Below are 144,179 nucleotides of genomic sequence, written 5' to 3' on the forward strand. Positions count from 1 at the left end.
GATTCAACAATGTAATGATATTACTAAATTTTTCCTTCAGCTTAAATAACTATTCAATTTAAAAAATATATGTATGGCAACAAGAATTAACCAAAGAGTAATGAGTTTTAGCACTTGAGAATAAAGTATCCAAATGCATCTGGGAGAAATTGGAAACAATTCTTACCTAGCAAACTAGCAGCAAAAGCTTTCTTTGCAACTTCAAAATCGATTGATCGATTAGTCGAAAGTCGACTTTGGGATCCCTAATGGACACTTGAAACTCAGTAGAATATGTTTTTAAATAAAATATTTTGTATAGTAAACCTCTATTCACAAAAGTATTGTATTATTATTATTTTTTTTATATTTTCGGTTAACAGAGGAACCCAAAATATACACTTACACTTAATCGTCGAATTGCATATATGCAAGCAATTGTGAGTGCATGTATGTGTGTGTGTGTGGCAGTTCAAAATTAATATTTTTCAATGTTTACCAATACAATGAAAATGTCATTTTCAACAATTCAAGCATCTGAAAGTGTTTAAGTGAACACAATGCTCGTATACCCTGCAAACATTGATAAACAATCTTCAATGAATCTTCTAGATGAAAATCTTGTGAGTAGTGTGCCATACCAATTCACATCTGCATCCTGTATAATCTTCTCCAGCAGTATATTGAAGAGATCACACTATAGGCGGTCTCCTTAACTGAAAACTCGTTTGGTATTGAATAGTTTGGAGAGATTATTTCCTATTCTTGTTGAGAAATGTGTATGGGCAAGTGCCATCCTGCAGAATTTTATTAATTTTGCAGGGATAACAAACTCAGATTTGGTTCGAAAGCGGTTTTGTAGTCAATGGAAAGATGGTGAGAGTTGACCTGTCCCTCTCGGGTCTTTGCCAGGCTTTGGCGCAGTGTATGTATATGTAGCCTACCGTGGATTATCAGGTTTAAAACCGCATTGATAGGACCCAATTATCTCTTTGACTTTAGGTTTTAATCTTTCACGCAGTATGTTGTATGAGATAGGGAGGAGGATTATTACTCTGTAGTTAGCACATTCCGTTTTGTATTCATTCTTGTGTACGAGACAAAGTATGCCGATGTTCCAATAATTGGGTATACGTTCTTCTAGCCAGATCGCGCAGATCAGCCAAAGCAAACATCTAAGCTGCTTCTCACCTCCGGTCTTAAAGGTCTAGCGGGCAACCCATCTGCTCCTGATGCTTTGTTGCTTTTCAGTCGTGTTTCTGATACTTGGACCTCATTCGACTAAAAAGTAACCTCGAAGAAGAAAACTTTATAGTATTTAGAGCGCACAACAAATCGATTACTGGCTTAGGTGTTTGTCCACAGAGGTCGTCAACGTTAGGGGAGCTTCTTTTTAATATCCTCTTGTTTCTCAGAGTGGTCCTTATAGTTTTCCGGGAGCGGGTTACTGGCCCAGCGCCCCGACCGCATGGGTTATGTGAGTTCGCACATGTATCTCTCGATGTGGCGAGATCCGATGTTCGCCTCCAGCCGCCCTCAATATGGGAAGCGATGCTGATAAAAGTTACTCACGTGTAACTCAGAAGAGTCTCGGAAGATCTTGGAAACGTGTAGACAAGTGACAAATGATTATTTGGAAGATTTATAAAATAATCGAGAAACAAATAATTGTTATTGTATATTATATTTATTAAATATTTTTCTATAAACGTTGTGCGCTATTCAGTTGGAAGATCTAGAAATGCTTATCGAGCTTACTTTGTTTATCGAATACGTAAAAACTACGAAAAAAACAAGTAAAAGCGTGCTAAGTTCGGCCGGGCCGAATCTTATATACCCTCCACCATGGATCGCATTTGTCGAGTTCTTTTCCCGGCATCTCTTCTTAGGCAAAAAAAAGGATATAAGAAAAGATTTGCTCTGCTATTAGAGCGATATCAAGATATGGTCCGGTTTGGACCACAATTAAATTATATGTTGGAGACCTGTGTAAAATGTCAGCCAATTGGAATAAGATTTGCGCCCTTTGGGGGCACAAGAAGTAAAATAGAGAGATCGATTTATATGGGAGCTGTATCGGCCTATAGACCGATTTAGACTATAATAAACACGTATCTTAATGGTCATGAGAGAATCCGTCGTACAAAATTTCAGGCAAATCGGATAATAATTGCGACCTCTAGAGTCTCAAGAAGTCAAGATCCCAGAACGGTTTATATGGGAGCTAAATCAGGTTATGAACCGACTTGTACTTTATTTGACATAGTTGTTGAAAGTAACAATAAAAAACGTCTTGCGAAATTTCAGCCAAATCGGATAGAAATTGTGCCCTCTAGAAGCTCAAGAAGTCAAGTCCCCAGATCTGTTTATATGACAGCTATATCAGGTTATGATCCGATTTGAACCATATTTGGCACAGTTGTTGGATATTATAACAAAATACTACGTGCATTCATTTCATTCCAATCGGATAAGAATTGCGCACTCTACAGGCTCAAGAAGTCAAGACCCAAAATCGGTTTATATGGCAGCTATATCAAAACATGGACCGATATGGCCCATTTACAATACCAACCGACCTACACTAAAAAGAAGTATTTGTGCAAAATTTCAAGCGACTAGCTTTACTCCTTCGGAAGTTAGCGTGCTTTCGACAGACAGACGGACGGACGGACGGACAGACGGACGGACATGGCTAGATCGACATAAAATTTCACGACGATCAAGAATATATATACTTTATGGGGTCTCAGACGAATATTTCGAGTAGTTACAATCAGAATGACGAAATTAGTATACCCCCCATCTTTTGGTGGAGGGTATAATAACAAAGTGTTCGTATACTCGTCATACTTAGTTCCAATCGTCATATAAACCAAGTTAGAATTGTTTTTGGTAATTTTTACACAACATCCAATAACATAATTCAAAAAGTTAACTCAGGCGATTGATAAACAAATCTTTTGCACTATTATAATGCAATAAGTTGCGTTATAATCGTCGCGAAGAGCTGCTAAAACTTTCGCGCACGCAATGTTCTGTCCAATGATATCCTAGAAGAGGGTTTCGCGACTTGTACTGAAAAAACATTCCGTAAAAATCTTCCAGAAGATTGTTTTTCCATCACCAAAATTATGAAAAATGCTTGCAGTGTATTGACTGTTTCACATTAACAACACACACACACCACTATATGCACATATGGACTTTCCACAAGAAGTCAATTTGAAAGACTTACATGCGTGCTATATGGGAATGGAAAGAAAGCAAAAATATAAGAATCTTAACTCTGCGCGATATGTAAGCAACATTGTTGGTTTGTCTCCGATGTCGACTTCCTGTACGCACACAATGGCAGCGAACGAAATAATCTGCATAGAGTTCTCCACGTTTCGTGTATGGATGTAAGTTTGCTTGGGAATGTGTGAGTGTGCACTTCCGCTTGCTGACCCTCAATGTAAAATACTTCGTTAACAGTCGTTTATTTAACTTGTGTGTGTATGGGTATGTGAGTGTTACGAATTGATTCGTGTTTGACTAACGACAACCCCCATCGTCGCAAACGAAGGCACGCCACCAAAGCTACACTTGTTCCAGCGAATGTGCGTTCGTTTGGCGAACTTAATGGCGTATACGTTCTGTTAAGTCCTAATGCGTGTGTAAGTGTTTCACTCAGCGTGAGTGTGACTCTCATCGACGGCAATTGCGGTATAAATAAATGATGCCGCAACCGTTGGAAATCATTTACAGTCAATCAACAGGTTAATTCACATCGTCCGACTAAAGTAGCTGACAACAGAGCGCGTAAGTCTCCAATAACCATAGTGCCAGTGTGTTTGTGTGTGTTGAAGTGCATTGGTAACTGAGAACACAGTACGTATCAGTGTGGTGTGTGACTATTGCAAACGAATAAAATAAATGCAACAAGTGCATGGGGGCGAGTGGCGCATCGCCGGTCTAGCATAGCAATTTAAACCTGCGCGTTAATTAGATTTTATTTACAAATTTTATTATCGTCCCGGACAGGTAAATAGCCCATCGTTGTGGTCAGCATGCAGAGGCCAGTCCTATGCACAAATTCAGACAAACTGTGATAACATTTATTTATCTTCGATGTCCTTGATGTTTATTCCGCTTAAAGTTGTACTGGTAAAAAGAAATATTTTTAAATATTGCAAAAAAAACTGACAAATTCTATGATCTCGTTTTTTGGATTTTGTGATTTACTTTAATGTGGCACAATTTTTTGGGTTTTTGTTATTCTCTTTGAACGAACACTACCACCTGCGATTTGCGTGAAATAATTTCCTTGTTTCGCGAATCCATTAATCAAGTGTAATGTGGCAAGAAATAGTTAAATTGAGCTGCCAAGTCGTAGCAAAAGTGCTAGCAATAACAGAAACTTCACTTTCTTATTTGTGGGTAAGACTAAACATATCTCAATCGCTGTATGACTTTTCTTTGAAGGCTCAATTCAAAAATTGTTTTTAATGTTTTGTCTTGAAAGATTTAAAGCTGCAGTAGATTTATAAGTTATATAAAATGTATTACGGGTTTAAGAACCCGTAATACATTTCATTAATAGTCATTGGAGCATCGATTACACTGGTCCTATGATTTTGTTTTCTCTGTTTTTTTTTATTTCTATCTTAAATGGTGGAGTTTTTACTAAATTTGGCAATAAATTTTCTCCAAAAGCGTTTGGCTTTGCGATATAAGTAAGGAATAATTCACGATTTTACCTAAACTTTTGTACTAAATGATGTTTTGAATTTCGGTATGAATTTTCAAAGAAGATATTGTGTGCTTGATCCATATAGTTTTGCTAGACCCAGAGAAATTTGTTAGTAAAAATAGCAAAAATGGTTTTTTCTTAAAGTTTTTTTTCAATTTGAATCTTTATCTCAGAAAATTGTAATTTTTCCTCTATTTTCGGAGGGAATGTGTAAAATGAATGAATGAATGTGTAAAAGCAAAAATAAGAGAAAAACTGCAATTTTTTGAAAACCAAAAATTCAATTTAAAAAAATTGTAAGAAAAAAAACTAGTAGAGATATCTTAACAATTTTTTTTCTAATTTTGTGGATAAAATTATTCTCAAAAAGACAATAATGAACAGAATATAAAATTTTTCACAGAAATACCCAAAATATTCATTTTGGCAAAAATTGTTTCCAAATTGGCATTTTTAGTAATTTTGCTGTGGAGGCTATAAATATTGTTCGGTGCAAAATATTTTTTTGCATGTGTTTAAAAAAAAACAAGTATAAGTCCAGTGGGGGATCTGGACTTTGCGTTTTGGGAAATCGAGAGATTTTTTTCAATTATTTTGATGACATTTTTTTGTTTGCGCTCATTTTTGCTCTCAAAATAGTTTTATGATTTCAACAGGTTATTGTTTGTGTCGGTCTATTGATTTTAAATTACAATACTTGTTTTCAATATAATTTTATGCAAACAAACTGAAAACATTAGGCAAAAATAATTGTTAAGTATTTAAAAAAAATGAATGTCGACCAATTTTTATTTTTCTTCGAACTTAATTAAAATCGATAAAATCCGTTTTTCTTGGAAAAGATGTCCGGTAAAAATTGCATCCAACTATTGTCGTATATGCTTCTAATTTTCGTCATGTCTTTATAAGTCCTAAAGCTTTCCTAATTTATTGAAGATAAAATAAGAAAAGGTGATAGTTGTAAACTTTTTTTCTTTCTTTGCCAACTAATTGATGTCAAATGACCTAGCGGCTAGTGTGAGTGCAATATAAAACTGGCTCTCATTGATAAAAGTCTGCTCTAATATTCATTTCACAATTTTGCTGACTAAAGGTGGATATTAAGTTCGTGTTTCACAGTGGAAATTAATATTTTTTACGATTACTTCTATACATGATTTCATTCATAAGAGCATTCCTATTATTTATGATAAAATTTTAATAAAAATGTTATGTTATCAGTGATATTTTTATAGTTTTTCATACAAGAAATCGTGAAAAACATGGGTATTTCACTATGAAACACCTACTTAATACCCACCTTATTGTTAACATCCACTTTGACTCGTCGAATTTTATTAAAGATTTCCGTACATAACACAAAGAGAAGCCATTATCAATCTTTTCAAAAAAAGTTTTCTTGGCAGAAAATCAAAAATTTAAAATGTAAATTTTAAAATGTTTCAAATAATATTCAAATCTACGGTCTATGACAACAGAACTAACAAATTTCTATTAGATTTTTCGTCCCTTAATCACTATGAGTTTCGTATCAATTGCCATGAATTCTGTATTGTAAATTGCGGTTTTATTTGAAATAATTATTTTAAAATGTAAATTAATCTATGTAACTATTCGGGGTTCGATTCTTGGCGAGAATATCAGAACAAATTTTCAGCGTTGGTTTTCCCCTCCTAATGCTGGCAATATTTGTGAGGTACTTTGCCATGTAAAAACTTCTCTCCAACGAGGTGTCGCATGTTCGGACTCGACCCCTTTTCATTGAGCTTAAACTTGTATCGGACCGCACACATTGATATGTGAGAAGTTTGTCCCTGTACTTAGCGGAATGTCCCTGGGCAAAATTTTCAAATTATTCTTCGGAAAAGTTTTTCAGACTTCTTGAGCCTTTAGACTGCAAAATGCTTATCCGATTTGGCTGAAATTTTGCAGGTTGCGCTTTGTTATGACTTCCAACAAATGTGCCAAGTATGATTAAAATCGGTTCATAACTTAATATAGCTGCCATATAAACCGTTATCCATTTTTCACATGTCGTTTTAGTATGATTTTTAACAGACGTACAAAGTATAGTCTAAGTCGCTTATTATTAAATAAAATAATAAAACGAAAATAAAGATATAGTTCAGAATTATATCTTAGATAATATTTTGTTAAACGTATGTCTTTCGGAACAATTTTTATAAAAAAAATTGGCCAGAAAATTCCATGAAGATTTTGGCTTAGTGAAACTTTTAATAACTTTTCGTTTGAAACAATCACAAAAATTTAATCTTTAGAAAAAATAACATTGCGATTTGGTCTTTAAAAAATTTTTATTAACCTATTAACTTCAAAAAATACCAAAGAATAGAGCTGGCTTAGAAAAATTCTAGCTCGAGTTAGGAAAGAGGTATCGTAATGAAATTTGGTTTAACGTAAAGTGGACGACTGAAATGAGTAATAAAAATTTTACGCGTCATGTTTTGGGGGAAAATTGGCTTGTCTACTGTCGTACAGGGTATTATTACTTAGTGGATTTGTTTGTAACACCCAAAAGGAAGAGAGATAGACCCATTGATAAGTATACCGATTGACCCTGAATCACTTTCTGATTCGATTTAGCTATGTAAATTTGGAAGAAATAATTTTTCATGACTCTCAATATTACTGGTGAATTTCATAGAAATCGGCCCAGATTTAGAAATAGCTGCCATATATGTATATCGACAGATTTTCACGCAAAGAGCTACTGCAAGCGCATTGTTTGACCAATCTTGCCAAAATTTTGCACAACGCTTTCCTCGACGACTACCACATTGTCTGAGAAGTTTGCTCGAAATCGGTTCAGAATTAGATATATTGTAGCTCCTATATATATGTCCATCAGATTTTGGCGATTAGCAATAATGTTGTCATTTGTCAAACGTAGTTATTACAGTTTGAACCTATTTGCTCGCTCTCGGATATATCTCCCACATTGTACTTATAGGGTAGGTGTAGGGTATTATAGAGTCAGCAGCGCCCGACTTTTGTCCTTTCTTATTGGTTTATATTTCAAAAATGGAAAAAAAAAATTCTCATTTATATTCCAAAAATGAAAAACAAAATTCTCAAAACTCATAGGAGTGAGATTTCTGGAATCCATTTTAATGTGTTGTTGCATTTGATGGTTTCTATATTAAACAAATAAATTTATGACAATAATCCTACTTCTTTTGACAGCAGGTGTGACTTAACGCCAAATTATTAAATCTAGCTTTCTTCGCTAAATTATTATTATTTATTTAATTACGGAGACCTAGCACAACAAGATATGAAATCTTATAAGTTACAGTACTAGGTAGCTTCAGGAGATAATACAGTACAGAGGTTTGAGAGAAGATTATTAAAAAAATTTTATATGCTACAATATGACAATATAACAATATAAATTAAAATATTTTTACATTGAGATAAATTACTTATTTAAAATCAGTTGTTTTTAAATATATGATCATTTAAAAAATAACATCAGCTCCTTTTTGAACAGAAATGCGTTGCTTATTAGCTGTATGCTGGTAGGTATATTGTTCCAAAGACGGATGGAGTATATAAAAAATTGTTGTTCTGATCTAGAATATTTATGGCGTATCGGAATAATATTTTTTCGCCGGGTTGATCTCGCAAATTGAAGAATTTCAAATAGATAGTTGGGTTCCCTTGTATATATGATTTTATGAAGAAAAAGTAGACATTTAAATTTAAGGAGGTTGTCAAAGCTCATGTTGAATATTTGATATGAGTAGGATGATATTCTTTCGTGGCGTCTCTTTTTAAATACATATCTTGCAATACTGTTATACGCTATATGTAGCCTTTGTTTGTCGTTGTAATTGCAGTTTGCAAATATTTCAACTCCGTAAAGTAGTACTGGAACCAAGTACGATTTCGCTAATGTCATTCGAATATGTAGCGGAGTTGTGCTTTGAACTGCCCATAAGTTGCGAAGCATCCCATATGTCTTGACGATATTACTTTGAATGTGGTTTGTCCACGTTAGCCTTTCGTTGAAAGTTACACCAAGGTTAGAAGATGTTGAAACAATTCTTATTGGAGTATAATTAATTGTTAATGGGTATTGTGCAAGCAAATCCGATCCATTTTTCGAGATTACCACACACTTTGACTTTGCTGGATTAATTTTTAACTCATTTTTAGTAGCCCAGTCGTTTACACGTTCTAAGTCCTGGTTTAGTCTGTCGACGCATTCAGTTAATTTTGTTAGATGTGTACTTGTATAAAGTTGAACATCATCTGCATAAAGATGAATATTAGTGTTTCGCAAAACACTAGGCAAATCATTTACATATATGCAAAATAACAAGGGGCCAAGTATAGAGCCTTGTGGGACACCACTTTTTGTATTAAGGATATTTGATACCATTCTGTTATGACAGACAGATTGCGATCTGTTGTTTAGATATGATGAAATAAGCCGGCATGCTGGTTTAGAAAAGTAAAACAGTTTCTCTAGTTTCCAAATAAGGATTGAGTGGTTGACTGTATCAAAAGCTTTGCTGTGGTCAAGCAGTACCAGAATTGATAACATGTTGTTGTCCATATTCAATCTCAGATTCTCAATAACATCGGTAAGTGCAGTTATGCAACTCCTTTGGGATCTAAAACCAGACTGTCGCTCCGTTAGTAATTTATTTGTGCATATGTAATTATTAATCTGCTTATGCATTACGCGTTCCAAAACTTTAGATAAATACGGTAAAATTGCAATTGGTCGAAAGTCATTGTTGGACTTTGGAACAGGAATAATTTTCGTGTATTTCCATGAATTAGGAAAGACAGACTTAGTTAGGATTGTATTGAATAAATATGTGAAATAAGGGAGACATTTAGGAAGCAAAATTTTCAAAAATTTAGGAGATAGCTCGTCCATTCCTTCAGCGTTGGAACTTATTGAGAGAAAACATTCCAAGACTTCACTTTGATTAACACATTGAAAGCAGAAGGTAGAGTCTGAAAGGTTATTGACCGAAGATGGTGATATATTTACGAAATTATTGATTGAAGAGTTTGGTGTCAGATTTTGGTGGTTAGCAAACATTTGATTTAAATCCTCAACATTCATGTCCGGAGTGGAAATATTTTTCTTTCCGATGCCAATACTACGAATAACCTTCCATTTTGATCCACTATCTACTGCCGTGGTAAATTTCTGACGATAGTATTCCGTTTTCAATACTTTGATTTTCTCATTGACCTGGCGTCTTGCTTCTTTGAAATTGTTATATAGAATTGTGGTTTTATAATATTTCCAACGTTTATATAGGGTATCTCTTCTTTGAATCAAATTTTTGACTTCGGGGGTAAACCAAGGCTGTTGTTTATGTATACCTTTTATTATTCGCAGGGGTACACAATAGTCATATAGCAAAGAGATGTGATGTTGCATAAAACTAACTTGGTCCTCAACAGATTCATAACCATATATTGCATCCCATGCAATATTGTTAGATAAATCGTTCAACAAGTTGTAGTTAAGTTTTCGAAAATCGCGAATCTGGTATTCTGTTTGATTTTTCTTTAGATTTACATCGTACTTTATAAATAATAAGTCGTGTTTGGAAAATGAGGGTGCAGAAAGTTGATCATACAGAAGAATTTTTTCCCGACAATTAACGAAAATGGCATCAATCAGAGTATTTCCAGTGTGAGAGTAGTGTGTAGGAATTGTGGTATTTACGGAATATAGTCCAAAAGTATTCATGGCATCAGCAAATTTACTTTCAGAAAGTAGATTGCTATTATAATCTCCAGAAATAATTACATCACTATAGAATACTGTGAGTTCTTCAATTGCATCGGTAAAATAGCCAAATGGAACGTTGCGATTTGGTCTGTATACTGTTCCAACAAGAATTTTTTTATTATCAGCACAAAACAACTCCAGGAATAAATATTCCATTGGATTATCATTATTAGATTTAAGTTTTAAATTACATTTAAGTTCATTTCGAAGATACATGCACACACCACCGGCATTGGTTACTCTGTCGGATCGAAAAAGTTTGTAGCCTTGTAGCTCATAGATGGAGTCTGCAATGTCTGAGTGGAACCATGTCTCGGATACACATATAATATCGATATTTGATGAGATGAACGTCTGCCTGAATTCGTCCATTTTGTTGTTTAGACTCTGGGCGTTAATATGAACTATCGACAATCCAGTTTTTTGTTTTGAAAGTACTCTGACCATATTGTAAAGACCGTCATTGGAACAATGGTTAACGTTAAGTGTCAATTAAAAATTTTATTCTGCAACGCATATTAATTTGATAAACAAAGTTAGTAGTAATGGTAAATGAGACTAGACGGTTTATGCAAACTTGATATAGGATCATATGAAGTCTTATGTTTGATATTTTTCTTTGAATTAGGTTTATATACATTTTGTTATTATCTTTATATGATTTGTTGAGGATTAAACAGAGTAACTGCAGTTTAGGATTAGCGAAAGAAATTGTTGAGATGTTCCAGAGAATCAATTCGTACACCTCTATCTTGTTCAGTTTGCTTCACATAAACTAGCCCCCGCAAAGTGAAAGCAGCTGATAATAGTTTTTGTTTTTTATATTTTATTGCGGTTTTATATATTTTATAGTTTTCTTTTGTTAAGTCTTCGTTAACAAACAAGTGGTTATTGCTATCAAAACCACACATGGCAATCGAAAGTTGAGTTTTGTTTTCGCGTCTATACTTCGATATGGTTTTTAATATAAAATTTTTATCATTTGGCGAACACAATTTTACCAAAATAGTACCATCAATTATGTTGCTATTAGAGTTACGAATTCGATGTACGCTTATGACACTAGGAGTTACAATTTTTAGAGAATCACACAGGCATTTAAATATCTCAAAAGTATTTTCATTCTCATATGATGGAATGCCAGTTAATCGTAAGTTACATGATACATTCAAGTTTTCTTGGCGGCATATTTTAAATTTTAGCTCATTTATCTCAGTTTTAAGATCATTTAGACAACTTTGAGATTTTTCCATTTCGTTCACTCTTAGTGTTAGATTATTTAAGTTATTTGATAGCTCAAGAAGTTTATTTTCGAGCGCACCAATGGCATTTGCAACTGCTTCATCGATTTTGGCTGTTATTATTTCAGTCTGTCGAGCAAATTTTTGTTCTATTAATTGAATTAATTTTGGTGATTTATTCTTTGAGGAAGTTGGTGTATTTTCTATTGGATGTTTGTTAATTTTAGGGGTATTAAACACAGATTTTACTGATTTTGTGACTTTTGTACTCATTTTGATGATTAGTTTTATTCGATACTGTTAATGCGTTAAGATTCTGTTCCTACAGGGTTATAGATATGATTGTACTGTGTAAAAACGGCCCGCGGTGCATATGTTAGTTATCAGCTGATGTTTGTTGTGGTGAATATTTATTTATCTTTATTGTTAATCGGTTAACATAAAAGTATAAATGTCCAATGGAAATTTGGCAAATGTTAATAAATGTGATCACTTTTATTAAAAATATCAGCTTAAAATGGACGCTGCCGACGTATCTGCCACAATATTTGCATTCACTAGCAACTTTTGAAACTTTAAATGCTGTTTTTATAGTCGTAAAACTTGGTAAGCAAACACACAGGACAACTCAATCGGAGCTCAAACAAAACACGTTCGCACTTGTTAACAGTTTATTAGTATTGGTAATGGTCATAAGATATAAAGAAAATAATTTTTTTTGTATGGGCTACGGAATAAATTTTTTTTTTCCAAAAATTTTAAAACTCAATATATTTAAAACAAGTAAAAAGGCGTTAAGTTCGGCCGGGCCGAACTTTGGATACCCACCACCTCGGATATATATGTAAACCACATTTCATCAAAATCCGGTGAAAATTGCATACCTTATGTCCCATAGAAGTTTTATCGAAATATGATCTGATTTGAACCAAATACTAATAAGTACAAGTCATTGTTCAATTATGTATAACAAAATATTGGTCTTTTAGTAGCTATATCTAAAAATTAACCGATCTGAACCATATACAACATGGATGTCGAAAAGCCCAACATAAGTCAATGTGTCAAAATTTCAGTTAAATCGGATTATTATGAATGCATCTTTTTTGAGGCCAAAACTTTAAATAAAGATATTGGTCTATATGGCAGCTATATGCAAATCTTGATCAATCTAGACCAAATTGCAGAAATATGTGAAGGGGCTTAACCTAACTCTCCCTCCCAAATTTCTGCAACATCGGACAATAAATGCGCCTTTTATGGGCCCAAAACATTAAATCGAGAGATCGGTCTATATGGCAGCTATATCCAAATTTGAACCAATTAGGGCCAAATTGACGGAGGATGTCGAAGGGCCTAAAACAACTCACTGTCTATAATTTCAGCAAAATCGGATAACAAATGTGGCTTTAATGGGCCTAAGACCATAAATCGTAGGATCGGTCTATATGGCAGCTATATCCAAATCTGGACCACATTGATGGAGGATGTCGAAGGGCCTAAGACAACTTACTCTCCCAAGTTTCAGCAAAATCGGCTAATAAGTGTGGCTTTTATGGGCCTAAGACCCTAAATGGGAGGATCGGTCTATATGGCAGCTATATCCAAATCTGGACCGATCTGGACCAAATTGACGGAGGATGTCGAAGGGCCTAAGACAACTCACTGTCCCAAATTTCAGTAAAATCGGATAATAAAAGTGGCTTTTATGGGCCTAAGACCCCATATCGGAGGATCGGTCTATATGGGGCTATATCAAGATATAGTCCGATATAGCCCATCTTCGAACTTAACCTGCTTATGGACAAAAAAAAGAATCTGTGTAAAGTTTCAGCTCAATATCTCTATTTTTGAAGACTGTAGCGTGATTTCAACAGACAGACGGACAGACGGACGGACATGTCTAGATCGTTTTAGATTTTTAAGCTGATCAAGAATATATATACTTTATTGGGTCGGAAATGGATATTTCGATGTGTTGCAAACGGAATGACGAAATGAAATGAATATACCCCTATCCTTCGGTGGTGGGTATAAAAATTGCTATATCAATTTAAAATGCCTAAATTATGAATATATAAAATTTTATCAAAATCGGACAACGGAATCGAGGGTCAGCGTTATAAGTTAAAATTATGTCTTTAAAAATATGTCATGAAATTTGTCTATAGAAAAAATTTTGAGAAAATGTTATTTGGGACAGATAAGCATAATAAAGAGACCTTAAAAATGTTTATATAAAATGTAGTGTCGCAAAATGCAAAATTTCATTGAAATTTTGGCTTTAAACAAGTAAAAGACGTTAAGTTCGGCCGGGCCGAACTTTGGATACTCACCACCTCGGGTATATATGTAACTCACTTTTCGTCATGGTCCGGTAAAAAGTGCATAATTTATTCCCCCATAGCAGCTTCATCGAAATATGGTTCGATTTGGACCAAATTCGACACGGATATTGAGTGGTCTAATAGGTACAAGTCATTGTTCAATTTTGCTGAACAAAATATTGATCTCTTTGGTAACTATATCAAAATAGAGACAGATCTGAACCATAAACGACACGGATGTCGAAAAGCCTTACATAAGTGTCTGTGCCAAATTTCAGCGAAATCAGATTATAAATGTGCCTTTTATAGGGCCAAGACCTTAAATCGTGAGATCGGTCTATATGAGAGTTATATCCAAATCTGGACCGATCTGAGCAAAATGAAAAAAGGACGTTGAGCAGCCTTACACAACTCACTGTCCCACTTTGTCAGCAAAATCGGATAATAAATGTGGCTTTTATGGGCCTAAGACTTAAAATCGGCCGATCGGTCTAAATGAGGACAATGTCAAGATATAGTCCGATATAGCCCATCTTTGAACTTAGCCTGCATATGGACAAAACAAGAATCTGTGCAAATTTTCAGCTCAATATCTCTATTTTTATATAGTAAGTCCTTTGTTACACGTTCTGTGTGGCATGTGGCACCGTCTTGTTGAAACCACATGTCATGCAAGTCAAGCTCTTGCATTTTGGGCAAAAAAAAGTTGGATATCATCTCACGATAGCTCCCACCATTCACAGTTACGTTACGTTTCGCATCATCTTTGAAAAAGTACTGCCCAATAATGCCACCAGCCCATAAACCGCTCCAAACTGGTACTTTTTCTGTATGCTTTGGTAGCTCTTGCAATGCTTCTGGCTGATCTTTACTCCAAAATAGACAATTCAGCTGATTTACGAACCCATTGAGCCAAAAATGAGCTTCATCGCTGAACACAATGAAGCACGCGTTGAATATCTTAACATCGCACTCATTTTGATAATAAAATTCAATAATTTGCAAGCGTTGTTCGTTTGTAAGACGATTCATGATTAAATTATAGACCAAACTGAAGATGTTTGACAATGAAACAAAACACTGAACGTGCATAGGCTGTTTAAACCAGTATTGCCAAAAAGATAGTAGCTAAAAAGATCACCATTTATATACACTAGACTACCCGTCGTTTGAAGGAGATTTTTGTTTGCAAATAGAGAAACGCATTCCCTCCAATATCTTTCCTTTCGATTTCTTTAAGCAAGATACGAAATATTTTGGCAATCAGTTAACAATAACCCGTGCCGCCATATCGTCAAAATTTGGATATAGTGCAAATAGTGAAAATAGGGTACTACATTTTTTGATATCTGTAGGGGGGCGGACCCTCCCCCTTACCCTAACATTCAGAAACGCCAGATCTTGGAGATGGATGGTGCGATTTAAGCAAAATTTTGTGTGCTTTCATATAGTACCCTAAAAATAAAAATTTGGTATCCAAATTTCGGATGGGGTACCTAGGGGGGCCGCCCCACCCTAAAACCTACCAAACATACATTTAGGCCAATCACGACAATATGGGAGTCAAATGAAAGGTATTTAGGATAAAATAAAACGTATCTGATATCCAATTGTCGGTCCAAGTGTTAGGGGGACCACCCCAACCCCCAAAACACTCCTAAATCTGACACATTTACCGACCATGGCAATATGGGACTCTAATGAACGGTATTTGCGAGTAGAATACGAATCGTATATCGAAATGTGGACCACGTTTCTGGGGGTCCACCCCTTCCCCAAGACACCCCCCAAACAGAACTTATTTACTGATCATGGGAATATGGGGTTTAAATAAAAGGTATTTAAGTGTAGAATTTGAATCTGATATCCAAATATGGGACCAACCCTCTCCCCAAAAACATCTCTCCAAGGGGACAAATTTACGACCATAGGAATATGGGGCTCAAATGAAAGGTGTTTGGGAGTAGACCACGTATCTGATATCAACATTAGGGGCCAACTGTCCAGGGGACGTCCCACCACCATAACAACCCCCAAATAGGACGTATTTGCTCACCAAGACAATTTGGGTCTTAAAGAGAGTGGAACTAAATATTTATAGTTTTAAGAGCCAATACCCCAAACCGGACATATTTGGTGACTTTTGCAATAGGTGGTTTAAATGAGACAAGAAACCGAATTTGATATCCAATTTTGAGGCCAATGGCAATATGGGGTTCAAATAAATGATATATAGTTATATGAGAATAGAGCACGTTGCTGATATATTTTCCGGGCTGAGTGCTTGGGTATCCCACAGAAATCAATTTTTTACTGACCATCGCAATATGGGGCTTAAATAAAGGTATTTGGGAGAAGAATACGAATTTGATATCCAAATGTGGGACCATGTATTAAGGGCATCATTCCTTCCCCAAAACACCCCCCAAAGGGTACAAATTTTTCGAACATGCCAATATGTGGCTCAAATGGCTATTTTGGGGCCATGTGTTTGGGGGACGCCTCATCCTGTAAACTCCCCTAGACCAATGGCAATATGGGGTTTAAATAAATGGTATTTCAAAGAAGAGCACGATGCTTATATTTTTTCAGGGCAAAGTGTCTGGGGGAGCACCTCACCGCCGAAAACACCCCAAACTCAGATATCATGAGAATATCGGGCTGCAATAAAGTATTTTAAGAATGGAGAACACCTTACATCCAAACATAAATTCGTAGACAAATAGAGATTATGTGGGATTCAGATAAATGCACTTATATTGTTAAACTGTTAGTCAAGCGATATACATATACTACTTTCGTAGCATGGTATTTCAGTAAAATCTCTTTAATTGCCGAAAATAAATATTCCAAGAAGACTTTTGTTCAATATAAAGCAAAAGACGGCGCAGCGGAGCGGGCCCGGGCCAGCTAGTTTATTACAAAAATACAAACTGAACCTTGCACCCTACTGTGACTGTGATGAAATGTATAGTTTGACTCAGAAATTCCTCCTGATTCGGCTTAGCCGTGTCCGTCTGCCCTTATATCCCTTCTGTGCTGATAGTCCGTCTGTCGTTTTTTTTTAAATTAAATTGGAGATCGCATTTGTTATCCAATCATCACGAAATTTTGCACAAACGCTGTGAATTTTGATAACAATCGGTTCAGATTAAAGTCGGTTTACATATAGATCTACCGATTTGCATTTATAAGGGTTTAATTTCTATAATCTTAAACCCATCTTAAAGCCTATGGTAAATTTCATCAAAAACAGTTCCGATGTTTCTGCCTGGAAGACATACTTTTTAGATAGATCCTATCGATGAGCTTGGTGTGGTGCCAAACGAAATCGCGAAATCGAGCAAAGCAAAGCACATTTTCTGGCTAACTTTAAAAATAGGGTTTATTGTTTTTATACCCACCACCATAGGATGGTGGAATGCAATATAGTCATTCCGTTTGTAACACCTCGAAATATTGATCTGCGACCCCATATATATATATATATATATATATATATATATATATATATATATATATATATATATACATATATATATATATATATATATATATATATATATATATATATATATATATATATATATATATATATATATATATATATATATATATACATATATATATATATATATATATATACATATATATATATATATATACATATATATATATATATATATTCATATCATGTCCGTCCTTCCTTCTGTCCGCCCGTCTGTCGAAATCACGAAAGCGGTCGAACACGGTCGAGCACAGATACTTCTGGGGATTGCAACTGGGTCATATCGGTTCTGATTTGGATATAGGCCCCATATAAGCCGATTTGACTTTTTGAGCCCCTAAAATTTTCATTCGATTTGACTGAACTTTTATATTTCGGGATTAGAGAACACAAAAACAAATATTAACTATCGAAAATCGCTTTATTGTTTTTCAAAATAATCCCCATTAAGATCTACACACTTTTGCATGCGTTTGAACCAATTGTCGTAACACTTTTGCCACTCTGATTGAGGTATCTCCAAAACATTCATTCTGAAACCATCAACCGCTCATTCAGGGGTCGAAAAACGTTGACCTCTTATTTTATTTTTTACGTACGGGAGTAAAAAGAAGTCATTCAGGGCCAAGTCAGGAATATACGGCGGATGAGTCATCAAATCGATGTTTTGAGTGCTCAAAATGCAATTGTTTCGTAATTGTGGATAATTTTTTTCGATCAATCGACACGAGCTTTTTCTTGAGCGATTGACAAATTGTGTGGGATCCAACGCGAACAAACTTTTTTGACAGTCAAATGTTTATGCAATATGGAATGTATGCTGGTCCCACTAATACCTAAGGTTGTCTCAATCTCACGATAGGTCACATTACGATCTTGCAATATCAGTTGGCGCACAGCATCAATAGATTTTGGAACAGCAACTGATTTTGGACGACCTTCACGCAATTCGCCTTGGAGTGAACTACGACCTCGGTTGAATTCACCATACCATCGATAAACACTTGGAGCTTCATCGCCAAAAATTTAATTTAATTCATCGATGCACTGTTGTTGAGTTAATCCACGTCGAAAGTTGTAAAAAATAGTCGCATGAAAACCTTTACGATTTAATTGCATTTTTTGGGCGAGATGAATCTTTTAAGTTACTGTAAACAATACAAATAGCGCTCGTATGTCAAAACGTTATAACCTCAAAAATGTCAAGCTTTGCGATAGAACAGTCAGTTGGCAGATTCAAGGGTTGTCCAACCCCGAAATATAAAAAGCAACCCTCGTATTGCCGCTATTTAAACCGATCCCCGGTTTTGACTTCTTAAGCCCCTAGAAGCCTTAATTTTCATCCGATTTGGCTGAAATTCGGAACAAAGACTTCTGTTTAGACTTTCAAGATCCATTTCAAGTACGATCCTGGTCAAACAAACTACAAATTGATATAGCCCCCATATAAACGGCTCCCGGCTTTATCTTCTTGAGCCCCTAGAAGCCTAAATTTTCACCTGATTTGGTTGAAATTTTACCCAAAAACGTATCTTATGACTTACAACATCGGTGCCAAGAATTATCGGAATCGGTCAATATGGTGATATAGGCCCCCTAAGTATCCATATCGCGATATGAGTTCTTGAGACAATGGTGGTGGGTACCCAAGATCCGGTCCGGACGAACGTAGCACATTTTTACTTGTTAATGGCTCTCAACAGTAAATGCTAGCAGTAAATTTTCAAGAAATGGGAAAATTGGTTTAGAATTTTTCAGTTCAACTAATATTCATTCAGAACTATGAAATATTGGTGAAGTGATTTCAAATCGGAAATTTTGGAAGAATATCTCCATTCATACACACAAAAATATTATTCGCTGCCTATACCACATTTTGTCCAACTTAATGCTGACAGTTTCACGTATTATTGAACATTTAAACACATTTCTGTTGTGAAAACCAACGTTGCACACTGGGATGAGAAAAATTAGTGGAAATAAGTCCGCCATTTGTAAACCGATAATTGCGAAAATTTTTATTCTAAATAGAGGCAAAATCGAAGCCAAATGAAACAACCAAAATGAAAAGTAGCCCAAAACAAAAAAATTGTTAATCGAATATCTTGGACACAATAAAAAATATCCCACACACTAAATCATGTTGTTTGTAGGGGTTTTCGAGCACTATCTTGCAAATAACGGAATTTTGAAAATCGAACCAAAAATACGCTTTTGACAGCGCGAACAGAAGTTTGTAGGACCGAGATGGCCAACTTTGAAGGCATAGGGGCTGAATAACACTTCATAAAATTTCGTGAAGATATCTTTATCGGTTCACAAAGGCAGCCTTATTATACCCTCCACCATAGGATGGGCGTATACTTATTTCGTCATTCCGTTTGTAACAACTCGAAATATTCGTGTAAGACCCCATAAAGTATATATATATATATTTGATCGTCATGACATTTCAAGTCGATCTAGCCATGTCCGTCCGTCTGTCTGTAGAAAGCACGCTTACTTACGTAGAAGTAAAGCTAGCTCTTAAGCGCGCAATTATTATTCAATTTGCCTGACATTTTCGAGGTGATATTTTTCTATGACTTGTACGGCATGACAAGAACGGTCCATATCGGTCAATAACTTCATATAGCTCATTTGTATTTCAAAAAGTAATTTAAAGAATTTTACAAATGTGATCCAGGTGGAAGGCATATGAGATTCGACCCGGTCGAACTTAGCACGCTTTTACTTGTTTTCAATATTTTTTTCTCCATCCCACTGCTCGTTAGTAATGTAGTTGTTGCCAAGTTTGTGTAATTCCTAGCTTCTTTGGTATTGGAAAGATCTTCGTGAGACATGCTACAGTGGTCGAGTATCCTTCTTGATATACTCTTCCCACTTCATCAGAGTACATCCCAATGAACACAGGTCGTTCAATCTTCTATTAGGTAGATCTTCATACCTTCTACTACCAGGGATATGGAAGTTCCCATCGGCTCTATAAGGTAGAGTGATACAGCGCTTTTTATCAAACAGTGTCTCAGATAATGTGTCGTCCACACTCACTGGAATTTTGGGCATTGTGTCGAACAGTGCTAGTAGCCACTGTAAATTTGCCCATGCACATTCCATTAAGGAACAGGGGCAAACTTCCCACATATCAATGAGTGCTGCCCGATTTAAGTTTAAGCTCAATGATAGGAGGCCTCGTTTTTATAATCGAGTCCAAACGACGTGCAGCAGTGCGACACCTCATTGAGGAGAAGTTTTTACACGGCATAGTACCTCTCAAATGTATCACACATAAGGAGGGGATAGCCAGCGCTGAACAAGTTTTTTTGATGTTCTCGTCTGGATTCGAGCACAAGAGTTCAACGTCATAGGCGGACAAATTAACCTCTGCACTACGGTGGCCTCCAGAGGCATTAGATGCAGCATTAAATTCAGTGCATCCAATGGTGTCGTCTTTATTGCAGCTGTGATGCACAAACAAGCCATCCGGCTCGGTATTGAACAGTAGGTGGATTTTTGAAGTGCCGTATAGTATCATAGACCTGACAACTGCAGTTTATACCCAGTGCAGGACTCTCTCTCTCTCATGTAGGTATATAGGACAAGAGTTGCTTTTCTCGCCCTTTCCAAATTTTTAGATGAAAGTTGGATTTCTTGTCCAGAAAAAAACTCGGGTATTTTGGGCTTTCAGTTAATGGAACATTCTATTCTCCCAAAGAAACAGGGAAATACAGTGAAAATATATTTTGCATTCTATCCCTCATACATTTAACATTACATTACCAATGATAATGTAGGACAACAATTAAACAGTTCAGCATTCGAAACACAAATTAACCTTGCGATGCACAAACAAAGTTTAGTTAGACCATAGTGACTAGTTTCTTCCTATAGGTCCTACGAAGTACATTAATACAAAATTTACCCGTGAACGTTATATTAAGTAACAGCGGGAAAACCTTTCACTTAGCAATGAGTGTTACTCGATTCACGTTTAAGCACAATTATAAGCGACCTGCTTTTAACTGCCGAGACAAAAAGATACCACTTAGTAGAAATTTTAATGCGGATTATCTAGTAGAAAAGCTTGGCACCTTACAAATGTTACCAGCATTAGTAAGGGGATAACCACCCCACGAACATTTTTCACAGGTCTCCACCACATCTTATCTCTGCATAAGCCACTTTTCGATATTATCCACTTTAAAACAAATTTCTGGACTACACTTTTTATAAAATCCAGCATAGAATGGGCGATATGCTATCTTCGTCATTCCGTCTGCAACCCATTGAAATAATGATCTGAAACCTTACAAAAGTAGGCGGTTCTTATTGGGCAGAAGTAGGCGGTCCCAAATGTAGACGACCTATCAAAGAAAATACAACAAATTTGGTTTTAATATTTCTCAGCACAGTCTCCTTTTAGATCGTTTTACTTTTTCCGGCGATTTTGAATAGCTTCGATGCCCTGCTTGTAGTTCGAACTGTCTAGCTCCTTCCACCACTTCGTTAGAGGCAAAACTTTTTCCGCTTAGCCATTTGTTTATATTTGAAAACAAAATATAATTCGGTGGAACTAAATCTGCCCAATAAGGTGTGTGGTGAAGCAATTCGAACTTTAACTCATGGATCGTTGCCATCGCAATGATGGATTTGTGAATGGGGCTGTTTCTGTTATATTGAACGCAAACATGGCACCCATGTTGGGCACAGTTTTCTCATATCAAATGAAATGCCCGCACGCAAAAAATAAAACGTTTGGGACATGTTTTTCTTTACTTTTACAAAAGATTATTAGTTTACTGGGCTATAAGGAAAGAATATGTATTTGAACGCAAAGATCAGTGATGGGCAAAAATATTCACACTAATGCACGTAATTGTGTGCGTACACAAGAAAATAACACCAAGCAGACCCAAGATCTTGCAAATAATTACAATTGTGGGCTCGTCGCTGATATAGACGCACTCTCATACACAACAATTGTTCCTTTGTTTTTTGTCTGACCAAAGTTTTTTGTCAGCATGCTGAGTAGCTCGGTTAAGTGCTAATGGTAAAATCGGAAAGTGACAATTTTTAAAGTTTCGATTTAGGTACTAAAATGCTAGTATGTCCCATGAGAAAAATCATTAGAGCAACAGACAAATGGCTGCCGGGTATAAGAAAACATAGCAGGAGTTTCTAAGGCATTGTTTGGTATTATTTACGCAATAAAGAAATACCCATTCCAAAGTAGGTATTTAAATTTGTAAAAAAAACCCCAAAAGTATTTTTTTACCCACCACCAGGGTGGGTATAAAAATATGGGGTTTACCCATTTTTAATACCCACCACCCAAAGATGGGGGTATATTCATTTTGTCCTTCCGATTGCAGCACGTCGAAATATCCATTTCCGGCCCTATAAAGTATATATATTCTTGATCAGAGTAAAAATCTAAGACGATCTAGCCATGTCCGTCCGTCTGTCTGTTGAAATCACGCTTCAGTCTTTAAAAATAGAGAAACTGAGCTGAAACTTTAAAAAGACTCTTTTTTTGTCCATAGGCAGGTTAAGTTCGAAGATGGGCTATATCTGACTATATCTCGATCTTAAAGTCTTAGGACCATTAAAGCCACTTTTATTATCAGATTTTGCTGACATTTTAAACAGTGTGCTGTGTACGGCTCCTCGACATCCCTGTTCATTACGGCTCAGATCGGTCCAGATTTGGATATAGCTGCCATATAGATTTCCCGATTTAAAAGTGCATTTATTAACCGATTCTACTGAAATTATCCACAATGAAATGCGTTAGCTGTTCTATATACCGATCTCCCGATTTAAAGTTTTAGGGCCATAAAAGGTTAAATTTAGCAAAATGCGATCTGTTAGGCCCTTCGACCTTCGTACTGAGTATAGTCAAGATCGGGCTATATATGGATATAGTTGTCATATTTAGCTATCTCCCGATTTTCTCGAGTTTTGGACCCATAAAAGCACGTGTATTACTCGATTTCGCTGAAACTTTACACAATGGTCTATGTTAGGTTCTTCGATATTCGAGTTCAATATGGTTCAGATCGGTCTATATTTGCATAAAGCTATCATCTACATTCCGATTTAAGTTCTTAGGCTCATAAAAGGTAAATTTTTTAACCGATGAATTTGGTAAAATGGGGTTGTGTTAGACCCTTACATGGCCTTCCTGAATATGGTGGAGATCGGTGGTGTATGTATTTGTCAATAGGGAAGCTTTTGACAGCGGTTTTATTGTCATCAGCATTTTTATTGTGTTCAGCATATAAAATGAGGACAGCAATCAAATTAGTTAAGCGAAATTGTCAGATGTTGAGAAAAAGTGCTAAAGAATACACCAATAATAACCGGTATTCAATACAAATGCAGTGTTGCATTTGAATTTCGTAGGAGATTTGCTGCACATCTCAAATAAGTAGCTTTGCTCACACTGAAAATGTATGGGAAAACTCATTGCAAAACACTAGATTTATGAAATCTCGGGGCCCATATTTTGCACAAATACTTATTATTTGGTCGGGTGGGATTGTAAATGGATAAAATCGATTTATTTTTAACTTCTTGAGCACCTATAGGGCGAAATTTTTAACCAACTTTAATTTAACATTCGTTTCCTAATATGACCTCCAACATCGCTGTCGAGTTTAGTCTGAATCGGTTTATAACCTAATATGTGTAGCTGCCATATAAACCAATCTCCAGATTTAACTTCTTAAACATCTGAAGGTGGCAAAACTTAACCTATTTGGCTGAAATGGTACATGTGATGTAATGTTATGACTTCTTGAGTTTCGCCTAATCGATTCAAAACCTCCCAAAGAAACAGGCCCCCGATTTGACTTCTTCAGCATTTAGATGCTTTACTGTAATCGATTTAGCTGAAATGTTGTCGTGTTCTCTTCTGTCTTCGAACATCAGTGTCGAGCTTGGATTGAATCATATCGAAAAATGTTCCGATTTGAACCAAATACTATAAGTACAAGTCATTGTTCAATTGTGTATAACAAAATATTGGTCTTTTTAGTAGCTATATCTAAAAATAAACCGATCTGAACCATATACGACACGGATGTCGAAAAGCCTAACAAAATCGGATTATAAATATATGGCAGCAATATCCAAATCTGGACCGATATGGGCCAAGTTGCAGATATACGTCGAATAGCCTAACGCAACTTACTGCCCAAGTTTCGGCGTAATCTAACAATTAATGCGCCTTTTATGGGCAAAAAACCTTAAATCGAGAGATCGGTCTATACGGCAGCTATATCCAAATCTGGACCGATCTGGGCCAAATTGAAGAAGTATGTCGAAGGGCCTAACACAACTCTCTGTCTCAAATTTTGGCAGAATCTGACAGTAAATGCGCCTTTAATGGAACTAAGACCCTAAATCGGCGGATCGGTCTATATGGGGGTATATCGTCCGATATATCTCATCTTCGAACTTAACCTGCTTATGGACAAAAAAAGAATCTGTGCAAAGTTTCAGCTCAATATCTCTATTTTTAAAGACTGTAGCGTGATTTCAACAGACAGACGGACGGACATGGCTAGATCGTCTTAGATTTTTACTCTGATCAAGAATATATATACTTTATAGGGTCGGAAATGCATACTTCGATGTGTTGCAAACGGAATGACAAAATTAATATACCCCCATCCTTCAGCGGTGGGTATAAAAACTCAATAATGCCATTCACCGTGTAGCATATACACGCATAAGATTTGGCTCGACCAAAAATATTCATCTACGACGATCTGAGTCGATTTAGCTATGTCCGTCCGTCCATCTGTCGAAATCACGTAGCGGCCGAACGCGTAAACCGAGCCGGTTGACATTTTGGACAGATACTTAATATTGATGTAGGTCATTGGGAATTGAAAATGGGCCATATCGGTTCAGATTTAGATATAGTTCCCGATTTGACTTATCGTACCCCTGGAAGCTGCAGTTTCCGATTTGGCTGAAATTTTGCATGTAGTGTTCTATTATGACTTCCGATAACTGTGCTAAGTACGGTCTAAATCGGTCTATAACCTGAGCCTTGAGCCTCTGGAAGCCGTAATTTTTGTTCGATTTGGCCAAAAATTTTGCTTGTTGTGTTTTGTTGTGGCTTCCAACTACTGTGCCAGGTACGGTCCAAATTGGTCTATAACCTGATATAGGTCCCATGTAAACCGATCGCCTGATTTGACTTCTTGAGCCTGTACAAGCCGCAATTTTTATCCAATTTGACCGAAATTTTGCATGTAGAGTTCTGTTATAACTTTGAACAACTGTGTTAAGGACGGTTTAAATCGGTCTATAACCTGATATAGCTCGCATATAAACCGATCGCCCGATTTGACTTATTGAGCCCTTACAAGCCGCAATTTCCGTCCGATTTGGCTGGAATTTTGTGTGTATTGTTCTGTTATGGCTTCCAACAACTGTGTTAAGTACGGTCTAAATCGGTCTATAACCTGATATAGCTTCCATATAAACCGATCTCCCGATTTGACTTCTTGAGCCCTTACAAGGCCCAATTTTGTCCGATTTGACTGAAATTTAGCATGCTGTGTTCTGTTGAAACTTTGTTCAACTGTGTTAAGTATGGTTTAAATCGGTCTATAACCTGATATATCTCCCATATAAACCGATCTCCCGATTTGACTTCTTGAGTTGTTACAAGCCGCAAATTTTGTCCGATTTGACTGAAATTTTGCATGCGGTGTTCTGCTACGACTTCCGATAACTGTGTCAAATACAGTTCAAATCGGTTCGGTTCCTAGAAGCTTTAATTTTTGCAGGTTTGACAGAAGTTTGGTAGGCAGAATAAAATTATGCTCTTCAACTAAATTTATTTTGTATAAATTTTTAGCAGAATCCATGGTGGTGGGTTTCCAAGATTCGACCCGGCCGAACTTAGCACCCTTTTACTTGTTCTGTTTTAATTTAGAGCTGTATGGTACATATTTTTCCCTCAAAAGATAAGCAGAACATGTACACATGTGTACAACTTTTAATACAGCCGTTATGCAAACCAAATTGCTTAGGAGTTAGCTTCGGTCTCACTAAATGCCATTTCTACTGGTTTTGAATGCAATTTCATTGTTCAATTATTCTCCTAGTCTATTTACAATTTTGGGAGAAATTTGGTGCCTAAGATTAGTGATTGATTCGGAGATGTCTGTATTAATATTTATATAACCAATCGATGTGTTCTTTTTTGTATTGGGAATCCAACTTGCCCCAGCTTTAATTTATTGCTATCTATTTTAAATGAAGGCCATACATTATGTCTGCTAGCGTTCTTTTATTTTGATCTTTAAAATCTTGTCCATAAATTATTATAAAATTGCAGCACTCATTAAGGTGGAGAAGACATTATCCAATTTTAGTCGTAATTGCAACGATGTCATGTTCACTTTTGTGGAATTTGTGGTCAAGATATTATTTTTGCTCGTGTTTTGAAAAGACCGCAGATAAACCACAAACAGGACAAGGGATATTCTGAATAAAAGCAGGCAATTAATGATTGAAAATGTTTTTAGTTAATAAGAAAAATATAAACATGTGTGTCTATTTATATTCATGGCAAATTTGACGTTCATTAATTATAACCTACACCACTACTGTGGTACAGTGTATTATAACGTAGTGCATTTGTTTGTAACACCCACAAGGAAGAGAGCTGGACGCATTGATTAGTATACCGATCGACTCGGAATCATTTTCATATTCGATTTAGCTATGTCCGTCTGTCTGTCCATGTTAATTCGGTACAAACTACAGGTCGCAATTTTTATCCGATCCCCTTCAAATTTGGCACCGACTTTTTTTTTGGCCTGGAGATGAAGCCTATTGAAATTGGAAAAATCGATTCGGATTTGGATATAGCTCCCATATATATTTTCATCCGATTTGGACTAATATTGCAATTTTGTGGTCATTTGTTAAGCGATTCACTCGAAATTTGGCACGAAGAATTTTTTATGACCTTCGACATTACTGGCGAATTTCATTGAAAAAGCATTTTTTTTTTTTGGGACTAAGACCTTAAATCGGGAGATCGATATATGAATGTGGCAGCTATATCCAATTACAGACCGAACTGAACCATATAGGACACGGATGTCGAAGAGCTTAACAGGGCTCAATGTGCCAAGTTTCAAACAAATCCTAATCTATCAAAGCCTTCACAGTGTGATTGTCTTTGCGAATATCTTCATTTTATAGTGAAAGTTTCGGCTTATCAGCTTCAGTATTTAAATGAAATTTTTTCATTTCCGCTTATTTTTGGTCTTAAACTAGTTTTATGATTTCAACAGGTTATTGTTTGTGTCGGTCTATTGGTTTAAAATAACTTTAAATTCCATAAAATTTAACGCAAACAAACTGAAGACATTAGCCAACTAAAATTGTTAAATATTTAAAAAAATGTTGACCAATTTTAGCGAAGAACCATCTACACCCTGCTAAAATAATCTCGCTAATTTCTTCTTCGAACTTTATTAGCTTAGGTTACGTTTAAGTGGCAGTCTGTCATCAGACTCACTTAAATGTTTTCGTCCATTGTGATACCACAGGAACAGAAGAAGGAAGATGCCTCTAGTTCCGACCGTTGAACCATCCAGATCGCTTTAAAAAGTCCAATAACTTGCGAATGTTCACATCCGCTTTATAACCGACAGCTTCTCAAAGAAATGAAAACCTAAAGTGGAACTCCTTCTGACTGCTAGGTCGGGACACACACACACACACAGGTGTTTTATAGTCTCTTCTTCTTCGATGTCCACACAATGACTAAGACGTCTCTCTTTGCCAGTGACAGTAAAACGGTATACCTGTTCAAGTCTAGATTAGGCCACATGTTCACAGCCCCCTCTTTGTGACCATCTATCATTCATTGTCCATTGCGCCTGGTGTTGAAAACTTAGCTTACATGTCGCTAGAGGCATACCCACAGATTCCAGTTTCCTTGGAATGTGTAAGGTACTTCCATGTCTCGCAAGCTTGTCCGCTTTACAATTCCCTGGGATATCTCTGTGGACTTTTGAAGCGCCGTCCACCAGACCTCAACACCATATAGCATCATAGGTCTGACAACTGCAGTATATACCCAATGCATGAGGCGCGGTCTAAACCCCCAACTTTTCCCTGTGGCTCTCTTGCAGGTGTATAGGGGAAGAGTGGCTACTCTTCCCCTATACACCTTCGTACACCTTCTTCCCCTATACACCTTCGTCCCCTTTCCAAAATGTTGGATTTGAAGTTCAATTTCCTGTCCACCAGGTACCCAGATATCTTACGCTGTCAGAAAATGGAACATTTTCTCTTCCCATGGCGACAGGAGCCACTGTAGGTAACTTGTATCTCCTGCCGAAAAGAACTACGGTTTCACGGATTTACGCCTAACCGCAATTGCCACGTCATCAGCATTTTCTCTTCCAGAGAAAATGATATATTGTTAATGCCTATGTTCCAAGGTAAAGGAGACATTACACCTCCTAGAGGTATTCCTCTGCTAACCCATCTTTTTAGATTCACAGATCCCAAGCCTGCCCTTAATGCAACTTTTATGCAAGTTATTAATAAACCTTCTTACGGTAGAGTTGAAGCCTAGAAACTTCAACTCCTTCATGATTGACGTCGGTTTCACATTATTGAAAGTACCTTCAACGCCATTGTATATCCCTTGACAGAGTGAAAACCCTCTATGTAGCCGACTAGGTCATAAAGGGTTGTTTCAGTGGATTTGCTTTACTATATCCATGCTGCTGTCGATCTCCAGAGTTCCTTCCCCTAATATATGTTTCTATCAACCTCTCAAGAGTCTTCAGCATAAAGGATGACAGACTAATAGGACGAATATCTTTCGCCTTCGTGTGGTAAGGTTTTCCTGCTTTCGGAATGAAAATGACTTTCGTGTCCCTCCATCCCACAGGTTTATATGACATCCTGATGCAAGCAGAGTATATCTCCCTAAGCCAAGGAACCAGTCTATCAGACACAGCTTGCAATTCTACCGGTGATACATCATCAGGGCCTGACGACTTAAAGCAGTCGAAACATCTTATCTCCCATAGGATTTTCAACATAGACACAATTTCCCTAATAACCTCCGATGAATGCATACCAGTCACAGCCAGTGTTGTCATTCAAGAAAAATACTTCCTACCAAAATTTTAGAATAATTATACCAAATACAACCAAAAATGACCAAATGTTTTACAAGCCAAAAATGCTTAATCTGAGTATGGACCAGATATTGCCATTTTCGTATGCATCTGCACATAGTCCCGTTTTCCGATTGAATGCATCGAACGCACAAAAGCCGCATTTCCTACCTACAATTTACGAAATTTGGAGTAGATCCCTTAACTCTCGTACAGTTTAAGTCAATATCAGACTTTATGACCTTTTCCCTAAAACTTGAAGCAGTGAGTACCCTTGTAACAGCATTTGGCCCGACGACATCTATAGTTTTATTTCGCACCCTTAACGAATGCACTGAAACGACAGGAAGTGAATTAATTTTAAGTTGTCCCCGTCGGGGTTTTCACTTATTTATATGTTGGAAATATCTACCAAAAATTGAGATCAGGCTATCAACCTAACAAAAGAATGAAAAGTTACCAATTTTGGTCACAATCTCTTCTGGCGCCATGTTCCAGGGAAATGTTTATCGACGATAAGTTCTAGTGTTTCCTCACTAGACATTGTCCATAAATTCTTTGACTTCTGAATATACACCACCATAATAGGTCTCGAGGACAAAATCTTCCTTAGCCTAGAGGCCTTAGATTATTTCAAGGCTGGCTTCTACTGAATCTTCAGTCCTTATAGACGGAAGAAGAAAATCATTTAGACTACTCTTTGCAAGAATACAGGCTCTGTGTCTCCCATTCCCCGTACCCTTGAGTAGTTTAAATCCCTGAATTCTAACTTCACGAAACATTTCACAGCACACCCATGGTTTCTCGCTATCCCAATTTTCAGTGAAATCGGACAATAAATGCGTCTATTATGGGTCCAATATCATAAAACAAGTAAACGGTCTATATGAAAGCTATATCCAAACCCGGACCGGTCTGGGCCAAATTAAACAAGGACGTCGAATATTACATGCTGTCCCAAATTTCAGCGAAATTGGACAATACATGTGCCTTTTATGGGCACAAGACTTTAAACCGACAGATTGCTCTATATGACAGCTATATCCAAATCTCGTCCGATCCGGGTATCGGTTTAAATGGAGGTTATGCCAGTTTATAGACCGATTTGGATCATACTCGGCGCCACTGATATTTGCCACTGTCAAATTTCAGCCAAAAATTTAGGTCTCTAGAGGCTAAAGAAGTCAAAACTTGGGATCGGTTTATATGGGGGCTATATCAAAATCTGAACCGATACGGCCCATTTGCAACGACCTACATCGATAAGAAGTATCTGAGAAAAATTTCAAGCAGACATCTTTATTCGTTCGAATGCTATCGTCATTTCGATAGACGGACAGACGAATGGACGCATGGACTTAGCTAGATCGACTCAGAATATCGAGACAATCAAGAATATATATACTTTATAGGTTCTCATGTCATCAATATACAAACAGAACAACTATAATAGTATTGCGTTGCCCAAAAAGTAATTGCGGATTTTTCATATAGTCGGCGTTGACAAATTTTTTCACAGCTTGTGACTCTGTAATTGCATTCTTTCTTCTGTCAGTTATCAGCTGTTACTTTTAGCTTGTTTTAGAAAAAAAGTGTAAAAAAGTATATTTGATTAAAGTTCATTCTAAGTTTTATTAAAAATGCATTTGCTTTCTTTTAAAAAATCCGCAATTACTTTTTGGGCAACCCAATATATCCCAATCGTATGGTGGTGGGTATAAAAATGACACCCAACAAATAAATATTTTTTTTTATAAAATGTCTAAGTGTTTTATAAGACAAAAATATTTCCATAAACCGATTTTTTGAAATTTTCAAAAATATTTTGAAATTTTTTATCTGGCTTACTAAAAAATTTAAAAATATTTTCAAAAAATGGCGCGGTTTTTTAAAATGTGACCTTCTTGCTTTTTTCAAAGGAATTTTGTCTTATGCTTTGACACTCCAAATTGTTTTCTAAATGTACACCCCAAATATATGCTGTAAACAACAACAAAATATTTGGCGTGATTATGCACACTTTGGGGTCTATTTGTATGTTGGTGTTTGGGCTGAAATGGCATTATGGAAATACATTTAAAATTCTTTATCGCAATATGACCCCAAACTGCAATTATTTTTGGTTTTCTTTGGGGGTAATTTTTCATCATGAAAAAGCATCGCCAATTTAGGGCCTTTTTATACACTACCCCACTACTGTGGGTGATAAGTATCGCAAAAATATACCAAAAATGTAAACTGCATAAAATTCCAAGAAAATTCTCCGAAGAAACCATGTATCTAAAATAAAATCCAAGTCCGTGCCTCTCGACTTGAAAAAATCTATTTTTTCTAGCATTTACGTTTTGCAACCAAGGTACAGGTGGCATTTGTCAAATTATCGCGAAATTTTGCACATATCACTTTTTTAGATTAAGCTATATCTCCCATATCTATATCGCCTGATTTTCACTTAAATGGTTGTGGCTGCCCCAATTTTTAACTGATTTGCACGAAATCTGGTATAAAACGGTATTTTACCCATCTGAAAACCTCATCCATATCGCTCAAGATTTATATAAAGCTTCCATACGCATTTATCGCTTGATTTACACTTATAAGGCCGTAGTAGATACAAAGTTTCTTTGGAAAAATTTCTTAGAATTTAATCGAAATTACGTTTTTGTCATACGATTTTTTTCATTCATACAAATCAACCCGTCCCAATACCGATCGACTTAGAATCAATTTCTGATTCGATTTAGCTATATTCGTCTATCTGTCTGTCCATGTTCATTTGGGTACATAGTACAGGTCGGAATATTTCATCCGATCGTCTTCAAATTTGGCACAAGGATCTTTTTTGACCAAGAGACGAAGCTTGTTGAAAATAGAATTAATCAGGTTCAGATTGGGATGCAGATTTGGATGTAGCGTATACAAATTAATAGGGCCAGATTTTATTATATCTGCCATCAGATATATTTGGATCACATTATATCTAATTAGATACAATTTGATCTCAAATTTGTCCCGAATTTTCGACTTTTTTTACCAGGGTTATGGCTCTTGACATTATTGTCTTTGCATGCGCATTTATCAACCGATAATCTCAAAAATTTGCACAACAATTTCCTTTCCAACTTCTATAATACCTCTGGATTCTGGTCGAAATCGGTTCGGATACATATTTTCTTCCGATTTGGATTAAAATTGCAATAATGTGGTCATTTGTCCACCGATTCTCACGAAATTTGGCGGAAGGACTCCCTTATGGATATGCGCATTTGTTCGACCGATATCGTGATTTCCATAGACGGGCGGACATGTCTATATCTACTTAGATATTAAGACGATTTTCAGGGACGTAGGTAAATATTTGGAGATGTTACAAACGGAATGGCTAGATAAGTTCGAGTATACCTCCCATCCAATGGCGGTGGGTATAAAAGGCTTTGGATTTTCATAAAAATTGGTTCAAATTTTAATTTGATTTTGACTAATACTGCAACAATTTGAACGTTTGTTAACCGTTCCTCAGGAAATTTGACACCAAGTTTTTACTTTTAACTCTTTTTATCACTGGTTGATTTCTAAGAAATCGGTTCAGATTTCGATACACATAGCTACTTTAAGAGCCTTTGTCAGCACATTTATCAACCGATCTTCTTAAAATGTTCTCGATGACTCCTTCTATGCAGATTAAGTCTCTTCAACGACCTAATCTGCATAGCCAATGTAGTGTAGGGTATCAAAAGGTTAGCTTTGCCCGACTTTAGCCTGTTCCTACTTATTTCATTTTCAATTTGGGGCGCAATTGTTTGAGGCCCACTGTCATGGCGTCGAACTTAGTTCAAATATAATTTACGTACCAAATTTCTGCCAATTAGGCAAAAATTTATGCTTCTAAGGGCCGTAGAAGGCTAATCGAAAGAGCGGCTTATATAGGTGATTGTATAGTTATAGGCCGACTTGGACAATTCTTATAGATGTAGGAGGACATAACAAAACACTGTGTGCAAATTTGTTAATTAATTTAATTATTCAGAATTATAATAAATTATTAAAGCAATTAATAATATTTGCATACAAAATTTAAGTCAGTTCGGACAACAATTGCGACTTCCAGGGGCTTAAGATATTAAATGGGGAGTTCAGTTTGTATGGGAGCTATATCAGTTTATAGACCTGAGGAAGTAAAATCGATGAACCACTTTTTTTTGGGAGATATAACTAAATTTGAACCAATATAGTCCATTTGCAATCCCCAACGACCCAAATCATTAAGAAGTCTCTGTGTAAAATTTCAAGGGGTTATGCGCATTTGTTCGACCGATATCGTTATTTCCATAGACGGGCGGACATGGCTATATCTACAATATTTAGATTGTCAGGACGATTTTCAGGGACGTAGGTAAATATTTGGAGATGCTACTAACGGAATGGCCAGATTAGTACGAGTATACCTCCCATCCATAAAAGGGACAATGAATAAAATGGACTGATATCACCTATTTGCAATCCCCAACGACCTGCATCGACATGAAGTATCTGTGTAAAATTTCAAGTGGGTAGCTTCAATCTTTCGGAGGGACTGGCACGAAAACATTTCGGTCGTACCAACAACCCCCCGCACCATGACATTAAGTATTTGTAAACCAAGAATGGCTAAAAAAATCATGCTCAGCACTTCATTTGATCTACACAGTGGTTGTCCACTTCGCCAGATGCCAATCCGATAGACTTTTCTTTTTGGGCCATTATAGAGAGAATGACAAGCACTAAAAATATTACACACCATTTACAGCTACGTTACTTTGAAGAAGTACGCTCCAATGATGCTACCAGCCCATAAACCGCACCACACTTTGACTTTTTCTGTATGCATTGGTAGCTCTTGCCATGCTTCTGGCTGATCTTCACTCCAAAATCTACAATTCTGCTTATTTACGTACCAATTAGACCCAAACATGAGCTTCGTCCATAAAATGGAAGAAGCGCGCGATGAACTTTCTTAACAGGGCACGCATTTTGATAATAAAATTCAATAATTTGCAAGCGTTGTTCGATTGTAAGACGATTAATAGCCTAATCATAGACCAACGATGTTTGGCGGTAAAACAAAAAACGAAACGTGCGTGAGCTGTTTAAACCAGTGTTGCCAAAAATATAATAGCTTAAAAATTACCCTTTGCGACAATTTTCCTGTTCACGTATCCATCTAAACTGAATATATAATGAAGAGAGTTCACGGTTTGCTTTGAAAAAAACTGCACCTAAACCTTACACAAAGAAACTGCTAAGCTGACAAAAAAAGTGTGCACGAAGAAAAAGACGACACAAAAATTACCCTCAACAATTTCTTGAAGACATATAAAAAAGTTCTCAGTTTTATTACCTCTACCAGAAATATAACAAAAAGTCTTTTACAGTGCCATCTCTTACTAAATCTTTAGAAACCCTTCCGACGTGAGCACACCAATTCAAATATCAAAGAACAAAACTAATTTTGTTGAAAAGCCATGATTTGCCATTATATTGACGATTTTGCCCTAAATACATCGAATAACTCAACGGCCTCCCGCAGGAGTGTATATTATTTTTACAATGGCCATTAAAAATCCTTTAGAGAAAAATGGACAAATAAAAAGCCGGAAGTACTAATATGTTTTATTCATCACCATTTATTAATGGACAAATGGTGATGTCAAATTATGTGTACCTCGTTTCCGTTTTATATGCATATGGATTATTTAACTCGTACTACATAAGATGGGGGTATCGAAATAAAAATCCAATATTTCGTAAATATCGTGAAAGGGTTAAACGTCGTAAATCGAATATATGTTTGTTTATGCATAGATAAATGTTGGACTATGCGCAATAACTCCCAATGAACTAGGTCCTCATGAACTAGGACCTTAATAAAAATGAAGTAAGTACAAAGTGGGAGCTATATCTAATTCTGAACCAATTTTTGATGGACCTCGGCAGAAGTTTTCAGATGGGTTATTAAACAATCCGTATGAAATTTCAAGCAAATATGTTCAAACTGTAATAACTACGGTAGAAAAATGACAACATTATTGCAAATTACGCGAAATCTAACGAACATATATATGGTAGCCATATTGAAATCTGAACCGATTCCGACCAAACTTCTTAGAGACGATTGTGGTAGTCGTCGAATAAAGCGTTGAGCAAAATTTTTGGCAAGATTGGTCAATGCACTTGCAGTGGCTCTAGAAGTGAAAATAGGGCGAAATATATATATGGCATCTATATCTAGATTTGGATCGATTTTTATGAAATTAACCAGTAATAATAAGAGATATATGAACATTTCAAGAGAATCGGTTAACAGATAAGCACTTTATTGCAATATTTCTTAAAATCGGACGAACATATATATGAGAGCTATATCTAAATCTGAGCCGGTTTCGATATTGTGATACTCGTCGAGGAAAGCATTGTGCAAAATGTTGGAAAGATTGGTCAATAAATGCGTTTACAGTGGCTTGATATATATGTATGAAAGCTATATCTCACCGATTTCCATGAAATGTCGGAAGTCAAGTTAGAACCGGTTAACAAATGACCACATTATTGCTATACTAGTCCTAATCAGAAGTACATATGTGTGGGTGCTATATCTAAATCTGAGCCGATTTTTTCCAATTTCAACAGGTTTCGTCTCTCTGCCAAAAACATCATGCCCAAATTTGAAGACGATCAGATGAAAATTACGACCTGTACACAAATTAACATGGACAGACGGACATAGCTAAATCGAATCAGAAGGTGAATCTGAATCGATCGGTATGCTTATCATTGGGTCTGTCTCTCTTCCTTCTGGGTGTTGCAATCAAATGCACTAAGTAATAATACCCTGTAGCACAGTGGTGATGTAGGGTATACAAATTAAACAAGTAAGAGCGTGCTAAATTCGGCCGGACGTAATCATATATACCCTCGACCATGGATCGCATATGTCGAGTTCTTTGCGCAGTATCTCTTTATAGTCAAGTTATAGTCCGATTCGAATCATAAGTAAATTGAATGTTGAAGACCATAGTAGAAGTCATTGAGTAGTATTTCAGTCCATTCGGATAAGAATTGCGCTTTGTAGGGGCTCAGTTACCATATTCGGAAGATCGGTTTATAAGGGAGCTGTATCAGGCTATAGATCGATTCAGACCATATTGATGACGTATGTTGAAGGCCGTTGCACAAAATATCAGCCAAATTGAATAAGAATTGCGCCCTTTAGAGGCTTAAGAGATCAAGATCCCAGATCGACTTATATGGAAGCTATATCAGGTTATATATCGATTTGAACCATATTTGTCGCAGTTGTTGGAAGTCATAACAAAATACTTCATGCTAAATTTAAGCCTAATCGGATGAGAATTGCGCCCTCTATTGGCTCAAGAAGTCAAGATCCCAGATCGGTATATATGACAGCTATACAGGTTAAGAACTGATTTCAACCATACTTAGCACAGTTGTAGAAAGTCATAACAAAACACTTCATGCAAATTTTCAGCCAACTCGGATGAGAATTGTGCCCTCTAGTGGCTCAAGAAGTCAAGACCCAAGATCGGCTTATAAGGCAGCTATATCAAAACATGAACCGATTTGACCCATTTACACTCCCAACCGACCTACACTAATAAGAAGTGTTTGTGCAAAATTTCAAGCGCCTAGCTTTAATCCTTCGAAAGTTAGCGTGCTTTCGACAGACGAACGGACGGGCATGGCTAGATCGACTTAAAATGTCATGACGATCAAAATATTAAAATTAAATAAAAAAAAAAATTCCAAAAGCAAAAATTAAGTATATCCCAATATTTGGGGTTAATTTTTACTTAAAGGTCAAAAATTGAGGTCTAAATATAGAGTCAAATATATAGTTTATTTGGGGTTTATTTATTATTTTATTTATTTATATCTTTAGGAGTCATTTCATTGGGCAAATAAAATAATACCCTGCACGACAGTGGTGGTATACGACGATATGGCTAGAAGAACGATTAAAATACCTTTGAAAGTACAGTGCTGTCGAAAGCGGCTTTGAAGTCAACCACTTTAGGTTTTAATCTTCCACACAGTACGCTCGAGAGGAACTTGTATGAGATGGGGAGGAGAATTATTTCTGTCTATAATGGTGTATTTATACCAGATTTCGTTGAATTATGAACAGTGCCTTACATTAGAACTCTCTACTATCGTGAGAGTCTTAAGGTAATACAAAAATTATTTTTGCCGAGTCTGTTGAAATTTTTAAATCGAGATACAGATTAGATTCCGATTATAATTTGTTATCTTAAAAATGGTATTTTATTCAACATTACATCCAACTTAAAAATGGTTTTTTATATAACATTTCGCCGAAGGTTGGTCGAGGGATTGGATTATAGTTAGACTTCTTTTTCCCGGCCGAATATGGTTCAAATTGGATCATAGTTACAATATAGGTGCAATGTAGACCGACCTCTCGATTGAACTAAATGCGGTGTATTTGCCCCCTAGCTTAGAGATATACACACGGTGTCGAGTATTCAATTTATTCGATGTCTTGGCGGTGCTCCAGAACGTAACGTGCATTAACCCGGATCGCCCTGGTGTTGCCATATAATAGTGTAAAAGTACCGTTGTTCAAGTCGGGTTATTGCTTCTCATATAAAATGGTTGGAAAATTGTGCTTTAAACAAAGCATGAACAAATGTACTAATTGGCTAGTGTTTATCGGTAATTGTTCATATTAATTTGATTTGAGCAGACAAATTACGCAACACCAGGGCTGGTAGGGTTCAGTATTTTTTGCTTCTATATAAACCGATCCCCCGATTTGATTTCTTCCGTCCTTGGAAGGGGCAATTTAAGACCGGCCTGGCTGAAATTTTGCACAAGATCATCTGTTATGACTCTTATCTTATATGATAAAATTTAAAACAGAATTTTGCCCACGAATATTCCGCTAAAGAACGGGGGCAATCTTCTAACATATGGTTAATTTGGTTCAAATCGGTCAATAATCTGATATAGCTCCCACATAAACTAATCTCTGGATTGGCCTTCTTTAGCCCAAAGAGGGCGCAATTCTTAACCGATTTGTCTGAAATATTGCATGATGACTTCTGCTATTACTCCTAATGATCATGTCGAATAAAGTCAAATCGGTCATATTAACGCGTCTCACAAATTGGCTTCGTAAGTCCCTTGACAGCGAAATTTTTATCGGATTTAATAAAAGCGACTATGTTAAACTATTCAAGATATCTTATTTCAGAAAAATTTTAATTCCTTCATCAATAAAATGCAGCAATAACTGAAATTTTCTGTGCCCTAACAGCCCTGTTATTGCTTTAGGGCAACACGATATATCTCGCTTCATAGGATACCTAAGGACTATAGCGCAGTTTTAGAATTATAAACGTGCAATTAATATCTTGCTAAATAGTTCAAAAATCTTCAACTGAAAATTTCAGGGTGAAACGGGTTAATCACTAATATTATTTCGCTTTCAGCTGGATCCGTCCTTGTTTATTTCAATATACATTTTTTCTACAAACATATTTTATTTCTTTTTATTTATTTGTTATCCCTGCACAACAAGATAAAAAGTCTTATAAATTAAAGTGCTCTTAAGAAATCTTCCTACAGTCCGGCTGAGCGAGCAAGGCTAAGGAGAGGTTTTAGGGGAATTTCCGCGAATGGGAAGAATCCCCCTTATATCCTAGTTAGTGAACAAGCTCCATGGCATGTTGTAGGAAAACTTTAAGAGCTACTCTTTCTACGTCCAGTTGTGTGAACAAGCTCAAAGGAGAGGGTAGAGAAAGTAACAAGCCAATCATTTGAACATGAAGAAGATAGTCATAATGTTTACATTAAAGTACCCCAGATAAATACTTATATGAACAAAAAAAATTAGCTGTTTCAAATCTAAATGAGACCAGTAATTAAAAAAACAATTAAAGGCCAAAATGTTCACTGCCTTGAACACATTTCCATTCCATAAGCAACTCTCCGTTTTAACTTCATCCAATGTACCGTTATTTTTAATTTCTGTGAAAGTTTTAAATTTCCATAGAAAATAATTATGTGTGCGTTATTAACAAGTAAAAAGGCGTTAAGTTCGGCCGGGCCGAACTTTGGAAACCCACCACCTCGGATATATATGAAAACCACCTTTCGTCATAATCCGGTGAAAAATGCATAATTTATGCCCCCATAGCAGCTTTATCGAAATGTGGTCCGATTTGGACCAAATTCGAATAAGTAAAAGTCATTGTTCAATTTTGTAGAACAAAGTGGTGGTTTGGTAGCCATATCTAAATATAGACCGATTTGAACCATATACGATGCGGATGTCGAAGAGCCTAACCTAAGTCACTATGTCAAATTTTTGCGAAATCGGATAATAAATGTGCTTTTTATGGGGCCAAGGTTTTAGATCGAGAGATCGACCTATATGGCAGCTATATCCAAATCTGGATCGATCGAGAGATTGGTCTATATGGCAGATATATCCCAATCTACACCGATCTGTAGCATATTGCAGAAAGATGTCAGGGAGCCTAAATTAACTCACTGTCCCAAATTTTGGCGACATCGGATAATAAATAATAGTTGGCGACATCGGATAATAGTCGTCGTTGACAAATTTTTTCACAGCTTGTGACTCAGTAATTGCATTCTTTCTTCTGTCAGTTATCAGCTGTGACTTTTAGCCTGCTTTAGAAAAAAAGTGTAAAGAAAGTATATTTGATTAAAGTTCATTCTAAGTATTATTAAAAATGGATTTACTTTCTTTTAAAAAATCCGCAATTACTTCTTGGGCAACCCAATAAATCGGCCGATCGGTCTATATGGGGGCTATATCAAGATATACAATAGTCCGATATAGCCCATCTTCGAACTTATCCTGCTTATGAACAAAAATAATCTGTGCAAAGTTTCAGCTCAATATCGCTATTTTTAAAGACTGTAGGTGATTTCAACAGACAGACGGTCAGACGGACGGACAATGCTAGATTAGATTTTTACGGCGATAGAGAATATCTATACTTTGTAGGGTCGGAAATGGATATATCGATGTGTAACAAATGGAATGACAAAATGAATATATCCCCCTCTTTCGGTGGTGGGTATAAAAATGTAAGTTTTAGGAGTTAAAAAGCCAACAATTTCCAAATTTTTTTGTGATTGCTGTGAAATATATAGAAAATGGCGGGAATCAACCTACTTTATAATAAAATTGGAAATAGATTTATTATTATACCCTCCACCACAAGATGGGGGGTATACTAATTTCGTCATTCTGATTGTAACTACTCGAAATATTCCTTTGAGACCCCTTAAAGTATATATATTCTTGATCGTCGTGAAATTTTATTTCGATCTAGCCATGTCCGTCCGTCTGTCCGTCCGTCCGTCCGTCTGTCTGTCGAAAGCACGCTAACTTCCGAAGGAGTAAAGCTAGCCGCTTGAAATTTTGCACAAATACTTCTAATTAGTGTAGGTCGGTTGGTATTGTAAATGGGCCATATCGGTCCATGTTTTGATATAGCTGCCATATAAACCGATCTTGGGTCTTGACTTCTTGAGCCTCTGGAGTGCGCAATTCTTATCCGATTGGGATGAAATTTTGCACGACGTGTTTTGTTATGATATCCAACAACTGTGTCAAGTATGGTTCAAATCGGTTTATAACCTTATATAGCTGCCATATAAACCGATCTTGGGTCTTGACTTCTTGAGCCTCTAGAGGGCGCAATTCTTATCCAATTTGAGCCTCTAGAGTGCGCAATTCTTATCCGATTGCAATGAAATTTTGCACGACGTGTTTTGTTAACATATCCAATATTTGTGCCAAGTATGATTCAAATCGGTTCATAACCTGATATAGCTGCCATATAAACCGATCTGGGGTCTTGACTTCTTGAGCCTCTAGAGTGCGCAATTCTTATCCGATTGAAATGAAATTTTGCACGACGTGTTTTGTTACGATATCCAACAACCTTATATAGCTGTCATATAAACCGATCTTGGGTCTTGACTTCTTGAGCCTCTAGAGGGCGCAATTCTTTTCCAATTTGAATGAATTTTGGCACGTAGTATTTTGTTATGATATCCAACAACTGTACCAAATATGGTTCAATTTGTCGCATTTGTCGAGTTCTTTGCGCGGTATCTCTTTTAAGGCAAACGAGGAATAATGAATACGAACTGTTATGTTAATGGAGCTAAATCAATTTAAATCAGTATAAATGAATTGAATGCTGAACATTGCATAATATTTCAGTCCATTCGGATAAGAATTTCCCCTTGTAGGGGCTCAAGAAGCAAGATCGGTTTATATGGGAGCTATATTAAGCTATGTATCGATTCATACCACATTAGACACGTATGTTGAAGGTCTGAGAGAAGCCGTTGTACAAATTTTGTGCCAAATCGGATGAGAATTGCGCCCTCTAGAGGCTCAAAAAATCAATATCCCAGATCGGATTATATGGCAGCTATTTACCGCCATACTAAGCGCAGTTGTAGGGAATCATAATCGGATGAGAATTGCGCAAAATGGGCAATTTGTGATTTCTTGAACTGTATTTTATTGCCAGTTTGCTACAAGTCGTGAGGGAGCACATTCCAGAGACGTACAGATCTAACAAAGAAATACCAATCAGAGACAAGGCTTCGATACCGAATAGGAATAATCCTCCTACCTCTATTCGATCTTGGAAACCGAAGTCTGTCATATAAATAACGTTGTTTATGCGAATTAATAATTTTATGGAGGAACAAAAGCGACTTAACACTCAGCAGCGTATCAAAAGTTATCCCATATAGCAAAGACCCAAATCTTGAAATACGATCATAGCGCCTCAACCCAAAAACGTATCTGTCAATACTATCGAAATCAATGTTGAGTTTCCGTCTGCTTGCTGCAACGCAGCCACAAAATAATTCACATCCGTATAACAAGGTTCGCATGATATATCTAACTGGTTAAATCAATCCGTGACTTCATTGGAGTCAAACTTTGTGTGAACCACAATGATTTCAATTTGGCATAAGTCTGCCCAATAATTACATTAACATGATCTGTCAACGACAACGCCGAGTTGATGGTAATTCCAAGACTCTTAGCGGAAGAAACAACGTCAATGCTCTGTCCGTTTATGCTGATCTCAGGCTAACAAGGAAGTGAAAGATTTCGTCTGCGTACAACTATGCATCTGGACTTTGTTGGATTCATATACAATCCACTGGCTGCCGCCCAGCTATATAGTGAACCAAGATCCTCGTTGAGCCTATTAACGCAATTCACGAATTCACCAATATCACTAGGTAGATTTACATATCGTTAGCATACATGTGGATCCTACTATGATACAGAAAACGTGGCAAGCCATTTATATAGAAAAAAAAAGAGGTCGAACCCTAAGGAACTCCTCTGGATATAGGTAAAGAATCAGAAACTCGAATTGTGGTGTAAACTGTCTGTAACCTATCAGTGAGGCAGGAACGTAGAAGTCTAACTGAGGACTCAGAGAAATTAAAGAAATGTTCCAATTCAATCGTAAGTGATCAACCTTGTCAAATGCTTTTGAGTGATCTAGCAGCAGAACGAAACTGATCATTCCGCCATCATGTTCCGTTTTTAAATCCTCGCAGACATCGGCCAAAAAGCTGACACTATCATACCCAGGACGAAATCCTTGATTGCTTTATAGAAAACAACGAGTTTAGAGATGTGTATGCAGTTATCTGCCAGTGCAAAATTTTCTCAAAAACTGTAGACAGGAAAGGTTATAGTGAAATAGGCCGGAACTCAGATTTTACCTTAGGAATAGGGATTACCATAGCATGGCGCCAGAGAATGGGAAAATAGTCCTTATACACAAGAACAATCCAATATCGTACTAAATATTTAATTTAAAACAAAGATAGATATCAACATATTATGAAAAATAAAAATTTTACTTATACACATATAAATTTTTTCTATGAAAAACATTTTTTTTCTATCAAAAAAACCAAATACTTAAAATTTTATGTGATAGTACAAAATCAGTAAAAGCAAAATCAAAAAATTAAAGAAAATGGTTTTTTAGCGCGGTTTTACACAATGGACATATATTTATTTGTCGGGGTTATGCTGTTCACTGTTCTAAGAGATTTAAAATGTAAAGGCGTTGCTGATGCCCTGTAAAGTATATGGGTTGTACCAATATAAAATTGCCACTCGGATCCTAGACTTTGCCGTCTCAATGGTATGAGTTTTTTCCCCCTATTGGATCTCGCGAAACTGAGTCTTTCGTATAGACACCCTGGTTTCTCTCGGAAGATAATCTTGTGTAGAAATTGAAGTTCTCTCATATTGAGAAGTGTGTTGAAGCTGAATCCATAAATGGAGTTGGTAAAATGCGATATATGTTGCATCCTACTCAGTCCATACATGTAGCATATAATACTCTTGAATGCCACATTTAGCTTGCGCCGTCTCTGCGAGTCACAGTGAGTAAAGTGCTCCAAACCGTATATCAAACGCGGCACTAAGATTCCGCATACACTGATCAATGTCATCCATATGGCTGCTCAGGTGGATTTGCACACTGATCAATGCCATCCATATGGCTGCTCAGGTGGATTTGCACGTCATCTGCATACACATGTACTTGGCTGAAGACTAACTGGAGAGGAAGGTCGTTGGCATACATAGAGAAATAGTGGGGGATCCGTGGGGGACACCCTTACTAACAACCAGTGGTCTGGACACCGCGGACCCCGTATGTACCGATTGTGACCGATTCGTTAGGTATGGTATTATGAATCTAGTAGATGTTCTAGAAAAATTTAAAAATCTGCGAAGTTTAAAGCACATGTTACGGTGATCAACGGTATCGAAGACCTTTGAGTGGTCAAGTAGAACCAGAAAGCAGACCTGAATGTCATCAATGCCGCTCCTTATGGATTCCGAGACCTCGATCAAGTCAGAAATACAACTGTGGTCACTGCGAAAACCTGATTGCATATCACTTAACAACGATTCCTGCGAGAGATATTCAGACATCTGTACATGCATGATTTTTTCAAAAACCTTGGAAAGGTTGCACAAAATTGCTATAGGACGAAACGCCATGTTAGGTCTAGGCCAGCGATGTCCAAAATGAAAATGTGACTGTATGTGTGTATTTCTTCCTTAAGGTATTTCAAAATCTAAACAGTATCTAAAAAAAAACATTTTTGGAATGAATGATTAGTGTTTTGCAAAAGTAAACATAAAATTAAAAATGTTAAGTACTTTTTTATATCTTCCAAGCGTTTAATCAGTAAAAGTTATGGTTGTTAATATAAAAACAGAAAAAGGATACGTATACCCCTGCGCATGTTGATTCGTTGCTGTCTCAATAACGACTGAAACAAAGAGAATATGAATACGCGTGACAACGCTACCATAAGGGGCTGGACATCGCTGGTTTAGGCACAGGCACAATCGTAGCATGATTCTAAGAAGTAGGTATTGTGCTCGAACTAAACCTTGGATCAATCCCATCAGGTCCAATGGTGTTGGACTTAACTTGTGTAAAACATTTTAACACTTCTTCATGGGTAACACATTGGAGCTCAAAGTTATCGTCATCACCATAAAATGGGGCATCTGCCTGTAGCATTGGTATATTAATGAACGTGTTGTTGAGCTCTTCCACATCACCAACAGAGCAACCAGATGCTCTAGACTTTCCAACTCCTATATCATTAATAACCTTCCATTTGCTCTTAGAATCAGCGGCCAAACTGAATTGGTTATAATAGTATTCAGTCTTTGCTGAATCAATCCGACTATTCGCATACCTTCTTGCACCACGAAATTTCGCCTGGAGTATGCTCAATCCCTATCATATATACACCTTCTAATCGCAGAGTTAAACCAGAGCTTCGTACCCGAAGTGATTCTCTTATTCCTAAGAGGAACCGAAACTTTATACAATGATAGAATAATATCCTGAAAAACCCAGCAGGCAGCGTATTCAAGGCGTCTTAAAAGCTGGGTACATGTCCTTGTTAAGTCGTTGAAGACATATTGTCAACAGCCCATACATGTAAAAAACAAAGTTTTTTGTTAGAGGACGGTTTATGCGACACGTTCTGCAAAGATATCCACTACAGAGAAAAGTGTTTAAATTTTTAATGAAAGAAAGAATGAAAAAGAAGCTTGCTGACTTTTTTGTGAACACGCTCAACGAATCTATCGACAATAAAAGGCAATATGCAAGACATGTCAGCAAAAATGTCATATCGGTGACGAAATTCAAATTGTCTTACAAAAGTCTTTGAAGACAATGTCATGACAGACGTTTGGACTGCTGGGAAGTTTACTTCAGTAAGTTAGTTTATTATCTATTTAAAATAGTGTTGGGCACATGTGCTAGTGTGCGTAATATTTCCAATCCCAAGGGCTAATGTTCTTGTTCGCGTATACATGGATATGTAAAAGTGTGTGTGCATTTGCCCGCCACTGATTTAAAGCTTTGTTTTAATAATCTTAAAACTTTAAAAGTTCAGAAGACACCTCTTTACTTTTTATACCCACCTTAAGTAAACCTCTGACCCATCTTAATATCTAGGTTCCACTCAAGTGCTCGTATGAATTATGAGAGAAAGTTTTAACATGTCAACAAAACAATGCCATAAATAAGCCCATGAATATAAAAATGACGATCCTGACAGTCTGTCATAATAATAACCTGACAACCTTTTTGCAGGCTGGATTCGATTTGGAGCCACTCGGAGCACAGCGGCCATCAACCATCGAACGGTAGCTGTCTTTAATGACCCCAACCCTCTGCCTCACTTTTGGGGACTGCTAGACAGACGCTGGCTATAGGAGCAGAACAATTATCGATAAGATAAGCCATATATACTCGTACTACGTGCACCACCACTTAAACAGACCTTCCATTGCAGCCGTTTTACAGCTCCCATTTCTCATGGCCAAGAACACTTGAATGGTGATGATAATGGTAATGGTAACGGTTGCATATGGCCTAGACAGACCAGACCGTGTTGCTCCATCCAAAGGAGTACAAAATTGTTATTAAGAAATGATATATGACCACAGTTGAAATCAATTTGATTAAAAGGCTGTGATAGCAATCACAAACGGGAATGTGCATGCCTACGATGTGCAAATGTATTGGTGGACTAGAGGTAGCCCAATAGGATACCGCTAAGGAATAATGCTGTTTGTGTTATTTCTTCTGCACATTCCAGGGCATTGCGTGGGTGAGAGTTTTAACAGTGTGGGTGTTAAAGTGACCCCACAGAAAACCACTTGACAGCACTTGGTTCCTCAGGTGGCCGATTATTGTGGCCACCTTGTCAACACCTTTCACAGCATGTGGTTACATTTCATTTTGAATAAGCCATTTATATCAATCGGAAGTGCTGCATGGCATATGGAGAAAGTTATTCTTAAAATCATGCTTGCGCAATGTAATGTAGGGCGTTCATTATGGCAAATTGAATGGGATGAGGCTGCATATACTTTGAATGCCTTGAGATTAACAATTTAACCGTTGTAGGCGTGGGAATGCAATAAAAATTAAATTCGCTCGATGTATATGAGTATTTATGTGAATGGATAGCTAATGGCTTTTGTTATTCGTGCCAGCAACTCCTTTAGTTTGTCCGAATTTTATGCCAATTATTCACATGCGAGATGACTTGTGTTCTTCACAACAGGCTTGAGTTGCATAAACAGTTAAAATTTATAAAGTCATTATAGTTGATGAATTTTGCTCAAGTAAGGGATAATTGGCATAAAATATAAGTTCCGTTGTGGTTGAAAGGTTAAATGGCTAGTATAGTTGACATATGATTATTTTTGAATGTAAATATATAACATATGTGAAGACAGTGGGAAGCGTACATATGTACAGGTGGGGTTTGAAACGTTATATAGATTATAAGGTTATATAAAAGGTTCCAACATTCCATCATCATTCCCACATGCCCAACACACGCTGTCATTTGCTGCACCTATTCTGCATAAGTGCCCCCAGCCCCATGTGACCCGTAATGATAACGAGAGCCATACTGACATCCTTCCGACTTTATCTCAGTAATTGCCTCGTCTTCTCACGATCCGGATACCGCCATAGGACTTTTGTCGTCCGAGCTACCGTTTCGCTGTTCCACTGTGTTCGTCCCCAACGTCCTTAACTCGGACTGCATCACCCTGAATGGTTTCGCATTCACCTACAGAATAGGTTCGAATCGGTCTATAATCTGATAGAGCTCCCATGTAAAACCATCTCTCGATCACCCTTGTTCAGATCCTAGAAGCTTTTATTTTTGCTGGTTCGCCAGAAGTTTGCATGTAGCATGTAGAATAAAATAATGCCCTTCAACTAAATTTATTTTATATAAATTCTTAGCAGCGGGTGGTTCCCAAGATTCGGCCCGACCGAACTTAGCACGGTTTTACTTGCTATAGTTTCAAATGACAAACATGTGTAAATCCATTCACTTTTGCTTGATATAACCATCTTTTGCCTTGAATATTGCTCAGAGTCGGGTTCCAAGCGGCACGAATGTATTTTCTACAGGTATTTTGGCACATTCACGGGAAATGGCTTACTTCAGCCCATCCATGCAGGCATATATTGTCTTAACCTCGCTTTCTAAAATGACCCAAATAGAAAAATCCAAAGGACTGACATCTGGCTAAGAGACATTCATGGTCCACGGCTCCAAAGCAGCTACCAAAATGTCGCATATACATTGACGCTAAGTCGCATATACATTGACGCCAAGGTCGATGAAAACAACTAGTGAGCGACCATCGGAGTTCACAGCTGCCCGTTTCAATCACTTGAGATGGAAAATTACTTCGGGTGGCTCTTCGTAGGCTCAAATTCTCGTACTTGCGTTCGGTTAAGTAAACACGATAATATGGGAGTTTACAAATTTAGCAATTGCGACATTTTTCTCGCCAGAGAACACGATGTTCGAAATTCAACACTTTCGTGCAAATGCGAAAATGTTGCTCTTTCGAGTCAAACTTTTTCAGCATTATTGGCATAGGATCGTGTGTCTTTTGTAAGGCTTTACCTTAAGCTAGTTTTTATATCCATCATTCCGTTTGTCCGTGTGTCGAAAGCATGGTAACTTCCGAGCAAATAAAGCTAGGAGCTGGTATATATATATATATATATATATATATATATATATATATATATATATATATATATACATATATAGTCAAGATCCAAGATCATATATCAAGTTATGAACCGATTTAAACCATACTGAGTACAGTTGTTTCAAGTCATAACAAAACATCTTATTTAAGATTTCAGTCAAATCAGATATGAATTGCGACCTTTATAGGCTCAATAATCAAGATCCAAGATCGATGGGAGTTATATATATATATATATATATATATATATATATATATATATATATATATATATATATATATATATATATATATATATATATAACTCCCATCGATCTTGGATCTTGATTATATATATATAACTCCGATCGATCTTGGATCTTGATTATTGAGCCTATAAAGGTCGCAATTCATATCTGATTTGACTGAAATCTTAAATAAGATGTTTTGTTATGACTTGAAACAACTGTACTCAGTATGGTTTAAATCGGTTCATAACTTGATATATGATCTTGGATCTTGACTTCTTGAGCCTCTAGAGGGAGCACTGATTATCTGTTAGTTTTGACTTTAATTTGATTTTAATTCTTGAGCCCCTATAGTGCGCAATTCTTATTCGATATGGCTGAAATTTTGCACAATGACTTCCACTATGGTATCCAACATCCAAACCAAGTATGGTATGAATGATTCTATAATCTGATATAGCTCCAATAGCAAAGCAGTTCATATTTATTATCCTTTGTTTGCCTAAAAAGAGATATTGGACAAAGAATTTGTCATATGCGCTCCGTGGTAGAGGGTATATAAGATACGGCTCGGCAGAACTTAGCACGTGTTTACTTGTACAATATACAATATTACATCCAATCACGGAATAATTCCAGATCACTCGCAGATACAATTCATGTATTTCTTGAAATTTTTTGTACTCCACCATGGCGTTTGGAAAATCTGCCAGTATCATTGTAACGATTTATGGTGCGATATATTGTACAAATATTTAATTCACTTCGATATCGAACACAGCTTGTAATTGAACCGGTGATACATCATCAGGGCCTGGCGTTTTCAAGGAGTCAAAACTTTTTATCGCCCAATGTGTTTTCGACACAGGCGACAACCTCCAACTGGCAATAACCTCCGACGAATGCATATCAGTGACAGCCTCTGCTGTCGCCACGTGGTTGGTTAGAGAGTTTCCCGGGAGTTGTGTATCAACGAGTAGTTCTAGTGTTTCTTCAAAAGACATTGTCCCTAGATTCTCCGATTTCTGAAAGTATCCTACGGTAACAGGTCTGCTGGATAGGATTTTCCTTAGCCTAGAGGCCACAGATGTATCCTTCACGGAGCTGCAGAACTCCACCCTTTCAGGCCGTCCTTGTATTTTATTAATTAAGCCTTATAGACGTCCCAATTCTATGGTGCCCTTGTGGCATTTGCTTTGTTGAAGAGTTTTCTACAACCCTTCCTTTGACCAACCAGTTCCTGGGTCCACCATGGCGGTCGCTGTTTGCCTCTTTGTTTGGCTCTAGGTTATGTTGACATAAGCTAGTCATTATGGGCGATTCTTGACTGGCTGAATCATCTGAATCTTCAGTGCTTATCGATGGAAGAAGGAAAACACTTCGAATACTCTTTGCAAGAATACAGGCTTTGTGTCTCCCATTCCCTGAATCCTTGAGTAGTTAAAATCCAAGAATTCTTAGTCCACGAACCATTCCTCCTGGCATCAGAAAAACTTTTAGTGCTGCCCAAGCGTCCTTGGAAGTTTTAACCATGCCATTACCTCACAAATGTAGCCAGCATAAGTAAGGGGATAACCACCTCTGAATATTTGTATAATGTTCAAGCTGAGATTTGAACCCACGCGTTTGATGTCATATGTGGACATGATAACCTCTTCGTCACGGTGGTCTCCTTATAATGGTGGAGATTTATCTGCAGAAACCGGACTAAAGTCAGGATTCTGAATTTCCTCCACTATTGCGTTAGCCTCGTCTTCTGAGTCCGTGAGGAGTTCATCCTCACAAGATTCGTTCGATATTGAGAAAGCAGTGGAACCACTCTTCTTCAGGACACGGGTTACTTGCGGTGTGGACGATTCCTTCTTAAATACTTTACTAGCTGCTGTTGTTGAAGTACTTTTTGAGTTTCTTCCTAACACGCGGGAGATGGAAGGGACATCTTAAGCTCAATCAAATCAAATCACCCTGTAATCCAACAGGCTTTAAAAATGTTCTTGATAGTTCCTCAGATAAATATTCGGCAACAACTGCTCCCCCACCCTAGCGCTTTTATATACCTTCAGCTTCAACTTAACTCAACTAAAGCTGATATTAAAAATGCTAAAACAATAGTTTTTGTCTGCTGAAAATGGGAAAGCAGATATGACTGCTGTTTTACCAAACATTTCCGTTTGCTATTTCAACTAACGAAATCTGCTAAAATAATGAACACGTATTGCTGCTGAATAGGCAAAAATTGTTGCTACGATAGCAAATAAATTGGACTGCTTTGAGGGCGAGAATATATTTGTAGGGAATTTTGGATATACTATTGGGTTGCCCAAAAAGTAATTGCGGATTTTTTAAAAGAAAGTAAATGCATTTTTAATAAAACTTAGAATGAACTTTAACCAAATATACTTTTTTTCTAAAGCAAGCTAAAAGTAACAGCTGATAACTGACAGAAGAAAGAATGCAATTACAGAGTCACAAGCCGTTGAAAAAATTTGTCAACGCCGACTATATGAAAAATCCGCAATTACTTTTTGGGCAACCCAATATTTTACTCTCCTAATTTATTTTATTTAGTTTTTCTACTGTATTTCTGTTTTGTGTTTTGTTTTACGTTATATTGTTTTTTATGTTTTATTTATATTATTTTTTTTTTTTTGTTTGTTTGTCTTTCGAGACGAGCTCAATGATCGGAGGTTTTTCTCTGCAAATGGGAATGGAAAGCCAGAGATTGCAACACACTAACCACTATGGGCGGTTTTATAATTTACTTAAGAATTGCTTATCAGCCATATTAAGTGTGAAGGCTTCGAGGGCCGTACGTTAGTGTGTTGTACTTATACCGAATTTATTGCGAAAACGTCTCTATGATATAAATACCACATTAACCGCGCTCGCCAACCCTGTCTATTAACTGTACTTTTTAATGCATGTGTTTTTTGTCTACACAATTATACTACTCCCATGGTATATACCTGATTCTGTGCTTCTGTTGATGGCTTCGAACGCTAGAGATAACGGCAATGGCTCTCGCTGTTGCTCCGTGTGCCCAGGTTCAGATCCCGGCCGGGCTCTGCTGAATTTTTTAATTTCCAAGCTTTTTGCCTGTGAGGGCGAAGATCATAAAATTCTAAAATTTTTTGCTTGTTTCTCTTTCGAGACGAGCTCAATGAACGGAGATTTTTCTTATTTTATTTTATAAAACTAGGCATTTGGCATTTTGCACAAATTAGTGTAGGTCGGTGCGGATTGTAAATAAGCCGAATCGGTCCATGTTATAACTACCATATAAACCGATCTCTCGATCTGACTTGAGCTTGTAGAGGGCACAATTGTTCTCCGATTTGGCTGCATTTTGAACAAAGAGTTTTGCTTCGACTTCCAGAATTCACGCTTAATATGAAATAAATCGTTTCATAACTTGATGTAGCTCCCATATAAACCGATTTCGCGACTGATTGACTTATTGAGTCTCTCGTGGGCGCAATTATTAGCCGATTTAGCTGAAATTTTGAACGTGGTATTTTTTATACCCTCCACCATAAGATGGGGGGTATACTAATTTCGTCATTCTGTTTGTAACTACTCGAAATATTCGTCTGAGACCCCATAAAGTATATATATTCTTGATCGTCGTAACATTTTATGTCGATCTAGCCATGTCCGTCCGTCTGTCCGTCCGTCCGTCCGTCCGTCCGTCCGTCTGTCTGTCGAAAGCACGCTAACTTCCGAAGGAGTAAAGCTAGCCGCTTGAAATTTTGCACAAATACTTCTTATTAGTGTAGGTCGGTCGGTATTGTAAATGGGCCATATCGGTCCATGTTTTGATATAGCTGCCATATAAACCGATCTTGGGTCTTGACTTCTTGAGCCTCTAGAGTGCGCAATTCTTATCCGATTGGAATGAAATTTTGCACGACGTGTTTTGCTATGATATCCAACAACTGCGCCAAGTATAGTTCAAATCGGTCCATAACCTGATATAGCTGCCATATAAACCGATCTTGGGTCTTGACTTCTTGAGCCTCTAGCGTGCGCAATTCTTATCCGATCAGAATGAAATTTTGCACGACATGTTTTGTTATTATATTCAGCAACTGTGCCAAGTATGGTTCAAATCGGTCCATAACCTGATATAGCTGCCATATAAACCGATCATGGGTCTTGACTTCTTGAGCCTCTAGAGTGCGCAATTCTTATCCGATTGAAATGAAATTTTGCACGACGTGTTTTGTTATTATATCCAACAACTGTGCCAAGTATGGTTTAAATCGGTCCATAACGTGATATAGCTGCCATATAAACCGATCTTGGGTCTTGACTTCTTGAGCCTCTAGAGGGCACAATTCTTATCCGATTTGAATGAATTTTTGCACGAAGTATTTCGTTATGATATCCAACAACTGTGCCAAGTATGGTTGAAATCGGTCCATAACCTTATATAGCTGTTATATAAACAGATCTGGGGATTTGACTTCTTGAGCTTTTAGAGGGCGCAATTCCTATCCGATTTGGCTGAAATTTTGCATGACGCATTTTATTTTTACTTTCAACAACTGTGTCAAATAAGGTTCAAATCGGTTCATAACCTGATATAGCTGCCATATAAACCGATCTGGGATCTCGACTTCTTGACCCCTAGAGGTCGCAATTATTATCCGATATGCCTGAAATATTGTACGACGGATCCTCTCATGACCATCAACAAACGTGTTTATTATGGTCTTATTCGGTCTATAGATACAGATCCCATATTAATACAGATCCCATATAAATCGTTCTCTCCATTTTACTTCGTGAGCCCCAATGGGCGCAATTCTTATACGAATTGGCTGAAATTTTACACAGGTCTCCAACATATAATTTAATTGTGGTCCGAACCGGACCATATCTTGATATCGTTTTAATAGCCTAAGAAGAGATGCCGGGAAAAGAACTCGACAAATGCGATCCATGGTGGAGGGTATATAAGATTCGGCCCGGCCGAACTTAGCACGCTTTTACTTGTTATTACTTCCAACAACCATAACCGATTCCTTTTTTGCTATAGCTCCTATTTACAGGGTGCGTCAGAAAGGTCAATCAAAACAAAAGTACTTCAGTTATTGTTTCAATTCTTTTTTAATTATTTTTATTTATTACACTTGACATCTCTTTTTTTATTTAAATCAATCAATTAAATCGGATCAATGGCGACCCCCATTGCGCATACACTGGGTAAGAAGATTTTTTAAAATTCGTGTCCACTCTTTGCAGCATATCTATCGGTATATTGGCAATGGCGTCAAGAATGTTGTTCTTGAGGATATACACCACTCCAATAACGCGTGTTTTGCTTGTTGACGCAGCAGGAAAAGTCAAAGTGAGCCTCGTCACTGGAAAAAACTATAGCGTCTTCAGGCAGGTTGTCAATCAACATTTCATACGCATTTTGACGGGCAACAAAATCGCGTTCAGTTAATTCTTTCACATATAGGGATAAAATGTAAGGTCTTGATGGAAAACTGGTCGAACAGCCGATAATTTCTGGAGTTCTGATGTTCCGTTGAAGTCCATTTCCGGGTTTAGCGACAATTCCACATTGACAAAATGAGTTAACCCACGACGGAATCGAATTACGGCCAGAAACGAACCTGTGATAAGAAATTTCAAAGCGAGCACTAAGGCACGTTGAGTAGAAATATTCGTCTGAGACCCCATAAAATATATATATTCTTGATCGTCGTGAAATTTTATGTCGATCTAGCCATGTCCGTCCGTCTGTCTGTCGAAAGCACGCTAACTTCTAGCCGCTTGAAATTTTGCACAAATACTTCTTATTAGTGTAGGTCGGTTGGTATTGTAAATGAACCATATCGGTCCATGTTTTGATATAGCTGCCATTTAAACCGATATTGGGTCTTGACTTCTTGACTTCTTGAGCCTCTAGAGTGTACAATTCTTATCCGATTGAAATGAAATTTTGCACGACGTGTTTTGTTATGATATCCAACAACTGTGCCAAGTATGGTTCAAATCGGTTTATAACCTGATATAGCTGCCATATAAACCGATCTTGGGTCTTGACTTCTTGAGCCTCTAGAGTGCGCAATTCTTATCCGATTGGGATGAAATTTTGCACGACGTGTTTTGTAATTATATCCAACAACTGTGCCAAGTATGGTTCAAATCGGTCCATAACCTGATAAAGCTGCCATATAAACCGATCTGGGGTCTTGACTTCTTGAGCCTCTAGAGTGCGCAATTCTTATCCGATTGGAATGGAATTTTGCACGACGTGTTTTGTTACGATATCCAATAACTGTGCCAAGTATGGTTCAAATCGGTCCATAACCTTATATAGCTGTCATATAAACCGATCTTGGGTCTTGACTTCTTGAACCTCTAGAGGGCGCAATTTTTATCCAATTTGAATGAATTTTGGCACGTAGTATTTTGTTATGATATCAAACAACTGTGCCAAATATGGTTCAAATCGGTTCATAACCCGATATAGCTGTCATATAAACCGATCTGTGATCTTGACTTCTTGAGCCTCTAGAGGTCGCAATTATTATCCGATTTGCCTGAAATTTTGTACGACGGATTCTCTCATGACCATCAACAAACGTGCTTATTATGGTCTGAATCGGTCTATAGCCCGATACAGCTCCCATATAAATCGATCTCTCTATTTTACTTCTTGAGCCACATCGAATCCGTTCTTCTCGTTCGCGGATGACAGCAACCTCTCTCATTATTTTTCATAGGCTGAGTCTTCGAGAGATTGAAAACAAGAGGCGGATTATGGACGTAACCCTCTGCTGGGATTTGCTGGTCATATCTGAGTGGTATCGAATGAACAGAGTGGATTTTAGTGCACGCAAGACACAGTGCAGTTTATTGTCCCACAAACGATACACTGACACTTTACAATCGTTCATATCTATCGACGATGTAGATATCGAGCAGTTAGAGCCTCTTGATGTTCTGGGCATGAAGATACAATATTACGCCCGTTGGTCAAAACATGTATTTTAGAAGCTCACATCGGTTAGTAACCGATTGAGCAGCTAATCGGACCATGCACTACCGAAAGAATTCTTTTTTCCCACGAACAGTTTGTATGTGGAATCGTTTTCCGGCACATGTTCTTCACATTATCTACGTCATCCAGAAAGTCAAGACAAATGTCTATAAACACTACTCAATCTTCCCCTCCTCCGATTCTTAACTATCCTCTCCAACACAATGCACTGCATACATAAGGGCATCCCCTATATATTGATTGTTTAAGAAAAACAAGTAAAAGCGTGCAAAGTTCGGCGGCCACCACAGACCGCATTTGTCGGGTTCTATTCCCGGTATTTCTTTTTCGGGCAAAAAAAAATATATAAGAAAACAATTGCTATGCTATTGGCGCTATATCAAGTTATGGTGCGATTCGGACCATAATTGATATAAATGTTGGAGACCATAGCAGATGTCATTGTGTAAAATTTCAGCTCAAGAAGTAAAATAGGGAGATCGGTTTATATGGAAGCTGTATCAGGCTATGAGAAGCCGTTGTACTTAATTTCAGCCAAATCGGATATCAATTTCGCCCTCTAGAGGCTCAAGAAGTCAAGACCCCAGATTGGTTAATATGATAGCTATATCTGGTTATGGACCGATTTGAATCATACTTAGCACAGCTGTTGGAAGTCATAACGAAACACGCCATGCAAAATGTCAGCCAAATCGGATAAGAATTGCGACTTCTAGTGCCTCTAGAAGTCAATATTGTTGGAAGCCATAACGAAACACTTCATGTTAAGTTTCAGCAAAATCGGAAAAGAATTGCGCCTCGTAGAGGCTCAAGAAGTCAGGAATGAAGGTCGGTTTATATGGCAGCTACATCAGGTTATGAACCGATTTGAACCATACAGTTGTTGGAAGTCATAACGAAACACGTCGTGCAAAATTTCAGCCAAATCGGATGAGAATTGCGCACCCTACAGACTCCAGAAGTCAAGACCGCAGAACAGTTTATATGACAGCCATATCAGGTTATGGACCGATTTCAGCCATTCTTTGAACATTTGTTGGAAATCGTAACAAAACAGCTCATGCCAAATTTCAGCCAAATCGGATAATAATTGCGCCCTCTAGTGGCTCAAAAAGTCAAGACCCAATATCGATTTATATGGCTATATCAAAACATGGACCGACATGGTCCATTTACAATCCCTACCGACCAACACCAATAAGAAAAATTTGTGCAAAATTTCAAGCTGCTAGCTTTACTCCTTCGAAAGTTAGCGTGCTTTCAACAGACAGACGGACGGATGGACGGACATGGCTAGATCGACTTAAAATGCCACGACGATCAAGAGTATATATACTTTATGGGATCTTAGGCGAATATTTCGAGGAGTTACAAACGGCATGACGAAATTAGTATGCTCCCATCCTATGGTGCAGGGTACAAAAAAGTGCAAAATTCGGTTATGCCGAACCTTGCATACAAGTTTCCGATAAGAATTGCGGCCTCTAGGGCCATAAGAAGTACAATCGGGAGATCGGTTTACATGGGAAATATATCAGGTTAGGGACTAATTCAGACTATACTTGAAAATAATGTTGGAGGTCAAAAACCGATATCCAAATTTTGGCAAAATTTGATAAGATTCGAGCCCTAAGCTTAGGTTAGGTTGGAAAGAGGAAATCTTACGGAATTCCTAGGGGCTTAAGAAATCAACTTGGGAGATCGGTTTATATGGGTGCTATATCTAAACATGAACCGATGGTTCTTTTTAGCGAAGGCGAAATAGCTAAAGCTGAAATAAGCAAATATAGCTACGTTCAATAATACGATGTTTGTGGATAACGTATGATATATTGAAGGGGAACGTTACACAGTTACAGTAAAAGAAGTGCTACATAATAAAAGTATTTTGTTTGTCGTAAAATTGTCCTAAACGTTTTATTTTTTGCGTGTAGTAATGGAAAACTCAAACTGCAAGCGTTTTAGCCATGTTAATAGAACTGTTCTTAAGAAATTAAATTTTGCTCTTGGCTTCTTATTTTGATTATACCACATTGCACGTGGGAAATGATTTCCGAAAGACTGCTTTATCCGAATGAACACTTTGCTTAATCCCATACTATATTTATATGCAAATAGATTGCATATTAGGGCGGGTCGATTTTTTCTTTTTAATCGTATAGCAAAAATGTAAAAAATTCTAAGAAACTTCTCCAAAGGAACCATGCATCTGAAATAAAATCATATTCCGCACCTCTCGACTTGACCATGTATATGCTCGCCTTTGCCAAAAAAAAAAATCCAGAAATAAAAGTTTTTTCGAAGTCGAGAGGCGCGGATTGGAATTTTATTTTAGATACATGGTTTCTTCGGAGAAGTTTCTTAGAAATTCATGTAGATTCCATTTTTGCTATACGATTTTCGACTCATACAAATCAACCCGCCCTATTATATATATTAACATTTTATACCTAAAATGTGAAATTAAACGTTAACAATTTCGAACAAAACTCCACAATTTAATGGAAGAACACCGAGCGTATGATTCACAAAAAGTTATTCATACGCACACATGGTTTTGGTTTGGCACATAGCCAAATACTTTGGCATTCTGGTAAATAATTCAAATTTAAAATTTTAATTTGCCGTTATTAAAGAATTTCTATTGAAACTACAAATCAACACTTGTACAAACAACGATTAAATTAACCGAACAAAGAACATGGCCTTTGCGAAGTTAACACGGCGAAAAGTAGTTGAAGTTGATTTGGCCAAAGTTACAAATGCTTCTACAAAACGAAGTTATTTCTGCCTTTATTAGTCTTGCCTAAACATTAATGGTTTCATTAGCCCTTTCTCCAATAGCGATGCTTAATATCTCTGCTGCTCTTTGAAAAATCATTGGGAGGACATTAATCAACACTAGCAAATACTTTCGACAAAAGGAATTTAAATTAAACTTAACCAAATAAATTTGTAAACGATATAGTGTGTGTGTGTGTGTGTGTGTGTGTGCGTCTCCGTAGCTTAAGTGTGAAAGCAAACACTGTTAACCAACGATGACGCCTCTTGATCTTGGACAATTTGTTCAACTTGAAGTGGGTGCTGTATTCGAACATCGAATACATTTGAATTCAATTTCATTTTCGGGGAGGCTTGCAAATACTTTTTTTATTTTTCTGTGTAATGTGAGGGGTGTGAGGGGGTGTCAGAAGCCCTTGTCTAAAATACACGCACGTTGCGTGAAAACTGGTAAACCAAACACTTGTATCAATATTTGTACATGCCAACCCCATGCCACCGCCATTAGAATGTACGTAGGACAAGGAAACTGTTGATTTCCTTCTATGCGTTTTTCGTATAATTCAGATGCTTGTTGCTGTTGCTCATTCGCATAACACCCCTTGTTTGATTTTTTTTCATTTTTTTTTCTTTTGTGGTGGCCTTCACGTAACCTTTTCACAGCTTTCTCAAAGACATGTCTTTTTCTGTTGGTGATGATGCTGTGCATAATGTCTCTATTCTGAGCCCACTTTGTGTCGATAAAAAAGACCATTGCAAATTCCTAAAATTGAATAGGCAAATAAACCTAACATTGTTTGAATCGTGCTCAGAATTATTTGTCCCCTTTGTGGTAAGATAAATTATAATTCAATACAAATCCTGTCTATATTTGGACTTGGTTTTTGTATCACAGTGGTTTTAACATCTGCAAACTAAAGATTTCTGTAGAAACAAGCAAAAGCGCGATTAGAACGACCGGGTTGAATCTTATATACCCTCTAATATGGATGAAAAATACCACGTCAAAACTGGATAATAATTGCGCCCTCTAGAGGCTCAAGAAAAAAAATCGGGCGAACGGTGTATACAGTAGCTTTATCAGGTAATTTCAGCCAAATCGAATAAGAATTGTGCTTAAGAAGTCGCAATCTGAAATCGGTTTATTAGGCAGCTATATCAGGTTATAGCCCAACTTGAACCATAATTTGCACGGTTGTAGGGCCGTACTTGTTATGACTATAAAAAAGTCATAACAAGTAAGAGCATGCTAATTCGGCCGGGCCGAATCTTATATACCCTCCACCATGGATCGCATTTGTCGAGTTCTATGCGCGGTATCTCTTTTTAGGCAAACAAAGGATAAAAGAAAATAATTGCTATGTTATTGGAACAATATCAAGTTATGGTTCAATTCTGACCATAAATGAATGCTGAACATTGTAGAATCATTGTGTAATATTTCAGTTCATTCGGATAAGAATTGCGCCTTGTAGGGGCTCAAGAAGCTAAATCGGGAAGCCATTGTACAAAATATCTGCCAAATCGGATGAGAATTGCGCCCTCTAGAGGATCAAGAAGTCAAGATCCCAGATCGGTTTATATAGCAGCTATATCAGGTTATGTACCGATTTGCACCATGCTTAGCTCAGTTATTGGATGCCATAACGGAACACTTCATGCAAAATTTCATGCGCTCTATGGGCTCAAGAAATCAAGATCCAAGATCGGTTTATGTGACAGCTATACCAGTTTATGAGCCGATTTAAATCATACTTAACATAGTTGCTGGAAGTCATGCCAAAACACTACGTGTAGAATTTCGGTCAAATCGGACGAGAATTGCGCCCTCTAGAGGCTCAAGAAGTCAAGACCCAAGATCGGTTTATATGGCAGCTATATCAAAACATGGACCGATTTGAAGCAAAATTAACACAGGTGTTGGAAGTGATACCAAAACACCACGTGCAGAATTTCAGTCAAATCGGACGAGAAGATGGGTTGGCAGCTATATCAAAACATGGACCGATTTGTCCCATTTACAATCCCAACCGACCTACAATAATAAAAAGTATTTGTGCAAAATTTCAAGCGGCTAGCTTTTACTACTATTCGTTTTTACTATTCCTTTGTTTTTCATAGTAGTTCTATGTTTTCCGGGGACGGGTTACTGGCCCAGCGCCCCAACCGCATGGGTTTGTGGGATTGCATGTATCCCTCGTTGTGGCGAGCCGCTTGCTCCAAGATCCGACGCTCGCCGCCAGCCGCCCCTAACCTGGGAACAGACGCTGATGTTGGCCTTTGGTTATTTGGAGGCGCCAATAACTCGCCTTGTCATCTCGAGTATCATTGGCACTCAGTATTTAGTTAAGAGCCAGTGCCACCTGACTCCTCACTGAGACTCTTCTCTCGAAAATCGCTGACTGCCCGCGGCCGCATTTGCAGCTACTCCGCATAAAAACGGAGCTTTCCACCATCCGCAAACTGTGGACGCGCCCGGTAGCTTTCAGCTAAGCGGCTAGCTTTACTCCTTCGAAAGTTAGGGTTCTTTCGACGGATAGATGGACGGACTGACAGACGGACATGGCTAGAACGACTTAAAATGACATGACGATCAAGAGTATATATAGTCTTAGACGCATATTTCGAGGTGTTACAAACAGAATGACGAAATTAGTATACCCCCATCCTGTGGTGGAGGGTATAAAAATACCACGTTCAAAACTTCAGCCAAATCAGGTTATAATTGCGCCTTCTAGAGGCTCACGAAGTAAAATCGGGATATCGGTTTATATGTAAAATATATCATGTTATAAACCAATTTGGACCATAATTCGCACAGATGTTAGAAGTCAAAACAAAACACCTCATGCAAAATTTCAGCCAAATGGAATACGAATAGCGCTCTCTAGAGGCTCAAGAAGTAAAAATCCGGGTTTGGTTTATATAGCAGCTATATCAGGTTAAAGTCAAATTTAGGCCGCCGTTGATGGAAGTCATAGCCAAACATTAAGTGCAAAAGTTCAGTAACCTCGGGTGGAAATTGTTCCTTCTACAGGCTCAAAAAGTTAAAACTGAAGATTGATTTAAATCACAGCTATATCGGCTTTGAGACCGATTTGAATCAGACTTGAAGCAGTTGTTAGAAATCAAAAGAAAATACCTCGTGCAAAATTCCAGCCGAATCGAACAATAATAACGCCCTCTAGAGGCTCAAGAAATCAAGATCCGAGATCGGCTTATATGGCAGCTGTATCAAATATGGACCCATATGGATCATTTACAATCCCTACTGACCTACACAAACAGGAAGTATTTGTGCAAAATTTCAGGCGCGTAGCTTTATTCCTTTCATAGTTAGCGTGTTTTTGACAGACAGACGGGTGGACATGGATAATTCGACTTAGAATACTACGAGGAACAAAAATATATATACATTGATCAATATTTTGATCAGATCAATACTTTGGTGTGATGTAAACGGAATGAAAAAATAAGTAAAACCGCATTATGTTGTAAAGGGTATACAGATCTATATCGAACTTCAATATTTTGTCTTAGTACCACTTTAAAATAAAGTTACGTCATCATGACACGCCATGTGTTATTCATTATTATTGTCAAAAATGTGTAGTATGTCGACGATTAAGATCCAGTAGAAAAAGGACGGAATAAAATTCTCATTTTGACGAAAGCTATGAGACCCAAAATTTGGCACTCAATAGCCACTTTGGCCAAAGCAATTGTCTTTATCGCATGCGAAATTAAAACAAAGTTAGCTAGAAATAGACCCAGAGAGAGATGCGCAAACGTTTTAGTAATCCTTCAGTGCATTTGATTGTCAATTTGGTCGACGGACATCGTGTGTTGTTTGCAATGAACACCACTCAGATGAGTGCCATATGACGCCAAAGCAAGCAAGTTTTGTTGATCGGCATAAATATACTCCCATGTTTTTTTGCACTTGCTTTTTTATATTTGGATCTGAATTGCTTTTATCAGTGACGTATGTGCTGCCTGTTTCCGTGTTCTCCGTCTTTTTAAAAGTGACAGACTTACTTCCACTTTTTTCTTTACCCAAGCCATTACAAAGCATTGTCCCAAATTTCGGCAAAATCGGATAATAAATGTGGCTTTTATGACTATATGACAGCTATATCCAAATCTGGACCGATCTGAGCCAAATTAAAGGAGGATGTGGAAGGGCCTTACACAACCCACTGTCCCACAATTTCATCAAAATCGGATAATAAATGTGGCTTTTATGGGCCTAAGACCCTAAATCGGAGGATCGGTCTATATAGCAGCTATGTCCAAATCTGGACCGATCTGAGCCCAATTGAAGAAGGATGTCGAATGGTCTAACATTACTCACTGTCCCAAATTTCAGCAAAATCGGATAATAAATGTGACTTTTATGGGCCTAAGATCCTGAATCGGCGGATCGGTCTATATGGGGGCTATATCAAAATATAGTCCGATATAGCTCACCTTCGAACTTAACCTGCTTATGGACTAAAAAAGAATCTGTGCAAAATTTCAGCTCTCTATTTTTTTAATTTCAGCTCAATATCTCTATTTTTAAAGACTGTAGCGTGATTTCAAACAGATCCGTGATTCTTTAAGTTTTCTTACATATTTGAATTTTATTTCTATTTTGGGAAGCCAAAAGGAACCCATTTACCCATTTTGCTATATCATAATTTCCCTAAACAAAATTTTTGAACGTATACATCAATTCCTCAAATCCACTGTTTCGCTCTTTTGGTAACATATTGTTTACCATTCCTTCCATTAAGGTTCGCCCAAGTCTTTAGTCATCTTTAGTTAGGGTAGTGATCACACACTCAAACATTTAAATCACGTACAGTTTTGAAAAATTTCCTAGATTTTCCGCATGAAGTAACCGATAATTTGAACAGCCTCCTTTAACGCCTTATGGATTTTCACAACAATAATGTTGAAAAGGATTTTAATGAAATTTAAATGCGACAAAATCTTTTCAATCACTGTGTTCAAATATGGTCATACCATAAAATCAAAGCCTAATGATTCGTAATGTGTAGAGATGGGCGAGGGGAAAATACCCAAAAGGTATTTACCTGATAAATTGGGTAAATTTACCCATTCCGGAATTTACCCATTTATACCCAACCATTTTTACCATTTATACCCAGATATCTTGGGTATAAAAACATTTTCCAACCAATTTTTGATGATTTCATATTCTTTGTATTGAAACCCGACCTTCTGATCTCGTAAAATCGGAATTTAGTTATATATAGCCGCCATATAGACCCATCCCCAGACTTAAAATCTTGAGGCAATAAATTGGTCAGTTTTCATCCGATTTCATCCCATTTCTGTGAAGTGTGGTCCAAATCGGACTACATTTGGATATAGCTGCCTTAAAGACCGACCGCCCGATCTCCCGATATGGGGTATTGAGCCTATGAAGGAGCATTTTTCATCCTACTTCAATGACTTTGGCACAGCGAGTTTTGCTAACCATCTAAACTTTTTGATAAATATCGTCCATATCGGACCATATTTGCGTATATCTGCCATATAGACCACTTTCCCAATATCGAGTATTACGCTCATAAAAAAAGCATTTTTAATTCGATTTTAACGAAATTCTCTAGTAATGTGGCTTTTGCAATAGAATTTAAAGATTGTCATTATAATGGAGATCTTTTTATAGAGTGCACCATGTAAGTTACATGGTGCAATCAATGCAGATAAAGTTGTATGTAAGCAAACAAAAGTTAAGTTAAAGGTATTAATCCATGAAAGCCGACAACAATGGATCTTTCCAAATCTTGAGTGTGTTACCACAGTTATTGTGTATGTTTCATAACTAAATATGAAGGTACTGACTGCTATCGAAAATATTGAGGCATACATATTATCCCATGAACATTCCTTGAAGGAACGGGGGATACTTCTCTCACATTTTTAGCCTAATGATATGGGGCTTCCTATTTTCTGATTTTCATGCCGGGATTTGAACTCAGCCGTTTGGCGTCATAGGCAGGCATGCAAACCTCTAAGTTTAGAAAAAACGTGATGCTGCTAGTTGAGTAAATTTTGGTGATCATAAAATGCCTTTAATTTACGAAAAACATTTTACATAATTGTAAATCGGCAAAACTTACTGAACATTTTAAGCGTTATCGTATTTAAACTAAAACCAGTAAGGAAACCTACACCAAAAACGGAGCTATATCTAATTCTGAACCAATTTTGATGGACCTCGGCGGATGTTTTAAGATGGGTATTAAACAATCCGTATCAAATTTCAAGCAAATATGTTGAAACTGTAATAACTACGGTTGACAAATTACAACATTATTGAAAATTACCCAAAATCTGACGAACATATATGTGGGAGCCATATCTAAATCTGAACTGAGTTCGAGCAAACTTCTAAGATATTGTGGTAGTGGTCAAGGAAAGCGTTGTACAAAATTTTGAGAAGATAAGTCAATAAATACGTTGGCAATGGCTCTAGGAGTGAAAATCCGTCGATATCTATCTTTATAAAAAGGAGTTGCGTGACAGACTGATTTCCGACTGACTGACTGATCATCGCCCAGCCCAAACGACCAAAGCTAGAATCATGAAATGTAGCACGAATGTTGGTCTTGGGTCAAAGGCACGGGATAAGGCGGAATTTGGTGATATTCGTACGTTTAGTTACTAAAAATGACCAAAAAGGTACGAAATGGTACATATTTGCCAAGCGCGAACGGAGAGGGCTAGAATTACGTTATTTGGCTCAAATTAAAGAGATAAAGAAAAAAATAAGGTTTTTTAAAAAAAAAATTGGAAATTCGCACGTTTAGTACCGCAATTGGTACTATTTGGTACATTATGGCAACCTTAATTGGGTAACTATAAGAGTTTTTGAACACATTGTACATTTAGTTATTGAAAAAAGTACCAAAAAGCTACGAAATGGGTGAACTTTATACAGGGCGAATGGATAGAGGTAGGATTTTGAAACTTGACTTAAAAGACATCTGGTTCAAAAGGATGATGGTGAAAAGAAACAATGGAAAAATAGTAATGGTAACGGGAGAAAACGTACCTTTAGTGCCGCAATTAGTACCATTTGGTACATTCCTTATAGATGGAGCTAGAGGTCTGAAATATGACATGTGGGTACAACTAGGAAACAAATGATGGCTAACTAAATTATCTTTGTAAAATTTGTACATTTTGGTACCACTATTGGTACCGTTTAGAACTTTCTGTGTAGATGGAGCTGGGAGTATGAAATTTGTCATGTAGGTAAAACAATTCGAACATTTTAGTACACGAATTGGTACTTTTTGGTACTATCCTTATAAATGGAGCTAGAGGCCCAAAATTTGGCATGTGGGTATAACTAAGAAAAAACGATAAAAGACTAAATGATATTTTCAAAATTTGTACAATTTGGTACCATTTGGTACTTTCTGTTCAGATGAAACTAGGAAATATATGATGGGTGGCTAAATGATCAATTCAGCATTCGCACATTTTGGTACTTTCTTTATAGATGGATCTAGAGGTCTGAAATTTAGCATGAAGTTACAACTAGGAAATATACGATGGGTGGCTAAATGTACTATTCACAACTCGCACATTTTGGTGCCATTTGGAACATTCCTTACAGATGGAGCTAGAGTTCTGAAATTTCGCCTGTATATACAATTAGGTAATAAATGATGGGTTACTAAATGATCTCTTCACAATTCGTACGATTTTCGAATGAATTTTCCGATGTATTACCATTCTTGGTACTTTCTATACGGAAGGGGACAGATTTCTGAAATTGTATACTAAGCTATTACAAAACTTCATGACCATATAAACTGAGTGACTATCTGTATTTTCGGAAGCCGCACACTAAAAAGGGGTTGTCAAACACGGGGGTGGCGAAGCAGACCACTGGGATGCTCGTATATATATATGAGAGCTATATCTTAATCCGAAGCGATTTCCATTAAAATTTACCAGTAATATCGAGAGTCTGTCAAATTTCCATAGAATCGGTTAACAAATGACCACATTATTGCAAATATTTTTCCAAATCAGTCCAACATATATATGGGAGCTTTATCCAAATCTGAACCGATTTTTTCCAATTTTAATAGGCCTCGTCTCTACGCCGGACATGGTGGCCAGACATGGTGACCGTTCATAACGCCCAACGGACATAAGACCCAATATTTTTTTGGGAATTATGTCCGCTTTACAGAAGGACATAACACCCAATTTTTATTAAGGCGTTATGACCACCATACAGGTGGACATAATGCCCAATAACAAATATGACAGAAAGCCCAAAAAATTAGGCGTTGTGAATTTTTATAAACATATTAGAAACTGGTTTTATTATTTTAAAAACCAAAAATGTCATAAAGCCCAATGGGCGTTCTGATCAAGTTTTAGGCGGCCATATTGCCGCTTTATGACCGGTCACCGACGGACCGGTCAAACAAATGCACCGTGTAGAGTATAAAAATTAAGCTGAACTTTCAAATGAAAGAAATTTTAATTTTGATTGGTTTAGTACTGAAAGAGAATAGGATGTCCGCCTACGACGACGAACACCTGAGTTCGAATCCTCGCAAGAACCATTTCAATTGTGCCAATAGCTCGTATAATACTGGGGTAGTGTTGTTCTAGCCAACGTTTAACCTTTTCAACCTTTATTTTATCATTTGGACTAGGTGAATGTGCTACTGTTTTTAATCATTCAACAATTTCAAACATACTTTGGTGCAATCAAAATACCTCTGTTTGTTGTGGTTCAAACCGGACTGAAGGAATGTAATACAAAGCAATAGGCATCATTTTAATCTTCCGACTAAAGCAATCAATTCGCTGATTGTTCAAAGATAACTGTGCAATATCTGTTGGAATAAACGCGTAGATAGTTTAACTTTCCTTACTTTCGCTTCATTCGTCAGGCATTCGATTACCCTGATAATCATAATTGACAACAATTCACAATCAAGAAGGATGCTAATGCCCAGATCAATAATGAATCAATTGTGGTTGCTAACAATGGCAAATGTATTGCTCTAAAGTGGGTGGGAAGCGTGCGTGTGTGTGTGTGTGTTTGTGTGGAGTATTAAGTAGCTCATGAAAGTCAAATGCTTTATGCTAATATCAGTTAAGCGGCAAACACTAAGAATTCGCTTTAAAAGAAAACTTAAATATTAAAGCTAGTCCTTGTCATGGCTGAGGAAATTCAGCAAACTTCTACACAATGTATGAGGGTGCATCGTTACTTTTTCAATTGTGTCGCAATAATATACTCCATTGGGTACAAGACACTGGCAAGGCGGCACAGTGTGAAGATCCAAAAACGTAGATTCACGAAAAGTTTGTTATATCCATTTCATAAAGTAGTACTCGCAGTAATTGAACTTATGGTGATTTCGATTCTGAAAAAAAAAAAATTACACCAATGTTGCTCTCAACCCTAACGCCCCAACCCTCTTATAGTATTAAACTTTTTGCATTTTCAATCGAACATGTTTATATGTCCATATGAAGTCATTTCGACCAAATAATACGATAAAAATCGCATCCTCATCTTCGGATGCAGAACTTCCTAATATGCCGTAAGCTAAATAAAACGCTTTCACTTTTTCCATTTTATATATTTACCAGCTGACCCGGGTCCGCTGCGCCTTCTTTTACTTTATATGGCACAAAAGTTTCCTTGGAACATTTATTTTCGACAATTAAAGATCTTTTAGTGAAACACCATGCTACGAGAATAGTATATCGCTTGACTAACAGTTGAACAATATAAGTGCCTTTATCTGAATCCCATATGATCTTTATTGGTCTACGAATTTAAGTTTGGATGTAAGGTGTACTCCATTCTTAAAATACTTCATTTCAGCCCGATATTCTCATGATGTCTGATTTAGTGGTGTTTTCGGGGGAGAGGTGGTCCCCCAGATACTTGGCCCTGAAAAAATGTCAGCATCGTGCTCTTCTCTCAAATACAATTTATTTAAACCCCATATTGCCATTGGCTTAAGAGAAGTTTACAGGATGAGGCGTCCCCCAAACACATGACCCAAAAATAGGTTATCAAATACCTTTCATTTGAGCCACATATTTTGGGGGTGTTTTGGGAAAGGGGTGATACCCTAAATACATGGTCCTACATTTGGATATCAAATTCGTATTCTACTCCCAAATACCTTTATTTGAGCCCCATATTGCGATGGTCACTAAAAATAGCTGTTTGTGGGGTACTTTGGGAAAGGGGTAGACTCCCAGAAAATTGGTTCCGAAAATGGGTATCTATTCTTGCTCTACCCCCAATACCTTTCATTTAAGCCCCACATTGTCATGGTCGGTAAATATGCCTGATTTAGGGGTGTTTTAGGGAGTGGGGTGATCCCCCAAATTCTAAGCCCTGAAAATATATCAGCAAAATGCTCTATTCTCATATATCTATATATCATTTATTTAAACCCCATATTGCCATTACCCTCAAAATTGGATATCAAATTCGTTTTCTAATCTCATTTAAACTCTTTATTGCAAAAGTCAGCAAATATGACCGGTTTGTGGTATTGGCCCTAAAAACTGTGAATATTTAGTTCCACTCTCTTTAAGACCCAAATTGTCTTGGTGAGCAAATACGTCCTATTTGGGGGTTGTTATAGTGGTGGGACGTGCGCTAGACAGTTGTTGATATCTGATACGTGGTCTACTCCCACATACCTTTAATTTGAGCCCCATATATCCATAGTCGGCAAACATGACCGGCTTGGGGGGTGTTATGGGAAAGGGGCAGACTCCCAGAAAATTGGTTCCGAAAATGGGTATCTATTCTTGCTCTACCCCCAATACCTTTCATTTAAGCCCCACATTGTCATGGTCGGTAAATATGCCTGATTTAGGGGTGTTTTGGGGATTGGGGTGGTCCCCCAAACACTGAGCCCGGAAAATATATCGTATATCTATATATCATTTATTTAAACCCCATATTGCCATTACCCTCAAAATTGGGTTGTTATAGTGGTGTGACGTGCGCTAGACAGTTGTTGATATCAGATACGTGGTCTACTCCCACATACCTTTAATTTGAGCCCCATATTTCCATAGTCGCCAAACATGAGCGGCTTGGGGGGTGTGGTCGACGCTCGAATTTCGTGAAGGTCGTCCAAGAACGACCGTTGTACCAGAGAACTTAGATGTGGTGCTTATTCAGTTATATGACATATCGTGAGATAGAATCATCCTTGGACATTTCTCCCACCAGCTTGCATTCGATATTGCATGAACACCTTGATCATCTTGGTTTCCACAGGAATTGACAATCGCTTAAAAAGGGCCGTGTCGATTATTTCGAAAAAATGTTGAAAAAATTCGATCGAGATGCTTCAAAATACGTTTATAAAATCTTCGCAGGTAGCGAATAGTGGACATATGCGTCTTCGAAGTCGAACCAAATCAAACCAAAGTTGTTCGTGGAAGAAGTACTTTCAAACTGGTTATGTGTCGACTGTTCCGCTTGAGGAGTGTAGGACTGTTATTTTGAGTGGTACATCACAATCTGAGGCCACCGTAGCAAAGAGGTTAGCATGTCCGCCTATGACGCAGAACGCATGGGTTCGAGTCCTGGCGAGACCATCAGAAAAAATGTTCAGCGATGGTTTTCCCCTCCTAATGCTGGCAATATTTGTGAGGTACTTCCTATGAGTGTAGGTTGCTGGGGATTGCAAATGGGCCATATTGGGATATAGCTCCCATATAAACTGATCTCCCGATTTGACATCTTGAGCCCCTGGAATTCTAATTTTTATCCGATTTGGCTGAAAATTTGCTGGAAGAAATTTGTTTGTAAAAACAGCACACTTGTTTACTGTAACAGCAGAAAGTCTTATGAAAATGGGACAGCAATAATTTATTGCTAAAACAGCAAACATTTTCTGCTATTTTCAAACGGTGAAAAATTAAAAATGTTTCAAAATGTCACAAATATTAAAAACAAAAATTATATACCATCATTATTGTAGGCAAATGCCTCAATGGTTGTTTAGAACTAAATTTTAAAATTCGCCTGATAAAAATATTAACTTCAAAATAAATATTTTACAAATTGATTTTTCTAATTGCTGCTGTTTTCGTTCTTAAACGTTTGTTATATAATGGTACACGTCTAACCTCAATCGCTGCAATGGCTTGGCGGGACCCCTTTCAGTAGTGAGAATCATATTGGTGAATAAGACTAACTGCATCTTTCGGGAGTTTACGCAAACCCAATTAGCAAATATGCATATGCACTCTGAACGGCCACACTCCAAGAGAAAACGTCATCCTCGTGACCAACAAACTTTAACCCCTACCTCTTCAAATATCCAAGAGCCTCTAAAAGGGGGTACAAAAAACATCATTTTTATAATGGAGCTCTAGTCACAATATTCCTATTTGAGTCCTTTGCTTGTGGAACGCTAATTATCCTGCCGTCAATATCGTCCGAACTCAATTCAGGAGGAATCCTCATATCCACACGTTTGGAGTCAATCCCAGCCCAATTGCAATTGAGCCAGAACTACCCTGGTCTACTTGGCTACAATAACTTAGTGAAAACTATTTCAGCCTGCGATCTTGGTGGTTTTGTGGGTAAGGCCTCTAAAGCTAATACGAATCTACAAAATTGTTAAATTTGTTTTTTCTAGCTTGACACTCAACAATTCTTCTCCTTGCTCTGATTGGCCAAAGCAAATTTGCCGACAATTTTAAATGTCACAGCGAATTGAATTTTCTTTGCACTGTTTAAAATTTTTGACATTCAAGTTCCCAAAAAAGGTGCTTTGTTGCAGCAATTCGCCGATGCGGCTACCTTATAAATACGTCTTGATCTGTAGCTTATTTCTGTACACTGTGCGACTGTCTCTCACCAACAAAAGATGCTTTTAAGTGTAAGAACCGTTCAACATAAGCAGACCACAATTAATGCTAACGATTATTATGGCAAGTTATGGGGCTGATTGTGGTGCATTTCGATTACAAGAGGTTTGCAAACACTAAAGCTACTAACAAGTGACGTCTGGCAAGGAAGCTGCCGGAGGAAGAGTTGAGGCACATGCTGGCCCGAATACACGAACAAATATTATTACATGCTCACTTTAATAGTTCAAGGTTCTTATCGCTCATAACCAATCACAGGCAACGATTTCATTTGGTTGCTGGATGCCCATAGAAATGTCAATTGCCTGTGGTAACTGCTTCTTGCCAGTGTAGGCGGACAAAATTTCGACAGGTTGATCAACATCAAGAAGTGTGCACACAATTGTCAGTCATTTCCTTTCTAGATGTTCAATTAAATGTTACATTTTTCTTTATGTGCTGGCGGCTTTTGTTGAGGTTTGTCATGTCAGTCATTATTACGGAAGTCAAGCATCTCAGTTGGTTAAGCTGGAGGTGGAAAGTCAAGTAAAGTGTTAAATATTATAACTCATTTAAAATATGTCCCTGTGTGCTACCTTTTCTAAACTTTTAATTGACTTTTCACACACATACCTTCCCATACACATGTTGGCATAGACATAAATTTAAACAATAGCCTTGTACTCATCCATTATGGCTCAGACTTTCATTAGCACAAGAGGAAATGAGACAACCTCAAATTAGCTACACACAAAATTATGGAGGAAAAACTCCCGAGAGTGAAGTAGGCCAATACATATTGGGGCCAGTTTAAGTAACAATTTTTATTTTGTACAAAATATCCAATAATCAATACTTACTTCAAAGCCTAATTTCAATTGAAACTGGCAATATCAGAAATGACAAAAGTTTAATCACAGCCGCCTATATAATATCCTACACCACCGAACCGGCCTATTTATTCGAGAGTATATTAAATGGATATGTTCTATCTAATCCATATCCAAAACTGATCAAATTTTAAGATATTGAGTAGAACATGTCGTACTAATAGGTTTTTTACGATTGGACCTCAATTGTAACTACTGTAGTCATAAAAGCAGTTTGGCAGCATAATTTTATCAAAATCGATTAAGATTTAGGAAAAGCACCCATATATGGAGATTAGGGAGGGGAGATTGGTATGGAAGAAAAAAATCTTAATCGGCCCTTCGCGTTTTTAATTCTTGGGATTGTAGGAGCCATAGGGCGACGTCTTGTTGAAAGCAAACGTTATTTAGATCAATGCCATATATGGAAACCACCTTTTGTCATAATCGGGTTAAAATGCATATTTTATTCCTATATCGCCATATGGTCCAATTTGGACCAAATTCGACACGGACATTGAGTCGTCTAATAAGTACAAGTTATTGTTCAATTTTGTAGGAAAAAATATTGGTTTTTAGCCTAACATAAGTAACTGTGTCAAATTTCAGCGAAATCGATTTATAAATGGGCCTTTTAGGGGGCCAAGACTTTAAATCGAGAGATCAGTCTATATGGCAGCTATATCCAAATCTGAACCAATCTGGGTCAAATTGCAGAAATATATCAAATTGAAGAAGGATGTCGCAGGACCTAACACAACTCACTGTCCCAAATTTTGGCGAAATCGGACAATAAATGCGCCTTTTATGGGCCTAAGACCTTAAATCGATAGATCGGTCTATATGGCAGCTATATCCAAATTTAGACCGATATGAGCCAAATTAAAGAAGGATGTCGAAGAGCCTAATACAACTCACTGTCCTAAATTTTGGCCAAATTAAATAATAAATGCGCCTTTTATGAGTCCAAGACCATAAATCGGCAGATCGGTCTATATGGCAAATCTGGACCGATCTGGGCCAAATTGAAGGAGGATGTCGAAGGCTCTTATACAACTCATTGTCCCAAGTTTTGGCAAAATCGGATAATAAATATTAATTTTATGAGCCTTAGGCCTTAAATCAGCGGATAGGTCTATATGGGCGCTATATCAAGATATAGTCCGATATATCCCATCTTCAAACATAACCAGCTTACGGACAAAAAAATCTGTGCAAAGTTTCGGCTCAGTATATCAATTTTTAAAGAATTTGGCGTGATTTCAACAGACAGACGGACATGACTAGATCGTCTTAGATTTTTACGCTGATCAAGAATATTTATACTTTATAGGGTCGGAAATGGATATTTCGATGTGTTGCAAGCGGAATGACAAAATGAATACCTCCATCCTTCGGTGGTGGGTATATAAACTTTAAAATCTACACAACCCATATGAAATTAGAATGTGTTTATACCCTCCACCATAGGAATACTAATTTCGTTATTCCGTTTGTAACACCTCGAAATATGCGTCTAAGACCCAATAAAGTATATATATTCTTGATCGTCATGACATTTTAAGTCCATCTAGCCATGTCCGTCCGTCCCTCTGTCTGTCGAAAACACGCTAACTTTCGAAGGAGTAAAGCTAGCCTCTTGAAATTTTGCAGAAATACTTCTTATTAATGTAGGGCAGTTGGGATTGTAAATGGGCTATATCGGTCCGTGTTTTGATATAGCTGCCATGTAAACCGATCTTGGGCCTTGACATCTTGAGCTTCTAGAGGGCGCAATTCTTGGCTGAAATTTTGCACGTGGTGTTTTGGTATCACACCGAACACCTGTATAAGGTATGGCCTAATTCGGTTCATAACCTGATATAGCTGCCATATAAACCAACCTTGGGTCTTGACTTCTAGAGCTTCAATTCTTATCCGATTTGGCTGAGATTTTGTATGGAGTGTTCTGGTATGACTTCCAACAACTGTGCCAAGTATAGTCTATATCAGTCTATAACCTGATATAGTCGCCATATAAACCGATCTCCCGAATAGACTTCTTGGGCCTCTAGAGGGCGCAATTCTTATCCGGTTTGGCCGAAATTTAGCATGAAGTGTTTTATTTTGACTTCCAACAACCATGTTAAGTATGGTCTTAATCAGTCTATATCCTGATATAGCCGCTATATAAACCGATCTTCCGATTAGACTTCTTGGGCTTCTAGAGGACGAAATTCTCATCGAATATGGATAAGCCAATTGCCTGAAATTTTGGAGGTGGTGTTTTTCTATTTCATTTAAAGTCATTTAAAGAATTTGGCAAATGCGATCCATTGTGGTATACAAGATTTGGCCCGGCCGAACTGAGCACGCTTTTACTTGTTGGATAAAGCTCTGAAATTGGATAATTTTGTCAACTGGGCTAATGACGTTACCTTCTTAAATCTAGCTAGATAGAGTCTACATCTGATGTCTTTGATTTACAGAATGACTTGGAAAATCTCCTGAGTTGGTTTATTAGCAACAAGCTTCTCGACTCTTTTTACAGATTGCGTCATCTCTTCCAAACTTCATCCAAAATTGGAAAATATTAAGAGAAATGGCTTTGATTTTTCTGACCCTAACACTTCTACTATATTATATACAACTTTTGTTAAGTCAAAGTTAGAGTATGCGGCCATCATTTGGGATCCTTATTGTATTTCGCATATTGGTTGTATTGAGCGAATTCAAACACTTTTTTCTAAATTTTACCTTGAGCCTTTGTTCCCCTGCAACGTCCGCCATATCGGTCGCCATTTTTGTTACTGGGATTACAGATTTTGCATTATCGTAGAAAATTTCAGTTTGCTTTATTTATTTGTGAATTGATAAATAATCGTGTCGATTCTCCTGATTTATTGGCTTTAGTTCCGTTTTTGTTCCTGTAAGAACATCTACTGATTTATTTAGAATAACATTTCATCGTTGCATGTATGCCGCAATGGACCACTTACATGCTCATTTTTAATTAATTCACGAAGTGAGTTTTAATAATTTCAATACGTTGTTCAAGCGTGTATCGTATCATTTTTATACCCTCCACCATAAGATGGGGGGTATACTAATTTCGTCATTCTGTTTGTAACTACTCGAAATATTCGTCTGAGACCCCATAAAGTATATATATTCTTGATCGTCGTGACATTTTATGTCGATCTAGCCATGTCCGTCCGTCTGTCCGTCCGTCCGTCTGTCTGTCGAAAGCACGTTAACTTCCGAAGGAGTAAAGCTAGCCGCTTGAAATTTTGCACAAATACTTCTCATTAGTGTAGGTCGGTTGGTATTGTAAATGGGCCATATCGGTCCATGTTTTGATATAGCTGCCATATAAACCGATCTTGGGTCTTGACTTCTTGAGCCTGTAGAGTGCGCAATTCTTATCCGATTGGAATGAAATTTTGCATGACGTGTTTTGCTATGATATCCAATAACTGTGCCAAGTATGGTTCAAATCGGTCCATAACCTGATATAGCTACCTTATAAACCGATCTTGGGTCTTGATTTCTTGACCCTCTAGAGGGCGCAATTCTTATCCGATTGGAATGGAATTTCGCACGACGTGTTTTGTTATGATACCCAACAACTGTGCCAAGTATGGTTCAAATCGGTCCATAACCTGATATAGCTGCCATATAAACCGATCTTGAATCTTGACTTCTTGACCTCTAGAGGGCACAATTCTTATCCGATTTGAATGAATTTTTGCACGAAGTATTTCGTTATGATATCCAACAACTGTGCCAAGTATGGTTCAAATCGGTTCATAACCTGATATAGCTGTCATATAAACAGATCTGGGGATTTGATTTCTTGAGCTTCTAGAGGGCGCAATTCCTATCCGATTTGGCTGAAATTTTGCATGACGTATTTTATTTTTACTTTCAACAACTGTGTCAAATAAGGTTCAAATCGGTTCATAACCTGATATAGCTGCCATATAAACCGATCTGGGATCTTGACTTCTTGACCCCTAGAGGTCGCAATTATTATCCGATATGCCTGAAATTTTGTACGATGGATCCTCTCATGACCATCAACAAACGTGTTTATTATGGTCTGAATCGGTCTATAGCCCGATACAGATCCCATAAAAATCGTTCTCTCTATTTTACTTCGTGAGCCCCAATGGGCGCAATTCTTATACGAATTGGCTGAAATTTTACACAGGTCTCCAACATATAATTTAATTGTGGTCCGAACCCGACCATATCTTAATATCGTTTTAATAGCAGAGCAACTCTTTTCTTATATCCTTTTTTGCCTAAGAAGAGATGCCGGGAAAAGAACTCGACAAATGCGATCCATGGTGGAGGGTATATAAGATTCGGCCCGGCCGAACTTAGCACGCTTTTACTAGTTAATAATGGCGTAGTGTCTATTTGTCCAATGGCAAAGAATAAGAGCTTCAAAAGTGAGAGCCACCTAGACACTGGGTGATTCAAAATAACATTTCCCGTTGGAAACTCTTTATAAATTCTTGTTGTTCTTTGACTTTCAACTAAGGCCTTGAATTACAAATTCGAATGTCTTCCTTTCGCCAAAGAACATGAGCATACTATGTAGCATTAAACAAATTAAGTTAGACATGATGTTGCTTCATAAACACGAACATTAAGTCGCTGATAGAGTGTTCTGGTACATGATATAAATTGAAGCCAAACCGATAAAAAAAAGTTCATAAAACAAAAAGTTCTATTCATATGTGCCTCCTTTACAAAAAAAGTCATGACTTTATTTGGAAGTGGTTAAGAATGCTATTAGGAAGACGACTCTTTGTTTATATATATATATATAATTATACCCTCCACCATAGGATGGGGGGTATACTAATTTCGTCATTCTGTTTGTAACTACTCGAAATATTCGTCTGAGACCCCATAAAGTATTTATATTCTTGATCGTCGTGAGATTTTATGTCCATCTAGCCATGTCCGTCCATCTGTCCGTCCGTCCGTCTGTCTGTCGAAAGCACGCTAACTTCCGAAGGAGTAAAGCTAGCCGCTTGAAATTTTGCACAAATACTTCTTTTTAGTGTAGGTCGGTTGGTATTGTAAATGGGCCATATCGGTCCATGTTTTGATATAGCTGCCATATAAACCGATCTTGGGTCTTGATTTCTTGCGCCTCTAGAGTGAGCAATTCTTATCCGATTGGAATGAAATTTTGCACGACGTGTTTTGTTATGATATCCAACAAGTGTGCCAAGTATGGTTCAAATTGGTTCATAACCTGATATAGCTGTCATATAAACCGATCTTAGGTCTTGACTTCTTGAGCCTCTAGAGGTCGCAATTATTATCCGATTTGCCTGAAATTTTGTACGACGGATTCTCTCATGACCATCAACATACGTATTTATTATGGTCTGAATCGGTTTATAACCCGTTACAACTCCCATATAAATCGATCTCTCTATTTTACTTCTTGAGGCCCCAAAGGGCGCAATTCTTATTCGAATTGGCTGACCTGTGTAAGTCTCCAACATATAATTTAATTGTGGTCCAAACCGGACCATATCTTGATATCGCTCTAATTGCAGAACAAATATTTTCTTATATCCTGTTTTGCCTAAGAAGAGATGCAGGGAAAAGAACTCGACAAATGCGATCCATGCTGGAGGGTATATAAGATTCGGCCCGGCCGAACTTAGCACGCTTTTACTTGTTTATAACATAATCTGGACTGGGAATGTCAACAGTCAAGTGAAGAAGATGTGCTGAGAAATTGAATTGGAATAACCAGCCTTGATTAAAATTTCAAGGCTGGTTATTCCAATTCAATTTCTCGATCAAGCCATTTCCGTCCCTCTGTCTGTGGAAAGCACACTTACTTTCGAAGGAGTAAAGCTAGGCGCTTGGAATTTTACACACATACTTCCTATCAGTGTAGGTCGGTTGGAATTGTATAAATGGGCCATATCGTGCTTTCACATAGCTGCCATATAAATCGATCTTTAATCTTGAATTCTTGAGCCTCTACTATGCCAAGTATGATCAAAATCGATTTATAAATTGATATAGCTGCCATCTAAAACGATCTCGGATCTTGACTTCTTGAGCCTCTAGAGAGCGTAATTATCTTCTGATTTGGCTAAAATTTTGCATGAAGTCTTTTGTTTTGACTTCCAACAACAATGTCAAGTATGGTTCAAATCGGTGCATAACCTGATATAGCTCAAATATAAACCGATCTGCCGTTTATATTTCTTGAGCCTATAGAGGGCGCAATTCTTATGGTCTGAATTCAAATATGGTCTGAATCGATCGACAATCTGATATAGCTTTCATATAAACCGATCTCTGAGATTCTATTACTTCTTGAGATTCTATAGGGCGCAATTCTTATCCGCACAGTGATTTCTACTATGGTCTCCAACATCCTAAACAAGTATGATCCGAATCAGTTCATAACCTGATACGGCTCCAATATCATGGCAATGTTTATCCATTATCCTTTGTTTGCCGGCAAAGGGATATTGGGCAAAGAACCTGACAAATGCGATCCATGGTGAATGATATTTAAGATTTTACCCGGCCGAACTTAGCACGCTTTTACTTGTGTATATTTTTAAAATGTAAAACTAACAATGAATTGTTTTTCAATCTATTTTTAGCAAACAAGATTTTTCACTAATGCATATTAGAGGTTTGTTCGTTAATATGAAAATTTTTATACCCACTACCATAGGATGGGGGTATACTAATCTAGTCATTCCCTTTGTAACACCTCGAAATTTTCGTCTAGGACCCCATAAAGTATATATATTCTTGATCGTATCGACGTTCTGTGTCGATCTAGCCATGTCCGTCCGTCTGTCGAAACCACGATAGCAGTCCAACGCGTAAAAATTTTACACAGATACTTTATATTGATGTAAGTCTTTGGGCCATATCGGTTCAAATTTAGATATAGCTCCCATATAAACCGATCTCCCGATTTGACTTCTTGAGCCCCTGGTAGCCGCAATTTTCGTCCGATTTGACTGAAATTTTGCATATAGCGTTCTGTTAAGACTTCCAATAACTGTACCAAGCACGGTCTGAATCGGTCTATAGCACGATATAGCTCCCATTTTAACCGGTCTCTCGATCATCATCATCATGTTCGGTTCCTAGAAGCTTTAAGTTTTGCCGGTTTGACAGAAGTTGATATGCAGAATAAATTTTTGCACTTCAACTAAATTTATTTTTTAATAAATTTTTAGCAGAATCCATGGTGGTGGTTTCCTAAGATTCATTCGGCCCGGACGAACTTAGTACGCTTTGCTTGTTTTACCAAAGGGAGTTTAAGTTCGAAGGTGAGCTAGATCGAACTATACGTGAAAAATACTCCATAGGACCGATGCATGGTCGTAGACCCATAAAAAGCGCTTACAATAGCATATTTCGCTGAAATCGTTTTGAAAAGATTTATTAGACATTTTGTTATATATACACGTGCAAAGTATGGTTCAGATCGGCCGAAATTCTGCCATATTAACCGTTTTTCTCATTTAAGGACTTCGGCCCAAAAAGTCGCATTTATTACTCGATTTCACCAAATATGATCCAGAAAATGTTATCAGATCACTACATATGTCAGCCGAAAATGGTCTACATCGGACAATTTTCGCCAGGCGATAAAGACCAAACTTCCGATTTAAGCTCTTGTTCCCACAAAATTAGCGTAAATCGGGTAAAATCAGCGAATTGAATTGAATCCTTGGATATCAATGCCGTATATGATCCGAATCCGACTATAATTGAATAGGGCTGTTTTATAGGCCGAACACCTGACTTAAGGATGGCACAAGATATAGTTTTGCCCCATTTGGTTTCGAACGAACCATAATGTAAAATTCGGTACATATTGAAACGCTCTATATCTCTGCCAAATATGGTCCGAATCGGACCATTGCATTGGGCCACTATATAGACCGAACTCATGATTAAAGATGATAAAATGTGTATTTTTGATTAATTACATATTGATTAATACATATCGGACATATGTAATAACATCTTGGGTTAAGAAAAGACGCATTTTCCATCTGATGTCGACATGGTGTAGGTAGACTTTTAACTTTTGGTTAGCTTTTTAATATGCTCCAGCTATGTACGAGGGGTTGCGATTGTCATTCGAAATTGAATTCTCTTGGAACAAGTTTTTGGTAAGCTGAAAAAGTATCTAATACCCACACCAAATACTGACCATAATTAGATATAGCCCCCACATTAACTGATACACAGATATGACTTTGTGAGCCGTTTGAAGACATTCGTTGATATGAAACAAAGCTAATTTTGTGTACATTTCCCCCAGATACTATGGTAATGGCTAATCAAGGTTCGGTCGTACTCATTCTATTGGTAACATAGAAATTTTAAAAACAATTAATGATTGTCCAGTTTGAATTTAGAGGCTAATACCTATACATTTGTCTTTCTTGTTTCAGATCACAAAAGTCATACTGAGCAAAATGGCTGCTTTTTTTAATCCCACGACACATTATCTCAAACATCACTTTCTGCGAATTCAGGTGATAGTTGGTTTCTTCGTTTTCAGCAATGTTATGGCCACAGTGCTTGCAAATGCTGTAACACCTGAAATACCCACAGTAAGTGACAATGAAAGCGAATTTGGGGATATGATGAGCATGGAAAGTGGCGCCGATGAGAAACGCAGTGGTTGGCAATCTTTGCAGGGTTCATGGGGCAAACGCTCCAACCAAGACTTTGATGCCAACGAGATGGATACGGAACATATTCTGCCTGTGCTTGTTACAGGCATGGATCCAAGATCCAAATTACAGTTGGCTTATCTAACAAATGCAGCCACATTGGAACATCTGGCCAATACCCAAGATATTGGTCTCAACTCCGTGGAAACCAACGATCTAGACGACAGTATTTTGAATGAAAAGCGGGCTTGGAAAAATCTCAATGTGGCCTGGGGCAAACGGCGTAACGGTCCCACCTGGAACAAATTCAGAGGTGAGATAGGCCCATATGGGCGAATGGATTAGGCAGAAATTAAAATGGCTTCATCATATTAGATCTTTTCGCTTCTCAACCAGGTGCATGGGGCAAGCGTGAACCAAACTGGAATAACTTGAAGGGCATGTGGGGTAAGCGGGCCAGCAAGGATTGGCAAAAACTGCATGGCGGTTGGGGCAAACGTTCCCAGCAATACTCTGACTTGAATTAAAGGGCTTAAGCATATATTCCAAGAAAATTTCAACTACTCCCCAAGCCAATGATGACGACCGATTTAAACATGATCAATTACCTAATTAATTAATTATACTAACTTAATATGTATTTAATAATACAATTTTCCTATGTCTAGTAAGTTATGGATAAGTACGAGTACATATGTAGTTGTGTAAAATAAATTACCTACCACTAATTATCGAAAACCAAGAGACAAAAAAACAAAAGCTATAATCAAAAAAAAAAAAAATATTGCATGAAAGCCTTATAACACAGTTTTTATTTTTAGAAGTATTTAGATTTAATCAGTCACCTACTCCACTTCCGATTTGTTTTCTACGCTAAGACCTGTTGTCCTGTTGTCCAGGTTGTGGTAACATATCCTTAGAACCCTCAAAAAGCCATCTCCAATCCATAGACATGAATGTTCATAGTTTAACCATTAACCAATCACAACAGATCGTCTATTTTGTTGGTATTTTTGTTGTATGTATTATAGGGGAAACTTCTGATGATTATTTCATAATTAATTAATAAAAAAAAATATATACATACTTACACAACCAAATGTTTTAAAGCGACAAATACAGATGAAGTGAAACAAATATTTTATCATTTATTTATTATAATTCTAATAAATTTTTAAATAAATATTTGCACGTACACATGCATGTGACTGTGTGTATGAGTAAAGTAGATTACGCCACAATTATTTGTAACGTTAGACTCGACACCCATGAATGTTGGAACCTTCTAGGTGAACCACCTAACTGAAACGTATTTGAATGATTGCATGCAGGGATTTCGTTAATGTCCGTGTGTATGTGAAAACATCAATAAAAAATATGCATTTTTGATCAAACAATTTAAACAGGTTGTCCTTTCTTTTATTTCTTGACAATGTTCGAAACCCCATTCTGGTTAGGTTATTATACCCAGCACCATAAAATGGTGCAACTCATCGACATATCAATTTTCGACCATATACAAAGTACATACCTTAAGTGATGTTGGTGTGTCTGTCCGTCTGAACGTTGTAATCACGCCACAATGTGTAACAAGTAGATTAGGTAAGGTCTTAGTGCCAGTCTGCCATCAGACTCACTTAGACGTTTTCGTCCATTGTGATGCCACAGGAACAGAAAAAGGAAGATGTCTTCTAGTTCCTACCGTTGAACCATCCAGATCGCTTTAAATTCCCAACAACTTTCGAACGTTCGCATCCGCCAGATCAGACAGGTTCTCAAAGAAATGCGAACCTAAAGTGGAACTCCTTTTGACTGCCAGTGCAGGACACACACGCACATAGTCTCTCCTACTTCGATGTACTCACAGCGTCTGCAAAACTCGTTACTGGCAACCTTCAGCCAGTCAGCATGTTTTCCGATTAGACAGTGACCTATCATGACGGTAACAATGACTGAGACGTCTTTTCTAGCCAATGGCAGCAAAGCAGTAGAGCTCTTCAAGTCTAGATTAGACCACATAGTTTTGGAATGCCCACAGCCCCCTCTTTGTGACCTTGTAACATTCATTGCCTCACGGCCCTGGTCCTGAAAATTTTGCTTAACTTAGCAGATTCCAGTTTCCCTGGAATGTGTAGGGTAGTTCCTAGTCTCGCAAGCTCATCCGCTTTATAATTCCCTTGGATTTCTCTGTTGCCCGGCACTCAGAACAGGTAAATTTTGAACTATTCAGCCATCTCGTTTAAAGATCTGCGACAGTCGAGGGCGGTTTTTGTGTTCAGAAATACGTTCTCCAGGGATTTAATGGCTACTTGGCTGTCTAAGAAGATATTAATGCCAATTGTCTTTAAGACATTATATCTTAGCCATTCCACCACTTCCTTAATTGCAAGGATCTCCGCTTGATACCCACAGTTATAGATCTTTAAAGTACTCCCCAAAGCCCAGCTGGTCATCTTGTTTGGAACCATCCGTATAGAAGTCTATGTAACTTCTAACCTTGTGTAATCAACAAGGGTAACACAGTGTCGGTAGCCGCCTCATGACCAAAGAGAAAGCTCTCTTAGCCTCACGGCAGTTGTCGCACCAATTTGTCTAGCCACAATGTCTAGAGGCATTAGACGTAGCACTAAATTAAATGCTACGTTCGGCCAGACCTAATCTTATATACCCTCCACCATGGATCGCATTTGTCAAGTTCTTCGGCCGATATCTCTTTATAGACAAACAAAGGATAATGGATAAGAATTGCTATGCTATTTGGACTTTACCAAGTTATAAACCGATTGGGGCTATACATGGTTTGGCAGTTGGAGACCAAAGTCATTGTACAAAATTTCAGCCAAATCGGATAAGAATTGCGCCCTGGCACAAGAAATAAAATCAGGAGATCTGCTTATATGGGAGTCATATCAGGTTATGAACCAACTCAAACCATATTTAAAATGCATGTTAAAGGTAATACAAAAAGTCGTTGTCCAAAACTTCAGCCAAATCGGATAAGAATTGTTCCCTAGAGGCTCCAGAAGTATAATCGGGAGATCGGTTAATATGGAAGTTATATCGGTTTGTGAACCAATTTAGACCATACATGGCACAGTTGGTGAAAGTCAAACCTAAACACTTAATGCTAAATTTCAGCGAAATCGGATAAAAATTGCGCCCTCTAGCGGCTCAAGATGTCAAGATCCGCGACCGGTTTATATGGGAGCTATGTCAGGTTAGGAACCGATTTGGACTTGTTGGAAGTCAAAATGAAACATGGTGCAAAATTTCAACCAAGTAGGATACGAATTGCGCCCCCTAGAGACTCAGGATCGATTTATATGGGAGTTACATCAAAACATGGACCGATAAAGCTCATTTACAATCCCAACCGCCTCAAACTAATAGGAAGTATTCGTGCGAAATTGCAGGCGCCTAGCTTTATTCCTTCGGAAACTAGTGTGCTTTCGATAGACATACGGACAGGGCTAAATCGATTTAGAATGCTAAAGAAATAGAAACAAGTAAAAACGTGCTAAGTTCGGCCGGGCCGAATCTTAAATACCCTCCACCATGGATCGCATTTGTCGAGCTCTTGCCACGGTATCTCTTTTTAGGCAAACAAAGGATAAAAGAAAATAATTGCTATGTTATTGGAACAATATCAAGTTATTGTTCATTTCGGACCATTATTGAACTGAATATTGGAGACCATAGTAGAAGACATTGTGTAAAATTTGAGCCAAATCTAGAAAGAATTGCGCACTTTAGGGCTGAAGAAGTAAACTAGGAAGATCGGTTTATAGGGGAGCTGTATTAGGCTATAAGCCGATTCATGCCATATTCGACACGTATGTCGAAGGTCATGGAAGAAGCCTTTGTACAAATCGGTCCATAACCTGATATAGCTGCCATATAAACTGATCTGTGGTCTTGACTTCTTGAGCCACTACAGGGAGCAATTCCTATCCGATTTGGCTGAAATATTGCATGACGTGTTTTGTTTTGACTTCCAAAAACTGTGCCAAAGAAGGTTCAAATCGGTCCATAACCTGATATAGCTGCCATATAAACCGATCTGTGGTCTTGACTTCTTGAGCCACCACAGGGAGCAATTCCTATCCGATTTGGCTGAAATATTGCATGACGTGTTTTGTTTTAACTTCCAAAAACTGTGCCAAATAGGGTTCAAATCGGTTCATAACCTGATATAGCTGCCATATAAACCGATCTGGGATCATGACTTCTTGAGCCTCTAGGTGTCGCAATTATTATCCGATTTGCCTGAAATTTTGTACGACGGATCCTCTCATGACCATCAACGTACGTGATTATTATGGTCTGAATCGGTCTATAGCCAGATTCAGCTTCGACATAAATCGATTTCTCTATTTTACTTCTTGAGCCCCCAAAGGGCGCAACATATAATTTAATTGTGGTCCGAATCGGACCATATCTTGATATCGCTCTAATAGCAGAGCAAATCTTTTCTTTTTTCCTTTTTTTTTGCCTAAGAAGAGATGCCGGGAAAAGAACTCGACAAATGCGATCCATGGTGGAGGGTATATAAGATTCGGCCCGGCCGAACTTAGCACGCTTTTACTTGTTTTTTATCTTATCTTAAATGGTAGTTTAATATTTCTTTAACTGATGCCATGATCGTAAAACCGTCTGCTTATGATATGATCTCAATGCCGTCTGGTGGTGGTGAAATAGAGGATAGGTAGAGGTTAAACAGTGCCGGAGATATTATCAAGCCTTGGGCGAACTCCCTGTTCTATATATGGGTTTTCGACCCCCACCACCATAGGATGGGGGTATACTTATCTAGTCATTCCGTTTGTAAGACCTCGAAATATTCATCTAAGACCCCATAAAGTATAAATATTCTTGATCGTCTCGACGCCCTGAGACGTCCAATAACTGTGCCAAGTACGGTCCAAATCGGTCTATAACCTGATATAGTTCCCATATAAACCGATCTCTCGATTTGACTTCTAGAGCCCTTATATGTCACATTTTTGCTTGATTTGGCTGAAATTTGGCATGCAGTGTTCCGTAATGGTTTCCCGATTTGATATTTTTGAGCCTATGGAAGCTGCAATTTTTGACCGATTTGTCTGAAATTTTACATACAGTGTTCTGTTATGATTTCCAACAACTGTGCCAAGTACGGTTCAAATCGATCTATAACCTAATGTAACTCCCATATTAATCGATCTCCTGATTTGACTTCTTGAGTCCCTGAAAGCCGCAATTTTACTTGTTATCTCTAAACTCCACTACCAACCATGGCGACCACACAGACAATTTGTGACCCATCTTTTCGGCCGGGCCGAATCTGATATACCCTCCATCATGGATCGCATTTGTCGAGTTCTTTTCCCGATATCTCTTTTTAGACCAACAAAGGATAAAAAAAAATAAATGCTATTCATGTTATGACCCGATTCGCGCCCCCTGAGCGCCCTCTAGGGGCTCAAGAAGTCAAGTCCCCACATCAGTTTATATGACATTTATGTCAGGTTATAAACCAATTACGACCATACTTAGCACAGTTGTTCGAAATCATAACAAAACATTTCATGCAAAATGTCAGCCAAATGGGATAAGAATTGCGGCCTTTAGTAACTCAAAAAGTCAATATCCAAGATCGGTTTATATGGCAGCTATATCAAGTTATGGACCGTCTTGAACCATACTCAGCACAGTAGTTGTAAGTCAGAACGAAACACGCCATGCAAAATTTCAGACAAATTTGATAGGAATTGCGCCCTCTAGAGGGTTATGGACCGATTTAAACCATACTTAGCACAGTAGTTGGAAATCATGACGAAACACGTCATGCAAAATTTCAGCCAAATCGGATAGGAATTGCGCCCACTAGAGGCTCAAGAAGTCAAGGTCCAAGATAGGTTTCTATGGCATCTTTATCAGGTTATGGACCGATTTCAACCATACTTAACACATATGTTGGAAGTCATAACAAAACAATTCTTGCAAAATTTCAGCCAAATCGGATAAAAATTGCGCACTGTAGTGGTTCAAGAAGTCAACATTCAAGATCGGTTTATATGACAGCTATATCAAAACATGGACCGATATGGCCTATTTACAATTCCAACCGACCTAAGAAGTATTTGTGCAAAATTTCAAGCGGCTAGCTTCACTCCTTCGAAATTTAGCTTGCTTTCGACAGACAGACGGACATGGCTAGATCGGCTTAAAATGTCATGACGATCTAAATATATATACTTTATGGAGCCTTAGGCGAATATTTTGAGGAGTAACAAACAGAATGACCAAATTAGTATACCCCCATCCTATGGCGGAGGGTATAAAAATTTTGCTATAGAAACATGTCCATGTAGGTATACAATGAAAATTGTTTCATTTATGAAAATTTGACGGGGGAATTTTGGGAACCCACCACCATGGATTCTACTAAAAATTTATATAAAATATATTTAGTTGAAGGGCATAATTTCGTTCTATATGCCAAACTTCTGTCAAACCAGCAAAAATTAAAGCTACAGGAACCGAACAAGGATGATCGAGAGACAGGTTTAGATGGGAGTTATATCAGTTTATAGACGGATTTGAACCATACTTGGCACAGTTGTTGAAAGTCATAATAAAAAACACTACAATAAAAAATTTCGGCTTGTAAGAGCTCAAGAAGTCTAATCGGAAGATCGGTTTATATCGGAGCTATATCAGGATATAGACCGATTCGGACCGTACTTGGCACAGTTTTTGGAAACCATAACGGAACACTACATGCAAAATTTCAGCCCAATAGGACAGGAAGTCTAAAACAGATCTCAGTCCTTGGGTTCTCAATAAAGATCCCCAGCCCCACACTGCCCCTCAGCTTTTGATCCATCCGTGTGCAATACTAGGACACCGTCAATCCAAGACTGTGTCGCTGGCAGCAGTGTCTCGCACTCGACGTCAAGTGTCGTCTCAGGTATCCGATTGGAAACCTCTTCCATTCCTTCCAGGTTTCTTATCGTCGCCTCGATTATACTGCGATAGTATGAGCTGTTACCATCCTCAATCCATTTCCCCATCGCCTTAAGTCTCACAGCCGCAGTGGCTGCATCACACTTAATCTGTATATCAATGGGTCGGACGTCTACAATAGTCTCCAGTGCCCTAGTGGGCGTGGTCCTCATCGCTTCGCCGGAGCGGCAGATCTAGAGCCCGGGAGTAGGCTTAGAATGGACTCCAAAGACCCAACAGCTGCGGTGGTGGTATCAGGCCGTAGCATGTTGTCTGCTAAAGAAACCTGGCAGAGCGGCTGCTCCAGGCTCCACTAGCCGACAGACGGCTGGTCAGCAGGGGCTTTTGACGAAGACACCTAGTTCGAGTCTAAAGGACAAGGCCGAACCTATTACTTCTTCGCATGCCTATAATTTGCCTAGGCCATCGGCCTTCCCCGGCAAACCAACACGCTCTTTAAGAGGTTGGAAGAATAGAAGACGCATCACTCTCAGGTTTAATGAGAGGCTTGGTGCGAATGATCCTAGGACTCTCACTGATAGGGAGAGATTTCCTAAATTGGGATCGGAAATTCGCTGCACAAGCTACCCCAAAGACTATACGTCTAGATTCGGAAACTGCACCGCAGTCAACCAAAAGGCTGCGGTCACCTGGAGGGCATCCCATACCTAAAAGAACTAGGGCGACAGCAGTAAGATGGGTCCAAGAACCTTTGCTAATGTCGCTAGGGACAGTTTGGTCATGGCAGTTGTCGACAAGGGGGAGAGGGATAGTCAATGGACTGTCACCAGTATACTCCGATGTCCTTGCGGAATTTCCTGGGTCTTCTCCAGTTTGAGACGATGCAGGCTGGTATCGAGGTCGATAAAAACTAACTGCCTTCGGTGATCAACGCTCATTTGAAATGTATCATTGTGCGCTAAAAAATATTGGTGAGATCTGGCCAGGATCTGACTAAATCTAGTGCTGGAGTTAGTCAAGAAGGAAGATATTCCTTATCGAACAATGGCGCATGCTTGGGTACCAAGGATTCCCTCAGATCCTGAAGCTATACTTGGAAGACTAAGGGAATGTAATCCCAATCTTTCAACCACCGACTGGAAGATTGGTAGATTGGATGAGGCTGATAGTGACCGGAGACATGCATTATTCGTTCTAAACTCCGGCTGTCTTACAGACCTTAACAAGTCTGAAGGGATTGTATCCTACAGATTCAACAAGTTGAAACTGAAGATCTATAGAAGCGGTGGGGTTGGGGAATCAGGAGACGACTCAGCAGTTGTTGGTGAACACTTGCCTGAGGAACTATCGACAGCGGATTGGATGCAGAAAATCGAGCCACAATCGAGATAGGAGGGGATGGCATCGAAACGGGACCCGACAAGCCCTATGTGGGTGGGTCACAAAGTTGGACTGGGCTCAAAGTGCGCGCCAGCGTGGAAGCACGGAACTCAGAAAGTACTTCGACAGCAGCAGTGAGTGAAGAATCTAAGGAGAAATCGTCCACGCCGCAAGTGCCCAGTCTCCCGAGGAAAAGTGGTTCCACAGCTTTCTTACCTGCCCCTGGATGCGTACGGAAGCTCATCATGACAAGTTCTAACGAATCTGTATTCTTGCAGAGGGTAGTCTAAGTGTTTTTCTTCTTTCGTCAATAAGCACTGAAGATTTAGAAGCCTAGTAGCCAACCTTGAAATAAACAAGTCTCACTACTGGTTGGATTCCCTATATATGGCACACGATTCAGAGATGCCGCCTTCAAACCCTAAGTCGCTGGTTGAAGCTGCTTCTGTAGGGAAGAATAGCCTCATTGTAGTAAGTTAAGCTAATGCACATAACCAGATATGGCGAAGTTCGGATGTCAACGAAAGGGGTGAGCTTTTTATTGAATAAATTATAAGTTGCAATCTGGCGATTTGTAATAAAGGGGATAAACCGACCTTTATTACCAGGAACAGGCATGAGGTACTAGATATTACCTTTGTATAGGGAGATATAAGTGGAAGAATATGGGACTGGGAAGTGTTGGATGACCACAGCTTCTCTGAACATCCTAATATTAGTTTTAGCCTTGGAGAAAATACTGGAGTAGTGGTCTCTCGGCTAAACAGAAGAAAGACGGATTGGGATAAATTTCGGCAAAAATTCTGCACCACTATCCCTTATAGACTAGAAAAGGAAGTGGAAACTACGGAGATTGTAGACATAATGGTCAAGCGGATCATGAAGGCCCTGAATGACTCGCTTGTGTCAACATGCCTTAGTACCAAACCAAGGGCCAAACAGCGACCGCCATGGTGTACCCCAGAGCTGGTTGGTCTAAGGAAGGACTGCAGAAAACTCTTCAACAGAGCAAAAGCCACAAGAGCACAACACGATTGGGACATCTATAAGGCTGAGCTAAGAAAATATAAGGGCGAGCTAAGAAAGGCTCAGAACAAATCCTGGGTAGAATACGGCAGCTCCGTGCAGGATACATCTGAGGCCTCCAGGCTAAGGAAGATTCTGTCCTCGAGAACTATTACGGTGGGGCATATTCAGAAGTCAGACAAGGCATGGACAATGTCTAGTGAGGAAACACTGGAACTACTCGTTGGTACACATTTCCCGGGAAATTCTCCAACGGACAACGTGGCGCCTGAAGAGGTTGTCACTGATATGCATTCGTCGAAGGCCATCTGGGAAATTTTTTCTGAGCCGAAAATCCTTTGGGCGATAAGAAGTTTCGACTCCTTTAAGTTGCCAGATCCTGATGATGTATCACCGGTTGAATTACAAGCTGTGTCTGATAGACTGGTTCCCTGGCTTAGGAACATATACTCTGCTTGTATCATAATGTCATATATACCTGTGGGATGGAGCGACATTCCATTTCATTTCGAAAGAAGGAAAACCCTACCACATAAAGACGAAAAATTTTCGTCCTATTAGTCTGTCATCCTTTATGCTGAAGACTCTTGAGAGGTAGATACAAACATACCTTAGGGCAAAGATCCCTGGAGATCGCCTGTCGCGGCAAAGCCAAATCCACAGAAACAGCCCTTCACGACCTAGTCGGCTACATAGAGGGTGCCCTCGATGTCAAGAATGGTAGCATTTCTTGACATTGAAGGTGCTTTCAATAATGTAAAACCGACGTCAATCATGAAGGAGTTGGAGTTTCTAGGCTTCAACTCTACCGTAAGAAAGTTTATTAATAACTTACTTACTAAAAGATGCATAGCGGCAGGCTTGGGATCTGTGGATCTAAAAAGATGGGCCAGCAGAGGCACTCCTAAAGGAGGTGTACAATATATTATTGTCTCTGGAAGAAAAAGGCGTAAAAGTGGTCGCGAATGCTACTGACGTGGCAATTGCGGTTAGGGGAAAGTTTCCCAGCACTCTAAGAGATATACTTCAAGAAGCTCTACGTGCAACATCAAAGTGGGCTACCGAAAGTGATCCGTGCAAGACAGAAGTAGTTCTTTTCAGTAGGAGGTACAAGTTTCCTACAGTGGAACCTGTCTCCTTGGGAGGAGAGAATGTTCCATTTATAGAAAGCGCAAAATACCTGGGTGTTTGGCTGAACAGGAAATTGAACTTCAAATCGGACATTTTGAAAAGGGCAAGAAAGTCCACTCTTACCCTATACACCTTCCAGAGAGCCATTGAAAAAGTTGGGGATTTAGACCGCGGGTCATGCATTGGGTATATACTGCAGTTATCAGACCTATTATGCTATATGGTGTTGTGGTCTGGTGGACGGCGCTTCAGAAATCCACCTACTGCTCAATACTTAACCGGACCCAAAGGATGTCTTGTTTGTGCATCACAGCCGCACTGAGGACGACACCATCTGATGCACTGAATTTAATGCTACATCTTATGCCTCTGGACATTGTGGCTACCCCAATTGCAGCGACTACTGTCATGAGGTTAAGGGAGCTTTCTCATTGGTCATGTGGCGGCCACGGACACTGTGTTTAACTTGATACAATATCCGATGTTTCAGGCAGTGTGTATTACCCCCAACCTGAGCCGCTTTTTGATAAAAATTACTGTACCACCTTTCCTGATAGAACAGATTGGAACTACTATATCCCTGGTAATAGAAGTTACATAGACTTCTATACAGATGGTTCCAAACTAAACGACCAGGTGGACTTTGGGGTGTACTCTAAAGATCTAGAACTGGTCATATCGAAGAGGTTACCCGACCACTGCAGTGTGTATCAATCAGAGATCCTTGCAATTAAGGAAGTGGTGGAATGGCTAAGATATAATGTCAGTTCAAAATTCACCTGTTCTAGGTGCCGGGCCACAGATAGCGGACGAGCTTGCGGGACTAGGAACTACCTTACACACTCCAGGGACACTGGAATCTGTGGGTATACCTCTAGCGACATGTAAGCTAAGTTTTCAGGGCAACGAAGGATATATGGCCACAAAGAGAGGGCTGTAAGCATTCCAAAACTATGTGGCCTCATCTAGACTTGAAGAGGTCTACTGCTTTGCTGTCATTGGCTAGAACAGACGTCTCAATCATTGTGTCCGTCATGACCGGTCACTGTCTAATCGGAAAATATGCTGACAAACTGAAAGTTGCCAGCAACGACTTTTGCAGAATCTGTAGGGACATCGAGGAAGAAGACACTATAGAACACCTTCTGTGTGTGTGTCCCGCACCAGCAATGAAAAGGAATTCCACTTTAGGTTCTCATTTTTTTGAGAGCCTGTCTGATTTAGCGGATGTGAACATTCGCAAGTTACTGGGCTTTTTTAAGCGATCTGAATGGTTCAACGGTAGGAGCAAGAAGGCATCTTCCTTCTTCTGTTCCTGTGGTATAACAATGGACGAAAACGCCTAAGTGAGTCTGATGGCAGACTGCCACTTAAACCTAACCTAACCTAAGTATTGGTCTAATCACGCTCCTGTAGAGCCAGAGGACTATCCTCGGATTCAGGCCCCATTTCGCTCCTACGGACCGTCAATATAGTGCCCAACATCTATGAGCCTTCTCAGTACGCTCCTGAATGTGACACTTCCAATTCAGTTTTCTGTCCAAGATCACACCTAAGTATTTGACCTTGTCAGATATCGAAATCGTCTTATTGAGGAAACGTGGTGCGTTAAATAGGCCCACCTTCGTCTTCCTCGTGAACAGATCTGTCTTCTCTGGGTTAACATTGAGACCTCTGGATCTAGCCCAGTCATATGCAAAACCCTTTCGGCCCTTCTGCATAACTCGTTCGGATCCTTACACCGTCCCTCCACAATCTGCATCCGTAATAGGTCATTTATGGGGTCACCCATAGAAGTGGCGATAAAATGCCCCCCGGTGGCGAGCCTTGTGCCATTTTCTCCCTTATATTTATGCCATGGAACACACAAATTATCCACATATGTATAGCATATGGTTAATCCAATCTCTAAGGACCGGGTCCACTCGGTACTGGTCTAAGGATTGGAACATTGTGTCGGTTCATACATTTTAAAAAGTCGCCTCGATGTCAATGCAAACCGCCAGTGTGTACGTTTTGGCATCGAAAGATTCTTCTATTTTATGCACAACCTCGTGCAGGGCGGTATACACCGACCTTCACTTGACATAGACATGCTGAGTGATTTGTTTTTTCTATTGCGCTTGTATCTACTATTACGTGAGCGTTTATGCAGCATGGGAATATTTTTTGGGCACCGGTTAGCTTGGTCGACATCTCTGGGAGGTCCCAACCCAATATCTTCCCCATAGGTCCGTATACAATAAAAAAAGGAACATTCAACCCCAAAGGCAAAACATTATCATATTCCATTTGTTTTGGGAGATCACCCTATGACCTCCAGCCACCCGCCCTACCTTGGTCATCATTTATAACATGTCTATGTGACCCCACAAACCCGCCCACATCACTTAACTTACCTCTTTACATTCACCACAACAATTAACTTTAACGCATTAAAATTTCAATTTTGTAACATTCAAGATGTAAACATATTTATTACTATAAAACTAACACTAACATTAATATAAATATAAATATAAATATTCTCTCTTAAATCTACTTTGTTTGATCAGAATATCAAAATGTTTACTGAAAATCATGATAAATAAAGCGAAGGATCTTTTTCGACCTAACCCTTGTAGAACCTTCAAAGTCTTATTACATCGTTTATGACTAACCAATCAATCTAATGTCTTTTAATCCGAATTCCCCCTAACCTGGACTAAAGGAGCTCGCTTAGGTAAGTTCTAAAGGTAGGTTAGGTTAGGTTGAAGAGAGGGTGTAGATATTAATCCGCCCAAGCCACTATGGACATACACCTAAGCCAGTAATCGGATTGTTGTGCGCTCTAAAAACTATAAAGTAACCTCTAAAAAGAAAATTTTTAGTTAGGAATTCCGTGCTACTTACAAAATCCTTAATTGTTTTCAATACCACTCCCCTTAGTTGGTTCATGTCTGGTATTGTGTCCCCACCAAAGTGCCGGTATCCGTTAGACGCGTAAGCCGGACAATGGCAAAGGAAATGCTCCAACGTCTCATCATCTTCCCCGCATGCCCTACACAGTAATAGCCTCGTCTACCCACCTTTTCGCTGTTCCACAATGTTGGATGCGCATTCGTCGCCCACTCCCTTAACTCGCACTGCGCCGACCCGAAAGTCTTCGGGTTAACCAAGTTTATTGACGGCAGTCCTCTGGCCTTCACCGCCCCTTACTACGTTATGGCCCGGCACCCAAACGATGCGGATTGTGCTATCCTCAGAGAAGGCGTTAATCCCCTTCTTACACTGCAAGACTGTTCGTGACCTTACCGTTCTGGTTGTTACTGCCCTTATGGCCATTTTACTGTCCGTAATGATGTTCACACTCGACGTCCTCGTATCACACCATCTGACGCATCCCGTGATCGCCCGGATCTCCGCCTACAGGACCGTATTATGGACAGGTAGTTTTAAACACATCTCAGTTCCTGGGTTCTCAATGTAGACCCCCAGGCCCACTCTGTCCTCTAGATTTGATCCATTCGTGTAACATGATCTTCAAGACGCCAATACTGGGGTTCCGTCAATCCAAGACTCGACTTCAAGGTTCATCTCAGGTATCCGATCGGAAACCTCTTCCCTTCCTTCCAGGTTTCCTATCGTCGCCTCTTCTAAGGGTAAGTATTGCAATTTCAGTTTCAAACAAAAGGGAAACTAATAATTATGTTGAAAACCAAACAAAAACGTCCTACCACAAAGTATCCCTGTGTATTAAAAAGAAATAATGGAGTACAAAATTAAATAGTAAGTCAATTAAAAAAACTTAAATAATATCAGCAAAATCATAAAAACAAGTAAAAAGGCGTTAAGTTCGGCCGGGCCGAACTTTGGATACCCACCACCTCGGGTATATATGTAAACCACCTTTTGTCAAAAGCCGGGGAAAAATGCATACCTCCATAGCAGCTATATCGAAATATGTTTCGATTTGGACCAAATACTAATAGTTCAATTCATTGTTCAATTGTGTATAACAAAACATTGGTCTTTTTAGAAGCTATATCTAAAAATAAACCGATCTGAACCATATACGACATCGATGTCGAAAAGCCTAACATAAGTCACTATGAAAAATTTCAGTTAAATCGAATGATGAATGCGCCTTTTATGGGGCCAAGACTTTAAATCGCAGAAGAGCCAAGAACAACTCACAGTCCCAAATTTCAGCGAAATCGGACAATAAATGCGCCTTTTATGGCCCAAAACCTTTAATCGAGAGATCGGTCTATACGGCAGCTATATCCAAATCTGGACCGATCTAGGCCAAATCGCAGAAATATGTCGAGAGGCTTAACTTAACTCATTGTCTTAAATTTCGGCGAAATCGGACAATAAATGCGCCTTTATGGCCCAAAACCTTTAATCGAGAGATCGGTCTATAGGGCAGCTATATCCAAATCTGGACCGATCTAGGCCAAATTGAAGAAAGATGTCGAAGGGCCTTATACAACTCACGGTCCCAAATTTCAGCAAAATCGGATAATAAATGTGTCTTTTATGGGACTATGCAGCTATATCCAAGTCTGAACCGATCTTGGCCAAATTGAAGAAATATGTCGAAGGGCCTAACACAACTCACTGCCCCAATTTTCAGCAAAATCGGACAATGAATGCGGCTTTTATGGGCCTAAGACACTAAATCGGCTAATCGGTCTATATGGGGGCTATATCAAGATATAGACCGATATAGCCCATCTTCGAACTTAACCTTTGACAAACGGATGGACATGCCTAGATCGTCTTAGATTTTTACGACGATCAAAAATATATATACTTTATAGGGTCGAAAATGGATATTTCGACGTGTTGCAGACGGAATTACACCATCCTTCGGTGGTGGGTATAAAAATAGACATAAAAAGCATATAACATAAATAATTTAAACTTAAATAATATGATAATTGTCATGATGATCGTTGCGGCTCTTTTTGTTATTGTGTGGGTTGTTCTGCTAATGCCAAAATTTTGTCGCACCAGTCTCGTTGATTATTCGTATCATGCGAGATAATATTGGTAGAGCGATGCGATCAAAGAAAACAAGAAAAAGCGTGCTAAGTTCGGCCGGGCCGAATCTTTGAAACCCACCACCATGGATTCTGCTAAAAAAATTTATGCAAAATAAATTTTTTTGTAGGGCATAATTTTTTTCTACATACCAAACTTCTGTCAAACCAACAAAAATTAAAGCTTCTAGGAACCGAACAAGGATGATCGAAAGACCGGTTTACATGGGAGCTATATCAGGTTATGGACTGATTTCAACCGCATTTGACACAGTGGATGGAACTCATTACAGAACACTACATGCGAAATTTCAGTCAAATCGGACAAAAATTTCGACAGACGGACGGGTTACACAGACGGACGGTGTTACAAACGGAATGACTAAATTAGTATACCCCCATCCTATGGTGGTGGGTATAAAGTGCGGTTTAACAACTGAATATTTAAGTTGATTTTGGTGTGCAAATGTGTTCGTGGCTACCAAATAAGATGACACACAAGATGATATTTATGCGTTCACAAAGAGAACCCATAGACGGGAACCAAACGTTGATAAATGGGGATGACCACAAATCACAGAAGACTATAACAAAAATAAGACTTATTGTGGTGCTGAGCTTCTGCTCTCACGGACATTAATGGATGGGTGATTCAGCTACTTTGCTTTGTCAGCCACTGGCGACAGATGGAGTTCCTCCACTGAATTGTGTGGGTAATGGCGGACACCAGGAAAGACGGACACCTTTATTACACTTTCCTTTACAAATCATGGGCCACACCATATATTAACTAAGGGGAATGATCCTACCTTGTGAATTTCACAAACGAACGGCGTAATGTGGATCCTTTTCCTTATTCTGGGCGACACAGAGGTTTGTAGCACAATTCAATCACAGCACCTCTGAAAACATACCGTAATTTCACTGATTAATCTCAAAATCACAAAATTTCCTATAAATTTACCTTGTTTATCTAGGCGACCACCAATAAAACAAAACAATAGAAATTCTGCTAACATACAACGATATTCTTCCGAGTTAGAAACTTAACCACAAAAAAAAAAATTGTAACACCTGTCATACATACACGGCACCAAAGCAAAAACCTCCCGCCATGTGCGAATCAAATAAATAACAATCGTGACCAAAAACGGCACTAACCCAGGTGCACTTACATGGATGCAAGCGTTCCTGTCGTTTCTATGCGATTGTGAGGAGAAAATATCCCACGGCAATGGATACTTTACCCTCCCAATCGCTCCGACCGCCAGGAACTCTTTAACTAAAAACAAGTAAACAGGCGTTAAGTTCGGGTATATATGTAAGCCACCTTTCGCAAAAATCCGATAAAAAATGCATACCTTATACCCCATAGCAGTTATATCGAAATGTGTTCCGGTTTGGACCAAATACTTATAAGTACAAGACATTGTACAATTGTGTATAACAAAATATTCATCTTTTTAGTAGCTACATCTAAAAATAAACCGATCTAAAACATATACGACACAGATGTCGAAAAGCTTAACATAAGTCACTGTGTCAAATTTCAGTGAAATCGGATTATTGGGTTGCCTTAAAAGTAATTGCGGATTTTTTAAAAGAAAGTAAATGGATTTTTAATAATACTTAGAATAAACTTTAATCAAATATATAATTGCCATTTTGTTCAATAACCTTTTGCCATCTTCCTGGCAAATTTAGTATTCCACGCTCATAGAACTTCTGGCCTTTGTCTGCAAAAAACTGAACCAAGTACGATTTTATAGCCTCATCATTGCCGAAAGTTTTACCATTTAAGGAGTTCTGCAAAGGTCGAAATAAATGGTAGTCTGATGGTGCAAGGTCAGGGCTATATGGTGGATGCATCAAAAGTTCCCAGTCAAGCTCACTCAGTTTTTGGCGAGTGACCAAAGATGTGTGCGGTCTAGCGTTGTCCTGGTGGAATGTGACACCTTTACGATTGACCAATTTTGGTCGCTTCTCCTTGATGGCTGTATTCAATTTGTCCAATTCTTGACAGTAAACATCCGAATTAATCGTTTGGTTCCTTGGAAGCAGCTCAAAATATACCACACCCTTCCAATCCCACCAAACAGACAGCATAACCTTCTTTTGGTGGATATCAACCTTTGAAGTGGTTTGAGCTGGTTCACCATGCTGGGACCATAATCGTTTTCGACCAACGTTGTTGTAAACAATCCATTTTTCATCTCCAGTTATGATTCGTTTTAAAAACGGATCGAATTCATTGCGTTTAAGGTGCATATCACAAGCGTTGATTCGGTTTGTTAAATGAATTTCTTTCAATACATGTGGTACCCATATTAAAACTGACGCCAAACAAACAAATGTAAACAAAATTTCGCGCACTTTTTTTCTAAAGCGAGCTAAAAGTAACAGCTGATAACTGACAGAAGAAAGAATGCAATTACAGAGTCACAAGCCGTTGAAAAAATTTGTCAACGCCGACTATATTACTACTATATTACCGACAATTACTTTATGGGCAACCCAATATATTGTAAAAGCGCCTATTAAGGGGCAAAGACTTTAAATCGAGATATCGGTCTATATGGCAGCTATATCCATATCTGCACCGATTTGAGCCAAGTTACAGAAAAATTTCGAAGAGCCTAACACAACTCACTGTCCCGAATTTCAGCGAAATTGGACAATAAATGCCTCTTATGGGCCCAAAACCTTAAATTGAGAAATCGGTCTACATGGCAGCTATATCCAAATCTAGACCGACCTGAGCCAAATTGAAGAAGAATGTCGAAGGGCCTAACACAACTCTCTGTCTCAAATTTCGGCCACATCGGACAATAAATGCGCCTTTTATGGGCCCAAAACTTTAAATCGAGAGATCGGCCTATATGGCAGCTATATCCAGGTCTGGGACAAATTGAAGAAGGATGTCGAATTGAAGAAGGATGTCACTGTCCCAAATTTTTGCATAATCGGACAATAAATGCGCCTTTTATGGGCCTAAGACCCTAAATCGGCGGATCGGTCTATATGGCAGCTATATCCAAAACTGGACCGATCGGGGCCAAATTGAACAAAAATGTTTTCTAGCCTAACACAACTCACTGTCCCAATTTCAGCAAAATCGGATAGTAATTGTGGCTTTTATTGGCCTAAAACACTAAATCGGCGGATCGGTCTATATGGGGTCTATATCAAGATATAGTCCGATATTGCCCATCTTCGAACTTAATGGACAAAAAAATAATCCATGCAAAGTTTGCAGCTCAATATCTCTATTTTTAAAGACTGTAGCATGATTCCAACAGACAGACGGACGGACATTGCTAGATCGTCTTAGATTTTTACGCTGATCAAGAATATATATACTTTATAGGGTCGGAAATTGATACTTCGATGTGTTGCAAACGAGGGTTCCAACCCACCACAGTTAGTCCGAGAGACGAACACTAAAATTTATAAGAAACTGCACTTCAAAAAAAAAAAAAAAAAAGACAAACAAAACAAGTAATAGCGTGCTAAGTTCGGCCGGGCCGAATCTTATATACACTCCACCATGGATCGCATTTGTCGAGTTCTATGCGCAGTATTGCTTTCTAAGCAAACAAAGAATATTGAATAAGAACTGTTGTGCTATTGGAGATATATCAAGTTATAATCCGATTCGGACCATAAATGAATGTTGAACATTGTACAAGTCATTGTGTAATATTTCAGTTCATACGTTCATAAGAATTGCGCCTTGGGGCTCAAGAAACAAAATCGGGAGCCCGGTCTATATGGGAACTGTATCAAGCTATTGTATTCAGTCCATATTAGACATGTATGTTGAAGGTCATGAGAGAAGCCGTTGTACAAGTTTCTTCCAAATCAGTTGAGAATTGCGTCCTCTAGAGGCTCAAGAAGTCAAGATCCCAGATCGGTTTATATGGCAGCAATATCAGGTTATGTATCGATATGCGCCATACTTAGCACAGTTATTTGAAGTCACAACAAAACACCTCATGCAAAATTTCAGCCAAATCGGATGAGAATTGCTCACTCTATGGACTCAAAAAGTCAAGATCCCAGATCGGTTTATATGACAGCTATACCAGATTATGAACCGATTTGTATCATACGTAACACAGTTGTGACACCAAAACACTACGTGCAAAATTTCAGTCAAAACATGGACCGATTTGAAACATACTTAGCGCAGTTGTTAGTGATACCAAAACACCACGTGCAAAATTTCAGTCAAATCGGATGAGAATTGCGCCCTCTAGAGGCTCCAAAAGTCAAGACCCATGATCGGTTTTTATGCGACTATATCAAAACATGGACCGATTTGACCCATTTACAATCCCAACCGACCTACACTAATAAAAAATATTTGTGCAAAATTTCAAGCGGCTAGCTTTACTCCTTCGAAAGTTAGCGTGCTTTCGGTAGACAGACGGACATGGCTAGATCGACTTAAAATGACATGACGATCAAAAATATATAAACGTTATGGGGTCTCAGACGCATATTTGAAGGTGTTGCAAACAAAATGACGAAGTTAGTATACCCCCATTTTATGGTGGAGGGTATAAAAAACAAAAAGAAAGATACGCACGAACAAACAAAGAAAGATAATGTACAACACTTTACATTATTAGACTTATCTACAAAGGCACTCAAACTCACATTAAAGAATTTGCCACCAAATCAACACCAGCACACAACGCTGCTTTTTCGTTTGTACAAAAAAAATGTTTATAATAAAAGTCTGTATTTATCCGGTCTTGGACAAACGTTTGGTGTATGTTTCGGTATTCACGTACAATATCTTGACGCCAAAAATGATCACAATTCTGCACTTTAAATTTTTGTCGCCCCAACGGCTTATAAACACTTTCTTTTCATGCCTTTTCTGTTCTCGCCCCTTTTATACACTCTCTGGGTGACGCTTTTCTATTTTCCCCCATTTTCACAAACTTTCCCTCCTTTTTTGTGCTTTCCCATTTTCCCTTGAAACTACCAACAAAACCGCTGCCATTATGTCTCCCAGCCAGACGCTTTTAGACTTGGTCGCTGCCAATTCTACTCCCATCAGTGGCAACTCCGCCAATCTGTCAATGTTGTATGATGGGAATACGATAGATACAATCAGATGTTGAAAGACACGTTTCTTCTTTAGCCAACCACCAGACATACACATCATCACGCCAGCCGCAAAATTCCAATCCAAAAAAAAAAAACTATTTTAGGTAGGCGCCTGTTAAAAATCCTGCCAAAAAGACAGCAACTGGCCATTGTGATTCGTTCCCATTTGGAATCACACATGGATTTAATCCATGAGCCTTAAAAATAGTGCTTGCCGAAACAAGCCGTCATGCAAACAATCAAATTAAACAATACACTCCGGCCAGGCCCCTTTTACTGGATTTCCCGCAAAAGCATCATGGACACAAGACATTAAAGCGGGCGATAATCCAATCAGGAGTTTCCATGGAATGAGCAAAAAAGTCTACGCCGGCGACAGGTCGAATACCATTCATATGCTCATAGATGCCTGCGTCAGGGTTAACACCACACGCAACAATGTGACAGGTTGTTGTTGTAGCAGTTTATTGTGTTCTAACTTTCGTCTGCTTGATTCTGTTGAGTGTCAAGACCCAGGAACTCTGCGACTAGATGGGGTGCGCCCACAGGGATCTGGGTCTGAGTCGAGTGGGTCTGGCCTGGAAGTTAAACAGGTGACGTGTATCGTGCGGTCCCTGGTTACAATCGGGACATACATCTTGCACGTCGGCATCAAACCTAGCTCTGTGGGAATTGAGGCGGCTGCATCTGCCAGAACCACTCTGGTTTGCCGGGGGAGGTCGATTTCTTCGGGTGAAATGGGTGGCGGTCGTTCTCGAAGGACTACATTCACCCGGTAGCCAATTACCGCGTCTGCATAAATGTTGTTCAGACCCGCTTGAACTAGAGGTTCTCTCTTGTAGCGCTGAGCCTCACGCTCTAGATCGTGTGGATCTACCTTAAGGCTTCTGGGCGGTGGGTATCTATCAGCAAGATGATGATTTGGATGGTTTCTGCGATAACAGCCCAAAAAGTATTGCTTGGACAGCATGTAGTTATGTCTTCGCACTGGTAGGATCTTTGTCTCCTGATGGAGGTGGTCCACATGAGAACTGAGGAGACAGCCCGTCGCATTTCGGAGGGCGGCATTCTGACAGATCTGAATATTATTCCACTGCGTGTCACAAAGTTGACGAGACCACACTGGCGCTGCATAACTTACCACAGACCGGCCAATTGCTTTGTACGTGGTCAACAAGGTTTCTTTGTCTGCACCCCAAGTGCTGCCAGCAAGTGACTTGAGGACCTTGTTTCTACTTTTGACTTTATCGCAGATTGCTGTGGCATGTGAGGAGAATGTGTAAGAGTTGTCAAATGTGACGCTAAGTATTTTGGGACACTTGATGGTCGGAATCATTTCTCCATCGACCATCACAGTCAGCTCAGTATTCACCTCACGCGTATTTGTAGTGAACAGTGTGGCTGAAGATTTGGTGGCCGATATCTTCAGATTTCTTGCAGCGAAATATGAGGCAAGCTCGTTGAGGTAGACGTTCAACCTATCGCAGATGTCATCAATGGGTGGGGGCCTGATGCCATGATCGTACAATCGTCCGCATATGATACGATCTCTATGCCGTCTGGAGGGGGTGGAATGGAGGATAGGTAGAGATTAAACAGTGCCGGAGATATCACCCCACCTTGGCGAACTCCCTGTTTCATTCTACGGTGTTTCGACTTCTTATCCCTAAATTCCTCAAATGACTGGCGACCACACAGATAATTCGCGACCCATCGTTTCAGGCCTGGCTGGAGGGACGTTTTGGCGATGTCCTCAAATAATTTGGCATGGCTGACCGTGTCGAATGCCTTCGATAGGTCCAGTGCCACGAGGACCGTCCTATCACATGGCCTGGGTTGATTGAAGCCACGGCAAATGTGTGTGGTGATGGCATGCAAAGCTGTTGTTGTGCTGTGCAGTTTCCGAAATCCATGTTGATGCTCGGCGAATGGAAATTCTCCTACGAGGCTCGGGAGGATTAATGCCTCAAGCGCCTTTGCCACTGGTGAAAGAAGGGAGATCGGTCTGTACGACTCCCTCAAACTCGGATCTTTTCCAGGCTTCAGTAGCGAGATCACTCTGCCCATTTTCCAGACATCGGGAAGTATAAGAGTGTTCAATGACAGGTTGAGGACAGTGGTAAGGTACTGAACTCCAGGTGAATTCAGATTCTTCAACATCAATGTAGAGATTCCGTCGGGGCCCAATGCCTTAGAAGATTTGGCGCCACGGATGACATTCGTAACTTCGCCCACGGTAAATTGTGATGGCTGTTCATCGGCTCGGAGACCACTAATACGGCGAATGGCTCTCCTCCTTGCCCTGTCTCTCTCGGGATGCACAATAAATTGACGGCTGAACAACCTGGCGCATCTCTTCGTATCAGTCACTATTATCTCGCCAAAAGTGACTGAGGTCCTGTCGTCCCGTCTACCGGGGTTCGAGAGAGACTTAACAGTGGCCCACAGTTTGCCTGCACCGGTGCCTAAGTTACATTGCTCCAAGTGTTCCAGCCACAAATTCCGCTTATGTTCGTTTCCCTGTTTATTTTCAGATTCAGCTCGCTGATTCTGGGGTTAGCGGGGTCCATAGCACGAATCTCATCACGCTCGTCTGCGAGTACCATTGCTTGCGCCGGGAATTGGGTCGCACTTGGGGTATTCGACCGGCTGGTATAAAGCGAGCGGCTGCTGCGTTAATGATGTCTCGGAATTTCCTCTCGGCCACAAGCACATCAGAGGGGGGTGGCAGTTCACTGAAGCGGCGATTGGTATACTCTCTGAAGCCAGTCCAATCGGCCTTCTTATAATTGATAAACGTCCGGCGTTCAGAGGTTATGAAGTCGGGTGGTCGGTCAATGGTGAGAATTATGGGGAGGTGGTCTGACCCCAAAGAGATGACGGCTTGCCAGGATACGTCGCTCAGGAGATCAGGGGATGCAATTGAGATGTCTGGCGAGCTGCTGCACCTCCTCGTAATCCTAGTGGGGGCATTCTCATTCACCGTGCAAAACGTGGAGCTATCTATCTGCTCTGCCAAAGCTATGCCACGTTGGTCGTTACCTAGAGGAGAATGCCATGACGTGTGATGCGCATTAAAATCCCCCAGGACCAGACGACTATGGCCAGATAGCAACCCACTTATGTCGGGGTTGTAAGCCTGGCCATTAATCGGGACACAGCTACCAACCGGCGGTATATACACGTTGTATATCTCTGTCTCGGCAGTACCAGACCTGACTGCTACCCCCATACATTCCATGTATGGGTCACTAGCGTCAAGCGTAGGCGAGATAGGTCTATACTGCACGGAATGGTGTATAACGAAGTCCAATCCCCCACCTCCATTCCTTGAGCGATCCTTACGAAGCACATTGTAACCGCGACAACTGTGCAAGCTGCAGATGTTGGTAAGCTTTGTCTCCTAGATCGCTGCGACCGATATGCTCTTCCGACTTCAGTCTACGATCTCATCGATCCTGCCTCGTAGTCCGTTGCAGTTTAACTGCAAGAACGATACACTTCCCGGCACTGGCCTGGCAATAGTAGGCCTAGGGTGCTGTCGTTGCAAAAATTTCCGTACGGGAGAGGTCGGGGGTGTCACATAGTCCGACGACGAGGACGCCGAAGGCGACGCTTGTGACCCACTGCTGGCTATGTTCGCACAGCACCTTGCGACATAGCCAGTATGACTATACTCCCGTAGTGAAGTTAGGCTAGAGCAAGAACGGAAATGTACCCACTCCATGCACCGGTTACACCTCACCGACACCGACCGATGATGAAGGTGGTTCTGGCAAACTGAACAGAACCAGGGTCCGGGTTTCTTTTCAATCCCGGCACGGACCAGAAGCGTGCGGAGAAGGCACTCCGGGATGTGCCTCTCCCATGACGAAAAAAGAAGAACACGTACACTGAGGCGGCAGCTCTTGCCGATGAGGATTCCATCGGGTCAATCCGGTGCGTACAACCGGCTGCCATGGAAATCGTCTGCGGCGAGGTCATGCAACACTACCTCCGTCTGTCACTAATGAGGATTTCAGTCATCAAATGAGAATGCTGTGTATTTTTTTTTTTTTTTTTTTTTTTGGAAACATTTGACAATGTAGTCATTATTGGAGATTTTAATCCACAAATTGAAGCCTGGGGTGATAGCGTATACAATTGGAAAGTCATAAAGTTGGAGGAATTAATGATAGAGGCGAACTTTAGATGTCTGAATAATGGTGATGTGACTTTTAAGAGACATTTGGCTGAAAGTGGTGGTTCTGTTTTGAATCTGGCCTTTGCCAATGGCAATGCGAAATGTTCATGGAAAGTTTTGGACGTAATGTTTGGTGGTAGTAGCCATTTTCCGATCTGTTTAGAAATTAACATTGACCAGATGAAGTATGGCATGTTTTTGTCTAAGAAGAAATTGTTTCGGTCATTGGCAAATGTGGAGTTGGAGCCTAATGTACATGATATTCAACGGTATTTCAAAGAAGAGATTAAGGCGGCGATGCATACTATTAAAGCAAAATCATCTAAATTTTGGTAGAATTCGGATCTAGAGGCTTTGTTAAGAAAGGTAAAAAGTATCCTAACGTCTAAAATTTATCGGCTTTGCATATGATCAACACAACTTGGAAAGCATCGGTTAAGCAGGCTTAAAGGAGAGCTTTTGAATTCAAACTGGAAGAACTAAATAGTAGTCCAAACACAAGAGATGCCTATTGATTTTTCGGCAACTTGAAAAGAGGAAAAAATCGTTCAAGGAATGAGTGGAATTATGACAGAAATGCTGCGTACCTTTCCTGCCTTATTGAACAGGTCCTTTACGGTAGTGGTCTACCTGTGTCACCAAGTCGGCGGGTAGGTTCCGGTTTTGATTTTAATGAATTTCTTAAATGCATTAATAGAAGAAAGAAAGCACTGCTGGTCTTTATCTATTATGTCTCTGAAGTTCACTTTAACGGCCATAAACGATATGATTATCGAAAATAATTTGCCTTATGTGTGGAGAATTATTAAAATTGTGTCCATTCCTATGCCTGGTTAAGACCTGACGAATGTTGCATATTTAGACCAATTTCGCTTATATCGGTCTTCTTGAAGGTTGCAAATTTGATGATCAAGGAGGTGATTTGTCAGCAGATTGAAGAGCGAGCAGAAGCTTTGCATATCGCAAGAATAAATCCGCATCTGTCTGTTTGGATGATTTTTTACCTCGATGTGCTATTCTCAAACACAATAGATTTAAGGTTCTTTTTATGTCCCTGGATATTGAAAATGCATACAACTGTGTCAACATTTCTCAGTTGGTTGGATTGTTGGATGATGCTGGCATTGATGGTTTGTTTGTATTGGGTTGCCCCAAAATAATTGCGGATTTTTCATATAGTCGGCGTTGACAAATTTTTGCCCAGCTTGTGACTCTGTAATTGCATTCTTTCTTCTGTCAGTTATCAGCTGTTACTTTTAGCTTGCTTTAGAAAAAAAGTGTAAAAAAAAGTTTATTTGATTAAAGTTCATTCTAAGTTTTATTAAAAATGCATTTACTTTCTTTTAAAAAATCCGCAATTACTTTTTGGGCAACCCAATAAATAGGATGGCGAATTTTCTGTCTAAAAGGACACTGAAGTTGGAAAATGAGCAGATTGTTGATAAGGATGGCTTGCCTCAGAGGAGTTGCCTTTCTCCGCTACTTCTTTTTATGTCCCTGGATATTATTGGGGGTGGGGTAATCCCCCTTTAATTGCCATTAATCTCTTTAAAAGTTTGGTGAGATCAAAAATAGAGTATGCCCGATCGACAACGTCTCAGCCGGAGAAATCATGGAAATGAAAATAAATAATCCTGTGTTATATGCTATGATGGCTGATAATCCTCCTGTTAAATCTGCTTTGAGTTCTGTTTACTACAAATTCAAATACATTTTCGATCATTTGAATACTGCTGGTGTCGTTGAAATGAGCAGGACGGTTGTGCGAACGAATTTGATTACAAGTAAGAATAACATATCCAATGAAAAAATAAAGGCGTTGTATTGCAATGAAATTTATGATTATAAACGTGATGGATTTACTAATACTGATGCGTCTGTTACTGCTGATTCCACTGTCTGCGGTTTTTTTGTTGAATCAAATGGACATCAAATCCTTTTTCGATTGTATTGCTCTACCTCTAGCACCTTTGGCGAACTGTGGGCCATTAACAAGGCAATTGATATTGCATGTGAGGATGGATTTAGAAGATGTGTGGTTTTCACGGAAAGCCTTGCGGCTTGAGAGGCTTTATCCAGTGGAGGCACTTATAACTGCATTGTTGCTGAAATTCACTCCGAGGCGAGGCGGGCCTCTTTGAGTGAGGTTCATGAGGTGTGGACTCCTGGAATCAGGGGTGTAATAAACGAGCATGTTGATTGGTTGGCACCCCTGGCTGGAACGCCGGTGAAAACTACTTTGAACTGGGATGAGATGCTGTGAAAGCTGAAAAGAGATTTAAAAGATGAATAGAATCAACGTTTTGTACAATATTCTACCTCAAAAGCTAGCGGTTTTTTACTTAGCCATAGTTCTAGAAGTGTTATGGAAATCCCTATGCAATCAAGAGGATTATTTACTGGTCATTTGTTTAATAAGATGTTCCTCTACAAAGTAGGTGTAGAAAGTGATTTTTTGTGTGTGACGTGCAATGTACCTGAAACTGAACAGCACTCCATTTTTAAGTGCATCCGTTTTTCATTAACAAAATGGGGTGTGTGGTAACCCTTAATATATTTATGGTATTTCAGAAGTACGGTCTTGATGATGTTTTACTTTCTTTTAATTATGATGTTGTTGTTGTTGTAGCAGTGTGTTGTACACTCAGGCGGCAGCCCTTGCCGATGGATAACTCCTTCGGGTCAATCCAGTACGTACAACCGGCTGGCATTGGATTGTTAATTATGATGACTACAATGAGCTGGTGGAGTTCATTATGGCAGCTGCTATCACCTTATTATTGGGTTGCCCAAAAAGTAATTGCGGATTATTCATATAGTCGGCGTTGACAAATTTTTTCACAGCTTGTGACTGTAATTGCATTCTTTCTTCTGTCAGTTATCAGCTGTTACTTTTAGCTTGCTTTAGAAAAAAAGTATATTTGATTAAAGTTCATTCTAAGTTTTATTAAAAATGCAGTTACTTTCTTTTAAAAAAATCCGCAATTACTTTTTGGGCAACCCAGTAGTAGTAATATAGTCGGCGTTGACAAATTTTTTCAACGACTTGTGACTCTGTAATTGCATTCTTTCTTCTGTCAGTTATCAGCTGTTACTTTTAGCTTGCTTTAGCAAAAGGTGCGCGAAATTTTGTTTACATTTGTTTGTTTGGCGCCAATTTTAATATGGGTACCACATGTATTGAAAGAAATTCATTTAACAAACCGAATCAACGCTTGTGATATGCACCTTAAACGCAATGAATTCGATCCGTTTTTAAATCGAATCATAACTGGAGATGAAAAATGGATCGTTTACAACAACGTTAGTCGAAAACGATCATGGTCCAAGCATGGTAACCAGCTCAAACCACTTCAAAGGTTGATATCCACCAAAAGAAGGTTATGCTGTCTGTTTGGTGGGATTGGAAGGGTGTGGTATATTTTGAGCTGCTTCCAAGGAACCAAACCATTAATTCGGATGTTTACTGCCAGAATTGGTCAATCGTAAAGGTGTCATATTCCACCAGGACAACGCTAGACCGCACACATCTTTGGTCACTCGCCAAAAACTGAATGAGCTTGGCTGGGAACTTTTGATGCATCCACCATATAGCCCTGACCTTGCACCATCAGACTACCATTTATTTCGATCTTTGCAGAACTCCTTAAATGGTAAAACTTTCGGCAATGATGAGGCTATAAAATCGCACTTGGTTCAGTTTTTTGCAGATAAAGGCCAGAAGTTCTATGAGCGTGGAATACTAAATTTGCCAGGAAGATGGCAAAAGGTTATCGAACAAAATGGCAATTATATATTTGATTAAAGTTCATTCTAAGCTTTATTAAAAATGCATTTACTTTCTTTTAAAAAATCCGCAATTACTTTTTAGGCAACCCAATACTTTCTCCCAATCGTTTAATATGGACGGGTGTGCGGCAGTTTGTGTTCGTGATAACTCGTTTGATCACGTGAACAGATAAGTTGCAACTGGCTACCCTGGCAGCACATGGAATAATAAAAAAGAAAAAAATACCAATCTTTTCCTACCTTTCTAAACTCCCGGTACGGGAAAGCTGTGATCACCACACGCGCGTCCACAGGCTGCGGAAAGTGGAATGCTCCATATGGAGTAGCTGCAACGGCAGTCGCGGACAATCAGCGGTATCGAGCGGTGAGTCTCAGTAAGAGGCCGGGCAGCACCGGCTCTTGCACAAATCCTGAGTGCCTATGATGCTCGATATGGTAAGGTGAGTTATAGGCACCTTTAAATGGCCAGTGGCATCCTGTTCCCGCGGCGATCGAGCTTGCTCACCTTGACGAGGATCAACAACAACAATCTTATGTTGAACGGTTCAATAACATATATTACTGCGTTAAAATAAATACAATTCTATTCATTTTTGTTCTTGTTGAAAAAATTAAGGCAAACAACCAGTTTATGAACTTTGCGTTTACTTAAAACATAACCCAAACAAAAAATTGTTAGCTGAAGTCTGTTTGGAACGGCAATGATTTTCAAACAAATAAAATTGTGCAATAAGTATGTGAACAAACCATAATTATTTGAACAACCCATGAGCGATAAATTCCACAAATCTCAATAGCGGAGCTCAGTATGGGGTGTGTGGTAACCCTAAATCTATGCTTGAAACAGCTGTAAAATTTATTACAAAAAGGCGCTCGCCGGTTTATGGGAGTTTTAGGCAAAAACGTCAAATTAATTTTAGATTTTTCGGCTATAGCAGTTTTGCTGAATTGAAATACAATGAACTGCATGAATGCCTACTGGTAAGTTAGTAGTTATTTCATTTATGGAGTTTCCAATTAACTTTGACTTGGGTGCGTAAAGTACACCTCTTAAGCAAAATGCTGTTGTGGAGCGTGGATTGGATTTAAGGCTGCAAGCTGCAAAGGCCAAATACTATCTAAAATGGGGCTCCGTTAACGTTATTCTGTTGGCCATATTGCTTTTCGATATTTCAAACAAATGCCCGTATGCTGATTCAAATTGGTATTATGTGGAATATGCTGCAGCGGCGATAGTGGGTCTGAGTGTTCTTGCTTGTTTTGGCAAGTACTTTGTTTATGTTTTCAACACCCAGCCGGTGCAAGGAACGCAGCAACAGAAGAATCTTTTGAGATTTGACGACAATGGTAGGTTGAATAAATATCATTCTACTCTTCAATGAATTTTGAGATCAAACAATTTTTCAGATAATTCTTTTATTGCCAACAACCCTAATAAGAAGAAGCAGGATGGCCAGGATCGTCATGAGGCTCCTAATAGTACTATACTAAGCTGGCATTCTTCGTTCAATGAATGTGTGTACCCAAAAAAAAATCTATTGGTATATATATAAGTAGTTAATTATAATTGCAGCTCGAGGACCAGGCTCAGCCAACTGGAGCTATAGTCGCACTACACCTCCAAGACAAAGCCTGAGCCCACAACAAACACAACATCAAATGCATAATGCTTCCTGGAATTCTTCCATGTACAACAATTCGAATATGAATGCCAGCAATGTGAGTACGAATCTTTCGTTTTCATCGCCATATCAAAAGTACGAAAGAGATGAACTGATTACAGATGAAGTTAGTTTGCAGCGTTACCTGAAGTATGTTTTTTTTTTATATTATCATGCTACGTAAAAGTTTTAAATATTCCTTCCTTCAGAGATGTTTATCGCAAGGAATACAGCATGACGGAAATAGCAGACATCAACCCATCCTTCAATGACGGTTCAATCAATTCATTCTGGAGTTATTGCAACTCGGCAGCAAATCTGTTAAGAACTTCTTTATATCAATTGGCGCCATCTCCAGGTATTTTTTTATATTTATTTTTTTTTTTATATGAACACTTACTCCAGAATTGCAATCTTCCGTTATATAAGGGATACATATTTTTTGGGGGTGTGTTGTCGGTTTCATTTTCAGTTTTACCTTCACCTAATGGTTATGAGTCACAATATTCATACTGGGCATTTCCTTAATGTAGTGTAAGAAACTTTTGGTCGCGAGGACACAAAAATGAAATAAAAGTATCGTTAGCAACATCCTAGTACCAACATTGGCAATCCCATGGCAGCCGGTTCTACGTACCGGATTGACCCGATTGAATCCTTCATCGGCAAGGGCTGCCGCCTCGTTGTACAACGCACTGCTACAACAACAACAACTAATATTGCTACCCGGCAAGGCGTAACTATGAACATCATACAGGCTGGAACTTTGAGCTCCGATCTGTGTGGTGGTCATATGTAGTTATCGGTGTGGTGGTCATATGTACCTTCTCGTGCAATGTGGGTACAACAACAAAAATCAATATTGCCGGTTCTGTGCTGGAAGTGTAACATTCTTGCATTTAAATTGCAACGTTCTCCGAGGCAAGATCGACAAAATTGTAGATTTTATGAGTCGAAAGAACATTTGGATGCAGCGATCCAGGAGACAACGCTCGTGTAGGTGAGCAAGCTCGTTCCGGTCCAAAGGACCGATCGCCGCGGGAATAGGGTGGCCATTGGTTATTTTAGGCGCCAATAACTCGCCTTGTCGTATCGAGCATCATAGGCACTCAGTATTTGCACAATAGCCGGTGCCGCCCGGCCTCTCATCGAGACTCCGCTCTATACCGCTGGATGTTTGCGACTGCCGTTGCAGCTACTCCGTATGGAGCATTCTACTATCCGCAACCTGTGGACGCGCCCTCTAGGTTAGGTTAGGCTAGGTTAGGTTTAAGTGGCAGTCTGCCATCAGACTCACTTAGACGTTTTCGTTCAATGTGATACCACAGGACCAGAAGAAGGAAGATGCCTTATAGTTCCTACCGTTGATCCATGCAGATCGCTTAAAAAAGCCAAATAACTTGCGAATGTTCACATCCGCTTAATCAGACAGGTTCTCAAAAAAATGAGAACCTAAAGTGGAACCCTTTCTAACTGCTAGTGCGGGACACCCATACAGAAGGTGTTCTATAGTCTCGATGTCTCTACAGCTTCTACAAAAGTCGTTGCTGGCAACTTTCAGTCTGTCAGCATGTTTTCTGATTAGACAGTGACCTGTCATGACGGACACAATGACTGAGACGTCTGTTCTAGCCAGTGACGGCAAAGCAGTAGACCTCTTCAAGTCTATATGAGGCCACATAGTTTTGGAATGCTCAAAGCCCCCTCTTTGTGACCATCTATCATTCGTTGCCCTTCGGGCATGGTCCTGAAAACTTAGCTTACATGTCGCTAGAGGTATACCCATAGATTCCAGTGTCCCTGGAATGTGTAAGGTAGTTCCTAGTCTCGCAAGCTCGTCTGCTTTAGAATTCCCTGGCCCGGCACTCAGAAAAGGTGAATTTTGAACTGTTCAGCCATCTCGTTGAGAGATCTGTCGAGGGCGGTTTTTGTGTTCAGAGATACGTTCTCCAGGGATTTAATGGCTGCCTGGCTGTCTGAGCAGATATGACCAGTTCTAGATCTTTAGAGTACACCCCAAAGCCCACCTGGTCGTTTAGTTTGGAACCATCCGTATAGAAGTCTATGTAAGTTTTGTTACCAGGGATATCGTAGCTCCAATCGTTTCTAGCAGGAATAGTGGTACAGTAATTTTTTATCAAAAAGCGGCTCAGTTTGGGGGTAATCCACACTGCCTGAAGCTCCCTTAACCTCACGGCAGTGGTCGCTGCAATTTGGGTAGCCACAATGTCCAGAGGCATAAGATGTAGCATTAAATTCAGTGCATTAGATAGTGTCGTCCTCAGTGCCATCCTTTGGATCCGGTTAAGTATTGAGCAGTATGTGGATTTTGGAAGCGCCGTCCACCAGACCACAACACCATATAGCATAATAGGTCTAACAACTGCAGTATATACCCAAGGCATGATCCGCGGTCTAAATCCCCATCTTTTTCCAATGGCTCTCTTGCAGGTGTATAGGGCAAGAGTGGCCTTTGCTGCCCTTTCCAAAATGTCGGATTTGAAGTTCAATTTCCTGTTCAGCCAAACAACCAGGTATTTTTCGCTTTCTGTGTAAATGGAACATTCTCTCCACCCAAGAGACAGGTTCCACTGTAGGCAACTTGTATCTCCTGCTGAAAAGAACTACTTCTGTCTTGCACGGATTTATACCCAGACCACTTTCGATAACCCACTTTGCTGTTGCACGTAGAGCTTGCTAACCGCAATTGCCACGTCATCAGCATACACGACCACTTTAACGCCTTTTGTAATTCAACCGGTGATACATCATCAGGGTCTGGCAACTTAAATGAGTAGAAACTTCTTATCGCCCAAAGGATTTTCGGCTCAGAAAAAATTTCCCAGGTGGCCTCCGACAAATGCATATCAGTGACAACCTTTTTATGTTCCACGTTTTCCGTTGGAGAATTTCCCGGGAAATGTGTATCAACGAGTAGTTCTAGTGTTTCCTCACTAGACATTGCCCATACTTTGTCTGAATTCTGAATATACCCCACCATAATAGGTCTCGAGGACAGAATCTTTCTTAGCCCAGAGGCCTCAGATGTATCCTCCACGGAGCTGCAAAATTCTACCCAGGATTTGTTCTGAGCCTTTCTCAGCTCGTCCTTATATTTTCTTAGCTCAGCCTTATAGATGTCGCAATCGTGTGGTACTCCTGTGGCTTTTGCTCTGTTGAAGAGTTTTCTGCAGTCCTTCCTTAGACCAATCAGCTCTGGGGTACACCATGGCGGTCGCTGTTTGGCCTTTGGCTTGGTACTAGGGCATGTTGACACAAGTGAGTCATTCAGGGCCTTCATGATCCGCTTGACCATTATGTCTACAATCTCCGTAGTTTCCACTTCCTTTTCTAGTCTATAAGGGATAGTGATGCAGAATTTTTGCCGAAATTTATCCCAATCCGTCTTTCTTCTGTTTAGCCGAGAGACCACTACTCCAGTATTTTCTCCAAGGCTAAAACTAATATTAGGATGTTCAGAGAAGCTGTGGTCATCCAACACTTCCCAGTCCCATATTCTTCCACTTATATCTCCCTATACAAAGGTAATATCTAGTACCTCATGCCTGTTCCTGGTAATAAAGGTCGGTTTATCCCCTTTATTACAAATCGCCAGATTGCAACTTATAATTTATTCAATAAAAAGCTCACCCCTTTCGTTGACATCCGAACTTCGCCATATCTGGTTATGTGCATTAGCTTAACTTACTACAATGAGGCTATTCTTCCCTACAGAAGCAGCTTCAACCAGCGACTTAGGGTTTGAAGGCGGCATCTCTGAATCGTGTGCCATATATAGGGAATCCAACCAGTAGTGAGACTTGTTTATTTCAAGGTTGGCTACTAGGCTTCTAAATCTTCAGTGCTTATTGACGAGAGAAGAAAAACATTTAGACTACCCTCTGCAAGAATACAGATTCGTTAGAACTTGTCATGATGAGCTTCCGTACGCATCCAGGGGCAGGTAAGAAAGCTGTGGAACCACTTTTCCTCGGGAGACTGGGCACTTGCGGCGTGGACGATTTCTCCTTAGATTCTTCACTCACTGCTGCTCACTGCTGCTGTCGAAGTACTTTCTGAGTTCCGTGCTTCCACGCTGGCGCGCACTTTGAGCCCAGTCCAACTTTGTGACCCACCCACATAGGGCTTGTCGGGTCCCGTTTCGATGCCATGCCCTCCTATCTCGATTGTGGCTCGATATCAGTCTCCTGCATCCAATCCGCCGTCGATAGTTCCTCAGGCAAGTTTTCACCAACAACTGCTGAGTCGTCTCCTGATTCCCCAACCCCACCGCTTCTATAGATCTTCAGTTTCAACTTGTTGAATCTGTAGGATACAATCCCTTCAGACTTATTGAGGTCTGCCGGAGACAGCCGGAGTTTAGAACGAATAATGCATGTCTCCGGTCACTATCAGCCTCATCCAATCTACCAATCTTCCAGTCGGTGGTTGAAAGATTGGGATTACATTCCCTTAGTCTTCCAAGTATAGCTTCAGGATCTGGGGGAATCCTTGGTACCCAAGCATGCGCCATTGGTCGATAAGGAATATCTTCCTTCTTGACTAAATCTAGTGCTGCACCTGGCCAGATCTCACCAATCTTTTTTAGCGCACAACGATACATTTCAATTGAGCGTTGAGCGCCGAAGGCAATTAGTCTGTATCGGCCTCGGGAATCTCTCTCTCTATCAGTGAGAGTCTTAGGATCATTCGCACCAAGCCTCTCAATAAATAAAATGATGCGTCTTTTATTCTTCCAACCTCTTAAAGAGCGTGTTGGTTTGGCGGGGAAGGCCGATGGCCTAGGCAAATTATAGGCATGGAAGAAGTAATAGGTTCGGCCTTGTCCTTTAGACTCGAACCAGGTGTCTTCGTCAAAAGCCCCTGCTGACCAGCCGTCTGTCGGCTAGTGGCGCCTGGAGGAGCCGCTCCACCAGTCGAGGTTTCAGTAGCATACAACATGCTACGGCCTGATATCACCACTGCAGCTGTTGGGTTTTTGGAGTCCATTCTAAGTCCACGCTCGGTAGCTAAGCTTCTCGTGACAGCAATGAACACCACATAAATCGTACCTCCATGTTTTAGCCTGTGTGGTGCTCACAGTTATCCGGTGCCGGGACCAGCCGGTCGAATACCCCAAGTGCCGCGCAATTTCCCGGGCAGTGGTACTCGCAGACGAGCGTGAGTAACCCCAGAATCAGCGAGCTGAATCTGGAAATGAACAGGGTAGTCAACAAACATAGGCGGATTTTGTGGCTGGAACAATGTAACTTAGGCACCGATTTAGGCAAGCTGGGGTCAACTGTTAAGTCACTCTCGAACCCCCGTAGACGGGATGACAGGACCTCAGTCACTTTTGGCGGCGTTACCGTGACAGACCCGAAGAGATGCGCCAGGTTCTTCAACCGTCAATTTATTGTGCAACTCGAGAGTGACAGGGCAAGGGAGAGCCATTCGCCGTATCCGTGGTCTCCGAGCCGATGGACAGCCTTCACAATATACCGTGGGCGATGTTACGAATGTCATCTGTGGCGCCAAATCATCCAAGGCATTGGGCCCCGACGGAATCTCTACACTGATGCTGAAGAATCTGGATTTACCTGGAGTAGAGTACTTTACTACTGTCCTCAACCTGTCTTTGAACACCCTTACAGTTCCCGATGTTTGGAAAATGGGCAGAGTGATCCCGCTACTGATGCCTGGAACAGACCCGAGTTTGGGGGAGTCGTTCAACCCGATCTCCCTTCTCTCTCCAGTAGCAAAGATGCTTGAGGCATTACTCCTTCCAAACCTCGTAGGAAAATTTCCAATCGAGCATCATTATGTATTTCGAAGACTGCATAGCACAACAACTGCTTTGCATGCCATATCCGCACATATTTGCTGTGGCTTCAATCAGCTCAGGCCATGTGATAAGACGGTCCTTATTGACCACGTTCAAAGCAAATTGGGCGGTCTGTGGTAAGTTATGCAGCGCCAGTGTGGTCTCGTTAGCGTTGTGACACGCAGTGGAACAATATTCAGATCTGTCAGAATGCCGCCATCCGAACTGCGACGGGCTGTCTCCTCAGTTCTCATGTGGACCACCTCCATCAGGAGTCAAAGATCCTACCAGTGCAAAGACATAACTACACGCTGTCTAAGCAATACCTTTTGGGCTGTTATCCCAGAGACCATTAAAATCATCATCTTGTGCTTAGATATCCACCGCCCAGAAGCCTTAAGGTAGATCTACATGATCTAGAGCGTGAGGTTCTGCGCTACACGAGAGAAAATTTAAATCAAGCGGCATATGAAGCGGGTCTAGATAACTTTCATATAGACAGGGTAGCAGATGCGGTAAATAGCTACCGTGTGAATGTAATCCTTGGAGAACGACCGCCTCCTGTTTCACCTCTCTGGCAAACCAGAGCTTTTCTGGCTCAATAACGATCCGGCAGATGCAGCCGCATCAACTCCCACACAGCAAGGATTGATGACGAATTGTAAGATGTATGTCTCTATTGTGACCAGAGACCATACGATACACTTCACCTTTTTAACTGCCCAGCCAGACCCACTCGAATCAGACCCAGATCCCTCTGGGCGAAAATTCACTTCTAAGAATTTTGAATTTTTTTTTTTTTGATTTTGTTGAGCTATAAAAAGTTGTCAACTTTCGACAAGCCAAATTTCCCCTTAAACATGACCTTACATGACGGGAACATTTTTTAACTAGTTTCATTCGTCTGCTTTACGCCAATCCAAATTAAAGACAACTCTGTTTTTGGGTATTTTTCTACCCATTCGTCATTAATGAGTTAATGCCACTATTATTCAGATCTTAGTTTTTATATAGAAAATTAAGAATTGGAGTACAGACACCGATGTACATATTGACTGCATATTGTTCTGTTGCAGCTCCCACAACACAAAATAAACAGAGCTCTAAAGAGGAAGGGGGCCTAAATATCGTCGATAGTAACTCGGAAGTCATCAAAAGAATCTCTTCAGAGAAACTAGCTCAATATGTTGGGAATTTGCGAACGGTAAGTAGTAGTCTTCAATTAAATCACACTATTTTTTAATCAACAATTTTACTTCTGTTGTAGTGGATTTCGTTTACCATTTTGCAGCGCCTAACAAAGGAAATGGAACATGTTGACTCTTCATTTAAACAACGCGGATTTCATGATATGCAAATTGGCAGCATTGGCTTGGAGAGGTTAAAGAAAACCGTAGGAAACCAACAATTTGTATCACAACATGTGCCAATGCTGCCCATGATAGTGCCATTTTTGGAGATGTCAAGCAATCAAGAATATTTGGTGAAGCGTATAAAAGGTAAGCGAAGTCCATGACTTTCAACATTCTTATCTTGAATAGGCAGTATCGCTAATTTAGCCACTGGTCGACGCGAGGTTCCATTCGAAGTTTTTACCAAGACAACTCGCACAACACCATCATTCCCAGCTACAGTGTCCACTATTCGACCCATTTACCATTTCAGGGGTGGAATGTTTTCGTCTTTCAAAAGCACCATTGCTCCAAAAGAAATTTTGTTTTTCGATGATTTCCACTTCGATCGTTGTTGCAATAGAGTTAGGTAAGAATTGCTCCATTTTTTCCAAAAAATTTGTTGCATATGACAAACTTTTTGCCATCTGTTTAAAATATGTATGTTTAGGTCTGTAATATCTGGTTCCGGGAAGCTCGTTAGCGGTCCACCAACTAAAAAATGGCCTGGAGTCAGCACCTCCTAGTCATTAAATCCTCCGTAATCGAATATAAAGGGCGAGAGTTAAGAATAGCAGATATTTAGCATACCAAAGTTCGCAATTCATCGATAGTTAAAATACATGGGCCACAGATCTATAAAAGTGGTACTTGGCCGACTTAACTACGGCTTCCCAAAGGCCACCGAAGTGCGGCGATCGGGGTGGAATGAATTTCCAAATTATTCCATCTTCCGTGCATTGATTGTGGATTTTTTGAAATTGGGTTTTGTCAAAAAATAGCTGCCTTAATTCAGCCAACTCATTTTTGGCCCCAACAAAATTTGTGGCGTTATCGGACCAAATGGTTGTAGGCTTACCACGAATTGAAATAAACCTCTTTAGTGATGAAAGGAAAGATGACGTCGACAGGTCTGAAACCAATTACAGATGTGTTGCTTTTGTTGTGAAGCGCACATAGATGCACACACATAGCACTTTGTTGGTTGCCGATTTCTTACCTCCGATTTGTATCTGAATGGCTCACAAAAATCAAGCCCAGTTGTGTGAAACGCTCGTGATGGCTGAACACGGTCTTCGGGTATGCTGCCCATGATATGCTCGGCAATTGTTGGCTTTAGTCGGAAACATCTGACACATTTGTTAATTGTTGAGCTTACTGTTTTTCTGCCTCCAATTGGCCAATATATCTGTCGGATGCTTGCGAGTAAACATTGCGGTCCGGCATATAACATTTTGTTATGGTAGTACATTATTAAAGACGAAGTTATAGGATGAGATTTTGGTAATATGATGGCATTTTGGGCCTCGAACGACAACAATGAGTTTTGCAAACGGCCACCGACTCGGCGGTATGCATCCAAAAAAGGCGAAAGCGAATATAATTTGCTGGTTGTTGGTACATTTTCATTTTGCTGTAAAGATTTATATTCCAAGGAAAAGTGCATAAGTTGTATATTTTGTAGCAAAAGTTGTGTTCCCATCTTGATTTCAATTTTGGTAAAATCACCACAACATTTTTCTCCCTTTAAATAGTTCAAAAATCGGTAAATATATGCAAAAGTGCGCTGAATTTTGTAAAAAGAGTTGTGATATTTACAATCAAGAGACAAATCTTGATTGGACGAAATTATAAGAGCAACTCGGCGGCGCTCTGGCAATTTTTGTACAAAATTCGATGGTTTTGGCCAAGCTTCCTGATTTTTGTATAAAAAATTAGGTCCTTCCTTCCAGAGACTACATCTAAGAAGGTCTACTGGGGTGGCTCCTCTCGATAAAATGTCGTCAGGGTTATTAGGCGTTGGAATATGATGCCAAAACATATGTTCCGTTAATTATACCCTCCACCATAAGATGGGGGGTATACTAATTCGTCATTCTGTTTGTAACTACTCGAAATATTCGTCTGAGACCCCATAAAGTATATATATTCTTGATCGTCGTGACATTTTATGTCGATCTAGCCATGTCCGTCCGTCTGTCCGTCCGTCCGTCCGTCTGTCTGTCGGTTGGTATTGTAAATGGACCATATCGGTCCATGTTTTGATATAGCTGCCATATAAACCGATCTTGGGTCTTGACTTCTTGAGCCTCTAGAGTGCGCAATTCTTATCCGATTGAAATGAAATTTTGCACGACGTGTTTTGTTATTATATATAACAACTGTGCCAAGTATGGTTTAAATCGGTCCATAACCTGATATAGCTGCCATATAAACCGATCTTGGGTCTTGATTTCTTGAGTCTCTAGAGTGCGTAATTCTTATCCGATTGGGATAAAATTTTACACGACGTGTTTTGTTATGATACATAGCAACTGTGCCAAGTATGGCTGAAATCGGTCCATAACCTGATATAGCTGTCATATAAACAGATCTGGGGATTTGACTTCTTGAGCTTCTAGAGGGCGCAATTCCTATCCGATTTGGCTGAAATTTTGCATGACGTATTTTATTTTTACTTTCAACAATTGTGTCAAATAAGGTTCAAATCGGTTCATAACCTGATATAGCTGCCATATAAACCGATCTGGGATCTTGACTTCTTGACCCCTAGAAGTCGCAATTATTATCCGATATGCCTGAAATTTTGTACGACGGATCCTCTCATGACCATCAACAAACGTGTTTATTATGGTCTGAATCGGTCTATAGCCCGATACAGATCCCATATAAATCGTTCACTCTATTTTATGTCGAGAGCCCCAATGGGCGCAATTCTTATACGAATTGGCTGAAATTTTACACAGGTCTCCAACATATAATTTAATTGTGGTCCGAACCGGACCATATCTTGATATCGTTTTAATCGCAGAGCAACTCTTTTCTTATATCCTTTTTTGCCTAACAAGAGGTGCCGGGAAAAGAACTCGACAAATGCGATCCATGGTGGAGGGTATATAAGATTCGGCCCGGCCGAACTTAGCACGCTTTTACTTGTTTTTGTATACGACTTACTCTGTTGGCGACGAAAATGTTATAATTTGATGATTCCTCTTGAAGCCACGACAAAACGACCATAGAGTCCGACCAACAGTGGTGTTCTATGTGCTTTCCAAGTGTATTTGAAATTGATTCAAGCAGATCTGCAAGAAGCGCTGCTGCCGACAACTCAAGCTTTGGTACTGTTAGAACCTTTAAGGGTGCCGCTCGAGATTTGGAGCACAGTAGATTTACTTTTACCTCCCCTTGTGCCTCTGATCATATGTACACACATGTCCCGTATGCAGAGAGGCTGGCGTCGCAAAATGCGTGTATTTGGACTGTCGAGCCTGGAATTGAAACAAGTCTTGGGAATACATATTTATCAACAAAAGAAAAGGATGATATATAATGCTGCCAAACCGAATGTAAAATCTGCGGCAAGCTTTCGTCCCACTCGAGTTTGGTTTCCCTAGACTTTGCATAAAAATCTTTGCTTTAGTGATTACAGGGCCAACTAAACCAAGGGGGTCATATAAACGGGCGATGGTAGACAAAACAGTTCTTTTTGTTATTGGTTTAGAGTCCAAAATGATCGACAGTGTAAAGATGAAGTTGTCAGATTTTGGATCCCACATTAAACCTAAAGTTTTGCTTATATCGGTGCCATCTTAGAACTCCAAAAACGTTTCTCGATCAGCGAATGGTACTCCATCCAAAACAAACATATCGTTGCTACACCATTTTCTTATATCAAAATTACCACGACTTAAAAGCTCTGTCACCTGCTTTCTGATTTCGATCACTTCTTCGATCGAATCACCGCCAGATATCAAATCAACGACGTAAAAGTCGCGCCTTATTATGTCTGCGCCGATTGGAAGGGAGCTTTCTTCGTGCATAAAGAGCTGGTGCATTGCTCGTATTGCAAGGAATGCTGCAGGCTTTGTACCATATGTTACGGTGTTTAGTTTATACATGCGTATATCTTTCTGAGGGCTCTTTCGCCACAAAATACACTGCAGAAAGCCGTCTGGGTGGGACACACGAACGCACCGATACATTTTTTATGCGCGCAGTGGTGGGGGAGAAAGTATCCTTGGCTGTGGCTGTCTATTGATTTTTTTTTTCTAGATTCATAAATCTATTAAAAGCGCGGTTATGAGATTCGCCAAGATTAGAAATATTTTCCTTTTTAGGTAAGGCGACGGAGTATAAACCAGAGTCAAGCCTCGTAGTATACTGTTTGAAATGATTTTCGCAAAAGTTATCTTCGTCTGATCGTCTTGAGCTGTCTTCGAAGTTATGTTTTACTTCCCAAAAACTTTTCACCAAATCCACCAGAGATTCTTTATTTGAATCAGAATTAGACTTGCATGCAATTGCCAATGAACATGACTTCGATAGGGTAGAGCCTCCCCCCCGATACCACCCAACCTTGAGTTGAGTTTTTTGCAAAATTGGAGAATTGTATCCGGATCTTTTTTGGCCCACGCTCATCAATTCAAAGAATAGGCCAGCCCCGATTAAAATGTCAATTCTTCCACGTTTATAGAAATCTGGGTCTGCCAATTTGACGTTGGCGGGAATATTAAAGTTATTCAAATTGATATTCGAATTGGGCTGATATTCTGTTATCGCAGGAATGACCACTGCAACAAACGAAGTGGAATATTCATTATGGCAAGATTTTATAACAAGCTCGGTTGATTTGTCTGCTACCAACTACCTTCCCCAATTCCTGATATTATAATCTGGGACGAATTTACTTTGAGCTGTGCTTGAGTAGCAAAACGAGTTATGGCGAAATTAAGCTGAGGCCCTGAATCTAAATTTGCCCGACAGGAAATGAAAGCACCAAATTTATTTCTCACTAAAACAATAGCAGTGGCCAACAACACTTCACTGCCTGCTAAAGAGGCAGAGCTGGGGTCGTTTCAGAACTATTGGGTTGCCCAAAAAGTAATTGCGGAATTTTCATATAGTCGGCGTTGACAAATTTTTTCACAGCTTGTGACTCTGTAATTGCATTCTTTCTTCTGTCAGTTATCAGCTGTTACTTTAAGCTTGCTTTAGAATAAAATTTAAAAAAAGTATATTTGATTAAAGTTCATTCTAAGTGTCATTAAAAATGCATTTACTTTCTTTTAAAAAAATCCGCAATTACTTTTTGGGCAACCAATATTATCCGTATGTAGCAACGAATTGTGTTTCATGGAGCAATGACGACAGGTTCCTGATTTACATTTCGATAATCGATGACCTTTCCTCAGACAATTAAGGCAAAGGTCCAACTTTATAACGCAAAGATGGCGAAAGATTTAAAAAACGAGTACAGCTTGTAATAAAATGGTCTTTACCATCGCAAAAGATGCAAAAATGGCACGCAGTGCCAGAAGCAACAAGGGAATTTCGTCCAATATTATTTGTTTTATTATTTACCGCTTGGTTGGGTACCTTTTGTGTAACCGTATGCTCAAGGTTTTCTAACATTCTGCATCTTCGTTCGATGAAGTTAGTCATCGAAGACCATGACGGCAGTTGATCGTTCTGGAGTCACTCATCCCATTTAGCCTGTGTTGACGTATCCAGCTTCGACGTAACCAAGCAAACCAAAAGACCATCAGCAATTTCTTCCTTTTTACACAAGAGTCCTTATATGAGCGTTGAGCCTGTCGCATAATTGACGCAAACTTGTAGCAGAACCTTTGACAACAGGGTTGAGTCCAAATATTTCCTTGATGTGAGTCTGGAAATTCAAAAGTTTATTATCAAATCTGTTTTTTAATAATTTGATCGCCTCATCATAGCTTGCGTCAGATGGTTCCAACGATGAGATGGTATCTAGAGCAGGTCCAATTAAACTATCTCGATGGTGGTGAAATTTCTCCAATTTGCTGACTTCCATGTCGTTAGCAACAACTGTAGAAAACATTGCAAAAAAATCAGGCCAGTCTGAGTAAGAACCGCTGAACTGAGGTATTTTTAGTTCTGGCAATCTGCTCCTCCGTACACTTACAGATTCGTCAATAGCAAATTGACGAAATGTCGAAGATGATGTCATAGGACGAGTGTTAGGGCTTGCATTTAACTCACGCTTGAGTTTTGCCTTTATATCGAAAAACGATGTAAGAAAATCACAACGAAGAGTTTGGTCCTTATCAGATCCACTAATTTCTTCCAACAGCGATAAGGACTTATCGAAATGCGAATTCAAATTTTCGACATAGTCCAAGCGAACGGCGAGAGCGGTGTCATCCAACTTGTTCAACTCATCATCAACTCTTCGTCAGACGAACGTTGATGTCTGTTAATTGCTTACCAATAGATTTAACTCTATTCATGCACTGGGTAATCTCGGATGATCCCTCGGCGGATTCTTTGGTTGATGGCGATGTGTTGTCTGGCATGATTATATAAGTGTCAATGGCTAAGTGAATAAGCGATAGGGCTGCAATTTGCTATCACTGCTCTAAAATCCGAATTGAAATTAGAGCCAGCAATAATCCAAAATTAGACGTGCGATCCAATAAAATCAATGAATTATATCCGAATTGATATTAATTCTCGAAATGTTGATTTAAAGCTGGATCACGTCGGGGTCACCAATGTTAGAGCCTGTAAGCTTTTTGACAGGCTAGTGCAAAAAATAAAATATAAAAGACTTCAAATTGTTGCGATCGAAATCGATTGATTTATTTGAGTTCTGCTTAGCAGCTGAACAAAATTTAAAAATCCATTTCTTCTGGGCATGCAAAAAATATGCAAACAAATTTTCATATATATTTTAAGGTAGACCGCTAGGTTTTTATGGCCCTTAATGATGTTAATATGTACGTTTCCAAACTCCAGACGCATAGATAAAACATACACAGATCGACGTACATATAAACACACAGCAAACCATACACAGATCGAGATACATAAAAATGCTCAGCTAGCCAGACACAGATCGATGTACATATCAATGCATGGTAAGTCATACAAACGTGGGCGAGTGGTTGGTGACGATTAAAATGCAGTCGCTGCTTAAATCTATGCAGTTGGGTTTGCTGCTGGTATTTCTTGCTACTACTGGTGGTTCTACTATTGTACTTTGACTGGCACAGTGGCCTCTCTGAACAGCAACTTTTGACAATTGATGCCGGTAATAGTGTTTTGGCAGTAATTGTGAATTACCAGGAATAAACATTTTATTTTGATTTTAAAGTACTGTTGGACTATCTTTCTATTTATTTACGTGTAAAATATCATTTTATTTCGCCGTTTGTTGCTCTTCTCAATGGTTTTGTTTAGCTGCTCCAAACGCAATATTTTTCCAACACTTAAGAGCTCGCCTATTAAATTTAACTCCAAATTATTTTGCAATACATCTGCGGCGGTCTGTATAATGGGAATACGTTGACGCTCCTGGCAGTAGACGACAGTCAGTGATTCCTTTTTTATACCCTCCACCATAGGATGAGGGGTATACTAATTTCGTCATTCTGTTTGTAACTACTCGAAATATTCGTCTGAGACCCCATAAAGTACATATATTCTTGATCTTCGCGACATTTTATGTCGATCTAGCCATGTCCGTCCGTCCGTCTGTCTGTCGAAAGCACGCTAACTTCCGACGGAGTAAAGCTAGCCGCTTGAAATTTTGCACAAATACTTTTTATTAGTGTAGGTCGGTTGGTATTGTAAATGGGCCATATCGGTCCATGTTTTGGTATAGCTGCCATATAAACCGATCTTGGGTCTTGACTTCTTGAGCCTCTATCGCAATTATTATCTGATTTGCCTTAAATTTTGTACGACGGATCCTCATGACCATCAACATACGTGTTTATTATGGTCTGAATCGGTCTATAGCCTGATACAGCTCCCATATAAATCGATCTCTCTATTTAACTTCTTGAGCCCCCAAAGGGTGCAATTCTTATTCGAATTGGCTGACATTTTACGCAGGTGTCCAACATATAATTTAATTGTGGTCCAAACCGGACCATATCGTGATATCGTTCTAATAGCAGAGCAAATCTTTTCTTATATCCTTTTTTGCCTGAGAAGAGATGCCGGCAAAAGAAATCGACAAATACTTTTTATATTAAAACAAGTAAAAGCGTGCTAAGTTCGGCCGGGTCGAATCTTATATACCCTCCACCATGGATCGCATTTGTCGAGTTCTTTTCCCGGCATCTCTTCTTAGGCAAAAACAAGTAAAAGCGTGCTAAGTTCGGCCGGGCCGAATCTTATATACCCTCCACCATGGATCGCATTTGTCGAGTTCTTTTCCCGGCATCTCTTCTTAGATAAAAAAGGATATAAGAAAAGAAGTCAAGAAGTCAAGATCCCAGATCGGTTTATATGGCAGCTATATCAGGTTATGAACCGATTTGAACCTTATTTGACACAGTTTTTGAAAGTACAAATAAAATACGTCATGCAAAATTTCAGCCAAATCGGATAGGAATTGCGCCCTCTAGAAGCTCAAGAAATCAAATCCCCAGATCTGTTTATATGACAGCTATATCAGGTTATGAACCGATTTCAACCATACTTGGCACACTTATTGGGTATCATAACAAAACACGTCGTGTGAAATTTCATTCCATTCGGATATCCATTCGGCATCGTGCAAAAATTCATTCAAATCGGATAAGAATTGTGCCCTATAGAGGCTCAAGAAGTCAAGACCCAAGATCGGTTTATATGGCAGCTATATCAGGTTATGGACCGATTTGAACCATACTTGGCACAGTTGTTGGATATCATATCAAAACACGTCGTGCAAAATTTCATTCCAATCGGATAAGAATTGCGCGTGCTAGAGGCTCAAGAAGTCAAGGCCCAAGATCGGTTTATATGGCAGCTATATCAGGTTATGGACCGATTTAAACCATACTTGGCACACTTATTGGGTATCATAACAAAACACGTCGTGTGAAATTTCATTCCATTCGGATAAGAATTGCGCCCTCTAGAGGCTCAAGAAGTCAAGACCCAAGATCGGTTTATATGGCAGCTATATCAGGTTATGAACCGATTTGAACCATACTTGGCACAGTTGTTGGATATCATATCAAAACACGTCGTGCAAAATTTCATTCCAATCGGATAAGAATTGCGCGTGCTAGAGGCTCAAGAAGTCAAGGCCCAAGATCGGTTTATATGGCAGCTATATCAAAACATGGACCGATATGGCCCATTTACAATACCAACCGACCTACACTAATAGGAAGTATTTGTGTAAAATTTCAAGCGGCTAGCTCTACTCCTTCGGAAGTTAGCGTGCTTTCGACAGACAGACGGACGGACGGACGGACAGACGGACGGACATGGATAGATCGACATAAAATGTCACGACGATCAAGAATATATATACTTTATGGGGTCTCAGACGAATATTTCGAGTAGTTACAAACAGAATGACGAAATTAGTATACCCCCCATCTTATGGTGGAGGGTATAAAAATGCAAATTTTGCCCATGAACAGGGGCAAACTTCTCACATATCAATGAGTGCAGTCCGATTCCAGATTAAGCTCAATGATAAGGAGCCTTCTTTTTATAGCCGAGTCCGAACGGCGTGCCGCAATGCGACACCTCTTTGGAGAGAATTTTTACATGGCATAGTACCTCACAAATGTTGTCAACATTAGGAGGGGAAAACCACCGCTGAAAATTTTTTTCTGATGGTCTCGCCAGGATTCGAACCCAAGCATTCAGCGTCATTGGCGGACATGCTAACCTCTGCGCTACGGTGGCCTCCACCACCTCGAATATATATATTAACCACATTTCGTCATAGTACGATGAAAAATCCATTTATGGACACAAAGCAGCTATCCCCACCATATTCAGAAAGGCTTTGTAAGGGTCGAACACAACTCTTTGTACCAAATTCAAATGCATCTTTTATGGGCCTAAGAACTTAAATCGGAAGATCGGTATATGTATATGACAGCTATATCCTAATATAGACCAATCTGAACCATATAGGGCTCGCCAGGATTCGAACCCAGGCGTTTAGCGTCATAAGCGGACATGCTAACCTCTGCGCTACGGTGGCCGAAACAATCGGTAGGACAACGAAAATCCGTAGCCTATATGGAGATCCAGATGTGCGAAGGCGATGGTATTACTGAAAGGAAGTAAGAAAGAGGTCGGTATAGCTTTCGGTATCATAATGGAACGCATATGAGACGTTGAAGCATTTCCTATGCAATTGCTCGGCTTTCGCGGCTAACAGTCACCGGCACTTAGGTGAGGACACATTATCAGACATAAACTAACAAAGGGGTGAGGTATGGAAAACAATTTGGGATGTTCTGTGAATTAACGGTTTATGCCCATATTCACAAAACTTACAGAAGCATTAAAGTAGGCTTTTTGACAAATTTCCTTTATAGAACTGTCAAATCAACCAAGTATAAAGCTGTTTTAAGTTTTGTGAAAACGGGTGTTAAAATTATCTTTATTTACCTTTTATGATGCACTATGTACATAAGGGCGGGTCGATAATTTTCTTTTTACTCGTATAGCGAAATCGTAAACTACATGAAATTCTAAGAAACTCCTTCGAAGAAACCATGGTATCTAAAATAAAATCAAAATCAGCGCCTATCGGCTTGGAAATGTATATGCCCGTCTTTGCAAAAAATAAATGCAAGAAATAATAGCTTTTTCCAAGTCGAGAGGCGTGGAATAGGATTTTATTTTAGATACCTGCTGTACGATTTTTAACCTTTTTTTTCATCCATACAAATCAACCAGCCCTAATGCACACATTCATGGTTATTTCTATCCTTTTCTATCGTTACAGATTTAGCTAAAGGTTCGTGTATTGCCGACTACCGTTGGAATTCTGGCTCCGAATACCATGGCCTTAAATGGGACGAACACTTGCCCACTGATTCAGCGGTATATATGCAAATGCTATTGATATTATGAAAAATCTTTTGTGTTAATAATATGTGCATATATTCAATTTCTTTTGCTTGTCTCTTTTATTTTTCCTGTGCAGATTCTTTTCCATTTGTTCTGTGTTTACTTAGATACTCAACTCATGCCGTTGCCTCAGGGCGGTGGTCGTCCTTTTTATAGTCGCTACGTTATCATTGGCGAGGACAAGCGCTCTGCCAAAGATACTGTGGCTTTGGTGCAAAATAAGGCACGATGCGCCATACTATGCTCCAATCCTTTGAAGCCAAAATTCAATTTTATTAGCGATGGTGAAATACACAATTGTGCCTATGACCGCAATAATCTTCTCTATGTTATCATACAATTTCTGATTTATATGCGTTCGCATCAGGAGAGTTGTTTGGAGGGCGTTAATCTCGGCAAGAGTGGTATTAACATAATGTGTGTCATAGAAGACTAACGTGATGATGTTGGGTTGGTTTTAACCTTAGCATAGCTGTAGTATTCATTTTCATTTTTTATGACACTGTTTTTTTTTTTTTTTGATCGCATTCATTATATTTTGTATATTAAATCATCAACATTATCTTAATATCAATAATAAATTTTGTAAAATTAAAAGTTGGCTGTCCAATGCTGCTTGTTTTTTTTAACAGCTGGGCTTTGGTAAGTTTTGGGGATTATTTGGTATCAAAGTTTGAACATTTGAAAATATTCAAAATCGTTTATACTTAATAGGAAATTAGTGACACAGCGTTATTTCGCCTAAATCGAATGCAATTTCTCCTAAAACTGCCAATGTGGTTGTTTTTGTACAAATAAGGTAACTCTCTTTTCCTAGGTTAATTTGATCATTTTTCGCAAGGAGGGTTACTACCAACTTAATAAAACTTCTCACTTATGCTTTTTCATGGACATTGATAGTGGCCACTTTAAATAGCCTACAACGGATCCTCTTAATAGGTATTTTAAACCGTCTGCTATGCAGACGATGTTATAATACCTCTAAGTGGTACGAGAATCAACTATGCAGGAGGGCCGATAAAGTCTTGAAAATGGTATACTACTGGTATGGGAAATGGTATCTTTTGTCTGCTTGATTCTGTTGAGTGTCAAGATACAGGAATTCTGCGACTAAGATGGGATGCGTCCACAGGGATCTGGGTCTAAGTCGAGTGGGTCTGGCTGGGCAGTTGAGCAGGTGACGTGTATCGTGTGTTCCCTGGTTACAATCGGGAATCCTTGCTCTATAGGAGTCGAGGCATCTGCATCTGCCGGAACGTAATTGAGCCAGAACTACTATGGTTTGCTGGGGGAAGTCAATTTCTTTAGGTGCAATGGGAGGCGGTCGTTCTCCAAGTACTACATTTACCCGGTAGCTATTTACGGCATCTGCTACCGTGTCTGCATGAATGTTGTTTAGGCCTGCTTGAAATGCCGCTTTCTGAGAGGTTCTCTCTTGTAGCGCTGAACCTCACGCTCTAGATCATGTAGATCTACCTTAAGGCTTCTGGGCGGTGGATATATATCCACAAGATGATGATTTGGATGGTCTCTGCCATAACAGCCCAAAATGTATTGCTTAGACAGCATGTAGTTATGTCTTTGCACTGGTAGGATCTTTGTCTCCTAATGGAGGTTACCACCTGAGAACTGAGCAGACAGCCCGTGGCAGTTCGGAGACCGGCATTCTGACAGATGGTAATATTATTCGACTGCGTGTCACAAAGCTGACGGTTTGTTTTTTGTTTGCACCCCAAGTGCTGCCGGCAAGTGACTTAAGGACCTTGTTACAATCAGCTCAGTATTCACCTCACGCGTATTTGTAGTGAACAATGTGGCTGAAGATTTGGTAGCAGATATCTTGCAGCGAAATATGAGGCAAGTTCGTTGAGGTAGTCTTAAACTGAGGGGAAATCATCAATTTTACAAAATACGGAGAATATGCATAAAAACCTTCCTAACTTTTAGCGGAAAAGTATCGGTGGAAGAAATTGGCACATGGCAAAGATGTAATTGCCTATCAGTCGTTGCCAATCGGAGAACTTTCTAAAGAAGCACAGGAGTCTCTTAACAAATTCTACAAAATATAGATAACAGAATACGTTTAAAGCATCACGGGTGGTGCAAAATGAGGACCAGTACAACATTTTGGCGGCATCTTCCGATCCACTTTTTTTTTTCAAAGCGGCATGTGAAGTCCCGAAAAAAATATAGTTTAGAAGTGATTAGTCTTTAGACATAGATTCTGATAAAATTTAACGAAAGTTAAACATTTTTTTTTGTAATTTTATTTTTATTATTTTTTAGTTAATAATTTGAAAACATTAATGCATTAAAAAGGGGGATTTTTAAAATAACCTTTTTCACACTTTCATTTAATAGCCTGAACAGTTATCTTTCATATGCCGTTTAAATCATTCAGTTATCTTAATTGGTTCAACAGATATGATTTTTGCCACGAAGAAACGCAAATTGCGCCACTGTGCAACGTTTTATCATATTCCCCACATGCCCGACATATGCTATCTCTTGCCGCACCGATTTTACATAAATAAGCTCGTGGTCCTATGTGTCCCGTTATGATACTGAAAGCTATGCTGACCTCCTTCAGTAATAGCCACGTCTTCTCACGATCCGGATTTCCTCTTAGGATTTTCGCCGTTTCGCTGTTCCACGGTGATACATGCGCGATCGTCGACCACGCCCTTAACTCGCCCCGAAAGGCTTCGGGTTAACTAAATTTATTGACGGCAGTCTTCTGGCCTTCACCGGCATTATGGCCCGGCACCCAAACGATCGGGATGTGCCATTATCTGAAAAGGCGTTAATCTCCTTTTTACACTTCAAGACTGTTCGTGTCCTTACCGTCCTGGTTGTTATTGCCCTTATGGCAATTTTAATATCCGTTAAGATGTTCACACTCAACGTCCTCGCGTTAGCACCACACCACCTCACGCATTCCGTGATCGCCCGGATTTCCGCCTGCAGGATCGTTACATGGTCAGGCTGTCTAAAACAGATCTCAGTCCCTAGGTTCTCAATGTAGACCCCCAGGCCCACTCTGTCCTCTAGCTGTGATCCATCAGTACAACATGATCTTCCATCGACTAACTCATGGATAAGAACTATATTTTGTAACTCCGTTATTTGTAGTTTGCCTATAAAATATTGCAATTGAAACATAGTTTAAGTCAACTTAAACTTTGATGGCATTACTGATAGTTAGTCCTCCATAAGGAAATACACATTTGCCACACATCCGACGAAGGTCATATATTGTTACCAATAGTGGGTGATATTAACAGCAATGCACAAACATTCATTCTCCTTGGACTAATTTATGAGTTTGGCTAACTTGTATTCATGGACGTAGTTGCTCTGCTAGAGAGGTAGGATAGATTTTTGTTAACAAAATATTGTACTAATGAACTGTGTATATGAGGCGGTATTTAGTATAGTCGTTGAAAGCATAAACGCGTTTGACATAAAAAATTTCAATCAACTACTACACATAATTTAGTGAATTTGGAATATCTTTGCGAGAGACAAATCTGTTTTACTAGGGAAGTACAATCTTTTAAGTAACTGAGCAACATTTCTTTCCACCGCTTAAAGTTAGTCGTGAATTTGACACGTTTTGATGTTAAAGTCACATCGGTCATGGAGAACTTTTATGAACTTCGCCTGATGGCTTTTTTAACGCCAAAATTCAAAACCTTTTGAAACAAATTGCTTCGTTTGCAACAAAGGGCGATTTCTTACACGAAAAGATGTTTCTTGTGGTTTGTTTATTTCTTATGTAGCATACAACGCTAGGTCTAGTAAACCCCAAGATGGTCTGAAATGTTTGAGCTGAAATCAGCAGCACGCAGCTAGCTTCCGGCTTCTGTCTCGTCGGCAATGGGGAGGTTCTTTAAGGCTGAAAACTCAAACTATGGGATGTCTACACTATATTATTTTAAAAGTGTGCGTGCGAATGATAGAAGAGAGGGAGAGAGAAATAGAGAGAGGAAAGTAAAAAAAAAGGGGGAATTTTCAAGAGAGGGTTTTGTCTACCACCGATGCAGAGATGTTCACATCGTAATACGCCCGCCCATCCATGACCAGGACTAAAACCCAAAGTTATATCATATTTATCCATTGGTCCCACTGTACCTACCCTTCAAATGTTTGTAGCCCCGGAATCACAAAACGGAAATTTAGCTAATATTCATTATGTTGTTTATTAAACAAAATCCAAAATAAACCATTAAAATTCTAGAAAAAGCTAACTTGAACTTTCACATAACCTTAATCCTAAACAGCATTAATAAATTCATTAAAACAATTTCCAGATAATTAACGTTCATTGTGGCCTAGACCAAATCTAATTCAAGTAACAATAATTATTTAGATAGCAACTAGTCCAATAATAATTTAGGCAACAATGATTCTAAAAAAAACAACTATCCCTTTACTTTAAAAACAGGAAACAAAACTAAAAGGCTAACAGCCTAGCTAAATGATAAATAAACCTAACCGGTGTATGTGCAATTTCAAAGAAAAAAAAAAGCTGAAAGAAATATATCCCATTCGGATATCATGGGGTTAATTTAAATCAAATGTGCATGCAAAATTTAAATATAAAAGAAAATGTAAAAGAAAAGTTAATGGCAAAAACTTTAATTAAGAATGAAAATCCATTTAAAATTTCATTCTGGTTCGGGGATATGAACCTGCGACCCACTGTGCCGTGGTGGATTACATTCGAAATGCATTGGATGTATGTATGTAGCTTTAATCAGAATTATTTCTCTGTATGGTACATTAAAGTGCACCAAGTGCTTCCTCTTCCTCCCATATACTGCCTTACCCACGAGAATTACCAAACAAATATCATCCAAACCAAAATGGAATTATTTAAAAAAAACAAAAATTATTGATCTAATTAATTAATTAGACAAAAAAAATAAATTTTGAAAAGAAAAATTAAATGACCGAACCCGGGCTCGATCCCACGACCTCTCACTTCAGAGTCAGCGACCCCCACCACTGAGCCAACCAACCACTTGATGGGATGATGGCTAAGCGTCCATTTGATCACTTTGAATGATATTTGCTTAGTTACACCAAAAAAACAAGGTGAATACCACGTTGAACTTCGGTGGGTATTAAAATCTAATCAAAAAGGGTGTTTAATTACTCACTTTGAAAAATGTCCCCCGTTGAAAGATCTTTCAAGTGTTCCGGTTCCGGGATATTTACCAACACAGCGATTCCAAGGAGGTATTTAAAAGCAGATATGGACAGGAAATTGGTGAAATCAGCAACAAAGCACTTACACACTCACGCATTCAATGTCTATGTTTTTTTTCCCCTTTTTTTTTTTTTCTTTAACCACTGTCTTTTACTTTCTTTTTAAAAAAAAAAATTCTAATTTTTAGCACAACAGTTTTAGCTAATTTTCTTTATTTTATTTGTTTCTAGACCTTTTCTTTTTACCATTGAAATTGCACAACACTTACAAAAGTTTGAGTTCTAATTTTTTTCTATCAATATTTATAGCTATTTTTACTTTAAATAATACTTTTTCTTTTTTTTTTTTTTTACAGGTTTTTAACCAATTTTGATATATTCTCTTTAAAAAAATTTTAGTTCTGGACGTTTGAGAGACTTAGTCAACAAAATTTTACACTTTCTAAAACACTTCTTGGTCTGGTAACCAGACGCAGGGCCAAGTTCTCACAATCTTCACAAATTACTCGATGAAATGCCCAAAAGCCGTCGGCGAATTTCTCCCAAATTCATCATCGAAAGGATATGCGGGTTTGTCGATGAGGGTTTCCCGTTCCCAAAAAAAAAGAATCGGCCTTTGATGGTCCAAACAGCTAACATCAATCTCAAACAAAGCTAGTCCAGCCAGGCGAATGGGGATCAACCAAAAAAAAAAAGGTTAAAAGTTCCAAAAAAAAATTGCAGCAGGAGCAGTCAAGATGCAATAGTAAAAGGCTCCAATAAGTGCAGCAGAAAAAAAATATATTGCTGAAGCAAAAAAAAAATCAAAAAGAAAAAAAAACAAAAAAAACAACAAAAAAAAATAGAATCTAAAAAAAATCATTAGCGACGGGATTCAATAGTCTCACCCCTTAAATGGCTCCAGAAAATTTATTGAAATAGACAATTTCACTGAGCCTAACTTCTATTTATAAAATAAAAAGCCTTGGAAATAATGCGCTAATTCAGCTAATTTTCGTTAAATTGTTGCGGGAACTGCGTATACGTATACGTACTAAAAACCAATACAAAAATAAAACCTTCCTCAACACAATCAAGCCAATGCTAATATGGATCTCAAGGCCCAGATCAAGCCCCACGGAGGTCCTATACAAGCACTTAGAGGAAAACCACAACTCCGACAGACCCACCCACACTATAGGAATAGCCTAGCGGTTAGTGACGTCGCCTTGCAATCCGGAAGCCCAGGTTCGAATCCCGGACCGGTCGAAACAAATTTTATTGTTCTAACGCCTGATGTTATTCAAACGCGTGAAAAAAAAAATAAAAAAAAATAGAAAATAAGAAAAAAAATAGAACAAAATTTGTAGCTAAATTGTAGCAAAAAAATATAAAGCAGAAAGCAGAAAACCAGCGACAAGTCACCCTACAATCCCCCCCACCAAAATCAGATTTGGGGGTTTCATAGAAGACCACAAAGCTGACAATGCCTGGAGCTGATTGAAATTTCTCTTACATACGAAGGTCCTTTGCATGATAAATACCAATTTTCTTCCCACTTAAGTCCTCTATTTCGTAGTAGCACGTTCCTATCTTCTTCCGGACTCTAGCTTTTAAAAATGGTGGTGCCAATTTGGAGTTATACCCCTTTACAAAACAGCTTTGAGAAAAATTTCTCCTGTAGACCTCTTGACCTACAATGAAGTTAACAAGCCTAGATCGCAAATTGTAATTACGTTCATTCTGCTGCCGCCGTTTCTCCATATTTTTAGAAGCTCTATCTCTGATTATATCAAAGTTATCTCCACGATCAAATTTAATAGCCCTGTCTTCTAGCATCTCCAGTTTTCTGAGCAAAGAATAGGTATGCCCATGAGTTACCATGTGTTGACCGAAAGCCATAAAGTAAGGTGTAGTGCCTATCGAAGTGTGTATCGAAGAACGTAAAGAGCAAGCGATGCTGCTGAGGTACTCATCCCAATTACTTTGATCGTGTTTCAAGTAAGCCCTTATTGCGGACAGAACTGAACGGTTGACCCGCTCAGAGGCATTCGATTGGGGCGAATGAACAGCCGTAAAAACATGACGGATTCCGAAACTTGAAAGAAATTTGGAAAAATTACTCGACTTAAATTGGGACCCATTATCTGAAACAATTGTTTCAGGCGTTCCAAATACATGAAAAATCTTCTGCTCCAGATACTTGGTAACCACATCAGTGGTGAACTTCTTAACGGGTTCTAAAAAACAAAATTTGGACAAATGATCGACGGTAATAAAAATACCAACATTTCCAGACTTCGATCTAGGGTAAGGACCTAAAAAGTCTATAAACAGCTTTTGAAAACATCTTTCCGTTTCCGGTGTCTTTCCCATCGGTGGACGCATAACGATGTTCGGGTGTTTAGTTCCCTTGCAAATTTCACACTTATTAACGAAGTTCCGAACGTCATTTACTAGATTCGGCCAAAAATAAAATCTTCGAATTCTTTCCAACATTTTGTTTATGCCGCAATGAGACGATATGGGGTCGTTATGCGCTTTAATTAACAAGTCGTTAACCATTTCCTTGGGTATCCATAATTTCCAGGCGAAGTTATCCTGTAACTGCTCTCCGGTGCAGTGCTCCGCGCGTCTATAAAGGTAACCGTCAATAACTCTCAGATCCGGTGTCTTTACAATCGTCTTATTGACCGTTTCCAACAACCCGAGGTAATGTTCGCTCTTGAAGTGAGGCGATTCTAGATCGACAAATAATCCGGACCCATCTAAAGCCGTAGTCTCAATTCCGGACAGATCCTCCGTGTTGGCACGGGATAGTGCATCTGGAACTACATTTCTGCTACCTTTACGATGCTCTATATTGAATCTAAAGCCCTGAAGTCTCAAAGCCCATCTTGCCAACCGAGAATTGAGGTCAGTTTGGGACATGAGCCACTTCAATGACGCATGGTCAGTGATCACTGTGAACTCATGTCCTTCCACATACGCTCTAAACTTTTTAATGCTTAGCACGGCGGCTAAACATTCCTGTTCGGTGACAGAGTATTTGCGTTGGGCTTGATTGAGCTTCTTCGACATGAAGGCGATGGGAAACTCGTCGCCCTCCGCAGTTTTTTGCACCAGCACGCCTCCTATACCAGTACTGCTAGCATCACAGTGTATGTAAAACGGCTGTGAGGAGTCAGGACTATGCAGCACTGGGGCAGTGGACAAAATGGACTTTAATTCATCGAAAGCTAATTGCGCATTATCGCACCATACAAATCTACGATTAGTTTTGAGCAAATCAGTTAAAGGAGAGGTAATAGAAGCGTAGTTCCTAATGAACTTCCGGTACCAACCGGACATACCCAGAAACCGTCTTATTTGTCGGACCGAACGCGGCGGTGGAAATTCAACAATGGCAGATATCTTGTCAGGATCTGTTCGTATTACCCCGTTTCCTACGACGTGGCCAAGGTATTTGACTTCAGGAACGCAAAATTTCGACTTTTCAATATTAATAGTCAAGCCCGCTGACCGAATTCTATCCGCCACTTCCTTTAAAACTTCCATATGCCGATCGAAGGAGTCAGAGATTATCAATAAGTCATCCAGATAAACAAACACTTCCGTTCTCAAATGCGCCGGTATCACCTTGTCCATCAACCTTGACATGGTCTGTGGCGCGTTACAAAGGCCAAAGGGCATGACCTTGAAGTGGTACAAGGGACGGCCAGGAACGGTAAATGCTGTTTTATCTTTCGACGACTTATCGAGGGGAATTTGCCAGAACGCATCTTTGAGGTCCAAGCTCGTTATGTACTCGGCGCGAGGAAGTCTACTCAGGATGGCGTCTATGTGGGGCAAAGGATAAGCATCCTTGACCGTCACTGAGTTTACCTTCCTGCTATCCAAGCACAAACGAACTTTCCCAGGCTTGCGAACTAGCACCATTGGCGAAGACCAGGCACTTTCCGATTCTTCGATAACGTCCATCTCTAACATCCTATCGATTTCGGCATAAATAAGTTTTTCTATGGCTGGTGAAACCGGAAAGTGTCGTTGTTTAATCGGAGCTACGTCTCCAACGTCTATAACATGCGATATGACATTTGTTCGGCCCAAACCTTGCTTCGTAAACGATGGAAAGCTATTAATGGTAGATTGCAAACGACCACGTTCAATATCTTTCAAAGTTCCCAAGGTAGAAATCTCCGAAAGAACCGGTGAAAACAATCGGGTATTAATTTCCGATACGAGACCCATAGGTAATAAATCAAAAGCGCGCCAAAAATCGATGCCTAAGTACAAATCTTGCGACAGACCGGGAACAATATATAGTTTAATTGGCTTGAAAAGGCCTCTAAAAGAAATGGGGGTACTGATGACACCAGAAACAGGCTGACATTTGCCATCAGCTGTCTTTACAAAAGAGCTAAATTTCTTAATATCCTTACTTGACTGTAAAGCGTATAATGCAGCATTTGAACCTAAGCAACTAACAGAAGCTCCTGTGTCTAAAAGGCCGTTAATCATCTTACCAAGCAGTTCAACTTGCGCGTCAGGTCTTATATCATTAGGTTTGTCATATATGGAACTTAGCAGCAAATGCCGCGTATGATTAATTTGTCGCCAAAAATTCCTCATACGTCCGGTGGACCTCACTCTTCTAACAGAGCTAACTGCCTTACCAAAAATCTCGGCTCTTTTCGCATTATATTCCGCTAAGCGGACATGAAATGGTTTAAAATATGTTGGGGGATGTGGAGAAGATTTAGGTGGCGAACTGAGTTTTGAATCAGAACCAGAACGTAAAACTTTAACATTGTTGTTCGGGACTAAATCGCATTTTCCAGTCGGACTAATTGGACTATCATTCAGAGTTGTCAAAATAGAAGGTGTAGAATTGGGTTTAAGATCAGGTTGATTGTCGACAGTATTAACAGGGCTTAATCTGTGCTCGCACAAGGATTCTTTAGGGGTTTGCACGCACCTTTCGGTGCATTCGCTGAAGAGTTTTTTGAACTACAAACAGAACACTTTGGTCTATAAACATTTGAAGCACCGCATCCGTAGCAAAACACCCTGCGATCTTCCATACAATCGTGGTAGCGGTGCCCAGTTTTCTGGCAATTCCAACAAACCAGAGAAATAGCAGAAACCTGCTCCTCATTGTCCTCAGAAGATTCCAAAGGGGCATCCAAAATCTCGTTAATTTTGCCGCGATGGCCAACTGGTTTAGAAAAAGTCTGTTTCCTGGCAACATCTTGCATGAAAAACTCCCTACGGCGACAAATTTCACGTAAATGAGAAACAGAAGATATGTGTAAATTGAGAATTTCATGTTGAATCTCCGCCAGAAGATTCCTTCTTAAAATTTCGACTAAAACATTCTCAGATAAAGGTTCAGATAATTTATCGGCAATGCTAACAATGGCCTCATAAAAGGTGTCAAAGGACTCACCAGACCGCTGCTTCCGGTCCCCAATCATCTCACGGAAGTCGACATCGGTGCGAGTGTCACGGTACTGTTTCCGTAAAGCCCTGCATAAATCCAGCCAACGAATCCTAGAAACCGACCTGTGGTACCGCCAGTAAAAATCACTAGCCTTAGCATCAAAAAGGGTAGAAATATGGCCACAAAGTAAGTCAAAATCACCATTCAGGGTTTGATTTGTCAATGCCTCAACTCTATATAAGAAATTGTCGATGGACATGCCATTAGAATCACCTGTAAATTTAATTCGCCAATTAAGAATAATATGTCCAGCCTTATCTGGACGTAAAGAAACATACGAATGGGATGATGGTTGTCGATCAGACGTAGGACCATGCCTCCTATCCTGGGAATGATTCAAAGGATTACCCCTATTATCGTCATTGTTATTCTCTGGCAAACCTAATAACCTTTCAATGGTTCGAACTTCAACAGGGGTTGAGGGTGGAGGAAAAACATGTCGGGACGAAATATTGTCCTGGGGAACAGTATTCAACCTACTAAAGCCTGCAGCCAAATTAGTCTCGATGAGACTCGACAATCTTTGACTAACAGTCGCCAACAGCTCATCATGCTGTGCCCTCACTGCCTCTTCAACCATGCTCCTAATTTGATCAGTCTGACCGGCATCAAAATTCTGGGAAGTAGACGGGTTATCACCCTGATTCATTACAGTCGCAGCTACATCTGCTTCCTCATTACTGTGAGGAGAAGTCGTATTTTGAATACCAGAAGGAGAAGTCGTATTTTGAATCCCAGCTCGAGAAGAATCAAATTCCCTAGCTCTTTGTGTCTGTGACCTGGTACCCATGGGTGATGGAGCAATTCCTGCATGTGCCGCTGTGGACATACTAAGTGAAGTCAAAACGGTGTCACAAACAGGGCAATTGGGGCACGTCTTAGTGTGATTTGTGAGACATGACTTATGAAATACGTGTCCACAAGCTGTAGTGTAAGAATAGGCCGCCTTAGCCACCGATGTACAACATATGCCGCACTCTGGATGACGACCAGTGTTCGACAAATCTTCCGAACTATGACGTAAAGGCATTATAAAAACCAAAATGTGCGCAAAAAAAAAGTTATAGTATTGATCGACCTTCACTATTCGAATCCGACTACAAATTCTAAGTAACTGCCACAATATTTCGACTTCGTTCAAATATAAATAAAAAAATATACAGTAAAACCACCAAGAAATAGCTCTTTCCTGATCCCGGGGAAATCAAAAAAAAAATTTGAAGGGTATAAAAAAGTAGAAAAATCACCAATCTCTTAAAATTCAGAAGAAATAGAAAAGAAGAAGCAAGAGTTGAGTTTAGACGGTACTAATTTGAACTTAAGACAAATAGTCTATTCCGGACTAAACTAAAAGAATATTTAGGGTATCAACATCATTAACAGCACCCTAACCGGTCTGGCACTAGCAAAAAAAAAAGTCCAATGACAGCATTTCCAGATTAAAGAGAAGTCAATGTTGAAAATACAAAGGGATAGATTGGGGGATGAGTTGCGAATAGGTCGGCCTGACAATAGCTTTCAAATCCATAGACAGCTTCCAAACCTATACAACAACCAACCGATAGATATAAACTGGAAAAAAAAAGATCTCTAGAGGGAAAATGAAATATAGTTAAGGACCCACACTGCCTATTTGGAATAAAACCCAAAGATGGAAAAAAAAATAATGAATAATTTGTGTGTCGGGCCCCACGTTGGGCGCCAAAATATAATGTAGCATACAACGCTAGGTCTAGTAAACCCCAAGATGGTCTGAAATGTTTGAGCTGAAATCAGCAGCACGCAGCTAGCTTCCGGCTTCTGTCTCGTCGGCAATGGGGAGGTTCTTTAAGGCTGAAAACTCAAACTATGGGATGTCTACACTATATTATTTTAAAAGTGTGCGTGCGAATGATAGAAGAGAGGGAGAGAGAAATAGAGAGAGGAAAGTAAAAAAAAAGGGGGAATTTTCAAGAGAGGGTTTTGTCTACCACCGATGCAGAGATGTTCACATCGTAATACGCCCGCCCATCCATGACCAGGACTAAAACCCAAAGTTATATCATATTTATCCATTGGTCCCACTGTACCTACCCTTCAAATGTTTGTAGCCCCGGAATCACAAAACGGAAATTTAGCTAATATTCATTATGTTGTTTATTAAACAAAATCCAAAATAAACCATTAAAATTCTAGAAAAAGCTAACTTGAACTTTCACATAACCTTAATCCTAAACAGCATTAATAAATTCATTAAAACAATTTCCAGATAATTAACGTTCATTGTGGCCTAGACCAAATCTAATTCAAGTAACAATAATTATTTAGATAGCAACTAGTCCAATAATAATTTAGGCAACAATGATTCTAAAAAAAACAACTATCCCTTTACTTTAAAAACAGGAAACAAAACTAAAAGGCTAACAGCCTAGCTAAATGATAAATAAACCTAACCGGTGTATGTGCAATTTCAAAGAAAAAAAAAAGCTGAAAGAAATATATCCCATTCGGATATCATGGGGTTAATTTAAATCAAATGTGCATGCAAAATTTAAATATAAAAGAAAATGTAAAAGAAAAGTTAATGGCAAAAACTTTAATTAAGAATGAAAATCCATTTAAAATTTCATTCTGGTTCGGGGATATGAACCTGCGACCCACTGTGCCGTGGTGGATTACATTCGAAATGCATTGGATGTATGTATGTAGCTTTAATCAGAATTATTTCTCTGTATGGTACATTAAAGTGCACCAAGTGCTTCCTCTTCCTCCCATATACTGCCTTACCCACGAGAATTACCAAACAAATATCATCCAAACCAAAATGGAATTATTTAAAAAAAACAAAAATTATTGATCTAATTAATTAATTAGACAAAAAAAATAAATTTTGAAAAGAAAAATTAAATGACCGAACCCGGGCTCGATCCCACGACCTCTCACTTCAGAGTCAGCGACCCCCACCACTGAGCCAACCAACCACTTGATGGGATGATGGCTAAGCGTCCATTTGATCACTTTGAATGATATTTGCTTAGTTACACCAAAAAAACAAGGTGAATACCACGTTGAACTTCGGTGGGTATTAAAATCTAATCAAAAAGGGTGTTTAATTACTCACTTTGAAAAATGTCCCCCGTTGAAAGATCTTTCAAGTGTTCCGGTTCCGGGATATTTACCAACACAGCGATTCCAAGGAGGTATTTAAAAGCAGATATGGACAGGAAATTGGTGAAATCAGCAACAAAGCACTTACACACTCACGCATTCAATGTCTATGTTTTTTTTCCCCTTTTTTTTTTTTCTTTAACCACTGTCTTTTACTTTCTTTTTAAAAAAAAATTCTAATTTTTAGCACAACAGTTTTAGCTAATTTTCTTTATTTTATTTGTTTCTAGACCTTTTCTTTTTACCATTGAAATTGCACAACACTTACAAAAGTTTGAGTTCTAATTTTTTTCTATCAATATTTATAGCTATTTTTACTTTAAATAATACTTTTTCTTTTTTTTTTTTTTTTACAGGTTTTTAACCAATTTTGATATATTCTCTTTAAAAAAATTTTAGTTCTGGACGTTTGAGAGACTTAGTCAACAAAATTTTACACTTTCTAAAACACTTCTTGGTCTGGTAACCAGACGCAGGGCCAAGTTCTCACAATCTTCACAAATTACTCGATGAAATGCCCAAAAGCCGTCGGCGAATTTCTCCCAAATTCATCATCGAAAGGATATGCGGGTTTGTCGATGA

At 39.0% G+C, this 144,179-nt stretch overlaps 2 protein-coding genes across 5 annotated transcripts; both read left to right on the forward strand.

Moving 5' to 3' along the window:
- Positions 1–3,679: 3,679 nt before the first annotated feature.
- LOC106092133 (allatostatins MIP) lies at positions 3,680–82,822 on the forward strand. 4 transcript variants are annotated; one of them, XM_013258905.2, is made up of 3 exons: positions 3,680–3,783; positions 81,195–81,732; positions 81,795–82,822. In XM_013258905.2, the coding sequence occupies exons 2-3, from the start codon at positions 81,219–81,221 to the stop codon at positions 81,944–81,946; spliced, it is 666 nt and encodes a 221-aa protein (XP_013114359.2). In that variant the 5' UTR covers positions 3,680–3,783; positions 81,195–81,218; the 3' UTR covers positions 81,947–82,822. The 4 variants fall into 4 exon arrangements, with proteins under 4 accessions (XP_013114359.2, XP_059216422.1, XP_013114360.2 ...); XM_059360439.1 differs by having other exon boundaries at positions 81,816–82,822; XM_013258906.2 differs by having other exon boundaries at positions 3,764–3,852.
- A 28,042-nt stretch (positions 82,823–110,864) lies between these two features.
- Positions 110,865–130,364, forward strand: LOC106094851 (transmembrane protein 209). Its single transcript, XM_013262090.2, has 9 exons — positions 110,865–111,005; positions 111,067–111,371; positions 111,432–111,539; positions 111,598–111,835; positions 111,895–112,043; positions 118,586–118,713; positions 118,777–119,008; positions 129,630–129,727; positions 129,831–130,364. The coding sequence occupies exons 1-9, from the start codon at positions 110,983–110,985 to the stop codon at positions 130,188–130,190; spliced, it is 1,641 nt and encodes a 546-aa protein (XP_013117544.1). The 5' UTR covers positions 110,865–110,982; the 3' UTR covers positions 130,191–130,364.
- The last annotated feature ends 13,815 nt before the right edge of the window (positions 130,365–144,179 follow it).

This window comes from Stomoxys calcitrans, chromosome 1, assembly GCF_963082655.1.
Source record: "Stomoxys calcitrans chromosome 1, idStoCalc2.1, whole genome shotgun sequence".
Lineage (NCBI taxonomy): Eukaryota > Metazoa > Arthropoda > Insecta > Diptera > Muscidae > Stomoxys > Stomoxys calcitrans.

Coding starts and splice junctions, on each gene's coding strand:
- LOC106092133 (XM_013258905.2), top strand. CDS start 81,219: ATGGCTGCTTTTTTTAATCCCACGACACATTATCTCAAACATCACTTT. Junction 81,733..81,794: donor CACCTGGAACAAATTCAGAG/GTGAGATAGGCC, acceptor TCATCATATTAG/ATCTTTTCGCTTCTCAACCA.
- LOC106094851 (XM_013262090.2), top strand. CDS start 110,983: ATGAACTGCATGAATGCCTACTG. Junction 111,006..111,066: donor AACTGCATGAATGCCTACTG/GTAAGTTAGTAG, acceptor GGGTGCGTAAAG/TACACCTCTTAAGCAAAATG. Junction 111,540..111,597: donor GCATTCTTCGTTCAATGAAT/GTGTGTACCCAA, acceptor TTATAATTGCAG/CTCGAGGACCAGGCTCAGCC.